Genomic DNA, 118,298 nt, shown 5'->3' on the forward strand with positions numbered 1-118,298 from the left:
GCGTGGACGGGTTTCACGTTCTCTGCACGTAATAAGCTCGGTTATTAAGCATCCTTTTTTGGGGATGCCCGGTGGCCGAGGGGAAGACGTGTAGTGGCGTGTAGCTAGGCGATTAGGTGCCGTACGCGAGCGCCGGTTCGAGTCACGCACGCAGTACGTATTTACTATAATTAGACATAGTCTTTACCTTGCCGTTTATTCGGTGTTATTTGCTTACTTTACTTCCTATGTCGACAGCAACTATGAGTTTAAAAATTATTTCTCAGTACTTATTCACTGTTAAAATGCTGTACCGTTACTTTCACCATCCTACTACAGCCAGATCTGAAGGCCTTTGCCGCATTCTGGCCATGCTGTGTGGCGCGTATCGCGTGGACGGGTTTCACGTTCTCTGCACGTAATAAGCTCGGTTATTAAGCATCCTTTTTTGGGGATGCCCGGTGGCCGAGGGGAAGACGTGTAGTGGCGTGTAGCTAGGCGATTAGGTGCCGTACGCGAGCGCCGGTTCGAGTCACGCACGCAGTACGTATTTACTATAATTAGACATAGTCTTTACCTTGCCGTTTATTCGGTGTTATTTGCTTACTTTACTTCCTATGTCGACAGCAACTATGAGTTTAAAAATTATTTCTCAGTACTTATTCACTGTTAAAATGCTGTACCGTTACTTTCACCATCCTACTACAGCCAGATCTGAAGGCCTTTGCCGCATTCTGGCCATGCTGTGTGGCGCGTATCGCGTGGACGGGTTTCACGTTCTCTGCACGTAATAAGCTCGGTTATTAAGCATCCTTTTTTGGGGATGCCCGGTGGCCGAGGGGAAGACGTGTAGTGGCGTGTAGCTAGGCGATTAGGTGCCGTACGCGAGCGCCGGTTCGAGTCACGCACGCAGTACGTATTTACTATAATTAGACATAGTCTTTACCTTGCCGTTTATTCGGTGTTATTTGCTTACTTTACTTCCTATGTCGACAGCAACTATGAGTTTAAAAATTATTTCTCAGTACTTATTCACTGTTAAAATGCTGTACCGTTACTTTCACCATCCTACTACAGCCAGATCTGAAGGCCTTTGCCGCATTCTGGCCATGCTGTGTGGCGCGTATCGCGTGGACGGGTTTCACGTTCTCTGCACGTAATAAGCTCGGTTATTAAGCATCCTTTTTTGGGGATGCCCGGTGGCCGAGGGGAAGACGTGTAGTGGCGTGTAGCTAGGCGATTAGGTGCCGTACGCGAGCGCCGGTTCGAGTCACGCACGCAGTACGTATTTACTATAATTAGACATAGTCTTTACCTTGCCGTTTATTCGGTGTTATTTGCTTACTTTACTTCCTATGTCGACAGCAACTATGAGTTTAAAAATTATTTCTCAGTACTTATTCACTGTTAAAATGCTGTACCGTTACTTTCACCATCCTACTACAGCCAGATCTGAAGGCCTTTGCCGCATTCTGGCCATGCTGTGTGGCGCGTATCGCGTGGACGGGTTTCACGTTCTCTGCACGTAATAAGCTCGGTTATTAAGCATCCTTTTTTGGGGATGCCCGGTGGCCGAGGGGAAGACGTGTAGTGGCGTGTAGCTAGGCGATTAGGTGCCGTACGCGAGCGCCGGTTCGAGTCACGCACGCAGTACGTATTTACTATAATTAGACATAGTCTTTACCTTGCCGTTTATTCGGTGTTATTTGCTATCTTCAGTATCAGATGAACTGTCCCAATCAAATAAGAAGGACCTTACAGTTTCTGATATAACTTGCTGCACTTCAGGAGAAAATGGGGATACATATGCTTGTGTTGTTTGCACTTGACTAGTTTTTTCCCGGTTTGAATCAGTAGTAGATGGAGATGGAGTGTCGTTCACATCAAAACATGACACATCTGAACAACCAATCCTGTTCTCATTATCACCATCACCATTATTTACCTTACGGTCACACAGGAAAGCTGTGAAGACAAAAATACAAAATTTATATGATTAGTTTGCTCAGAAATCAGAAATGTGTCTGAAATGTAGTTGCTATGTCTACAAAAAGTTTATTTTAGGCTACACCGATTTAATTTTATGGATGACATCCGCGCGCGCATTAGTTTTCGCCTGTTCTCAAAAAAAAAAAAATCTCCGATGACGAGTCTCCACAGATCGGTTTTCTGTTCGGAACTTGCCGACTCATATTGTTGCAAAGCGTCAACTTGTCATAAAACTCGTTTTGGACTACCTCAAAACCAAACTCCACACAGTTAGATGCGCGTTACGTACAGCGCAAAGACCTATGGAAAGAGATTGCCTCCAACATGGCGACCACACCACCAAAATACGTGAGCATAAAAGTTCAGAGGTGAAACGGAGGGATTGTTGTAGACTGGTACGCAATTGACGTTGGCCAGGGAGACGTTTACACAGCTATACGAGAGGTCAGTAGCGGCAAGCGAGTTTCGCCCAGACAACTTTGAGAACATATTGTCCAGAGTGGCTGTCCCGCGTTTCTTCTGCAATGATGAGAGAAATGGGAGAGGAGTGGAGGTGTATGGTGGCCTAAAAGTCGGTCAGGCGACAAATCAGTTCGGTTGCTTTGTCCGCATTGAAGTCGACAAAACTGCAATGAAAGCAGCAGAAGCTCCTTGGCCGAAGTCCCCTTACTATTTTTGTTTCATTTTCTGATTCAGATAATTTGCTTGCACACACATTCAGTAATATTTTGATCATATGACCCATTTTCATCAAGATACATGTACATAATTTTCTGCATCCAAATTTTTGTTGACTCTCTGTTGGTGTTTTTTTTTCAATATCGAGCCTCTTATAATTTGTTACATGGTTGAAGTAGTTCTAGAGCATTTGTGTCTACACTTAGTCTATCTGAAGTGTCACTTTAAAAGCTGTAGTTTGAATGTCAAAGAAGTTAATTTCCAGGTTGCTGTTGACAAACTTATTGTTCATTTTTAATTATTTTTTTTTTCAATACAACACAGTAAGTTTTTCTTTATTATTGAGTTGATGTGTATGCCTTTGGCAAAGCTAACATCTGCCTTATCCTCTTGCCTTTTCAAAATCAAAAGTGATGATACCTGTGACAGTAATACAGTACGAAATGTGTACATCAGCATGTGCCTCCTACAAATTAAGACTTGTTTTTTTTTTTGATACACTGTTGTTAAATTCGTAATAATAGCTCCGTAGTCCTGTTGTTTTAGCAGCATTTTTTTTTTTTTTTGGCCGAATTTTTTTTTTCCGCCCTCTCGCATTAGTTTTGGAGTCTTCAGAGGATGTCATCCATAAAATTAAATCAGTGTGGCCTTATGCAAATGAGCTTATAATTGTTGTCCACCAGTGTTGTATTCTTTTTTATTTCACTAAGTTAACTTGGGTGTCATTTTTTTTACATTTGTAGCTAAGCGTGACTAAGCTCCTACAAAAACTAAGACTATAGTAGACTGTTGCTGGAAACACCAAATTTGTTTTATTTGGCCTTGCAATTGATTTACATTTCCCATTCCGACTGTCATGTTGTGATATATCACTGTAAACCTACGTTAGGTTGACGTTTTGAATCATTCAGTAAAAACGGAAGAGTTAACATCGTCAAAATGAAAAACTAATATAATTTTACTTGTTATCAACAACAACAGCGCATTTTCTAATGCCTTATAATAATAACAGAACAGAACATGTTCTTCAGTACACGCAACACGCAGCGTATCAGACCTCAGTGGTGGTTTTCCTGACAGATACGCACTTTAGCTAATTTTTGTTGACGTATCACCAGGATTACTCGGCTACACTGATAAACACAATATTTAGGTCTATTTACATACCTGAGCTTGAGGCAGAACACACCATTTTCCAGTTTCTGTAATAATTTTGAGCACTAATAAGAAGAGTATGTGTAAAACGTGTCTTGTATCGACGACTGAGAACTTGTATAATAACATTCTACAGTAGAACACATTTTCGTCGTCTGGCATGGCAACTGCGTACGATTCGCTGGTTCCCGGAGTCCTTTGCGAATGGCAGGTAGGACGCCGAACTCCGCACAGTTCGATGCGCGTTACTTATCATCACTGCACAAAGCAGATTTGCATAGAACTCATTTGCATATTCGAATACTGTAAAATGACTAATTTTCACTGGGTTTAAATTTCACTGATTTACCAATTCAGGCATATTCAGTGGGTTTTAAATTCACGGTTTCATCATTTAGATAATGTGTTCTATGCAAAATTTTACATATTCACTGTGTTTTAATTTAGCGCATTTTTCCAGTCAGCGAAATAAGCTAAATTAAAACCCAGTGAATAATTACCCCCTTTACAGTATGTTCGAACTACAAGACCCTGTCGGTTAACAAAGTTATGCGTAAGTCACTAATACTTTAATCACTTTAATAAGACGTTTCACGCCCGACTCCGAATAAAATGTTCTGTTAATTAAATTAAAATATACATGATTTGCGCTAGAAAAGTGCAATAATTTCCTACATGCCAAAGCATTAGTTTCTACAATAGAGAGTTTAAGATTTGTGTACGTAACGGGAACGTAACGTGTTGTTCTAATTTCGTTTGCGTTACGTTCTCGGGTGTCAGAAAACGATTAAGTACAAGCGCCCACAACGGGACCGTAACTGAAACAAAACCACGTCAGTCCGTCTGTCACTGGGCAACCATAATATTATAACTATCCAATAAAATTTGTTAAGTCATTTCACGTCCGGAATCTGAATTAGTAGTTAGTTCCCAGACATTTGACAGAGCTCTCGCTATTTCCATCCACTCTGCTGAGGTCCCAGGCCTGTTTGCCGAATCCTCTTTCAGCAAATCAATGTCATGCGTTTTCAGTGGGTATAAATATCAGCTAAAATGCATCCACTATTTCTTATTTCATCATAAATATACAAAGTCACTCTAATATAAAACGTGTTATCAATGTCAGTGAAAATTAATCAAAATTGACAGCGAGAAAAGCTCTCGGAAATCAACTACGAGTCAGTCACCTTCATTACGTTCAAAACGAATGCCGTACGACCAGGACCGATGACGTCATTGGTTCGCGCGGAGGTCATGCACAAAGCAGTGACGTATCCGTTCTCGTTCCGTTCTCGTATGCGCATCTTAATGTCTCTAATAAATGGCTAACTTTATAAACTTACTAGAACCTTTGTGTTCTATTGCTGTTAGACGCGCAAAATCGAACCCGTTCAAGCCAGAAATAGTATTGAAATATTCACCTGAATACAAGATGAACGCAAATGTTAGGAAACTCTTTTCAGTGAAATTAGTCTTTAATGTTTCTTTCCCAACTATATACGATAACAGAACGTTTTTTCTTCCAAGTTTTAGTGTATCACGTGCACCATTTCACTACAGTAACATTACCTTGCACAAGATAGTCCGCGATAAAATGGTTCGTATTTACGTTTTTACTAAAGTCTGACATTAATAAATAGTTCGGATGTCACATACGTTTTTTTTCCACTTTTTGTAGTACGTTTTCAGATGTAACAGGTACAAGAAAATGGCCGTGCGTAGTGAGGTGATTGACCACAAAATTGAAGGCTGCCTGTGGCAGAGGCACTATTGCGTAAAGCGCAAAGGCCGCTGGGAAGGAGATTGGTAGGACGCAGGTAACTAGTAATCGCCATATTGTGGCTTGGTACGCCATGACACCATTCTCTACCATCGGCTCCACCAGAGAATGGCGCGTGACCCTTGTCACGCAGGATGGCCATGACACTTGAGGCGGGAACCAGCCAACCGCGTACGACATCTTCAACCTCGTTCGGCACATTTATAGGTCTAATATATGTTCATTTGATCAATATAATTGTAAAATCCAAATAGCTGTGGTCATTACTTTTATAAACTATATGTTGCGATAATAAGTATTGAAAGATTGTCAAAATACAAATTACACTGTGATATTCGTTAACATATTAAGCATTGGATAACGAGGCTAATGTGCAGTTTGGGGGCGCTATTTCACGATGCATTCTTAATCCCATAATTCTTAGCGCTCAAGCTATGTTGGATCGAGTGGCACGCACTTTGGTGGAGTAATTAGTAATATTCTTATTTTAATTCATTTTTTTAACAAATCATCATTTATGAGTGATATCTTTCCATGATACAAACCATTTGTTTATTTCAATTACAAATTTTATTTGCCACCCTATATTGGACCAGGTCTGGTTACGCTGCGTGATGTGCACCGACGTAGACGGGTTTTATGTACGCGATATACAATGTACCCGTTTATTAGAATAAAATGCAACACAGAAGTATAAATATTGTAATGTTCTTCATTTTTACATCTTCGATTAATGAAGAAAATGGAATAAAAATATGTGGTCACCGTACTTGTTTCGGTGAAAATCGATGTACAATATGGTGTGAAAATAGCAAGTTTTGTCTGTTTTAGGGCATTTGCTATGATTGCTTCCTATCTCAAAATTTGGCTCGATGACATATGGTGAAACATGTTATAGTGTCTTACTAGGTACTTTTTATGTCTCGATTTATTTTAAAAATGACAATATTTTTAGTAGGTTTTTATGTGTTTTTATTGTGGTCAATAGAAACCGATGCTAAAATGACATTTCATGCAGCTTATTTCATCGTTTTTCCCCAAAACAACAGATTGACAAGTGAACCAGTAAAGTTCACATACTGTTGACTAAAACAAATAATTGTAAAAGATTTTGACACAAAATATTGCTACTGCCATATGCGCTAAAATGTGCGCACATGTAAAAAAAAAAACAACTCACGAGTAGTAAGTAGTAAGTTTAACCACAGCGAGCCCAGGAACTATGAGCAACTGTACGCACTCTCTATGAGCGGGAGGGGGGTATCGGCTGGTATCTAGTGTAAGAAATAGACAAGAGATAAAGGCTCCAATCAGCTCATATTTTTTTAAACTGGAAAAACAGACGAACAGAATGAAAAATAAAATCTATAAAAATTACCAGGTTAAAGAATATTAGTTTCCCTTTCAAATTTCGCCAAAGCCTTACCAATATCTGCAGAATAAATCAAGAAAACTACACAAATTGACTCCATTTACGAAAAATTAACGGTTTGCCAGAACGCACGACACAGTTGGAGGCGTGGCCTGTTCAGCATTTGTCAACAACCAAACATAAGAGGTCACGACTCTGTTAGCCTTGCTCAACTGGTTCGTAAGCAGTCTTGTGATTGGTTATTCGCCTCCAACTAACGCTGACTGGTGGACTATTCCTTTATATTGTGTAATGCTCGGTGACTGAAAGAAAAGACTGGCGTGCAGCTATGGGATTTGGTGCTGTACACGGCCGTCGGTTCCAGTTACGGACACAGGACATGTTTATCCTGATTTGACATGATAGTATTTACCACGTCGTATATTTGTTGTTATTTACTTGTTTTACTTTCACCAGCCACTATAAGTAAACAGGAGCAGCCAACAAACGATTTTACACATTTCCATTACTAGTATTAGATAATGCTCACGTATTTGTTCCGATAAATGTTTAATGTCACTAACGAAAATTAGAGTACTCACAAGACTGTTAGGTTGTGCTCTCCCTCTACTCACTTCGGAAAGTGCCCATAAATATGGAATCTGTCCTCCCTTTTGATTTTCATTTTTCCTTTCCCCACTGCATGGGTGAAAAGACCGGATGACCTACTCGTTGAAGGATTTCATGCTATGCGTTGGGTCAAATGCAAACATAGACAAACACAATACAAACGCCCAAGTGTACTTTGAGAGTTGTTTAGAGTTGTTCCCTATAAACTACCTACGACATGAATAAAAATACTCAAATGTGTGCCTATATATCAGCCATGCTGTTCTAACCACTGGAGGAAAGGGTTAAGAAGGTATAAGTTGTTGCATCGTACTTGTAGTTTTCACAAACAACAGTCAATAGGAACTAGGGGACCGCAAAATAATCTATAATTATGGTTTGATAACGATTGCGACAATGACAATCATCAGCAACTAGATTACGCCCTCTTCATTTTGGCAATCAATAATTTAATTATTAATCCACACGCACACAAATGCGTTGTCATGCTGGCGCTGACAAAATAAAGACCACATTATATTGGCTTGATGTTTATCGAAGCATACACTAAAATAGTTTCAGATTCTCAGTTTTCAACTTTTGGATTTTATTTCATGAGACATCTAGAACTTTTGGAAAGATAAACAACTGATACAAAAACTCTTGCTGCATGGCTCTGAAAAAAAACCGCTTCCGTCCCCGTCATATTAATTAATAACCCCGTGCATGTTTGTTGTACGTTCCAGATCGCGGTCACACTGTTCGGGTAATCTCGGTGCGGTCTATGTTATAGACAAAACGATTCTCCGTGTATTGGGTACATCCTGTTTCAAACTTTGATGGTCCGTGAAACATAAATCGTGGCTTGGTTATAAAATGTTGAGCTAAACGTGATGAAAACCCTGTGAACCCCCGGGTGAACCCCACGGAGACCCGAGGTATTGAGTTATGAAGCGGCGTTTTCACGGATCACACAGTGAGGTAAAGGTTTTGCGTCGTTCTCATAGATCATCGATACCACTGCAATTGTGATATTAAGTGAAGTTAATATCGTTCGAAACAAATGTTGTCAATTGTGTCAACAATTAAATTATGTCTACGTGTATATACACTCAGTAATTATGGAGTTTGTTATGAGACATGTACACTCTATGCCAGTTTCAAAATTTTCGGAAACATACCTGTACTTTTTCAACATAATCGATCAATTCGATAATCCCGTTCATTTTGGTCCGAAAATATGGCTTGCGTTTTGGGTTCCGACAGTGCGTCCGACTGTTTATTTGTCTAACATGTCTGAATGGATTTTGTTTAAAGTTGGTACAAAGACAAGACACAATGTTATACATGTGTACCTACATTTTGTATTATATGACCTTTGTCCAAACCAAGCATGTCTGGACCAATTTTATTCAAACAAGGTCCTCAAGGATGTATCGATTTTATTTTCATTTAAACATTGCTCGGCATAACTAAATACAGGTCTTCAATATATATACAACGCTTGTCTTTCACTTTGATTGAACAAAATATGGTGTCATTTGAATACTTTTCAACATTTAATTATAATATATTTACATTTGTCTATATTTGTCACTGAACAGTGGATAGGGACTATTACAGATTTTGTATATTAATATAACAATTTCGCTTGTCATACTTTTCAGAGTGAAATTGTATACTGTTCCAGAATATACCTATTTTGGTGATGTAATATGGACCACTTTATTTTTTATTTACACGACTTGGCACGTGATGTCTCAACTGATGGTAAGATATTGTCACAGAATTCAACACTAGGGTTACCCAGGTTACGGCTTCACAATTATCGGCTCACGTCTCCAATAAAAATTATATCACTCAAATGAATGGCGTTATTTCTGGCCTGAATTACACACAGCGGGAGTTCTTTGAATATTAGTGATATCAGAGGATTAGTGACGAATTTTTATGCTAAAACTACTTACAACTAAACTGTGTCACAACTTCCAAATTAGTCATATAGTTTACAAAAACAAGTGTTAAATACTCAAATAAAAACTCTTAACAGGTTTAATTCAGTATACAAGTACACAGTAGGTATTAATAGACAATGAGTGTTCTGTGATAGGTATTTTTGATGGTTAAAAACCTTTCACTTAGGTAACCGGGATTCGGTCGTTTCCACGCTAGGCTGACAAAAAACACACACGAGCTCCATTCATGTTCCCAAATGATTCTCTGCCAAGTCCCTGGTTTTCACCCGAGACAGCATTAAATCACTCTTTATTTCTTGTCACTCCTTAACCAATTACAATCAGTATAAGGGACTCCAAGGCCTTGCCTTCAAACAAACAACCAATCACATGAAAGTTTTACACATCATAATCAATTAATTACTCGTCAAGCTTTCTAGAAAAACACTACTATATATTGTCAACACTAACTAATATTTATGGGGTAATAGTCTTGCACTAACATTCCACAAAGATACCACCTTAGTTAGAATCGCAAACAAAATTGGTTTAGGATTACAGCGACTGTATTGTATCTTAAAAACTGCAGAGTCATAAGATGTTTTTGGTTGATTTCGACCAGCTCGCCATCTGGTCTTGTCATTAACCTTTATCAGTATATGTCATGGCAACCACTGTCAAACTGACTGAAATATAAATCATGACAGTTCAGACGATAAAATATTCAATTCTCTGCTGATACAAGCATCAAGACCTATGGTCTTTCTGTCGCCTGTGTAGAATAGTGATTTGTATTACGTTGTAGTTCACGGCAACTTACAGCATAGATCCAATGGTGATTTTTACCGTTTGTACAATGTTTATGGCTATTTTACAACTTGCTTAAATAATAATAGTTAAATCGCAACTTCGCGTCATCGTGTATCGTTGTTTTTTTCATTTTAAAAAGTCCCATCTAATTACTTATGCGGCAACTTTCACAATGTTAGTATATAGGCTCGTATATTTCCATGGTTTATCAACATTTTGCACACCGCGCAATACGTAACCGATAGTGAATTAATTTGTTCGTGTTTGTTTGTTTGTGCCGGCTATTTGCATGACCACTCACCAGAGAGTCCTCTTGTGGTAACACTAATGCAAAGTTTACATTTTACTGTGATTTCTATATATCTTGAAAATAAATATCATTTAACGTCTGATGTCATGTCAAATGAATAATCTGTTAAATTTTTAATGTTGGTGAATTTAACCTTCCTTTTTAAAAAATACCTAGAATCCTACTCATCATCAGACATCATTAAATATATATATATATATTGACGAAAGTCTTGGCAGTTCTCAGTCTATATATTTCTGTATAGATATTTAACATAATCGTCTTGGTACATACGAGGCCTATGATATTCTACAATTTACTTTTACACATATCTCTAGAACCATTAATCTTATTTCAATAAAACTTGGTGCTTATATAATCTGAGATAATCCACAGATGTAACATTAAATGTATACCTAGACATTTCGGTCAGTATTATCAAAAAGGAGAGCTATACTAGCAGGTACGATTTTAAGTATTCGATTAATTTTAATTATTTCCATATTTCATTGGGATACATACCCTCAGCGTACATGAGTTTTTACTAAATTTTATTTGATTCATAATAATGTATTTTTGTGTACATGTCCTTGTCGACAGAGTTCAAAATAATGCTTGATTTAACGGAAGGACTTGATCCAAAGATTAAAAAAGGTGAAAGAGAGAAGATTAAAAGAACATTTGATCTATTCGTGAAGTTAAAAGAAATTAATCACCTATCCAGTACTAAAGACGATGTATTAGTTGCATTATTGAATGCGGCTGGTCGCAATGACTTGGCTTTGCAAGTTAGAACCAGGTTCAGATTTGGATTTGATCGAGCCATAACGGACAGGGAACTCAAAAAAGAAACAGAGGGTGAAATTAATGAACCTACAGGCAACAACTCAAGTAAGTGGGACATTTATTGTCATATTTCCTTTTCTTGCTTTGGTTATATTTCAACAGTTTTCTGAAATTCATTGAACTGTATATTCAATATATTGCTTGTGTTAGTTTCATGGCTGACTATATGTTCATTTTATTGAACCAATTTGCATAATTAATTGTTTTAGCGTGTTTTGCATCTTTGCAAGTCTACTCAAATGTATTAAAACGTTGTAAAATTTTGGGCAAATTAATTAGCTAATTATTTTTTGTTTCATCAGTTTGCTAAAATGTTTCTTTAGATAAATGATTATACAGTTGATATAATGATTATAGTCTGCAGATTAAATAGCTTATTTGAATATTATTTATACGTTTTTGTTGTCAACTTTTCCTTCTGTCTCATATTAACCCAAGAAAAAATGTATCAGTAAACGTCCAGTAAAATTTATTTGTTGAGATTGTCCTCATTTTAGTTTTCAATTGATCAGCTTAAGGTAGCAGCAGAGGTAAAATTGAACTGTGATTCAGACTTTCTGTTTAACTTTACTAAGAATACTACTATAACAATATCATCTGAAAGCTTCGATGTAGGCGAATACGGTAGCATGCCATGCCACTATTCGTTTAGGGGTTCGTTGCCTGGTGATCAGTATCGCTATTGTGATATCGAGACTCGCGAATCTAGTCTACAGCGTTATCAACGATCTGTACAATTCACAGGTCATTTGCATGTAAAAATGTTTTCATTAGTGGGAATAGTGAAACAAAAATTGGTCGTCAGGTAACCCATTGTAAAAAATATTGGTATGGCATATACACTACCGTATTCGCCTGTATCTAAGCATTTAGCAATCTGATTAAAATAAGATCCTAGTTTGGGCTTTTTTTTTAATTTGAGTTTAATTATTTATTTTTACTATACATTTTGGTATGTGGCGATAGTTAAAAAAAAACCAATCACAAGTACGTAAAAAAAAGATAATATAAAAAAATAGTAAAAGTAAAATAAATATATAAAATAAAATAAAATACAATACAATACACGCTGTACAATACATAACATTTTAATCAGATTGAGCATTCAGATAATATGTCTGAACTTTATACAACTTATGTTTCCACAGATCCCACCTCATCACATTCACTGATGGACATTATCAAAGGAGCTTCGGTAAGTGATAATATTTGGAAATGACTACATCATTGATTTAAATAATATTTACATTAGTTCAAAGATCAATATCATTCATCGAAACCAAACACACACATTACAATCGAGTTTTACTTTGGTTTTCATTTCAGGGACTTTTGGCAAATGTCCTAGATACACCAAAAATTACGGTGGAACCATATTTTGACAACAGTGACAGACCCTTCGATGAAACATGGGATTGGATGTCTGAAGTTAATGACCATACAAGTATCGCTGCGTTATCTATTCCAGGCACTCATTGTTCACTTGCCCTTCATGAAGGTGATTTTGGAACACATTACTACAAATGTCAAAGTAAAAGCCTAACATCCCAGCTCAAGGCCGGCATCAGGTTCATAGATGTTCGGTGTAGAAATAGTACGAATCTTCCTATTCACCATGGTCAGGTGTACCAGAAATGTATTCTCACAGATGTAATCAATGATTGTCTCAGATATCTCGAATACCACCCTACTGAAACTATTATCATGAAAATAGAAAGAGAGGAAGTAACTCAATTCGACACAAAAGTGGGAATGGATGAAAAGGTGAAAGCCGTTATCGACATGACTAGATGGAGAGAAAAGTTCTGGGTTGAAAGCCACATACCAGAAATGTATGAAGCACGTGGAAAAATTATCATTTTTCACCACTACGAAAATGCAAGTATTGGTATCGATTATGAGTCACTTATAATCGAAAACAGCCGCAATATCAATATCAATCATAAAATATCAAGTGTTAAATATAATCTTGATAAAGCTGCTGACAGTTCTGTCAATAGCTTATTCGTGACCGAGCTCAGTGGATCTGGAAGTGGTAACAAACCTTTTTCAGCTGCATTGAAAGTCAATAAAGAGGTACACTTCAAAATTAGGTACAACAAGAAAAGATGGGGTATTGTTGCCATGGATTTTCCTGGCATTAAACTAATTCGGGATATAATAAGTTCCAACATGAACGATTAATCTTCAAAAGAGGATAAGAACGTGATGCAATGCAAATAATTTGAACAATGTTGTTTGCAATCTTTTAATTGAAATTGAATGATCTTCAAATACGTCATGCCCTCTATATTAGTACAAGGAGTTACTGGTTGTACCATGAATAATTCAGGTGACCAATTACATCAATATGTGTAATTGATAAGTGAGTGAATGAACAAGGATGATCTTTGATGAACTCACCAATTTAGCATTGAAACCAATCAGTCGGCGCCATGCAGACGCACATATTAAATATATTAAATAACAAACAAGTTCAATGGCGTGAACGCTGGACGCTTCCATATATATGTTGCCAGTGCCCAAATACCTGTACATAAACAAGACACATTATTCCTATTAGAGTATTAGTATTACTACGATGAGCAGCATAACCTCATCACAAAAACTTTCTGAAACAATTCAAGCCACAAGGCCCTTTGTGGTTATGTGATCGAAGGTTTCTCTATTTGCTCATAAACCTGACTCTCACACATTCAACGAGACCCAGATCGACAATGCTCACCAGAAACAACACAATCAAGTTTGTCACATGCTGATTACATTCACAATGACGAAAAGGCTTTATCTGCAGGAATCGCTGGCTGATGAAACAAACAGTGATGTCATATCGGATGGTTAATTATTACATCAAATGATATACAAAGTAGTGATATAGTGTTACTTAGCGCATTGACAAGACAATGAGCACGCCGTATATAAAACATTTGATACTGCGAGTGCCAAATCAACAATTTGTGTGCAAAATTGCGCAAAGTAGTACGTCCCAAATCTGTCACACCAGGCAACCGTGATGACACGACCAATGATGCATGTGAGTGGCAATCGTCAGTAAAAAAAATACATTGATGGGATGACTATTTATAAGGACTAATGGGACACGATTCATACAACACAAATTATGACACGAATATCTCATTGTACAATAACAAAGAAACAAATTCTACTAATTAATCAATATATGCGTTTAAAAATGTCACATTCATCTCAATTATTTTCATTTCATGTTGAGCATTTTACAGGGTAAACACCAGAATGTCAATGTGTCAATACCACGTATATTAGAAGCTATTAGAATTATTATCGGAAAGTGAACTTTTAATCTTATAAATTGATGAGTCTCGAAGTGAAAAGAACCCCACAAGTTTTAATAACAATCGATTCGTGTAATTATTTACACGTATATCAACGAAAAATGAGGTTTTTTGAATGAATTATTGCTGTTACATATACAGTACAGAAATTATTCTATGTTATTCTTTGTTGTGTGTAAACACAAAGATTTCAGTCTACACTATATAAATAATATCTATACTAGAATCAAATATTATTAAAATATGATCATGTTGTACTGGTGCTTAGTATTGAATTTGCAAAGTTTAATAAAACCAATCAAAATCAAATCACTGAAAGGAAAAATGAGGTTTCTTGAATGATTTTTTTGTATATAGGTTTTTATTGCATAGAGATTATGTATGCATATTTGATGCTGTTTAAAACACTAACTATGGAAATTAGCATTTCAAAAGAAAAAAAATTAGGAGTAGGTCACGATGACGTAGTGATTGCACCATGACCTAGTCTTGTGACCACCGACCATTGGTGATACAAATGTATCACTATCATTTATTAAAAATGTCTAATTTTAAAAAATGGAACCTAGTGGATGCATTAGGATATGGATATTTTCAAGATAGCTTTGATAAGGTTCAAATAAAGCAAATAATCATTAGATGAAGGAAAGCTATATAAAAAGGAGATGTCTATCCTCCTTCTTGTAGCATTAACTTCAGTGTCACGTGACTAGTTTGCATAATAATTTCAGAAATTGATTAAAAAATATTCATATAGGCCGTTGTTGTTTGAAGGCGATATCCGATTTATTAACACTTGGGGCCATATCGTATAAATGAAAGGAAAACATAAATACACCATAGATTAACGGAACTATGCAAGGTCGATATAAAATCAAAATATACCATGAACATTAACACTATAGTATAATATACCATAATTATAATGAAAAATACAAAGTGTATTCAATAAGGTATGCAACTTGTAATATGTGATTTAAACACATTCGCACGTGTCTCATGGTAAATTTGGTTTGTTTTTTGTATGTTAATTTCAGGGCTATACATGCTATGATTAAACCGTCATTTTGTTCTACCATCAGCTATGTCATATTGATAACCACAGTGTACCTACTAACTCATTGCTGAAGCATTTTGCAATGTGCCCTTTGCTCCGTGTTTAAACGGTCAATAAGCTTATACACGCTAGTTTTGCGTTTCCGGTCGCGGTAATCAGTGCGGTGAGTATCTATTTCATCAATACAAAAACTATTCTTCGTGTACTTTCTATTAGATAATATTATCGTAATATGGCTTTGCTAGTTAACAAGGTGGTTGTGTTCACTCACACTTGACACACACTAAAAAAAAAAAAATCGCGCTACCTGGGTATAGACAAAATGGCGGACCTCATGGGAATCTGATCAACTTTGTGAATTTTCAATTGAGTGCAGTTAATATGGACATCGTTCGGGCCAAGTGTTAAAACTGTCACCTGGTACCCTATGCGTTAATGAAGAAGAAGTAGCCATGATGCATACGACCACTGTGACAGTTTCAAAGTTTTCTGACCATGACTAGCTTTCACGACAGACAGCGTGTTCTTTTAAGTTACACTATTAGACTTTGAACCACAGATGAACACAGATCTTGATCAACATACCGGTAATCATTCAAACTGATAACAGCTTTAGTATACAGGAGTGTTAGTTTGTACTTAAACATGTTCGTCCATTCGTTTTCATTTTAGAAAGATGATTTTGGATTGAATAATTTCTCTGGTTTAATAGGGGAAACGGGTAACTTGATATATGGCTAGCTGTCCGGTTCTTTTTGGTGAACATATAACAACGTATTTTTTTAATAATATGAAAATATATAGTGCGGTGTTGAATTCATTAAGTTGGTAGAATGAATTTTTCATTTAAATCGTGCGTCCGTTATTTAACGGACATGCCTGGATAGTGCCTGGATTCAAAGTTGGCATTTTGACCTTGTAATTTTTCTCACGGAAACAAACTTTCAACATGTAATTTCTCAAACATGTCTTTAGGCGAACTTGGTTTTAACATTGCACATGGTGAGTTTTGTTTTGTGATTTGATTCAGAATGGCGGAGTGGCGGCCATGCTGTTGATTGTCATGCGGTCTTAAAGCGCGGTGGTCGTCGCGCAGCGCGTGTTTGAATTTCATGTAAATAAACAATGTATTTTACACGCGTTGTATGCGTCGCTATGAGTCCCATATCGAACAGGACGCGGCACGACGACTGCAGTCCTTCAACCATTTTGCAGTCGAGCTTCAAAGTTGCCTTTTCTCAGTGAGTTACTGCTTCTCATGCCATTCTTATTGTTAAAGCCTATAGATTGCCTGTATTTACCAAGAATGATTTTTACTGTGTATTCATCCAGTTTATGTCTGTCACAGTGTAAGGCCTGCTTATTGATGTTGAGAGGGCATCCACAGAACTCACACTGCACAGGGGCATTTCACTGCTAAAATGGAGTAGACAAGACAATAGTACTAGAAATGAAATACACATATTCATCTATTTTTATGAGAAAAAAATCCGGTATACACTGATATATGTGGGGATCGATTGTAACCTTTTTGGTATATTGTCACTGTTAGTAAACACTGAACAAAGGTTATTAAACGGTTTTGTATATTAATATTTCAATCTTGCTTGTCTTACTTTTCAGGGTGAAATTTCATAATGTTCACAAATATCCTAATTCAATGATGTAATATGGACTGCTTTATTCTTTATTTAAACGGATTGGCAAGTGATGTCTCATCTGGAGGTAAGATATAACACTCATATACCAAAATGAGGGTTACAATATGTCTTATGTTAAGTGCATATGTGCAGTTTAATACGTTAACGATCTGTATTTAAATGAATTTGTGTAAGTTTGATATGCTTGTTGAACCTCCATTTTAGTCAAATGTAAAAATGACACTCCCTAATATCAGACAAAATAAATAATGTATAACTCTTATAAAAACTACTAATCGTGTTTGAGTAACCACTACCCTGTGGTGTTTTTGTTTCTCTGAATGGGAGTCTTTGCAGTTACTCAGTCTGTCTGTGTGTCTGTTCAAGAACGACTCATCATATTCCAATGAAACTTGGCACATATATAATCAGGAACAAAATTGCAAGCAAAGGTGGTTAGTTTAGCTGGTGACAATTTTAATACTTTTTTTCACATTTCCATTTTTAATTATTTCCAATCAACTCAGCTTCCTTTTGATATATTTCCGTACAAAAATAAATCAATTATATGTACATGTTCTTGTTAACAGAGTTCACTACTATGCTTGGATTAACTGAAGGACTCGATCCGCAAATTAAAAAAGGTGAAAGAGAAAAAATTAAAAAAACATTTGATCTATTTATTAAGTTAAAAGAAATGAATCACCTATCCAGAACTAAATCCGATGTACTGATTAAATTACTCGATGTTTCTGGCCGCAAAGACTTGGCTTTGGAAGTTAAAGTCAGATATAAATTAGGATTTGACAGGGAAGTATCTGACAAAGAACTGAAAAAAGCCACACAGGAGGAGAATTCTGTTTTGTAGACAACAATTAAAGTAAGTCCAATATTTTTTTTTAATTCGTTGAATATTCTAATTGGGTGTTTGAGTTCACGTGTTTTGATAAAATTACACTGACTGGCGGTCATTTGTGTTCAAAATCACAATATTTGAGCAAATCATCAACCATTTCTCGGGCATGCTTGAGCCTCTCGGTAATTGCCTGCCAGGTGCGGGAGTTAAGTGTATGTAAATATATTGTGTCTTCTGTAACAAGCTTCGTGAGACCACAATTGTATGCGGTGTTACTCTGGAAAATGTTGCCTCTTCAAGCTTCACTTTTTGAACCGCAAAATCAAAACAATCCATCAGAAATGAATGATTGCAATGTACCAACTATTAATTACGACGACCCTCTGCCAAATTCACAGGTCATACAAAGGGCAACACAGGCATACTGATTGCCGTCATGTGGTTTTACCGTTACCATTGAAATTATACATCCGGAGGCAGTTATGCTATTACCGAAACGATCCTATAGTATTGGACTTAAAACAATTATTGATAAGGCTCAAAGGTTGTTTAAGATGTTTAGGACGGTTCATGTAATGCTCAATGTCTCGTTAATATTGTTGGTCATGAAACAGTTGACATAACATGCTCACCTTTGAACACAACGTTAAATCCGATGTTGCTTGGTAACAGAATTATGTTGCTGGCATCGGGTACGATCATTTTGTTATTTTAAGCCAAATAATACAAATAATAGTGACGATTTCATATATTAACTTTCATCAACATTTACCACGTGCAATTTCTCGAATTAACCGAGGTAACGACATATAGTAAAGGTATTACATATGTAATGTGTAACACAGACTCGTATGGTCGAAGGACTGTATATTTAGAAATGTCTACCATGAGATATAGTTTTGAATGACATACATCAGTGTTACCGTTCAACGGGTTTCAATCACTTAGTTTAACTAGTAATACAGAAAATAAAACTGTGAACCTGCAATAAGCCAATTAATTATGGTTTGTTTGTGTTTACAGGTATTCTCTACTTCGATGAGAAAGCGCACGACATACTCAGAAGGCCAAGACAAAACATTTTGAGAAAAATATAAAATTCTTTTTAATTTTCAATTAGTTAATCACCTGAAGGGCATAAAAACAATGTTGGTAATCACAGAACTCTGCCATAATATTACAGTATTCGTTTTCATGAATGCTACAATAATGTGATTATTCTGTAGTCAGATTGGTAATTATTATCCTGCATAATTAAAGCGGCAATATCGATCTTTTTTCTCTGATTTTCATTTTGTAATAGCCATCGCCGAAATGTGGACACTGAAAGTATCACATATACGCTATATACCGTCCGTATGAGCAAGACGTTTGACAGTTAAAATATAGGATAATCTAATATAGATAGTGGAATGAAAATTCTGTCTGTATTTCTTTCTTTAGAGATAATTATTTTTGAAAAAGTCGAGATATTGGCTCGTGTCATGAGACAAGTGCAAATATGTACGAGTGCGATAAATTAAATCTACATAGAAGGTCCATGGCAAACCAAAACCAACTAAGGTGGAATTCTCCAGTGTTCTAACTCTTTCGCATCTGCACATTTAAAATCATTCCATTCTCAAATAAATTATTGAGTGGCATATGTCAGGTTTTAGCACAGTATCGTAGAATACTTCATAGCAATCCATTCGTCATTTTGGTCCTTGCATTTGAAGTTGCACCATTTCGAGATATTCATCATTGACGTTAGTGCGTGAGATACAATTGAAGAATAACATTATGAGATTTAATATCCACTATCGGTTGATAGTATTATTTAAAATAACGAATGGCTGTACTACAGTGTATTGGGGACGGTGATATTGATGAACATCATACTACTAGTAATTCGTATCGTACCTCTCAGGTTAACACCGTGAAGACCATCATATGACATTTCAAATAACCAAGCAACAAAAACAAGATGTGTGTTTTTAATACGTCAATAACGTGGCACTGTATGGTGGAACTAGACAATACACGTTCAAGACCTCTTTATGCAGCGTTTCAGTTTTATAGCGTTTAAATAACACACTACCGTGGCAAGATAACTTTCCAAATTGAACAATTGCAACATACATTGCGTAACAGGTTATGCTTGTTAATTAAAACAAAGATGAAGGGTACACGCTAACAGTGATCAGATGACATAAGGAACTTTGATATAAATCAAAACGCTCGATATGTAGAAATGCGTACGCAAATGCAAATTGATTTTGTCATCGTAGTTCAATAGTACGTGTTCAACGCACTGCCATGACAACGGTGCATAAAACTGTCACACCCGAATTAAGCCAAACTTTGATTGCATGACATAAATATTGCGAGTATATTTGAATGACGATTAAAATAAAACCTCCAGTCTAAGGTCTGTTCAACTTTGTATGTTTTGATGTCGCGATGACGAAAAGCGAAACAACTTATCCCTAAATCGCACAACGTAATACATAATAATAATATACGTAATTCGTGGTCGTTATAAAATATACATCTTTACAACTCCAACGGAGTGTTGGAATTTAATTTGACCATTACAGAACGTGTATTGTGACATCATCGTTAATTAAATATTAATAAAATAGTTCAAAATTATCCAATCAGAAAGCGGATAAGATGGCGCACTTGCCATGTCATGTGAAGGCATGCGTGTGCTTTATAAATTATAAATACGTACCGGTAGCCAGACAAGGTCGCGTGAATTGCACCCTCCGCGGTGCTCCAAACCCAACGTATCCTCGGGGCGGACATCCGGGCATTTTCACCGCCTGTGAAAACAAAGGCCCAAAACTCGCAGAAAACGGTACTTTGGAGTGATTGTTGAGACTCCTCTGAACAATGCAACAAGATTAGCCCTACGTGTGTAACATATATAAATTTGATTGTTCGGGATTACTTTAAAGTTGATTTTGTGTTGTTTTCTCGAATTTTCACCGGCTCGACCAGTGTTCCACAGCAGCGCGCACAGAGCCCATCGAAATGCATGGTACAGTGGTGCGCGTCTTAGCAACGTGGAACGTCTGTGACGTAGCTCCGCCCCCGCGGATAGTGGGGATTGGTGACGTTCGGTCGGTAAGGGCGCCACTCACGCCTGCCTACATGTCAGGCCAGATGTCAGGCCCAGCTGTTTGCCTTTCACTGTATATTGTTTAGACTGGCCACAGTAGGGGCGATTTTTTCAAACATAGATGTCATTTTTAATTTGAAAGAATATGTTCCCATATTTGGGAATTTCGCGGTGAGTGGGGTATTTCGTGGAAATATTTCCTTAATTTACTTGAGACAGGACAAATATAATCTCCCCCGACTGTAAGCCAGTCTATAAATAGTTTAGTCGTTCCAAAACGTATTTAGTTTTTAATGCATTTTCAAGTGAAACAACTGTTTCATACAAAATAACAATGGGAAGTGAAGTGATTGACTACACAATTAAAGATTGCCAGTGATAGAGTGGCCTAGTTGTCTAGTGTGTTCTTGTCCGTGGAAAAAATCATGAACTATAAGAAGTTGACCTAGCTAGTGTCACAAGTACGAGTACATTAACTAAATTAAAATTCGAAATGGGGTTTAGTAAGCGAGTTTCAAAAAAATTAGATATAATCAACAAAATGTGTTTCTCTGACAATATTATACCTCTATAGCCCGTGATTATGGAATCGTGTTAATGGCTGAAAATCAGGAATTAAGTAACTTTGAATTAAAAAGGAAGAAGAAAACAGAAACTGTGAATTTTATTTATTATTTGGGGATGGCTGGTACTGACCGCAAATATTTGGTCCAATGATTCAATAATAATGACGATTTGAAGTCCTCCAATTAATAGTCGATATTAATTATGATATCATGCATTCACTCCTAGGCATATTTCAATTATGTAAATGATGTAAATACATCTAAGATTTTCTGCAATGTGCTATTATATCTTTTCTATATTATGTGCATATATGACGCGTTTTTCCAGAGTCAATTCACACATTCACAGGTGCCTTCCATTTAAGGTAGCGAGAAGGGTTTTGTGACGTTTTCGAATAAATCATTCTCTGTCTGTTGTCTTGTTCAGAAGAGTAATTTAGCTTATATATTTCAAAAGACTAAGTATAGAGGTACAAGTTCGCACAAACTGGACAGTCATTGTTTACATAATTATCACGTGACATCAAAAATGGCGAATCTTGTAAAAATGACTAAGTCTTCGATTGCGAGAGCACACTGCGGAATTTCCTGGTGAAATTTAGTCATGCATTGTCCGTAATCAAGTCCATTGAAATGCGTCTCCGATAATCAAAAGACCTATTATTCCGATTTCTATGCAGGTTTGTTTTTTTGTCCTCAAATTATTTCATACTTGGCACATTTAACAGACTATTATTCTGTGACAAAGCATTTTCTTTAAAAACCCAGACATATTTCGCACCATCATTATCTTTTGAACGATAACTTCGAGTATGAATGTCCTAGTCCGAACGCACTTGATTTGGCGGCGGTCCCAATGAGTCGTACTCAATCGAAACTTCAGTTCGAGAAAAACGCGAAAAACAGTCTTGGTTAATAAAACACTGTAGATTTGCTGCATTATTATAAATATACACTAAAAATGGCCAAACATATTAACCACTGATATCATAGAGCTCATAAAGAGTGTCAGATAATGAATAATTTCAAGCTCGAGCGTGAAAATTAAAGAAAACTGCTGGCATTTGAGTCCCCACTCCAGGAACGTTTGGGTTTCCATTGTTATGCAAACAAACAACGAAGGATAATCCTCTGACAAACATTACTGTCCCACTGTACACGCTGACAGTTTACAAACAAGCTAATCCTTCAAGTGTCTCTGATAAGTGATCTAATAAAACGGTTTTCATGGTGAAACAAAATGGCCGATGTTTGAAAAAAAACAAGCAGCCTCTCGACTGAGATAGCTCCGCTGTTAGCAATGCACATTTCAATTAAAGAACAGAAGATATCATTAGAAAATGAACAATATGCATAGTACCAATGCAATGGGACTTGCTGTTTTCAACAAGAATTAAAAAATATAATTTTTCACCATAAATGATTGTGGTTTTTAACAAGAAGAAAATATCACTTTTTACCAATAATGACAAAAATATTCACCAAAATTAGAGAATTAAAGATATCATTACAAAATGAATAAATCTGAGAGAGGTCCACATGTAGTACCTATATATGTAATATCAAAGCAATTGGACTTGCGGTGTTTAACAAGAAGTCGAAAATATCACTTTTTACCAACAATGACAAAAATATTCACCAAAATTAGAGAATTGACGATATCATTACAAAATGAACAAATTTGAGAGTGGTCCACATGTAGTACCTATATATGTAATATCAAGGCAATTGGACTTGTGGTTTTTAACAAGAAGTCGAAAATATCACTTTTTACCAAAAATGACAAAAATATTCACCAAAATTAGAGAATTAAAGATATCATTACAAAATGAACAAATCGGAGAGAGGTCCACATGTAGTACCTATATATGTAATATCAAAGCAATTGGACTTGCGGTTTTTAACAAGAAGTTGAAAATATCACTTTTTACTAAAAATGACAAAAATATTCATTAAAATTAGAGAATTAAAGATATCATTACAAAATAAACAAATCTGAGAAAGATTCACATGTAGTACCTATATATGTAATATCAAAGCAATTGGACTTGCGTTTTTTAACAAGAAGTCGAAAATATCACTTTGTACCAAAAATGACAAAAATATTCACCAAAATTAGAGAATTGAAGATATGATCATGAAATGAACAAATCTGAGAGAGGTCTACCCAAGGTACATATACACCAAGTATCAAAGCATTCAGACTTGTAGTTTTCAAGAAGAAGTCGAAAAAGTAAAACATTGACACGGACGACGGACGACGGGCGACGGACGACGACGGACAATCACTCATATGATATAAACTCATAGTTGCTGTCGACATAGGACGAGTCACGCACGCAGTACGTATTTACTATAATTAGACATAGTCTTTACCTTGCCGTTTATTCGGTGTTATTTGCTTACTTTACTTCCTATGTCGACAGCAACTATGAGTTTAAAAATTATTTCTCAGTACTTATTCACTGTTAAAATGCTGTACCATTACTTTCACCATCCTACTACAGCCAGATCTGAAGGCCTTTGCCGCATTCTGGCCATGCTGTGTGGCGCGTATCACGTGGACGGGTTTCACGTTCTCTGCACGTAATAAGCTCGGTTATTAAGCATCCTTTTTGGGGATGCCCGGTGGCCGAGGGGAAGACGTGTAGTGGCGTGAAGCTAGGCGATTAGGTGCCGTACGCGAGCGCCGGTTCGAGTCACGCACGCAGTACGTATTTACTATAATTAGACATAGTCTTTACCTTGCCGTTTATTCGGTGTTATTTGCTTACTCATATGATATGCTCCGCTCGACAAAGTCGACAGCGGAGCTAAAAATTGCTGTGTCAGAGTGCGACACTGAGTGGCAGATTTTTCTTCATCTGTCAACGCTTTCTTTCTTTTCTTCGCCATTGCGTTATAAAACATGGTATAAGCATGGAGGTAGAAAAGAGATCTTTTCTACCTCCATGGTATAAGTAAAATAGAATATTGACTTGGAAAATAAAACGATTTAAAAGAAAGTTGCACAAATTTACAGTACTCATTTCGCACTACCTCCCGCCCGCTCCCGCTTTCCAATCACCTTTTTTCTCGTTTTTTTTGACCGCTTGTTGAATTTTACCGGACAATTTCCGCTTTATTTTCTACCGCGCAAACCCCGAAATATCACCGCTCGCTCGCACGCATTTAAAATTCGGACTAACAGAAAAATTTCCGAGGTTCACATTGTCTTATAATTGTCTTTATGGTCGTCACCTGCGCACGCACGGGAATTGAGTCCCAAGCGACGATAACAACACACACTATAAACGCAAGGCTCGTGGGTAGACCCTTGTTTGTAAACAATGACACACCACAGTCCCTCTATATAGATAGAGGGACTGTGGACACACTATGGCCATATGACGCATGCTTGCTGCAGTTTAGCAGCTCTTATTGGCCGCTTAAGCTATTTTGATATTACGTTGCCCGCAACGTATACCACGACCAAGAGAGCTGCATAAACTGCAGCAAGACGCATGCATGTCTTTCAACAAAGACACTGTGTTTGAACAATACAATTCAATGTGGCACACTTCCTGTCTCAGTCAAGTACATGTACTTCAGGCAAGTATCAACTCCGCCCCTACTGCATGCAACAACATTTTTATTTTAGCTAACAATTGTCATGGTTTCTTAATTTTAACGAATAAAATAAATACATGTATGATGTTATTATTCGTACTACTCATGGAGCTAAAAAAAAGTCATGGTAACAATAGCATCAAAGGGAGTTCACTCTCCTTCTTTTTTAGCTCCATGCACTACTGTATGGGAAAAAGACTATCGTTTAATAGCAGTAGAAACATGTTTATGTAATTAGCAATAAATCCGATATGGTCAACGACCTGCTAAAAAGCTGTGATTTCCCGACTCAAGATCTAATCTACTTTTGAAACAACAGCAATGTACGCTGCAAGCTTTTCAGTCCCCGTTTCATAATTACACAAACAATGTCCCAAAAAAACGGAAATTATTTCGATTGGGGGATATCTGTTATCAACGTTGCCGCTAACAAGAAACTACACGAATAAACCTCACAACGCCAAAATGCCAAAATGCCAAAATGCTAGTACAGTAGAACGTCGATTATCCGAAACGTTCGGTTGTCCGAACCTACTGTGTGTCCCCCAAAGTTTGTATGCAGGTCTGGCCGTGTTCCGTATAATACAAAAGTCAACTGTGAACAATAAATACTACAGTCGTCTTGTGTGATTTCCTGGTGCAACACTTTCAATAAAGCTATTATCAACAAGTAATCCGACGTCTTTCACGTGTACGTTCGTTGTTTACAGTGTCTGCGCAAACAATGAAACGAATTACAGATCGAATAATTTCCTAAATTCAGACAAGCCTATTATGCAACACCAGTGTTCCACTGTAAATAAAAAATGTCCTAAAAACACAAACTTCATCAAATGTCTTCTCCACTGTTTACAGTTAGACCTTAACTTTACCAAGTTGTAAGTCACTGCAGTTCGGATATGTTTCCCGGGAAAATTGTACGGAGTTCCACTGCCGTCAAAGAAACGCGGCCATGAGCCGATCCCATGTTTTTTCCGATTTTTAATTTTAATGTCCAGTATCAGAAGTCACATCCTTTTCGGAATAAAAAAGGAAAGAAAATAACTTCTGGATGTCTTGCCACAGAAGCGACGCCAGTTTAATAATAACTTTATTACACTTCTAAAAACCTTCAGAGGGTTTTTGTATGGTAAGGAACATAAATACATACAATACATAAGAGATAAAAATAAAATGTTAGTAAAATAAAAGAAAAAATAAATTAATTACTTTCTGTGGTTTTAAAAATTGTGCTCTTTAAGTATTTTGCTACAGCTATATTATTCTCCATAATCTTTTTAAATATGGAATTCACATCCATTGTGTAAATATTTATTGCACACTCATCGAACAGTTTTTTTCTTTGTTCTATATAGCCAGTACAAAATAGCAGGAAATGTTTTTCATCTCCTAATGCTTTAGTGTTACATTTATTACAGTGTCTATTTTCTAATTCTATTTTGGGCTTTGTTCTTCTACCTAATTCTATTTCTAAGTTGTGGTCATTCAGACGGAATTTTGAAAGCATTTTCCTGAGGCTGAAATTTGAAATGTTTTGCAAATAATTTTCCATATTATAGCTTACTTTGAATAGTTTGTATGTTCTCAGTTTTGTTCCCCTATTTTCATTGGTTTCACTGAAATTTAGTTCTTCTCTCCATCTTTGAATATAAATCTCAGATAGTCTGAGTTTTACTTTTTTTAGTATTTGATTCCAATTTTCCATATTGTGATCATTTTTTATTTTAATTAGATCATGTCCCAGTGTAGCATTAATAGTCCTTACCCAGTTTGAATTAATTTTTATCATTTCATCCAGGGCTAATTTTAAAATGTGATTATCTGGCAGACTATATAGTCTATGGCAGTATTTAATTTGAGCCAAATTAATTTTTAATTTTACTGGTAACCTACCAAGTTCTGCTTTCAAACCACTAATTGGCGTCATTTTACTCACTCCTAGGATAAACCTGTAAAAATGACTGCAAACTTGCTCTAAACTGTTACTGTCAGTTGTGATTTCATTGACCCAGATTTCTGCACCATACATGAGTATAGGTGAAATTAATTGGTCGAAAATTTTCAAACTAAGTGCTGGTGAGATTATTTTGTGGTTTAAGACTGTTTGTCTGATGCTGAAAAGGGCCTTCATTGATTTATTTTTTAACATAGATAAGTTTGTTTTAAATTTCCCATTTGGAGTAAATATTGCCCCTAAATAGCAAAACTCGCTAACAGCTGTTATGTCTTGGTTGTTGATTTTAAAATTCATGTTTTTAATCAGTCTGTTGCTGCAATTAAATACCATGACTTTAGTTTTCTTTACGTTTACTTCTAAATTCCAATTTATACAATAGTCATTTAATTTGTTCAGACAGCTTTGTAGGCCGTCTTCTGTTTCTGAAATAAGTGCAAGGTCATCTGCATATTGGATGCAATTTATAGGTTTCTCGCCCATTAGAACTGGTTTATCAATTTGATCCCCAAATAATTCTGGCAGATCGTTCAGAAAAATGTTAAATAAAGTTGGTGATAAATTGCAGCCTTGCTTAACTCCACAGGTAGACTGAAATCCATCAGTTATACCCTCTGACAATTTAATTTTATATTTAATATCCTTATACATAGATTTTATTATTTCATAAAAGTTCCCCGTGATACCACTGTTTTGTAACTTGAGAAAGAGTGCATCCCTCCAGATGCTGTCGAAAGCCTTTCTAAAGTCAACAAAACATGTGTGTAACCGTTTTCCAGATTTGCTGCTTTTATTTTTATTATAAATTGTTTTTTCAACTGCTGTTTTTATCAGGAAAATTGCGTCTGTCGTTCTCATGTCTTTCCTAAAGCCAAACTGCATGTCGGTAAATAATTTATTTTCTTCCAAGTATGTGGTCAATCTTTGATTCATTATGCCAGTAAATAGTTTTGAGAGACAACTTGTTAATGCAATAGCTCTATAATTACCAAGATTTAATTTGTCGCCTGATTTGAGTAGTGGAACAAGAATCGTAGATTTCCAGGTTGCAGGAAATTTTCCACTATCTAGAATACAGTTGAAAAGTTTCTGTAAACATCTTATCAATAGTGCAGTGAAAAAGAGTGACGAAACGACAAAACCTTGGTGTGCCTCTTTGATGCTTTATCAGCAGACAACGGCAACCAACGACCACAGTCGGTGGGCCGTTTGATGGTTCACAGCGTCGAAGTGTTTACGTCCGGTGATCACAGTAGCCAACCTGGATTTTTACAACAATTTATTATGTCAATCGTTCTAGGTGTTAAAAACTTTGCTGAATCCAATAAAATCGGGACATCTTGTGTAGCAGTTTACCATTCAAAAATCCACGCGCAATCTGGTAACATCGAGCCGCTAGCCGATCGATACACAGCTAATACGATAATACGAAGCGACCTTTCACCTGTTTACTTTATCAGCGTCTTTTATCTAGCGTTGGCATGGCTACCCCAGTGAAACGCAAACGCTGTGTGCTTGATTTGGACGCGAAGGTGTCAATTATAAATCGACTAGAACGTGGCGAAACCGCAATCTATCTACCGAGTAATGTGTTGGTAAATCGACGATATCCGATATCAAGGCAAAACGAAGGCTGCTGGATTTTTCCAGTAAAATGGATTCAAGTGCAGGACTGAAACGAAAGATAATGAAAATAGCCAATGACGATCGTTTAGAGAAATCCGTCTTTACTTGGTTCCGGGACTTGGTTTTCCCAAGAAAGAAGCAAAGGAACTTTATCATCGCTACATTTTACTACCCCAGACCATGGAACTATAGTTTATAGTTCCATGCCCAGACCATTTGTCCCGGTGTTATCGCTATCGCCACACGAGACTCCAGCTTGTCTCCTATACAATTTGACTGCGCACATCCAGAAAGTAGATGTAGCTGTGATTGGTGGAATACTAATGAGTTGAGTGTCAATCAAACGCCCACGCTATCTTTAGTAAACAAAGTCACGTGACACGCGCCATTTTAGTTTTGATTAGTTCATCGGATCGGAGTGGTCGGGCAGGCGATTTCAAGGCAGCACGCTTAACCCTTTCGTTCACAGGTTGGGAGATATTAGAATGACTGACAATTTCACGCCACTGTTTTACATTATTGGCGGATTTTTCTGCGCTATCAATCTTTCTCTTACAAACTAGACATAGATGAGACGACAGAGTCGCTCCTTTCACAACGTCGCACTGGATCAAATTGGAAAGACGATTTCCATAAGTTATCCCTCCTGCTTTTCCTGGCTTGAATAAATTCACATACGACTTTAACTGTCCACAAACTCGAAGACTACACGAACACAGTCTACAATAGTCGTCCGCAACAATATGTATGTATTTCTTCGGTGTACTGATGCACGAATGCACCGTGACACGGTGTTTCTCGGGTGTCGCAATCGCTGAGAATGCCGCCGGCGCAATTTTTCACCCAACTCGCGATTCTGTTTTGCAACATTTTATCAATATTCCCTTTGACAAAATCGCCGACAAAAGCACCGCTTTGCTGATCTTTTGTTCTATAATTCTTAATGCAAACACCGACCCTAGTAGTAATTAGTAACGTCGCCTAGTACATATGAACGGTCGTCATTGCAAATCGAACATCCTTTTGAAATTTGGACGTCGGGCAGGCGATTTCAAGGCACCGCACTTAAATATTAGCAACATATTTTTCTGAGCGGTTGTTTATTCTCTTTCAAACGAGACATAAATGTGACGACATAGTCGATCCCTTGTCCACCGCTAAGAATGCCGCAATGTTTCGTTCGTTTTGCAACATGCCACAAATCGTCGAAAAAAACAACACTTCGACGGAAGCTTGCGTAATAAGGGGGTTAAAACAAGAAAACAAATGCCATGTTTAATACATATCGACCGCTTTTACTTGCGAAAGATAACGGAACATGAACTCGTTTCGTGCGACTTCGGAACCCGAAGGAACACACCAACAACGTTGAATTTACCCGCTATCTTCCAAATATGGTATATTAATTTATTCAGTTGTTTATTTAGAGTGACGTCCGCGGTCGAATGCGATTGGCTATCGATGTCAGTGCAAAGGTCATATGAATATTAAAATTAAGTGGGCGGAAGGAAAATTGTATAGGAGACAAGCTGGAGTCTCGTGTGGCGATAGCGATAACACCGGGACGAATGGTCTGGGGTAACATTTTACGGACATTTTGAAACATTTTTTTAATATTCCAGCGTGCAACATTTTTATTACAATGTATTACTGATTAAATAAAAATGTTTTTAATGACGTACTCTACATGTACTATTGTTTGATTTCATTACAGTTATGTGCGTTAGAATTTGTGTACGTGAGCCTGTAAATTTGAGCACGCCCACACAAGATCGCATATCCGAACTGTTTGCATAACCGAACAAAAAGCATGCCCCCCCCCTAACAGTACGGATATTCGACGTTCTACTGTATCTTAAATATGAGGTCGAATTTGCGCAAGCTCTTGAAGTACATGTATCTAAAGTGTTTTGTGAAAACAATCAGGGGCGCCCCCACGTGGCCTCGTTCCGAATGAGCATTACTTGAAATGTTTGCTGATTGTTTTGATATGTTACTGTCATGTTAGTTGTTTATTGAAGGAAATAGTACTGTAATTCAAAACATAACCAATACTTATAATGACAACCAAGAACCATATTGTAATCGTAAATTACCAACCCAGGAAAGAGCGCATCACGTGATCAAATTAAAAGAGGTGTTGTACTTGTAGTACCAGCTTCAAATTATAAATCAGAACTTTTTGTACAAATTGGACTACGAAGCATTTAATAAAGTGATAATATATATTTACAATTTATGCATTATTGTTTTGTTTATTTAAACATTTCTAGATATATCGCATTATTTGACGAACCCTGATACTGAAAATACTAAGCATTGTTAGGGTGTTGAGAGTCGAGTTTGTGTGCATGCTGTAGACTGACTTAGTAACTTTGTCGATCATGTCTGTTATTGACTATTCGAAGTGGGATCATCTAGAAGTAAGTGATTCGGAAGATGAAGCAAACTGGGTGAATGTCAGTAGCGATGAAGAAGATCCAGAAAACTGTGATTGTGGCGATGACGTCTGTCATTGTCGTTGCCTAGCTTGTTCACCGCTGCCCGGTCCGTTTTTTGGATCAAGCCGTGGTGGAATGTATTATCCTGATTCGAAACCTACAGCAGAAGTTACGTCCGATCATACTGGGAATGGAATGCATGTACAGCCGTCTCCTTCGATTCCACGCCCACCAAAGGTGCAACGAAAGTCCGGAACTGCCAGAGCAACACAGACTCAGAAAAACCGCGATACCCAAACAAGACAGAGTATTGGTGTTGATAACCCTACGCAACCGCGAACAGGTCTACATCGCCAAGGTCGCCCGTTTTTCTCAACTGACCAATCTCGTCCAACACACCCAAAGAGAGTGTCGTATGAATTACAGGTATGGGGTACGAATGGAGGATTGGGTGATTACGTCAACCTCCGTGTGCCTCGTCGTGGAACGTCTTTCACACCGTCTCTGTCTAGTATCCGAACCGTACCACGGTTTGCAGAGATCCACCACCTTGATAACATATCTACTTTGCACCCAGTCTTTTTCGGTGATCCAGACCTGTTTAAACCATCTGGACCTGACCCAGACACCGGCTACTTTGAAATTTGGGGACTGCACGGATTGCGATGGTTGTCAACACTTGACGTTCTCAATAGAACAATGGCTGCCGAAACTCTATACGTCAATGGATCTTGTGCCGGAAGACTTCCAGAAATACAGTTTGTTGACAGGCTCATTAAAAGAAAATCTGCAGCATTGGCCCAGAAAAGCAGGCAAATGATTAACAGAGACTTTGTGTTGAAGGTAGCACTAACCGGGATTAAGCCTGTTATATGGAGAAGATTCAAAGTATCTGGCAAGTTTTATTATAATTATTAAATTAATTAATTTATTTTTATTTTGGCAAATGACAGGAAACAAATGTGTGCTTTGACCTGTTGACAATGAGCTATTCAGGTTTCTAAAACTTTAGTGCCCAACTTTTCGTTGAAAGTCCAAGTTGAATATAACATAGACGTACTAGAGATGGACGCTGCACGGTGATTCACACCTGTCCTTATTTTGTATTCATCTTAAATTTATGAATAGGCAGACGTACTTTCATCTTGGCTGAGTTGCCGCCCGATCTTAGTTTTGATTTTTGACGACAAGATCTGAATCTTATATTTTATATTATATTGAGTAAAAAAAATACAGACCTTGCCCGTGAGCTGGTGCAATGTTAAGTTGTAAATCGAAGCAGGGCCCGTAGCTAGCTGCGGTTCCGTAGCTTTTTGGTGCGACCTACAATCGAATTTCGCCCTAACAATTTCATTTGGACGTCTTCTTTTTAATTTTGTTGTTGTACGTCGAACATAGAGCTACGGGATCTATCACCATTTAAAAACAGAAATCGCTTTTGCTTTCGATTACGATGGTGTGACGTACCTTTATTGTGAATTGATCGCTGGATGAATAACATTTGTGTTTGCATTTGCAATTTTTGTTTATAAATAAGCAATAATTTGTGATATTTTCAAACAATTACCGCGGAAACCAAGCAAATTACGAGAAAACGGCAGCCATTGACATCCCACACTCCCTGGCGCAGAATAAATGTTACCTCGTTTGGCGGTCATGTGATACAGTAGTGGAATAATAAAACTCACTCTTCCCATAACCAGTTATTCTCATTGTTCCAAGAAAGCAATCACATACAGTATTTATAATTGTATGATTTTTGTTTAATAATAGAAACTAGTTGCATAAACGCAATTTATCTACTGATTTCAGTCACGTGGTACAAAATTATAGGTCTCGCGTAATTTGCTATGAACTCTGAAATACAAAATGGCGTCTTTCGTCTTGTTATTTTTTCTGCGACTCGGTGTACGGTAAATATAGTCAATTTTTCATGACCACCTTCATCATTTCACAGCGCAAATAGGTTCTGGTCATTGTTTGGCAGTAAATAAACATAGTGAGTACTTTCGGAGGTCTTAAAATGTGATTTTCGTGACGACCAAATTTGGCATGTGGATTTTAACCGGTATTCAGTCGCACAAGGCTCCATAGCCCTATGAGCCGGTCAGAGTCAGTCACGTAAATAATGCGGTCGGCAACATAGGGCTATGATTCCACAGCTAGCCCGTAGCCAGCACTTTTGAATAGGGGGCCCCTATGGGGGTTCGAAAACAACAATAATATATTTGATGTGAAACGTGTGAACTTTATACTATTCAAAAAGTGTCTGATACAGACATTTTTATATTCTCGGTTTTAAATTCAATTGGTTTACTTTGTGTTACGTTGGTAAGTTATTTCAACATACAATCTTTGAACTATTTTACCATTTTCGATAAGGGGTCCTGAGCCATTCCCCACCCACAGACAAACACATCCACACCCTAGATCCACTACAGCAAAATGGTGTACACAAAAAAGACAAGACTGTACTTATCTTAGCATTATTGTCTAAGTATTTTAAGGTAGAAGGATACTCACGAGTTTTTTCGCTCTTCGCAGATGTTAGCGCACATAAAGTGACAGTTTCATGTCAAAATCTGTCTACAATTATTCATTTTAGTATTAGTCAATTTTGTATTATGTAATTTTATTTCTGTACAGGGCCTCAGCCCATCGTAGAAAATGTAATGGATAGACAAGTGCATAGCACGTTTTAAAAACAATACAACGTCCATGTAAACATATGGTTCTAAGTTCAGCTGGATTCATATTCATCTCGTCACTTTTAAAAGATACAGAGCTAGTTAATATATGGTGTGGCAGTTTGTGTAGCGACGAAGTAAGCCCAGACTGACAGTATTTGCATAATTACATAGGGTTATTGACAAAATATCAGCCCTTAGATCATTATAAAATGGACATATAAAAACAAAGTGAATATCATTTTCTACCGTGCTAAATTCAAACGTATCACTGCAAAAACTAAAAATGTATTGACCTAACTGTATTGTTGTGTGTCTGTCTAATTCAACATTACGTTTATGGCCAAAACAACGAAAACTCGTCAGTATATATTTTAGTCTATAATTACTTGCCAATAAATCTCCCAGGTTATAATACTACTTTGATTTTTCCGAAAGTACACAGCCTGGATGATTGTAAAATTGAGGCATGCCATTCTTACTGACAACAATCTTTTATTCTTTGAGTAAATATCTCTAAGAAATTTGCAGTATCTCAGTGTAGGAAATTCCTGCCTGTCCGCACGCCCGAGACGGGTAACTTTCGTATCGGACTGGTTGAATTTCAAACTTCCCTGTCCGGTGGTCGGGTAACATGTTACCACATTCTTCCGCCGAAATTAAAATAAAAACAAGCTACCATTCTTTATTTGTGCTCTAAACATTTTAAACAGAAACGTGATCAGCCAAAACTATGAAAATATTGCATTGCCGTCGCACATCGCGACTGGCCGACACGCATTCTCAACCCACAACACGGAATCCATTGACTTATTAACATAATAATAGGTACGTGACCTCGGGTCAGAACCTATCTCCCATGGTGCAGTGAGACTTCTGGTGACCCCTGACCAGTTCTATCGTTGCGTAGTTTGTTACAAAGTTTTCATTTCGTGTACAACATGTAACAAAGAAACAGAAGTTGAACATCTATAGAATTGTGACAAATAAGGAGTATGACCAGTCAAAACGTATCCGCAAAATCGTTCCAAGCTGGAAGACGGAGTTCAAAGAATGGCTGGTCACCGATGACACTGGTAATCATACGGTGTATTGCCGTATCTGCCGGGTTATTTACGGCCGTTATCAAACCGCAAAATACCAGACAAACTCCGTAAGTACGGAAAGGGATCGTTTGGAACCGGGTGTACCAACTTAAGACATGATGCCCTCACATGCCATGAAATGTCATTTGGTCATAAACAAGCCAAATCGATATTCGACGCAAAGAATGCTCCACCATCAAAACAACTTCCTGCTGATAGAAAACAATTGAAAAAATGTGCGGAACTGGTAACATTTTAGCATGGCTTGTAACATGGCCCTGTAACATGGCCCTGATGTCTGGTATGTGATCTGGACAAATTTCCTACACTGAGTATCTCCAACTTGTTTTTCAAACCAGGCAATGCCGAAACCATATTTGAACAGGAGATTTTTATGTGGGTTTCCCAAGTAAGTCTGCCGGTCTTGTCTAATTGTTTATAAAGCATGATATAACATGTTTTGGGGTTCCAGCCATTTTTTACTTCAAGTAATTTTAACCAACATGAGATACAACGCTTAAAATAACTACAGCAAAATGGCAGCCTTCCACATTCGTCCAACATCGCTACATTGTTTGTACAACTATTAACGCTAAGTAGATATCTGCAAAATATTGTCTGCACCCTCTCGATTTCCGAATTTTCGTACCCCCATATAGCAGGGTTCTCCACGAGGGGTTTTTACAGGGCGCCGCGCCCTGTTATCTGAAATTGGCGCCCTGTTTAAATTGTCAGCGCCCTGTTATATTTCCTGTGCGCCCTGCATGGTCCCAGACAAAGAATTGTTTACAAAACAGGCCAACACTCATTGTCTTTCGAAGATGATTCATCGTGCTCAGGGTAACTGGTTCATTGTTTTAAGGTGCAACTGTGAAAATTCCGGTTTGTTATCGTAGCAGGTCACCGTGAGGTGATAACACCTCCATGCACCACCAAACAAAAAGTTACAAGTTTTTTCAACACGATTAAAAATGAACATGTGGCCCAGAAAAGTGCATTACCGTACCCATATTTTTACTACCAGGGTGACGTCAAATATATAAAATCGTTATCGGTAAAACCATTCGTTAAACATAAGGTCTATGGTTAAAACCAAGTTCACGCCGTGACTAGGTATCGGCAACATCGTCACCGCCGAGTGGAACAAAGGCAGCAACCGGGCAGCTATGCACTTGCATGATCGGTAAACGACCAGCGCAGCCGACGTACCATCACAGACATTGCTGATCACCAAGAAGTCCACACGAATGCTTGCTTGAACATGTAAATGTTTACATTTAAATGTCACTATTTAAAGTTGAATTTTCTTTAAATCACGATTTAAAAACCCCAGTAAAACGGCCATGCTTCATAAGTGGAGGAAATAAATTTACTTGTGTTCTTTTGGAACAAATATTCTGATTGGTTGTTTTTCGCGTCAATGCGTGGCTTTGGCCAATCAAAAGCATCGTTACATAGTATCAGGGTGCACACAGTAAAATGAACTGTTTTCGGGTCATAGCTGTTTTCAACGAAGCAGACATCAACAAACTTTCTCTTTGAATGAAAATTATTCTTTTAAGTATGTATTTTCTATTATTTTTGATAGTAACTGTTTACTTAATAATAGCTCTTCAAAATTCCTATTCATTTTGTAATAATAAATATATATTATGCATATGTAATAATATGTAGATTAATAGATTTTTTGGTTTCCATTTTTCAACATCCTTGCCAATGATGCACGTTACAAATGTGCCACGCCCACTTCACATTGGCGCGCCCTGTTTAATTTTCAAACCGTGGAGAACCCTGTATAGATACCATAAGAAATAGCTGGCACAATGATTGCATCAAACAAAATAAATGCACTAACCAATGGCATACCACCAAGTTTCTTATAGTATGTAAATGTTTTGGTTCACTGTAAATTTGTTTTTAGTGGGCGTTAAAATAATATGCATATAGTGCAGTGTTCTCCCCAGGCTCAGAGGCAAGCATGGCGGTCTAATTTGCATGCTAATTTGCATACTAATTTGCATATTTTTCAGGATTCACTCTCACAAAAACAAACATACAAGACAGTATTAAAATGTATGAGAGACTTTATTTAAATTACATAATACTTTAAATAATATACCATAATTTGACAAGATCGTCATTTAATGTGAACCAGTGTTCTCCCCAGACTCTAAGCCAAGCATCGCGGCTAATTTACATAACAATACATCTTATTTGCATAATTTTGTTTGCATAATAATTAGTTTCCCCAACAAACATTATAACTGAAATAAAGAAGAGATACATATCTCATATATTTTTTATCATTTACATTCATTGTGTTTTATGTATGCATCGAGTCAAATAAAGTTTGAAATAGAACAGGAAAGAAATGGAAATACTTATAGCCAGTCAGTAAATATATTGTTTATCCGTGGAGGTAACTGGTTCATCATTATTTTGTGTACAAGTAAAGTCAGCAATTTTTCATTGATCTATCTATCATTTGTGTAACGCTACGATCACCGTAACATTGTCAGCTGACGGCATTGCGTTGAACGGGTATTCACCGCTGCTGTTGCGATCATCGGTCCCTGACTTTTTTGTTTAAAAATACACAAACTTTGAATGTTTGCTTAATTAAAACGATTCATTGATGATTAACTTAGAAATTACATCAAAATCGCCAACGAAATGTTGTTTTTAAACATCGCGGAAAAACACGCACTCTGCGCCGCCATCTTTGTTACCTCAATCAAAATCTCCGTTGTAACCCAGCATGCATCGGTTGGGATGTCACTACATGCGTTTTGTCGCCTTAGGGTGGCGTTCCTCGGTAATGACGCACTATGAATGAGGTATTTCTAGAGGTCAGGGTTCGTTTTTTCCTCGTTCGTTCGTTTTTTCCTCTGCAGTTGAATAATTTTTACTTTGATTTATTTACAGTTTTTTTTCCCGATGCGACTTAATTTCACTTGTTTTTTTAATTCTTGGTAACTAGTGTCACTGGCGATGAAAACGCAGTAAAAACGTAAAAACGCAATTAATCGCAGTGCAGCAACTCGGGATAGACCATCCCGACGCAATGGGCAAATTATTACTACCCTAGTATTTTGGGGTTTGCCAGCTCCGCACCCTTGATAGACTTGGTAACTTCTTGTAGACTTCCGTTTTTATCACTGTTTTTGTAAGGCTAACTATGTACAAAGGCGAGATTACCTTTCGATCAATACATGTTATTGTTTTAAAGATGTGCTAGACGAGGCTGACACTTGTAAACAATACAACGTGAATAAGCATCGCGGGCAGGATTTCATGGATCGCGGGCGAAACAAAAGCGACGCGGCTGTTTGTCTAAGCGACGCGGGCCCGCAGTGCTTGAAAGGCCTGGGGAGAACACTGGTGAACTGTTCCATAAAACTTGTTGTGCTCCAAACATTGGCTGCCTTACTGTAGTTAAAGTCGATCGTCATAGACTTGCACGGGACTTTGTTCCATAAAGAAGATCCACTCTTTGCAATCATGTTGTGCTTTGAGCATTAACTGCACAACATTCCTAGTGGGAAAAAATGATAAATAATAAAAAAAAAAACAATGAGGATTGAGGTTCAAATAAATGTAAACATAACGATTGAATTGTGCCACGATCGGGAACCCAGTGCCGTATGGATAGGATTTCGTCTGCAAAACATGTTGTTTACATGTTGGTTTTGTCAGGTCAACGACAAGGAGACTCGGAAATTTCAAGGAAAAAAAACATGAGGTCACTATTCAATTAAAATTAAAACGTAATAATAGAATTATGTATACAAATCGGGATTCCATCGATCATAGCGCGTGATGATAGCAGCTGTCGTTCGCAAGACGTTGACAGGCCGCCATCTTGGAAATACCTGCACAGGTCAACATGTGACCGGAAGATTACAAAATTCGATTTTTTTTTTGCTTGGACAAATTATAACATACGCGTACCCATTAATCTATGAAGATATCCATAAATAATCTAAAAAAAGTTGACAGTAACGAGTGATGTTTTTTTTTTTCATGTCGTGTCTATACCAGCCTCGTGTCTAAGATGTTGATTGAAATCGGTGTAGGCCTACCATGTTCGGTGTTCTTACGATCGGCAAAACAACACATACTGGCATTTTATTTCTAAAATTACGAAATCTTACCTGAACAATTGACCTTAACCAGGGAAATGTCTTTTTCCACGACTCATCAAAACCAGCCTCACGCCGTTTCTGTGTTTCTACACGCTTCCGTTTCTGTGCTGTGCTAGCGGTGATTGTACGTTTTAGCCGAGCGGCATCACCTATTTTTCCTTTACATGTTTGATCGTATAGATCTCGGTGTTTTCAACTTGAGTGACAATTTGTTCCCCATTGACAGCGTCTGTACTTCACACGTGTTTAACAATGGGACTGTTTAATTTGTCCCGGCAAGTTCAAACCGCCGTGGCGTAGACGGTGATAATTTATGCAGTGCTACGTGTGAGCGGGTCAAATGAACGTAAACAATGTATCCTATTAGCATGGCGGTGAAGTTGTAAGCATGGCGGTCCGAGCCCAAGCCTGGCGGCCGGGTCGCCAAGCATGGTGGTGCCGCCATGCTTTGTTCTATGTGGGGAGAACACTGAGTGGCAGTGGTCTCAATAGACTTCAATGACTACATATCCTTTTTATGAACCCACTAAAAATATAGTAAATCTTCTAAAGACATCAAAAAAACGTGTAAAAAATATAATTCATCGCATAGTTTCAGTGCTGAAACAACACACTGTGGGGTAAATTGTTGGCTGCAAGAAGATCTTCGACCTATACAACTCGTGATGATAAATCTTTGACATTTTTAGCTCCGCTGTCGACTTTGTCGAGCGGAGCTTATCATATGAGTGATTGTCCGTCGTCCGTGTCAATGTTTTACTTTTTCGACTTCTTCTTGAAAACTACAAGCCTGAATGCTTTGATACTTGGTGTATATGTACCTTGGGTAGACCTCTCTTAGGTTTGTTCATTTCATGTTGATATCTTCAATTCTATTTTTGACTTCTTGTTAAAAACCGCAAGTCCGATTGCTTTGATATTACATATATAGGTACTACATGTGGACCTCTCTCAGATTTGTTCATTTTGTGATGATGTCTTCAATTCTCTAATTTTGGTGAATATTTTTGTAATTTTTGAGCGAACACTAGCACAAGAGCTATTCAGGGCCACTACATCCTTCAGAGAGTGACTACCATTACAATCTTGTTTTAATATTTAACATTAGCTGCTTGAACGCGATCTTCATTACACCATCGCGGAATCACCGAATAAAAGCTTGCCCATTTATAACAATCTTTTTTGATTGAATGCTGTTGAGCTAGGACGGCGTAACTTCACGACTGATATTTAAAGCTCGTTGCCACCAAACTGCTCATTGCTATGCAATTTCAGCTGAGTCTGATAGTTACCTCACTGAGTCAAGTGATTTAAACGATGGTAATTATTTTAATTAATACTGTTTCTTTTATTATGTTCTAATCTACGATCATAAATCTATTCACTTCCAAAATTTAGGGGGTTCGACCGAACCCCCCCCCCCAAACTACGGCATGCGAAGGTTTAACACAGATCCGTATATTCTACGGACATGTTTGTACCGATCTTCTGCATTTGTAAAAAAAAAAATTAATATTGCCAGTAAACCCAGTGTGCGGATGACAATTTTTTTATCCGATGTTCAATTTGAGTAAAATTTACAGATGGCACAAAGCTTAAAATGTTCGGAAAAGTTCGGCCACCGTAATTCGCTGTTAACCATGGACTTCTTTAACATTGTGTATATGTACATGTAGCTTGGGTAGACCTCTCTTAGATTTGTTCATTTCATGGTGATATTTATAATTTTGGTGAATATTTTTGTCATTTTTAGTAAAAAGTGATATTTTCGACTTCTTGTTAAAAACTGCAAGTGCAATTGCTTTGATATTACATATATAGGTACTACATGTGGACCTCTCTCAGATTTGTTCATTTTGTAATGATATCTTTAATTCTCTAATTTTGGTGAATATTTTTGTCATTTTTGGTAAAAAGTGATATTTTTGACTTCTTGTTAAAAACCGCAAGTCCAATTGCTTTGATACTACATATATAGGTACTACATGTGGACCTCTCTCAGATTTGTTCATTTCGTGATGATATCTTCAATTCTCTAATTTTGGTGAATATTTTTGTTTTTTTTGGTAAAAAGTGATATTTGACTCCCATGTGCGAAGCACAAAATGGGAGTCTTTGCAGTTAGTGTGTCTGTCTGTATGTATGTGTGTGTATGTGTGTCCGACTGTTCCACTGCTATCTCAAAAACCATACATCGGTTTTTGATAAAACTTGGTGCATAGATGCTCTGGGCCAATGCGCAGATTTGATTAGGTTTTGGTAAAAATCCATGCTCGTTAATTACCTAATTTGCATGATAATTAGCTAATTTTTAGCTGTTCTATGACTGTTCCACTGATATCTAAAGAACCACTCATTGGATTTTGATGAAACTTGGTACATAGATGCTCTGAACATATGGGCAGATTTTATTAGTTTTGGGTAAAAATCCGTGCATATTAATTACCTAATTTGCATGATAATTAGCTATTTTTTAGTGGTTCCATGACTGTTCCACTGATATCTAAACAACCACTCATTGGATTTTGATGAAACTTGGTACATAGATGCTCTGAACTAAGGCTAGGTTTTGATTAGTTTTTGGTAATAATCCGTGGATACTAATTACCTAATTTGCATAATGATTAGTCAATTTTCGGTTTTTCCACTGATATCTCAAGTACTAATCATCACATTTTAATGAAACTTGGTACATAGATGTCATATGACACTGCACAGACCTGATAGTTTTTATGGTAATATCAGTACATATAATTACCTAATTTGCATAATTAATTAATTTTCAGCTTTTGATATAAGTAGTGAGCATTACATTTCAATAAAACTTGGTACTTACATACTCAAGGACTATGCAGAGATTGATTGTTTCGGATAAATATTTGTGCATATTAATCACCTAATTTGCATAATTAGTTAATTTTCAGCTTTTCACGGGTATCTCATGTACTAATCGCATTTCAATGAAACTTGGTACATAGATCCTTTAGGACTATGCAGAGAGAGACCTGATTAGTTTCAGGGTAAATAATTGTGCATATTAATTACCTAATTTGCATAATTAATTTTCAGCTTTTCTACTGATATCTAAAGTACTAATCATCACATTTCAATGAATCTAGAATTATGCAGAGACCCAATTAGTTTTTGGTAAATATTTGTGCATATTAATCACCTAATTTGCATAATTAACCAATTTCCAACTTTCACACTGATATCTCAGGTACTAATCATCACATATCAATGAATGTTTATACATGGATGCTGTAGGACAATAGACAGACCTGGATAATTGTAGGTTAAAATCTGTACATATTAATTACCCAATTTGCATAATTAACCAATTTTAAGCTTTCACACTGATATCTAAAGTACTAATTTCCATTTTAATGAAACTTAGTACAAAGATGCTCTAGGACAATGTACAAACCTAATTAGTTTAGGGTAAAACTCTGTTCATATTATTTCCCTAATTAGCATAATAATTCATAATTTTTTGGTTCTAATCACATTTCAATTAAACTTGGTACATAGAGTTTTTGTTACATTGCGCAGACCTCATTAGTTTTACAATCAAATCTGTTCATGTTCATTTTCTGATTTGCATAATTAGTTTTCAGCTAAGTAATTTCAAATTATATTTAATGTGTCTCCAATACTCTCAGAACATGGGAGTTCTTTCTAAGCTTTCTTTGATTTTGACTTCTTGTTAAAAACCACAAGTCTGATTGCTTTTATGTTATACATATAAGTACCTTAGGTAGACCTCTCTCAGATTTGTTCATTTTGTGATGATATCTTCAATTCTCTAATTTTGATGAATATTTTTGTCATTTTTGGTAAAAATTGATATTTTTGACTTGTTAAAAACCGCAAGTCCTATAGCCTTGATACTGCAAATATAGGTACCTCAGGTAGACCTCTCTCAGATTTGTTCATTTCGGGATGATATCTTCAATTATCTAATTTTGATGAATATTTTTGTCATTTTTGGTAAAAAAAGTTTTTTGTTGAAAACAGCAAGTCTGATTGCTTTGATACAATGTACTATACATATTGTTCATTTCTAATGATCTTTTCTGTTCTTTAATTGGAATGTGCATTGGTAACAGGCTGCTTGTTTAGATCCAAGACATGACTAATTTTGATAGCAGGTTGATTCACATGTAATTATCTCGCAAGTTGTTTTGTTAAAAGGTTGTTTTGATCTTGAATGTTGATTACCCTCCCCAATTTAGTAGTTCGAATTGACATCATTTTGCCATGCATTTATTATATAGTTAACATTAGTCAATTCACACCCACAAGTGCCTTTCATTTAACAAAGATATTGTATTTCAGGGGGGAAAGTTGCCTGACACGATTGGTGGAAATAATTGTCTCATTTGCATAAATTAATATCATGAGCAATACAAAAATTCTTTTCAGTAAAATTGTGCAAAAATGTTTTCTGATAGCATACATGATAGTTCTAAATTGACTGATTCTATCCTTACGAACTGAAAAAAGATGTTTTTTGAGACACGTTTTTGATCAGACTCCAGCAAACTGTTAACCACAGGTTTTTTCTTTATCATAGCAAGTTACGAAATTTATGGAGAATGTAGAGGCACGTTTATATTTCACTCTAGTACTGTTGCTCAAAATGTTTTCAGTGACTTTTTTCAGTGACAAGTTACCTAATTAGCGCATTTTGAGAAACCACAGTGTGTGTATGCGCAGTTTGAAATGGAACAATTTTGAATGCAATAAAATCATGGGCTCCAGCAAGAAAATGTGGCGTCAAACTGGCTGTCGGTTGAATTGTATTGCACTAAACATTATTTTAGGGCCTGTATTTTTCTACGAGATGTTTCTAAGTTTTGTTGAGGATTATTCTGTAAAGAAATTGCTAAAATTATTTAATATGTTCATAAAATGGACGTTGTTGCATTGACGATCCATTCAGATCGGATGGCGCCCTCCTGTTTGTACAACCCTAATATTTTGGCACATAATGATCGTAAATTGGGCGCCAGCTAATCGACTACCGGTTACCGGTTAGTAGCAATAGATGCTACTGTACGATAGGCTTTTATGCAAAATAATTTGGTTTTGTTTCTAACTAATTTTAAGAAATCGGTCTATATTATCTTGAAACATGTCTCTTTTGCCTACTGTAGGAGTAGAAAATATTCGCGTGGTTTTTAATTTGGTGAATTTCGCAGTCTATAAACACGAAATAAAACGACACGAAAATGTTCTGTTTCAAATGAGCTGTTTTCACAGTAAACAATTTAAATTATTCTTAAAATGCTCAGTTTGACTTTTGAAAATGACCAATTTCTTGATTTGAAATATAAATCATGCTGTTTTCCCACCAAAATCAAAGCTTAAAGATCGCAAACATCAGCAAATCTCTTCCGTGTTGCGTTCATACATTAACATATATTATTTAAATAAGCTATGGTAATCTGATCACATTGGCATCATCCACCATTTTGATTGGTTAATTAACAATTTGACCTATCAGGTCAAAGAACACGTTTCAGGTCAACTTGTACACAGCAAGCATGGTGGATATCGTATCACATCAAGCGTTTACATGCGAGAGGAATCGTTCGCTTACGATGAAATTAAGTTGAATTTTACTTGCATTTTATTTTCAGTACGTTATTATAATTACTATTGAGTAATAATCATAACCGTGGAATGCAGCATGACCAGATTTCGCTACCGTGATCATTTACTACTAAGCAATGCAATTGTGTTTGTTTTATTTTTCTGTTGATCATATGGTAAACTGTGAATGTTTTCTAAAGAATGATACTTTTTGTACAACTTTCTAGACTGTCAGAAAACAGGTCATTTACTTAGTACATTGTATTTAAAATAAAGGCTACAGTGACTAAGCGTCAGACTGTAATGTAAAATATTGCCAATAATGTTTCACCAGAACTGAGCAAGAACAATGGTTTGAAAGGTACTAGAACTTGAAGCACTTAAAATAAGCGCCATTTGAAACAATTGCCCAAATTTTACCACAAATAAGCAACACTATGAAATGAAAGTGTAACAAAGTGGCATAAAAGTGTTATTTTCAATATTGGAATCGGCATTTCTTCAAACGGATGTCATGGTGATCAGTAAGACTGAATTTGTGATCTTTTACCGATTCAAAAAAACCAGTTACAATGGAAAAGCATGTTCAATATTTTTTTTTCGATTTCATTTACGATTTATTGTTGACATTGGAATAATCTATTCTTCAAACGTTTTATAGTTGACATCGCCTGTGGCATGATCAGTGCATTAAGTGAATAGACTACATCTTGCAACAAGTACTGTACATGCCAACCCATGCCAACTTAGCCACCTTCTGACTTCTATTGGTTATTGTTTATGGCTCAAAGGAACAGTGAGGATGAGTCTCATTGAACAATAACTGCGGAAATCAAAGACATTAGTAAATGTGCGGAAATCAAGCATGGCAGTAATGATTTTGAGCGTGTCAGACAATTATAATGGTATCTTGGGGCAGCATGATGGCACCACCATGCAGTTTGTGTCCCAGGGAGAACACTGAAATTGTAACTATGTTCAATTACCTTAAAAACCCTCAAATAAGAGCCACTTTGTAACACTTTCATTTCTGGGTGGTGCTTATTTGAGGTAACATGTTGACAACCCTGTAGCCAGTGGCTCTTAAACCAGGGTCATCAAACTTTTTCATTGTGAAATAGGGAAGGGGATAGGCAAACACACACACAACCAAAACAGACAAGTAATTATTAATGATGTATCATTGCAGTTAATTTATTCTGTAAAAATACTGTTATGGGAATAACAAATGTCAAATAAATACGACAATTCGACGTTTCATTGACAATGTGTAGCAATGCCTGAAGTCACGTTTCACTGACAATGCGTAGCGATGCCTGAAGTCGGATTTGGTAGCACTCTCAGTGTCTGACCCAACACTCGAATCACTTGTACAATTGTTTACCAAGTTTGGTACGGCAAACTTTTTTCTTGAAAACTGGGAATAACTTGCGTGGCGCTGGCTGGCGTGGTGGTTGATTTGGTGACAATATAAAATAGTTTCGGATAGAATTGATCTGACCAGCAGCGACAGGAGAGGACATACTTGCAAAGGAAGCATGGAACGAATGATAAAAATGATGCCCAATCACTTGTATTTATGGCAAAAACAATAAATAAAAACACGTTTTTCTATAGATTTGTACAGCTTGGGTACTTGGGCATTGTTTTAATTGCGCTAGACGTCTGACAGTACAGCTTTGGTTTATATTTCCTGTTTCATAATCAAGCCAGCTTATAATGATATTCACGTACTTCACAGTCCACGCAAACAGGGTCAAACTATAGCCCCACCCCTATATAACCAAATACGAAACGATACCGAGAAAGTAACAATTACATGTATTAAAAATAATTTCCTGTGACCAATCGGAGAGACGAAATCATTCACGAAAGCCCAGGCCTGTTACAAGGCATTTTCTGATTGGTACAAGTTCAGATTATTTTCAATTCTCACAAATAGCTAATTTAAATATTTGGGTCAGGCGGGTCATGTAGACTTCACTTTGCTGTAAGACAAGTTGATCGCACAAGTTTGTGGAACTAATCCATTCGACTTCAATTTTGATTATTTTCGGCAAGAGAGTCTTCTCTAAACTAATGCCAGTTATTTTGTTACTTCCCTGAACATTTTGTCTTGAATCATCCAAAAACGAACGTCTCAAATAAAATGCAAAAAATAACCCAAAATCACGATCAGCGAGAGTGGGCTGCGTAATCATTACATTCTCACAGTCGGAGCTACGTCACGATCCCTCAAACGTTGCCATGACCGGATTAACACCTCTGTTTTCCCCCACGCTAACCAAATTCCCCCCACGCTAAGGAAAAAATCTTTTGTTTTCTTCTGACTTCCTGTTCCGGTCCGTCTGTGAGAATGTATTTTCGATACCTCCGATCTTCCGATAAAGGCGTTCTAAAATCGTGACGTTCTTTACTTGATTATAAAGACAACATTGACAATGAATATCTCAACGTGTCCTTCGGTGTTTCAGCAAAAAACATACTAGTAGTTACTATGAATAGTTTGTGAATTGGTCGATTGTGTGTCAGAAATATAAAATGGACAAGTTGACAGTCACATTCACGCTCTCAGTGCATTTCTTTCGACTATCATTCTTCCGTTCTCAATTACACAGGACATCAGGCAAGTTATGGGGATAATCTTTATTTGTCTCACACCGTCTGTGGGGCAATAAACAATGCAGGTGGAAGTGAGGCACGATAAGCTCGGTGTCTGCCTGATTGTAAACAACCGGGTGGCTGGCACTTATTTCAGGGTTCTTATTGACAAAACCACTCAACTCTTGGTGGCTCTTAATGGAGGGTCAAATGTAACAAATTTTCACTGAGTGGCTCTTAATTGAGGGTGGCGCTTATTTGCGGGTTTTTACGGTAACAGTTAACCAAACTTTTTTTAATTTTGTTTAATGTTTTCCTTAATTCGAAGTTCAGTTATCAGTTAATTAAAATTTAAGTTCCTAAATTTAAATGTTAAAGAAAACAACAAATCTATGTTGCCTGTAACTCAAGTTCAGTTAATATTTAATTAGTTTGAGTTACTAAATGAGGATGTTCAACTCTATGTTGGTAACTCGAACAATTCAGCGTCTCATTGGGAAAACCCTGATCAGGATAAAAGCAGGAAGTGTTCAAATAAAATACTGGTACAGACTAAACACACTACCAAAAAACCATACACCCACTCTCCGTTTTTGGGGTCACATTCAGCAAAGCGCACACCCCTTCAAAATGCAACTAATTTAAAATTTGGTCTTTTATCATTGCTTAACAAATACTGTTAATCATTTTTATGATACAGCGTGGATATTGACCGCAGACAATATGTTGTGAATGCATAGACCACACTAATCGTGCATAAACTAGGCTTTGACAATGACCTGCTTATACATGTAAAAGTAAAATGCGGTGAATATATCGTGCCATATTCAGTTTACCTATCATAAATTGCTGGTTATCAGTTTTTTGAAAAAACCATGTCGTTTATTCTCCAAATTTTAAAAGGTCGTACTTTGACAGTGTCAATTCACTTCTGCATTGTGTTACCAAAAAAATCTTCGGGAATTTTCGAGCAATTGCATTGGTACAATAGAGCATTCTGATTGGTTAATAACAGAATTGACCCATTAGATCAAAGGACGCTACTGCAGGTCAAATCATGCAAATACATCATGGCGTAAAGTGCTTTTCATCAAGAGTTTGCATACGATCCAATACATTTGTCAGTAGAGATAATGATGAAGATTTTGACTTTGACTGTGATCCAACAGACTCTAATATTTTAAATTCGGGTGGTACGTAATTTGTATTATCATAAAATGTGCATATTTTTTGTGATCATTTCTGTTTCTTCATTGTAAAAGTCAATGATGATGCAACTAATTTCGTAATTTTATTTTCCCTCAAAGATGTCACATGATGAATTAAAATTGTCATTTTCACTCTTTTCCAGGGGGGCTGCTCGGGTAAGTGCCCACGCCTAAAAAATCTTGATTTTTTGAGTTGAGGACCCCGGGCACCAACACTGCCTAGTACGGTAAATAAATCCTCAAGAATTGTGAACCATAAATTAATAAATGAGTATAAATAGTCCTGGAAGGAACAATTAAATATTTTTCGAAATAATCAAAACAAAAACAAATAAAAATCATACCAATGGTTAGTGAAAAAATACCTACCAAGAAGGTAAATTGAAATAAAAGTCTACAACATGAGAAGAATTGTGATTAGGTTTAGGATCAGTGACCACAATTTGGAAATCAAATTAGGTTGAAGAAAAAAAGCACTCATAAATGAAAAGAATAGACTGTCATAAATGCAATGTTGAAAGTAGTTGGGAATAAAGATTACTTTATCCTAGATTGTGAATTGTGCAAAGAAAATATACAAGTAAAGTCTTGAAGAGAAAAACCAAAATATGTATTCAAACAACTTGTGAACTAATCTGACTGCTATGTTTTACAGGTGGCCACTGAACTGTGAATGAAGTAGGCCAGTATGTCACTAGTTTGCCTAACCCATGCAATTTTATGATAATAATCAATTGGATGTTGCCAATACGGCTAGCATTTTCATTTTTTTTTTTGAGCTTATATGTGATCTGCTAATATTATTTTTTACATGTATATCTTTTCTCTGTATTTCTATTTTCATTTAAAAATACTGATAGTATGTAATCAGTAGCAATGATGAAATTTAGACCATTAAAACCATACCGACTATCTTGCAGTTTACTCTTTCATGGATAAACTCGATTATTGCTGGCATGAAGAAGAATGTGAAAAATATACTGTAATATTCTGATATTTTAGAATTTATGTTTTATTTATTTTCATTTCACAGGTGGAATATCTCTGCATACTTTGCATAAGATACTGCTACATATAGTAGGTTGGAACACACAACAGTATGATTACCATTCTTACTGCTTTGTGGATCAATCAGATGGCGCGGTGTTTGGACCAAACAAATCCACCGCTGTTGATAGCATGTTAGTCTTCTGTAATGGTTACAAGTTCTTTGATGACAAGAAATTACAGCTTGGATTGTTGTTACAGAAGGAAGGAGACAGGTTGTTATACATATATGATCTGGGGGATCAATGGGAGCATCTTATCACCGTGGAAACAATACTCAGGTTTGTTTTGTTTTCCTTTACCTGTCTCAACGTATTGGCCAATAGAATTGTTTTCTCTTAATTGTTAACAAGCTAAATATATAACCAAAATTGTACTTTCACTTTCATATTACCGGTTGAGGACAGTTTTTTTCCAAAACCTTTTAAGGTAGTGGGGCGGTGATTTTCGTGGATATCCTGACAGCTTTTCCACAACTCTGAAGGAATTCCTTCTTGAATAATTGATTCCTAAGTTTTATTTCTACTTTTTTAAAAAAAAAAACAGCCATGGCACTTGTCAGCTGGCTGAAAGGAAGTGTGATGCTTGGTTTGTGTTGCATTCAGTAGTTGAGAACAAATAAACATAACTACGCACTAGGCTATGGAAGTTACTAACGGAAGGAGCCACAACCCCTCTCTAGTGGCCACTTAAGCCTCTTAACTGGCTTATTTCCTTTTGTTTCAACCCATGTCAATCCTGATAAGGACATTGTCTAGCTCATCTTTGATATCGATGATAGTTTGCGATTGTTAACACAAGTAACGAGTTAGCAGAATATAATATAACCTCGCAAATTTTTTAATGCGACCATAAATAAATGCACATTATGAAACCACGGTCATCACACGTGCGCACTGGGTTTATTTAGGTGTGAAAGGTAAAAATACGCATTTCACAGCCAGAAATTCAACAGATGAACATGTTTTAATTATTAGCAATTGTAACAAAAACAAGATTTTGAGGGTCTATCACAAAAATTACTAGGACTCCTAAAAAATATTATCACAGAGAAAGTGTCTAGGCATGCCCTTATTTTGATACTATCCTTTCCTGTGGTTTTGAACAGTTTTAGACGTCAAATCCACGCATTGACAATGGTGCCATTGAATAATGCAATAGTTATTGTCACAGTCAATCATTGATTACGTCTCAAAACCTTACAAATACAAAAAGATTCACAACAGTTCTTCAATCAATGTTATATCTGCCAATTTTTCATTAAAGTTCGCCAAGATCATTCAAACTTGATGTTATTTTCAGTCTTGTATGTGCGCAGTTCGTCTATCGCTTCCGAACATGCTCTGAATATTACCGAATGCTCAAGATTAGCATAACCCATTGTACGGAGGTACTAAGAGCTAACGAGAACCAATATTTGTGAACAAACATTGGCAAACGATCATGGGGTAAATAAAGCTAAAACAATAGCGTTGTGGCTTCTTCCGTTAGTCTGTCCATTGAGTAAAGATTGGCCAACAGAGACTGCTCTGAAGTTTTATCAGTAAATTTTAACCAACATACTTTTTTAAAATAAAACAGACTCTGACTAAAATTGGCTTCAATTCGTATTTTAAAGAAATTTTTACATTTTGGCATATTGCTTGCATATTTTACGACACATATTTTATTTTGTACAGTGAGGAAGTGTCAACTGGTGCTTGTTTGGTTATTAATGGTGCTTTGCATTGCCCACCAGAGGATTCCTTAGGTTGTTGGGAGGCTTCTGGTAATCCGTCTTATCAAGGTCTCATGGACTTATTGCCAAGACAAAAGAAGTGGCGAGGTAAGGGTAATCAGTGTGCAGTATAGTATATTGTATTGCTTCTGTAAAATTTGTTTAGATCAAATAGATAAGAAATGATGTTGTACATTACCAGTGAATTCAAGTGTTGCTGTCCTACAATGCTTGAACAGTCACCAATGATGTTGTACATTACCAGTGAATTCAAGTGTTGCTGTCCTACAATGCTTGAACAGTCACCAATGATGTTGTACATTACCAGTGAATTCAAGTGTTGCTGTCCTACAATGCTTGAACAGTCACCAATTGTTTTAAAAGCAAGGGACAGGATATTGCAAAGACATGTCGCTTGTTAAAACCAGACAAGTAGTGGTAACAATGAAAATGCTCTTGGCACTTAGTAGTATAGAAATCGCAGCCAATTAATGTTTTCAAATGGGGGTTCGAACGACCGTGTCGCAGGGGTAAATGATCACCTCAGTTGTCATGGGCCGTGATGCTGTTTTGGCCTGGGAAGGACACTGAATACATGTGATGTGGCAATCACATATGGTCTGACGAATCATTCTGTTAGACAATTGCAGGGGAAAGAAGATGAAAATTAATGATTGCATATGTGTTATGTTTTTAGGACCTTTTGATTCTTCAGTCAGTCTCCGTGCAAAGATCTTGCTAAAGGAAGGTGGAATGGCAAACAACGTCACCGATGGCATGTTGGACCCATTCAAATTTGAAATTGAGGATGTTAAAGACAAACTGAAGAAATGCATTACACAGAGTATAAGGGATATGAGTGGATCTAAAAGAACTAAGAATCATGGTGTTGCTATGTGTTGTAATTGTGGCAATCCACATAATCTGCATTTATGTTCAGGTATGCTATTCAATATGTATTTATTGCTAACATATATTCATCTTTGATGCATGTTATTTTGTTTTTCTGATTAGATTCAAAATGGTGACCATTTTGATTTTTGACTCCCATGTGCGAAGCACAAAATGGGAGTCTTTGCAGTTAGTGTGTCTGTATGTGTGCGTGTGTGTGTGTGTGTGTGTGTGTGTGTGTGTGTGTACTTGGATTGCTATATGTTGCGAGGACAAAAATACAGATATATAGCTACTTCCGAGGACATACACACCTTCCGAGGACCTTTTTCATAGTCCTCGGAAAACATAATTTATATTAATAGTTAATTCGATTATTAATACGTTTTGCGTAGCTTAGGTTTAGTATCGGGGGAAGGTATGGTTCACGTTATATTAATATAATTATACCATACCTTACCCCGATACTAAACCTAAGCTTCGCAAACATTTCTATGTTCAGTCACGGGATATTCAACTCTTGTTTAATTAAACTTAATTAAAGTGCAATTCTCCATTGTATTGCATTGTAATTGAGTTTAATTAAACTCCAATTAAAACGCAACCCTATATAGGAACGCGTTTTAATCGAGTTCATATCGCAACTATATTAAAAGTTAATTCAACTATATTAAAAGTTAATCCAATGGAGTCCTCGGAACATATAGCAATACAAGTATGTGTGTGTGTGTGTGTGTGTGTGTGTGTGTGTGTGTGTGTGTATGTATGTATGTCCGACTGTTCCACTGCTATCTCAAGAACCATACATTGGTTTTTGATGAAACTTGGTGCATAGATGCTCTGGGCCAATGCGCAGATTTGATTAGGTTTTGGTAAAAATCCATGCTCGTTAATTACCTAATTTGCATGATAATTAGCTAATTTTTAGCTGTTCTATGACTGTTCCACTGATATCTAAAGAACCACTCATTGGATTTTGATGAAACTTGGTACATAGATGCTCTGAACATGTGCGCAGATTTGATTAGTTTTTAGTGAAAATCCGTGCATATTAATTACCTAATTTGCATGACAATTAGCTGATTTTTAGCTGTTCCATGATTGTTCCACTGATATCTAAACAACCACTCATTGGATTTTGATGAAACTTTGTACATACATGCTCTGAACTAATGCTAGGTTTTGATTAGTTTTTGGTAATAATCCTTGGATACTAATTACATAATTGGCATAATGATTAGTCAATTTTTGGTTTTTCCACTGATATCGCAAGTACTAATCATCACATTTCAATGAAACTTGGTACATAGATGTCATATGACACTGCACAGACCTGATAGTTTTTATGGTAATATCAGTACATATTAATTACCTAATTTGCATAATTAATTAATTTTCAGCATTTGATATAAGTAGTTAGCATTACATTTCAATGAAACTTGGTACTTACATACTCAAGGACTATGCATAGATTGATTGTTTCCGATAAATATTTGTGCATATTAATCACCTAATTTGCATAATGATTAGTCAATTTTCGGTTTTTCCACTGATATCTCAAGTACTAATCATCACATTTCAATGAAACTTGGTACATAGATGTCATATGACACTGCACAGACCTGATAGTTTTTATGGTTATATCAGTACATATTAATTACCTAATTTGCATAATTAATTAATTTTCAGCATTTGATATAAGTAGTGAGCATTACATTTCAATGAAACTTGGTACTTACATACTCGAGGACTATGCAGAGATTGATTGTTTCTGATAAATATTTGTGCATATTAATCACCTAATTTGCATAATTAGTTAATTTTCAGCTTTTCCACGGGTATCTCAAGTACTAATCATCGCATTTCAATGAAACTTGGTACATAGATCCTTTAGGACTATGCAAAGACCTGATTAGTTTTAGGGCAAATAATTGTGCATATTAATAAATAATTTGCATAATTAATGTTCAGCTTTTCTACTGATATCTAAAGTACTAATCATCACATTTCAATGAATCTAGAATTATGCAGACCCAATGAGTTTCTGGTAAATGTTTGTGCATATTAATCACTTAATTTGCATAATTAACCAACTTTCACACTGATATCTCGGGTACTAAACATCACATATCAATGAATGTACATGGATGCTGTAGGACAATAGACATACCTGGATAATTGTGGGTTAAAACCTGTACATATTAATTACCTAATTTGCATAATTAACCAATTTTAAGCTTTCACACTGATATCTAAAGTACTAATTATTCCATTTCAATGAAACTTAGTACAAAGATGCTCTAGGACAATGTACAAACCTAATTAGTTTGGGGTAAAAATCTGTTCATATTAATTCCCTAATAAGCATAATAATTCATAATTTTTTGGTTCTAATCACATTTCAATTAAACTTGGAAACATAGATTTTCTGTTACATTGCGCAGACCTCATTAGTTTTACACTCAAATCTGTTCATATTAATTTTCTGATTTGCATAATTAGTTTTCAGCTAAGTAATTTTGAATTATATTTAATGTGTCTCCAATACTCTCAGCACATGGGAGTTCTTTCTAAGCTTTCTTTGATTAATGATTGTGGTTGCTGAGCCGTATCTCTGACATGCCCTTCACCGATCATATTTAAACTCTATATACATCTTGTCGCACATATCTACTTTCATTTGTTTGACCATCAGCTTCAAGATGGCTGAATGGCATCCAGTTAATGTTAAAAATTCATCAAAATCAAGCATTTCTGCCTTCTCAGAAACAGATCTTGAGTTTGTATTCATGAATTTTGTTTAAACTTAGTACCATACCTTACTACACAACTTTTTGTTTCCAAGATCAAATAAAACTGGTGGCCATTTTGTTTTAATGCGTTTAATTCCAGCGATGTATATCTGACATGCTTTTGACTAACCATGTTTAAATTGTATTTGTTTGACCATCATATGTTAAAATGGCAAAATGATCGTCATTTTAATTAAGATATTGATTGCATTGATCGGTTTAAATTCAATTTGCTGCAAAGACAAGACATGTCCGTCATCTTTTTGCTCATTCTGATTAAGATAATCAACCATTTGACTTTGTTGTGTATGTTGTCTTTACCCAAATAATGAAGAATATGCTTATTGTACATTTCACAGCATGTCGAATGGTGTTCTACTGTAGCAGAGAATGTCAACGTGAAAGCTGGGAAAAGTGTCACAGTAATGAATGTCCCATGCATGCCGAGCAGTACCACATAATAAAGACTGTATCAAGAGAAAAATAGACACGCATCACATTATGGTTACTATGGTTACTCCAAATAACTGAAAATGATTTATCTGATTTGATGAGGAAAATTCTGCTGACTTGCAAAATTTCACTCACCATGTATCCAACGTCAGTTTTAGGTGCTATTGCGTAGACATATATCTTTGGATCAAGTCACAAACAAATTCCCTGTCAAATCCAAGCTGTTTTGAAAACACAATGTACCAAAGTCTACACAAGTAATCTTGAAAATCAAATATTAAAATTTAAATTTGAATCCCAAAGAAAGTTACATGATAAATACCGCAGTTGCTTGCCCCTATTTTGTCTAGTGTTTTTACTTAACTGAACATTATTGGTTTTACTCTTTCATTGCTCAAGTTGCACTATTTGAAAAAATAGACACGCATCACATTATGGTTACTATGGTTACTCCAAATAACTGAAAATGATTTATCTGATTTGATGAGGAAAATTCTGCTGACTTGCAAAATTTCACTCACCATGTATCCAACGTCAGTTTTAGGTGCTATTGCGTAGACATATATCTTTGGATCAAGTCACAAACAAATTCCCTGTCAAATCCAAGCTGTTTTGAAAACACAATGTACCAAAGTCTACACAAGTAATCTTGAAAATCAAATATTAAAATTTAAATTTGAATCCCAAAGAAAGTTACATGATAAATACCGCAGTTGCTTGCCCCTATTTTGTCTAGTGTTTTTACTTAACTGAACATTATTGGTTTTACTCTTTCATTGCTCAAGTTGCACTATTTGATTTTTTAATATTCATTTTATTTTTTATTTTTAGAAATTTAATTATTTGTAGTCAATTAGAGATTGTTTAATTCAAAATAGATGTTTTTTTAGTGTCTATGAACAGACATAGCTTCATCTGTCATAAGTGATTTTTTTTTAATCCAAGTATTCATTCAAATATTGTTTATTTATCACATGTGTCTTCATTGATGTGTGCAGAAAATAAATAGAATGAATTGGAGTTCGTTTACATGTTGGGTAAAATCATGTAAGCTTTTGTAAAACCAAATTTAATACAATTCGTTACAATCTGCATACAGACAATAAACAAATATTTGTTGCCACATGACCACGAGTGGCAGCATCCCTCTTCGGATAACTTAGTATTTCACATAGTGTGATACCAGTGTGCCATCTATGTCGATATGACATGTTATTGTCACACAGAAATTTGTTGTAAACACAAGTAGTTGCACTCATTGCACCCATGCATTCTGATTAAAATCTGATGTATCATAAGGCGTGTATTTATTTTGTATATTTATTTTACTTTTACTATTTTGTTTTTTATTATTTCGTATTTATTTTTTGTTACGTGCTTATGATTTGTTTTTTTCAAAAACATCTTTCTGCAGTTATGGAATTTGTAATAATAAGTGTAAAAACAAAGGAAATGTGGTATTACAACTGTTTAGTTTGTGCCTTCAAAAGCCTTCTGTAGTACAGCCACATGCAACCTTTATATTTATTGTATTTACTGCCTAACATCCTCCCCAAGCAGTCATGAAGGCGACTAAACTTTATTTTAGAGATTCCATTCTCTGTTAACTAGAGATAATGATGTAATCTGAACAAATCTTTTACGCAAATCAGACCAAATAAAGTATAAAGTTGTAACAATCACAGAAAAATTGCTTCAACATTAGGCTGTAACTATAGGGAAAGATGAAAAGAAGTGAAGTGAGTCGTGTTAGCAGAAAAATTGTAAGTTAGAGTAAAAGATGTTTAATTTGCTGCAAATGCTGATATGATGTTAAAGTTTACTGAGTTTAGGATTGTTGCCATGAAGAGTAATCTGAGATGTGGTAAAGAGGGTTTTGATGTTGTACTCTTTGTCAGGTTGACAACTTGTAATCAATGCTGTGAACTGAAGGAATAAAAGTTACAATAAAGAAGAAAAAGTTTCTGGTCACTGAGGCACCTTGCAAAATATTTGTGGGCAGTTCTCTTCCCCCATTTTTTCGTATAACGTCTTCTGTTGTAGAATTGATTAAACCTGCAAAACAATAGTGTGCCATCAAATATTTTATCCTCCCAAAAATTGCCTCAACACAAAAATTTTACCACAAGGTGAAACTTTAGAAAAGCAGTCTGAAAATAAGGTTGTGATGGCAAAAACTATATCTGGGGTAGTCGTACAATTTACAAATTAAAATTCACAAGTAAAAAAGCCCAAACAATAATAATAATAACTTTATTTAATTAAGAGCAAACAATTCCAACATATGAAGATCAAAGGCGCTGATACAATAAACATTCAGTCAAATATTAAAAGCACATTTAATTAAGTGCAAAACAATTCTGAAATATGAAAGAAGACTTGTCATTATGATTATCTAGATTATGAAGCCCAATACGTCTATAAAGTGGAGTAAAATTGTTCTATGAAGGCATATTTTCGTTCTTGTGCAACGTAGACAAAATAAAAAAAAAAAAAAAAAAAGCATCACAGGCAATGGTGGCAACAAGGCGAATATGCGACTCTAAACTAAACATTTCCGCACGATTATAAAAAGAATACGACCACGCGATCTATCCATCTGATCGCTTAGAGACCAAGTTTAAAGTTACAATACAAAATACAGCCGAAACAATATATTTACGCAAGGTGGCCGGTTTATGCAAAGACATTAGAAAGAGATATTGTCTATTGTCTTTGGTTTATGTTTGTGAATGTATTTATTGAACATTGCACAATAGACCACGTCACTATAAAAAGAACTGTGCATATATACACAGACGTCCACTGCGTACAATGAATGATTGACAGTTGCTGTTGAATAATTCGTCAAATTAGAATACTAAGCCCATACCACGGGACGTAAATGGCAAAAGTGAAAAACGAGTAGATTTGGTGGGCCGATAAAGTGGGCAAATAAAAGGTATTAGAAGAAAGTTAATCATTGCTCATTATCATAATAGAATGCATTCAAACAGCGAGTGTACCCACAATCCTTTCTTTCTCATCTATCTTTCTTTTACAATTGCAATTATCGTGAAAACTATGGGTAATTTTTGAATTCACACGTAAATCCGACATTATAAAAGCGTCACAGAAATGCAGCGTCATGTCCCAAACAACGCATACAACACATGTTAAATACATTGTTTACACGAAATTCGAAGGTGCTGCCTGGCGAGTGTGGCGCTTTACGTAAAGCATTTAAAATGGTATAACACGGGTTGAAAGTATGAACATGTGTTTGAAATTACTATCGACACAACAAACCCATCCTCTTCATTTTATTAATATTTACAAATTTCAAGAGAAATTGAATTAAACCAGCCAATCAACGAGCACAGGGCGCAATGACGCAATTGTTTAATACTATTCCATCGGTCTATATGATTCTTTCGAATGTGAAATTTATAAATATTTATAAAGATGCAAGGAATGGGTTTGTTTTGTCGATATACGGAATTAAATATGGACAACTTAAAAACATTAAGTGTATTAAGTATTTGCTGGTTTTTAATTTCGTTATTTTCTTTGATAAGCGAAATTCTTAAATTGTGCCCATGTGAACATGTCGAAATAACAATACAACTCATTGTTTCCCTGGCAAGTTCTTGAACTTAAAGTCCAATGAATTTGCTCAAAACATCAAAATAGTGAGATTAAATGCCAAGGAAAATAAATGGTTTTACTGTACGTGTTTTGTTTTTACGACTAATTTGGAGAAAAGATTTGCTGCATTTAGATGAAGCGTTGTAACACATGGGAATAGATGGGTGACAGTTAATTGGCTGTTCCGAAGCGTATATTAGTAGCTTCAGATGCTAGAAGAATTAACATCACAAAGGAGTCGCACATCGATCACAATTCTAATAGATAACAGTTAAAAGCGCTGCAATATACTCAAATTACGGCAGCAAATATATCTGACAAAATTACACTGACAATTTTTGCCTGAAATCCATTCTGTCGTGACCCATTATAAAAATCTATCAAATATATTCATGTATTACGTGTGACACTGTACTGTCATGTCAGACGTGTATGTACTGAACACAAACTTATTAATATCATTGTTGTACGCAAGTACCAAGATCGTTGATGACAGAAACATTTCTAAAGTAATGGTAAAACACATTATATTTTAGTTGCACCTGTTTGAATTAGGACGTAATTTGGTCACATCAAGCGTGCTTTTGAGATCAGTTTATAATGTACTAATGGATGCTGAATTGTCCAAGTTACGAAAATATCGATTCTATCAATCATGATGTGGTGCGATCTATGTTGTACGTAACTCGGAGTTCAATTAACTGTTAATTAACATCGAGTTATAATTTGAGCGTTTTGGTTTTGCAAAAGTATGCACGGTCTATTATGTAACTCAAATAATTCAACATCTCCGTAGAGAGTCAAATTTAGTTCATTCTCACGCGAGTATGTATGTTTTCTCTCGTAACTTTCACGTAAAATTAATTTATTCCAATCTCACGAATACTAATCATTTATTTCATTAACTGTGGTCCTGTTTAAGTCTTTCTTGAAACATCAGACATATATATTGTTATATTTATCTAAATGCTGAGTTAATTTACACAAAACTTCCACAATTAAGTAGTTATACATATTTAGTAGATTAAACTAAATATTTACATAGTTAGTTAAATCATCACACTATAAAACGCTTTCATAGTTCAATAATTATAAAAAAAAAGGTAAATTAAAGTTTAAATCGTTACTTCAAATAGTTACAGTGCAGTATATAAGTACATGTAATATCGAAACACTGTACAATACGCGTTTACTGTTAAACTGTCATCACTGCAATTGAACTGGGGAAACCTATATAAGCAGGAGTTCAGCTGAGTTCACATTGTACAGGACAGGCTAAATAATGAAACTAGTATATTAGAATTCGAGAGCTCTAAAAAGACGTAACTGTACGTGAACACTTTAAAACACCTGTACCTACCTGTATAAACAGTAGTCAGTGACGTTTATGTACACGTTACCGACATGTGAGTACAAGCTCGGAAAATGATATGAAATAGGCCGTGCGGAAACAAGAATAAACAATCTAGAAATAAACATTCTTCATCGCCAATTTAAATCTAATATAATAGCATGCATTAATCTTCGAAACGACAAAAACAGAACATCAATATCGAAAATTATAATCATTGGTGTATATACATGTAATCTCCTCAGTCTTTCATTTCTGATTTTTTGGATTTCTTTTGGTGCATTATTTACCAAATCCCATTATTCATAAATACAGAGAAGCATGTTGAAACATCACCATCATCCACATCATCATCACACTGATACAAACACGAATACATTTATTTGTTCTCCGGGGGACCATCACAAGAGGAGTTTTTTTTTCAGTTCAAAACGTATTTTTTGTGTGTGCATTTTCTCTGAAAAATGATTAATTTGTGCGGCTATTGTGACAGTCATGATTTCTATTTTTCTAACTGTGTACTGTGATAGTTTGTCTTTGTAAACAGATTTTTTTTTAATGTTTAACATTTTGCAAAAACGGTACTATGATGTAATATTGATGCCCATGATTGCGACTGCGTAGGCATAGCAGCAAGCAACAATAGAGTAGCCTTTTATTGACCCTCGACAGAGAACGCTTTGTAGCACACAAATCGTCATAACATATAACCAGATAACAGGGCTGCAGCTTGCTTTAAACTGAGAGAAATCGACATATATGTAACGTGAACATAACAAGTGGCACTAAATAGGAGGTGGGTAACAATTGAATCGTTAGATTTGCTACAGCATTTGTTTTAATTTATAGATTTCAAAATCGGTGCAAACAGACGCCTACGAGGAAAATAAACCCTGGAAGGCCCCAATTGCTGTGTATAAACATACAGCTTTCTATGACACTGCGTATAGAAGGACTGTCCATACATGTAGTTTTTACTCCTGGCTTTCCACCAAGATTAGTGTTTAATTTTGTCGCACTTGACATCAAAGGCTCGACTTAGTCTAGCGAGTCAACTTCAGAACTAAAGCTAAAAAAGAATGTTTTTTTTTTCATATTTCGCAGTGAGCGAATCTTTACTCATTGCTTATGCACTTCATTTGCGACTTTACTCTCTTGTTCGATCGAATATACGCACATCTTTCATCGACGTGTGGCGAATATTTATTTTCTCGCAGGTACATGTTTTTTTTCTTTGCCAGTTAGGATACGATGGTGTGAATGAATCATCGCAATTGACTTCGATTGTTAGATTCATCATCGTTATTCCGACGAATAGATATATACATATCCTTTTTGGTTCAGACATATAATCAACAACGCCCTCAAACCTCATCAAACCATAGAATATGACCAAACCAGACCAAACATACAACAGAAACATTTTTTGGGAAACAAAAATAAAATTATAAGGATGACGTTGAAGTCAGAAAGGACGTTTTAGTCAAACTAATATTGAAATTATTGTAGTGTTTCTGTTAATGCATAAAACAAAAAGTTATCTTACATGTAGTCCATTTTAATACCAACATTTTATGTAAGAAGAAATAAAAAAAAAACTTGTTTGTAAGCATTTAATTTGCATAATTGATGATATCATTCAACAAGTGTACACATACTTTTCCAAATAAATTTTTTCAATGATTCTATTATTTTTATTGCCATTTGAACACAATATGATTATGTTAATTTAAACCTTTCTGACCTCCACTGATTAAAAGAATTCCAATTAACATAAGTCAGCAATGCCTTAACTGATTGACAGAAAAATAAAAAAAAAGTGAGACACAGCTTTCCTTTAAATCTATTTTTTTTCTATAGACAGTACTCATATTCTTTTAAGTGAAAGAACATGGTTTTATTTGAAATCAAATCTCCCCATGCAAAACTTTGTGTCGCCGTCTCTGACATTTAATGTGGTAATTACTTTATACGCTTACAAAAAATAAGATTATTGTACAAATTACAGTCAAATAGAATAGCTGATTGAATTTTACACCTTGCCCATGTCTACAACTTTACGTTTTTTATTAGTCCCCGTTCGGACGAAGTTCGAAAACGGGGACTTATGTTTTGACATCTGTGTGTCCGTGCGTGCGTCTGTGCGTGCATCCGGACCTGTATCTTAGAAATGCCTGGACCAATCACAATCAAACTTCACACATACATCATACATGATATCATACATATGATCATACATATGCACGTCAATTTGTTTCACGATCTGATTCAAGATGTCCGAATGGCGGCCATTTTTGTACTAAAAATCATCAAAATCAAGCATTTCCCGGCTGTGTACAGATAGATTTTGTTCAAACCTTGTATACACGTTGGACATTATAGGACCTTCATGAACATCATTTTGTTTTACAATCTGATTCAAGATGGCCGAATGGCGGCCATTTTTGTGCTAAAAAAATCATAAAAATCAAGCATTTCTCGGCTGTTTACAGATGGATTTTGTTCAAACTTGATATATACATTAGACATTATGCGACCTTGATGCAAATAATTTTGTTTTTTAGATAACATTCAAAATGGCCGACTGGCGGCCATTTTGTTTTAATGAATGGGCTTCTAGACCCATATTTCCAACTTGTTTTGACTGATTATGTTCAAATTTTAAATATTCATTATAAATCATGTCATAGACAGATATATTGGTTTGACGATCCTATTCAAAATGGCCGAATGGTTGTCATTTTTGTGATAAAAAATCATCAAATATCAAGCATTTCTGGCATTTATGGATGGATTTCGTTCAAACTTGGTACATACATTAGACATTACGGGTTCCTGATGCACGTCATTTTATTTTTCAGATCAGACTCAAAATGGATGTCCGGTGGCCATTTTATTTTCATGAATGGGTTTCCAGACCCATATGTCTGACTTGTTTTGACTGACTATGTTCAAATTTTTAATATTCATTATACATCATGTCACAGATATACAGATATATTGGTTTGACGATCCTTTTCAAAGTGGCCTAATGGTGGCTATTTTTGTGCTGAAAAACTTGTTTTATTTTTTAGATCGTATTCTGAATGGCTGACTCGTGGCCATTTTGTTTTAATGAATGGGCTTTTAGAGCCATATCTCTGACATGCTTTGACTGAATATGTTAAAATTTCATATATTCATTATACATATATTCATAATGGCCGATTTTGTTTTAATTAATGCTGTTCCAGAGCAATATCTCTCAATACTCGTTTGACGATCAGATACAAATGTCAATCATTTAAATGTTAAACAATCATCATATTCCTGACATGTTTATATTCCAGCTATATTACTATAAACAAAACTTTGTCTTAAATTTGATAACTAACGGGGACTGTGCCATGCATGGCTTGTTTATTTAAATTATTATGAAAATAAAAACAATTTATTACAGCTTACGAAATAGAAAATTCAATTATATATGTAGTGTTAAAAGAAAATATACAACACGCAGATTCTAAAATTTGTTCTGTCAAATGTGATTACAATTAATCTACCGCTGTTTATTTGATTATCACCTGTACGCCAACTGACTGTGCACGTATTATATCTTCCACAGCCACACGTCAAGCAGCTTTAATTACACATTTGACTCAACATGTCTGGAAGAGGGATTCATAAAAGAGCCAAGCGTATCACTCGATCTTCTCGCGCAGGTTTGCAGTTTCCGGTAAGTCGTTTCCATAGATACCTCCGCCAGGGAAATTATGCCAAGCATATTGGTAACGGTGCAGCTATTTACATGGCTGCAGTGCTGGAGTATCTGACAGCTGAAGTTCTGGAGTTGGCTGGTAACGCTACCCGTGACAACAAGAAAGCAAGGATCATTCCTCGTTTTCTCATGTTAGCTGTACGAAAGGATGAAGAACTGAATAAATTGCTGTACGGAGTCACCATATCAAAAGGGGGTGTGGTCCCCAATATTATACCAATCTTGCTGCGAAAGAAGACAAGCAGAAAAGTAAAAAGTAGTGTGTGAGGTGGTCATCACATCGAAATGAAGAGCACTCAGTAGTCTAAACAAAGGAGAAACTTGTCACATCCCACTGAACTATTATGGTACCCTACCTGACTCTCCATACACTCGGTGAATCAATACTGACTGAGATAATCACAATCAGTCGGATATATCATCACAATTATTTTTTTGCTATGGATGCCCGTCTATGGTATGAATTCTAGACTTTAAAGATTACAATATCCTGACATTTTTAACATTATTTTCAAAAGTTCAAATTTATCTTTGTACTGTTGTTAGAGCATTATTATTCTACACGTTATCAGCAAAAACCCATATGCTACATTTAAATCAGAAGAAGTTTTCATTGGCTAAATGAGTGGTTTGGTAATGACTATTACCCATAATTCTCTGTCTCAGTTACAGCTAATTTACATGGAACATAGATCTCATATCATTTTTTCAAAATGCTTTTAATTAGGAACACCATCCAAGATAAAAAAAAAAAAAAACCTTATTCTCTAAATGTAGAAGAATCATTGGTGTAATTTTTCCTCATTTTCTGGAATTGTCCAACACATGTTTTTTTATCATAAACAGATTTCATAATTGGTTTATTATCTAATCAATGTGTGCATGTCACATATTAAAACAAACAATATTTTAGAATATAAACAACTTTATTAAACTTTGAAGCTTAGTTTTACAAAGTGATTTTTCAAAAAAAGATTTTATTATTAACAAGGAATCACTTAAAAATCAAATTAATTTTGTCGATAGAAACTATTTAGAGCCAACCACCCCCATCCTAAGGAACCAAGTTTGTTATCAGACATCAATCTTTCAACATTTTCTCTTAATCAGTTGTACCCGGTAGGTAGATATTTATTTCAAATAGTATCAATACATTTTTTGTGTGCAATTCTCTACCAGTGGTACGTATTCCCTAAGAAATAGTGATTGCTAGTGTGGTTTAATGTTTATACTGTATTACCCCGGTATTTTATATTTAAAAAAAAAACAATCATTCAGAGCTTTCTTAATAGTAGTTGAGCATAACTTGTATAGACATAATAATTTTAGTTTAGCCATATTATATTAGATTATATTATCTTGTACAACATATATAAGAAATATATTGGGTGTCTTATTTTTAATACATGTACCTACTTGTTTTGCTTCACCAATGTAATAACCCATTGCCAAAGAGGGCGCTGTTCAAATTTCATTGTGTAATGAAAGTCTGTTAGGCAAACAAATCGAATGTGTATTTTTAGCTCCGCTGTCGACTTTGTCGAGCGGAGCTTATCATATGAGTGATTGTCCGTCGTCGTCGTCGTCCGTGTCAATGTTTTACTTTTTCGACTTCTTCTTGAAAACTACAAGCCTAAATGCTTTGATACTTGGTATATATGTACCTTGGGTAGACCTCTCTTAGGTTTGTTCATTTCATGTTGATATCTTTAATTCTCTAATTTTGGTGAATATTTTTGTCATTTTTGGTAAAAACTGATATTTTCGACTTCTTGTTAAAAACCGCAAGTGCAATTGCTTTGATATTACATCTATAGGTACTACATGTGGACCTCTCTCAGATTTGTTAATTTTGTAATGATATCTTTAATTCTTTAATTTTGGTGAATATTTTTGTCATTTTTGGTAAAAACTGATATTTTCGACTTCTTGATAAAAACCGCAAGTCCAATTGCTTTGATACTACATATATAGGTACTACATGTGGACCTCTCTCAGATTTGTTCATTTTGTGATGATATCTTCAATTCTCTAATTTTGGTGAATATTTTTGTCATTTTTGGTAAAAACTTATATTTTCGACTTCTTGTTAAAAACCGCAAGTGCAATTGCTTTGATATTACATATATAGGTACTACATGTGTACCTCTCTCAGATTTGTTCATTTTGTAATGATATCTTTAATTCTCTAATTTTGGTGAATATTTTTGTCATTTTTGGTAAAAACTTATATTTTCGACTTCTTGTTAAAAACCGCAAGTGCAATTGCTTTGATATTACATATATAAGTACTACATGTGAACCTCTCTCAGATTTGTTCATTTTGTAATGATATCTTTAATTCTCTAATTTTGGTGAATATTTTTGTCATTTTTGGTAAAAACTGATATTTTCGACTTCTTGTTAAAAACCGCAAGTGCAAATGCTTTGATATTACATATATAGGTACTACATGTGGACCTCTCTCAGATTTGTTCATTTTGTAATGATATCTTTAATTCTCTAATTTTGGTGAATATTTTTGTCATTTTTTGGTGAAAAGTGATATTTTCGACTTCTTGTTAAAAACCGCAAGTCCAATTGCTTTGATACTACATATATAGGTACTACATGTGGACCTCTCTCAGATTTGTTTATTTTGTGATGATATCTTCAATTCTCTAATTTTGGTGAATATTTTTGTCATTTTTGGTAAAAAGTGATATTTTTGACTTCTTGTTAAAAACCGCAAGTCCGATTGCTTTGATATTACATATATAGGTACTACATGTGGACCTCTCTCAGATTTGTTCATTTTGTGATGATATCTTCAATTCTCTAATTAATTTATTTTGGTGAATATTTTTGTAATTTTTGGTAAAAAGTGATATTTTCGACTTCTTGTTAAAAACTGTAAGTCCGATTGCTTTGATACTATTCATATTGTTCATTTTCTAATGATGATGAAATGTGCATTGCTAACAGCGGAGCTATCTCAGCCGATAGGCTGCTTGTTTACTTGTTCATTGGAATTTCATTTTATTCCTTTTTCCTGATAGTGTATTATATGTATAGATTTTAGTGTTTTGGTCATGTGATACAAGCCGTTTTTAAAAGAGTATGCACACAATACTTTCAACTTTTCATTTATTTTTGCTATATTTCCTTTATAGTTTTTCAATATTTTATTCACTGTTATTTCGTTGTCATTCCAATCTATCTGTACAATTCATATTATGAAAGGATGAAGGCGTCATGGTTGTCATAGTAACTTGATACATACTATCACTACTGCACATATACGTAAAACTATTATGTGAAAAGTTATATTAGAGTTATTAAAAACTTATATAAATTTGTGAATATATATATTTTTTTTTATCTTAAAAAATCACATTATGCTGTTTCTGAATTCTTTGAAACATAAACAATAAATTATTAGAAAGTATTGTAGTCTGGACAAAATATACAGACAGTTTGGTTAGCACAGACAAAGATGAAAAGTAATGGAGCGGGTTACAATTGTCTGGAAGTCACCTGACAAAAAATATATACAAGGAGATACTTTACTAGAGATCCACTCTACTAGGAATGTCTTTATAATCGCTTTTATGTGTGTGTCTATTTGTACTCTTCACATATTAACTCTTGCATGATTTTTTTGGCTGGGCAGAGTTGGTTCCAACTTAGCAGGCAGGTCACACCTCTATTCTAGTAAGGTGGCAACAACTCTGGACATTCTACTCAGCTTGAGTGTTTGTTTTTTTGATATCTTTTTTCATTGCCAAGAAATTTGTACTCAAAGTTGGGGTAGCTCATTTAAAAATATAAAAATTTATAATAGTTGATATAAAAATACCCTTTAGCCTCGTTATAACGAACTCTTTGGGGGACATACAATTATTTCGTTATAGTGAAATGTTCACTATAATGTAGACTGGCGCAGTCAGGGCGATTAATTTGTTTTTGTAGTTTAAATAAAATAAAAAATTTTGCAAAATGGAGGTGTTAGCGCAAAATCCCCTGTAACTGCGAAATCACCCCGACTGGTTTATTCTGCATGGCCCTCTATCGACACTACAGGAACCCGTCGATTTTTCAACGGGTAATTATGTTAATGAGTGTTCTAATTGACAATCATCTAAGCCAATCACAACGTCTCTTCAACTGACCTCTGACCGAGAAGGCGTCGGCTGATTGTAGCAGTCGTTTTTTTTTTAATTCTACGACAGTACGAGTTACTTTTTTACACATTGTGATGAATTAGAAACGACGACTACAACAAACTCGAATTTCAACGTGCCGCCATGTTGGGTCTGCAGTGTGACCTTTACCAGGTTGACCTCATTATGCACGTATTTCTGCGCTCACCTCATTATAATATGTGCTCATGAATATTTAATAGCAATGAATTTCCTGCAGAATAAACCAGTCGGGGTGATTTCGCGATTTTATTTTATTTTATTTAAACTAAAAAACTACAAAAACAAATTAATCGCTTCGACTGCGCCAGTCTAATTATAATGAAGCACATAATACATTGGGTTTGTTGTGAGCGGGAGACACGCTATGTGTTCTTTTTATCAGGAAATTCATTATAACGGTGTACATTATATTGAGGTTACAGTGTATATAGTTATCAAAGGTATATGGTAAATGTATAAAGAAGTCAAATCTAGTTAGTTTTAACAGTGACAATTGTGTTCCAAGGTCCACAGTAGATGTCCTTTATATTCAGTACATGTTGTTTGAAGTAAGGAACCAATGTAATAACATCTGTAGTTCTGTTGTTGTTCTGTCCAAGCTGACCATACTGATTCCATCCCCATGTGTAAAGTTCACCAGTATCTAATAAATAAAAATAAGAATACTGTAATATTGTATTTCTGGCATGTGATTTACGTTGGCAAGTCATCTTCCAAATCACAGTTTCGTTATAACAGAGTTACTGCCTTCCAACAACTGAATAAACTAACCTTGGCTGTGGATTTGTATGCAAAAAGTTGCCATCAAGAGGCTATATTTATTCTCACTTTAGTGATCTCGGTTTGAGTCAAGTGTTGAGATTGACTTGGCACAGGCTGAAATGTGTGTGTGTGAATAGTCGGGATCCAACTCTGCATGTACAAGCACAAGGGAGCCCAGGAACTAGAATCAACTGTACAGAGTCCTTATGGTGTGTGTGTGTGTGTGGGGGGGGGCAACTTTTGCTTTCGGGCAATCGTTAATTATTCATAAATGGAGTCAATTTGTGTAGTTTTCTTGATTTATTTTGCAGATATCGGTAAAATATAGGTATAACTTTGGCAAAATTTGAATGAGCAAGCAATATGCTTCAACCTGGTATTTTTTATAGATTTTATTTTCCATTTTTTTTACCAGTTTTAAAAATATGGGCTTGCTAGAGCCTTCATCCCTTGTCTATTTCTTACACAAGATACCCCCTCCCACCCTCATAAGGACTACATACAGTTGATTACAGTTGCTGGGCTCCCTGTGGTACATGATTGGTGTGTGTGAATGATCAGCAATGCTGAAATAACACCCTTGGTGGAGTCAATTTGTGTAGTTTTCTTGATTTATTTTGCAGATATCGGTAAAATATAGGTATAACTTTGGCAAAATTTGAATGAGCAAGCAATATGCTTCAACCTGGTATTTTTTATAGATTTTATTTTCCATTTTTTTTACCAGTTTTAAAAATATGGGCTTGCTGGAGCCTTCATCCCTTGTCTATTTCTTACACAAGATACCCCCTCCCACCCTCATAGGGACTACATACAGTTGATTACAGTTGCTGGGCTCCCTGTGGTACATGATTGGTGTGTGTGAATGATCAGCAATGCTGAAATAACACCCTTGGTGGTGAAAATAGATGAGATGGATGCAAGAACAGTTAATTCTACAAGTATGGCTCAAGGCAAGTCTGTTAACTTTTTATTTTACTTGAATGCAAAATAATTTTAATGGTGTCATAATCTGTGAAGATCTGCCCACAGGGGGTAATTACACTTATAGAAAAGTCAGGCAAAGATAAACGGTATATAGGTAATTGGAGGCCAATAACATTACTTAATGTTGATTATAAGATTGCTGCTAGATGCAATGCTAAACGCCTAGAACATACATACAAAGCTGCCTAAATCAGTCTCTGAAAAGCTTGCAGCAATCTTTCAAACATACTGTTTAGATTCAATGTATGATGATAATAAAGGAACAAAACATCAGAATAAACTCCGCACATACAGACATCTAAAAACAAAATTCACTTTTGAAAAATATTTAGAAACTGTGCAAAATCCCTTTCACAGGTCATCCATGTCCAAACTAAGAATTAGTGCTCATGTTTTAGGATTAGAAACTGGAAGACATAAAAACATTGACATTTCAAAAAGAAAATGTCAGTTTTGTCAATTAAACGAAATAGAAAATGAAGAGCACTTGCGGTCTCTATAAAAAAGAAAGAAATGAGCTTCTCAAAAATTTGATGCTACCTCCAAAACTTCCTGACAAAGAAAAAATAGTTGCAATACTAAACAATGGTAGTAAAAAATTAGCTCCTTAAATTGCTAAGTACATAGATGATTGTTTTAAAATCAGGGAGAACAACCTGAAAAAAGTACTACCAGCTGCCTCAAAATGAATAAAAAACATTTACTTTCATTTATTATATTTTATTAATACCTTTGTTTTATACTCTTTTAATCTTATTTAATTTTTTTTTCATTGCTATACCTTTATTGTATTCTTCAATCAAAGTCCCATAGAGGATACGATAACAATAAAGATGATTATTATTATTACATAATTTAATCAATGAAGGTCAAACAGCATTTATTAAGAATAGATCAATTGGTGACTGTGTTCGTTTCATTGAGGGAATTATGGAATACACAAAAGATTATGGAAAAAATGGGGTGCTCTTAGCTATTGATTTCCAAAAAGCCTTTGATAGTCTTGAATGGGATTTCATGTTCAGTTGTCTACGTAAATTCAACTTTGGCACTTCTTTGTTAGGTTGGATACAGGCCTTTTATTCAAATCCGTCTAGTTGTGTTATGAATAGAGGGCAGTCAACAGGGTATTTTTCCCTCTCTAGGGGAGTCAGACAGGGGGATCCCCTATCACCAATTTTGTTCATTCTATCTTTAGAAATACTTTTGATAAAGCTGTAATATGACAATGGAATCAGGGGGATTAATATTGGTGGTTTTGAAATAAAACATTCTGCGTATGCTGATGACCTCACCTGTTTTATGTCAGACCTTCGTGCTGCTGAGAACCTCTTAACTCTTCTTCAACAATTCTCACTTTTGTCAGGTTTAAAAATTAATTTTAATAAGACTGAAGCAATGTGGCTAGGAAATTGGAGGCAACGGAAAGATACCCCGCTTGGGGTAAAATGGCCTATGTCACCTATCAAGATTGTGGGTGTATACTTTTCTTACAACTCTATAGCTGCATATCAGAAAAACTTAATTGCTCCTACTAAAAGTCTTGAAAAAGTTTTAAACTTCTGGAATATGCGAAACCTCACACTAATTGGTAAAATACAAATTATTAAATCTGTTGTTATACCCAAATTTCTCTATATGTTAAATCTGATTAATATTAATCAATCTGATGTCAAAAAGATTAACTCAAAAATATTCTCCTTTATTTGCGGGGGTCGAGATAGAGTAGCGCGTAATACTATGATAGGTGACATAGGCCATGGTGGGTTAGGGATGTTGGATATTTGTGCTATGCAGAGGCTTTTAAAATTAACTGAGTTAAAAGGTATTTGTCATCATATTGTCATCCATTGAAACGATTCCTAGATGTTTATTTAAAACCACTTGGGGGAAAATTAATTTTTAGATGCAACCTCTCAATAAACGCACTACATATTAAATTACCACCGTTTTATTGGGAAATGCTAAATGTATGGAGTAATGTTATACAGTATGAGTTTATTTCCCTTGCGTATGAGATTATATGGAATAATAAAAACATTCTTATTCAAACTAAAAGTATATTTTATTCAGATTTAAAGGATCTAGGAATTGTTTATATAGCTGACATCTTTAATGAGAAGGGTACGGTTAAAAATTGTAATGACTTAAATTCATTGGGTTTAAACCGCATTCAGTTTCTACGATGGCAGGGTCTCATTGCGGCTATCCCTAAAGACTGGAAAATAAGTAGACCAGTTGCTGTGCGGCCAGATCCTCCAATCTGTGTATATGGTCGAAAGCAAATGATTGATCTCTCTAACTGTACCCCAAAATTCAGCCGTAAACTCATCTCTTCTGATTTTTTAATTATTCCATCTAGTCAGTCCTTCTTTCGAGACTTGTTGGGGGTAGAAACTGGATGGGATTTTTTCTATTCAATGCCATTTCTTGTTACAATTTGCAGTACTCTTTGTGAATTCCAATGGAAATTAAACCATAACATCCTGTACACAAATGCTATGCTATATCACTTTCAATCACCTTTAGTTATTTCTGACATGTGTACATTTTGCCATAACTTTAGTGAAACTCTTTTGTGACTGTCATGTGGTGCAAGATAAGGTTTTATGATCACTGGGGTCAACTTTTGCAGTGCCCCCAGCCACTTTCAGCAAAACAGATTCTCCATGGTGATGAAAGTTTTTTGCACCTTTTGAACCATTTAATTATTATCTTTAAAAAATGCATCTATACAATCAAAATGAAGAAAGAATTACCATCCTTTGTTGTCATTAAAGCTGAAATTAGTTATATAAGAAAGATAGAAAATATGATTTCCAGAAGAAGAAACACCACGTTTCTGTTTCTAGAAAAAAGGGCCAATTTTGCACCGTAAGACAACGTCACTTTATGTTTTGTTGGTGAACCAGTTAGTGTGTACAGCCTTTTTCTTTTCTTGTCTGTGTATTTGTTATTTTGAAAAGAAATAAAATTAACTTAAATATCAAAAAAAAAATTCCAATTATATCAGTCACAATATGTACAGAAAACACAATGCGGTGTTGCATTCCATATTTGTATGATCTGTAGAAAATCTCTCACCAACCCCTGTAAGCATCAAGCGTGAATCATCAGAATTCTGCAATTTAAATTTAGAAAATCCCCTAAAAAGTGGCCTTGCATGATTACAACAATCAAAATCATGTTTAATTTGATGACTTAGACATCACAACCTTATTTCTATCAATATTTGTGATATAATATTTCAGGATTTGCAGCTAAACCCAATATTTCCCATGGTGAGCACAATAATCCATAGGAATGGAACTTCTATTAGTTTTATCTGATTTTTATGAGATTCTCTGAAAATCATGAAATAGTGAACATTTTAGGTTGATGTGCACAGGGAGTTAGTAATACAGTATGAACATTGCAATACAGTGAGTGACTTTCTTATTGGCACTATTAAATGATCTAATGTTGTAAAAAGGTTATCTACATTTTGTGACAATCTCACTTTCCTTGGCCCACTTGAATTTGGACTAATTAATTGGATTAATTTTTGTCTACGTACTTTGGCTATTAGTTGTTGTCTTATTTCATATTGCAAAATTGTTGTGACTATACAAAGCCCAAATAAAGCTTTAGAAAGGGAATATAAAATATACAGCAGGCATACCTGTAAGAGCAGCAGTGTGTCGTGACCCACAGCTGACCTTTGACACATTGACCTCAATTGGAAATTCCATCAAACATGGCAGTGTTTGGCAGAGAATTACAGTGTCCAGGTCTGCCATAGTGTCTGTAAAGTCCTCTTTCTTTGATGTACACTTTTCTTTTTTAAGATCTTTTTCTTGATTGTATTCATCTTTGCAGAAAATACTATGTTCTTTTCTTTTCTTACCAGCAGTTTCTACGGTTACTGTCATTTCTTCCTCTTTCACATTGGGAGCATTTTCTGAACACTGTGTCTTTTCATATTCATCTTTTTTTATTTCATTGTCTGTAGAATGCTTCTTGGTATCTGAATCAGGGCATGTTTCTTTTTCTTTATTAGGGGGGTCTTTATTGGGCAGCCCTAGCATACCAAATTTACGTTCTGTATCATTTCCTGGTGGGTCTTTCATGGGTAGACCAAGTTGTCCTGATTCGTTCCATCCCCACATATATAAATCTCCGATACCTAGAAAAGGAATCACATTAAAAAGACCACACTACATGTACCATGTCATATACTCAAACTGTTGATGTCTCAAGAAAAAAAGTTTTGTTCTTGTCAGTGCACACATCAGTTCAAATGGTCGCTATCACACCATTTTTTTAAATCTTTCTTTTTTTACCTAAACACCAATTAATTATGATTACATTTACCAATTAATTATGATTACATTTACCAATTAATTATGATTACATTTACCAATTAATTATGATTACATTTACCAATTAATTATGATTACATTTACCAATTAATTATGATTACATTTACCAATTAATTATGATTACATTTACCAATTAATTATGATTACATTTACCAATTAATTATGATTACATTTACCAATTCCATATTAAAGAGCCAGGGCCCTAAATATGTTTTGTTAAATGTAAAATAACTACTGGTACTCTTTCCATGTAAACACATATGATTTATTAGAAGAGATAAAAGAACCAAGCATGCAGCATTATAAATGACCTAACTGTCAAAAACCCTGACCTCACAGTTGTTTCATTTCTGCTATTGAGAAGTCTCAAATAAAAGATTTTTAGATATTTAAACACTGAAAGTTATACCCTAAATGTTTAGTAAAGCCAAATATTTACCCCTAATTACATTTTTTTTTCTTTCAAGCCTCCCCCCAATCAAAGAAATGTATACTTTAAAATCATTTTTTTTCAGTGATATTTAATTTCATGAATTTGACAAGGAAACAATGAGTTTTATTGTTATTTTAAATGTTCACATAGATTTAATTTTAATGGTGGATTTTACTTATCAGCGAAAATAGCAAAATTAAAAACCCAGTGAATAATTAATGCATTTACAGTATATGTATATTCCATAAGAATTAGATACTTTACAATAAATCCAGTACATGTCTTTCATCTTTATTTTGGATTTTACAATGAAAGTTTTACAGTAATCATATTTTATTTCATTTGCACTCCTTGCCCCACCCCCTACTAGATCTTAAATCACCACATATATATTTCTAAAAGAGAAAATATTGTTTGCTATGCAAAAATTACATCAACTGTCACACACACACAGACAGACAAACAGCCCATTTTATACTTACAGCTCACTGCAGCAGAGTGCCATCCACCTGCTGCAACTGTTGCCATGGCAACCCCCTGAAGTGCTTCAATAACTCTAGGAGTTAATTCAGGTTCTGCTGTTCCATGCCCCAGCTGACCACGGCTGAGAAATAATAAAATAAATGTATTGAGAGTATTCTCAGTAACACTCCAATAATATCCAATAGTAGCAATTAACCAAATTCCGTATCTCAGCAGACTTCTCGCCAATTGAAGCAGGCCGTTACATAGGAATAAACAAGTCATTGAAAATGACACAGTCCCCGTTAAGTTCTCTTTGTGCTCGTCATATTAAAGCGGAGGGGTTATCGCGAGCGTGTCCTTTAAACTTGAGTTCCAAGTGGCGTATACAACAGATTGTTTATTTACATCAAAACACATGTTTCGTGTCGTAGTAATATGGCCAAAATAAAAAAAGCCGTTATTCTGCCATCTTTGATCTGATTATGAAACACACTGATATGTATGATGTATGTGCCAAATACGATTGAAAATGTGGAAATATAGTAGTAAGGCCAAAAAGTCAGATGGCTGTCAATCGGCCATCCTTGACCAGATTTTGAAACAAATTGTCATGGACATGCATCCTAACATGTATAAAGTACATGTATGTGCCAAATTTGAATGAAAACTGACAGAGCACGTCCAAGATACCACATAAAAAAACAAAAACAAGATGCCTGCCAGTCGACCATCTTTGATCCAATTGCGAAATAAATCGTCATGGACATGTATCCTAACATGTATAATCCATGTACCAAGTTTGAATGACAACTGACAAAGCATGTCCAAAGCATTTCAAAAAACAAGATGGCTGCCAGTCAGCCATTTTGAATCGAATCGCTATTTAAAACCACTGCATGTGCATATGTCCCACATAAGGTACTAGGCACATGCAAAGAATGAACGGAATCGGTCCACAGGATTCTGAAATATGACGCTGGACAGACTGACGCACAGACAGACAGACACAGGAACTCATGGACGGTCGGGGACATGTATCCTAACATGTATGATCTATGTACTAAATTTGAATGAAAACTGACAAAGCATGTCCAAAATACTACATTTTCAAAAAACAAGATGGCTGCCAGTCAGCCATCTTTGATCCAATTGTGAAATAAATCATCATGGACATGTATCCTAACATGTATAATCTATGTACCAAGTTTGAATGAAAACTGACAAAGCATGTCCAAAATACAACATTTTCAAAAAACAAGATGGCTGCCAGTCGGCAGAATCGAATCGAATCGAATCGCTAAACCACTGCATGTGCATATAAACCACTGCATGTGCATGTGCATATGTGCACATAAAGTACTAGGCACATGCAAAGAATGAACGGAATCGGTCCAAGGGATTCTGAGATATGACTCCGGACGGACGCATAGACGCACAGATGCACGGACGCACAGACGCACAGACGCACGGACGGACAAAGACCGAATTATAAGTCCCCGTTTTCGGACTTCGTCCGAACGGGGACTAATATAATTGACAGGGTAATAACAAGTGTGACTCTAAGGACATAGGTGATGAAACACATTACATTTTTCACTGTAAACCTAACAGTTTTCAGAACACAGGGAAAAATTCCTCTATGCACTATTTATATATTCACCTGATTAGCATTTAGCTGATTTTGTATTTCAGATTTTAAAATTATTTTAGTTGTGTTACTTTATGTTTCTTATATTGAACTTTACTGAGACATTGTTTTTGTGTATGTTACAAATAAAATATCCTATCCTTGTAGATGTTTATAAATATAGATTCAAATTAGAATAATAGGTTGAGATATAATATTGGAATGCCTATTTGTACTGCACACTATGTGTGATTGCTCATTGGACATTGCTAAAGTCATTTGAATATTATATTAATAAGCACCAGTGATGTCAATATCAATGGTTTGGTTGAACTGTTTTTTACTGTAATTTTTTTAAATGTTATTTAAAAATTCATAAATTAACCATAAATCACAACCAAAGGTACCTAATCTAAATTGAGAGAACAAGTAATTCAAAACAAGTAGTTCAAAACAAGTAGTTCAAAACAAGTAATTCAAAACAAGTAATTCAAAACAAGTAGTTCAAAACAAGTAATTCAAAACAAGTAATTCAAAACAAATAATTCAAAACAAGTACATGTAATTCAAAACAAGTAATTCAAAACAACTATTCAAAACCACTATTCAAAACAAGTAATTCAAAACTAGTACCGGTAGTTCAAAACAAGTAATTCAAAACAAATAATTCAAAACATATAGTTCAAAACAACTATTCAAAACAAGTAATTCAACACAAATAAGTAAAAACATATAATTCAAAACAACTAATTCAAAACAAGTAATTCACAACTCTTTGAATGATAACATTGATCCCTGTTTGCTCATGAATAAATTTGTGCCTAGTATATAGGGTGTAAAAATGTAACAACAATCATCACAACTTTCAGAGGAACTTGTACATATTTAAAAAAGATTACAGAACAACTACAGTTTAAATCAATGTTATTGTGCAAAGCAATGAATTACATTTAAATAAAACTGCAGAGAAACATCATGTTTAAGAAGTCTTGAATAGCTCCCTCTCATGGTAACTTTATGTAAAAGTTGAACATTATTCTGTAAATTGTTATTGGTTGTGTTTACTTATAATTGTCTTTTACTTGTACAGGGACTTTATTTACTTCTCATTTGATGAACTTTATAAGGTTTACTTCCCAGAAGAACCAGGCATAATGGCTGACTAAATTGTAAAAGTATGTTCCGCTGTTTACTGGCAGCCACAGAAAATTGGCATGTTTACATCTGTTTATCTTGTTTTCTTCTATGTTGGTATATAAAACTAATGGATCAGAATGGTCTACTTCAATATGAACACATTTTATAATATTTTTTTAAATTTTCATGCAAGTTTGTTTGTTGTTGTTATTGATATAATGTCATGCATAAGGTTGTTATTGGTATAACGTCCTGTAATAAGGTTGCTATCAGTATATAGTCCTCTACAAGGTTGTTAACAGCTCTGCCTGGTTTCATAAAAATATGGGGAAAAATTAGAGTGACGTCCGCGGTCGAATGCGATTGGCTATCGATGTCAGTGCAAAGGTCATATGAATATTAAAATTAAGTGGGCGGAAGGAAAATTGTATAGGAGACAAGCTGGAGTCTCGTGTGGCGATAGCGATAACACCGGGACGAATGGTCTGGGGTAGGGAAAAATAATCAAATGAAAGCACATTGTACTATTACTACAGTAATATTTTATTGCATCTTTAGTAAAGGAATATTTCTACCAGTTATTAGCAATTAATATACAGGTAACAACAATTAAAAAGTAGTAGATGTACAAGTAACATCAAAAGAAAAATTATACAATTTCATTTTGTGTTGTGATGCATCAGTTTACAAAACTTCCAATGGGTTCGATCATTTCCTCATCTCTATTTTTAAGTAGATATACCGGTATAAGTTTCTGGAATAAATTGGTGATTTTATCTTGGAATTCAATATCTGTCAGAATTGTTTGTCAGCCTGAATGATATTTAGGGCAAAGTAGCAAAAAGTGTAATATGACCCATTAAGGGTTTTACCAGGTTCCTATTTTGCCAGCTACATGTAATCCATACTGCAGACAGATTACTGTAATGTATAGATCAGTGATTTAGTTTACAAATAGTATTACAATAATGACCTATAGTGCAATATTGGATGAGATTCAATTTTATGTGTAGATCACATACTACCGGGGTAAATTGAATCCATCATGTGAGCATTGACAGTACTCCATGACCTTGACCTGACATTTCTGGGATATGGAAATTATTCAGTACTGTAAATACATTAATTATTCACTGGGTTTTAATTTTTTTTTTTTATGATAAGAAAATTCCACTAAATTAAATCTACCGGTATGTAAAATTTCAATAGAATTCATTATTTCCCTGACAAATATATTGTTAATTTAAAACCCGGTGAATATGCTCAAATTAAATACCAGCAAAAATAAATGCTTTTACAGTATTTTAAATGGTTGTAACTCAAATAAATAGATGGTATTATGTTGCATATGGATAGTGGAAATACTGATTATATTTTCAGAAAGGCATCAAAATAACATGCAGTATACCACCAATATGTGATACTACTTATTATAGCTTGTTTAATGTATAAAACCTAAATGTGCATGCATGGTGTGGAAGGCTGTTGCCCTGGAACATACACACTCATTCTATGTTGAGACTCACTGAGTTGATCATAAATATCCAACTGTTTAATGTTGATATGTGTAGTGCTTTACCATTGAAAACAATAGAATTGATTGGTCTGTATAAAGACGTATCAACATTCGTTTCAAAATGTATTCGCACTAACGGTAGTTCCAATGTTTGAATGTCCTTATATACGAAGATCGAGGTGGTACTATGTATGATAGTTAAGCAATAGGTACATTTGCTATTTAGAATTAGTTGCCACAAACTGAATATTGAAACTGGTCGTCATCAAAAACCTAAAATACCACTACAAAGCAGAACTGTGCCAAAATTTAAGATGAAGAACATTTCACAACAGAATGAACCTTATATGCAAACAACAGAGACATTCTATATGCAACAGATGGATTCTAAGATATGACAAACTATTAAAATTCATATAAATAATGAGTAATAAAAACACTTAATTAACAAGACATGAAATGTCACAGTCCCCGTTATTTGATTATAAAGTACAGGTAGTACAAGGAACAGCTGCAAACAGGTGAATAAATATGTACTCTTTGTGGGTACAACTCATCATAAAGTGATTTCCCATAATCTAGTTTTGTACTGAAAACTAAAAACTTCCACAGACACATGTTCAGAATCTCAGAGTACACAAGTGCAACAAAACTATTTGTCATACATGTATACTTGCTCAAGAAACTGCATTCATAAATCTGAGTGAACCTTGATGTACATGACTTCTTTGTTAATCAGGTCTTAGTATATTACCAGGACCTGGGTTTGTTTCAACATCACCACTGGGCATCAGAATCATTCTCATGTTGTCAAATACAATTTGTTATTAACACAGTAAGGTTTAGTATTTAAAATGTATTCATTGTACATACATCTGTTAATTTAAACAATTGTAAAAGCTATGTTTTCAGAGCAAGTACATGTAATAATTAAGAAAGCCAGTAGTGATAAAGGTTGGTCTGCTCATAACCTTCAATGGAGAAGTAACAATAATTGTTCGAAGTCTTTTTTAGTGCAGTGATATTATTGCATTTCAATAATTATTAATGGGTATAAAATACTGCAAACCATTTAATTTTCACTTCTAGATATATTCAGGATTTTATGAAATTTGTGTACAACATTTCAATAAAGTTCCTGACACTCCATGTTGTAGGAACCCAGAAAAAATTGCCTTGCGAAATTGAAGCAGTTCACAGCACCACTGTAAAAAAAAAAAAAAAGTTTAAAATGAGTATTGTCAAAGATATACACATGTGGATTCATAAGACATATGTATCAATCTGAGTGGTTCTAGAAATTAGTATCACAAGATTTGACTCTCCGTGATTCAATATCAGCCCTATGTATAACACTGTGTTGATCAGGCGAACTAATTGACAGGTATTGCTATGCAATCACAGTAGTTTTGTAGTCTTCTTGCATTTCGACCATGGAAAAATATTTGTTTTTGAGAGTGGCCGAGGATTGATAAACCTTCAGCGAGCACTCTAGATATTTCAGATCATTGGTACCATGTTTTTGGATACATTCAATGACCTGATACCACATTTTTTATTGCTCAATCCCTTGACCCTTTATGGCACAAGATCGCAAGCTTCTATCATGAAATTGGGTTATTTATTTGATGCAACAAAACATGCATTCACAGCAGACGGAAATTCGTATGAGATGTTACTGATTTTTGTATTCAGTTTTCCATTTCAACCACCATCATCACTTAGTAAGCTGAGATCGTGCATTGGGATACTGACTGTGCATAAATGTTCATTGTAGTGCCACCAGAAGACCGATTGTTTGAGAATATTTTGCACAATTACGTCATTTCAAATATTATATTAATTCACAGACAACAAAATAAAGATTTTCAATAACATATAAGTTTTCCAACAATTGATGATTGTATGGCAACTACATGCCTTCGCCGGTTTTACTTTGGAAGAAGTTGGAAATAGATAACAGAATGGGGCTATATGGCTACATCTTTATTTTTTTTAATTTTAATCAAGCATGATTTTTTAATTTTTTTTTTTTACAAATGTCTATTTCAGAAACAAAAACAATAAATGTGTAGGGAGGCATTTTAACAATTGCACAATACTGGATGAAAACGTCATTACCGATATAAATCATTCTGTTCAAACAATTAAAAATAAGATCACATTTAATTTAGTCAGTTTTCATAATGAAATACATAATAACATGTACTTATAAATTTGAATAAGGTTCAACGGCCTTTTCATTTAGTGCCAGTATATACACCATAAAACCTCTGGTTTAGGTGTCACACTCAGAGAAGAATGAAAGGCCTTTGGTTCATAGGCACCGCGAAATGTTGAAATTGAATCCCCCCAAAAAATTCACATAATGTACTATGCATTATTTTTTTATAATTTCGTTGATAACGAAAAGTAAAGTTTGTTCTAAAAGAAGTTTCGAATAAATACAAACACGAATACATTGCTTAGTGGTTAGTACCAGTAGCAAATGATCACGGTAGCACAATCTGGTCCAACTGTGTTTCGCAAGTGAATAACTTACTTATTTTCGAAGTATTGCAATTGTTGATTATTAATCAGTAATGATTATAATAACGCACAAAAAATTAATTCGTTGAATTTTTATGAATTGGAAGTAATATTCAACTTAGTTTCATCGTAAACGAATGATTTCGGTCAATGCAATACGATATTCGCCATGTTTTCAATACACGTGGCTCATCTAAATATGTTAATGACGGTTCAGTGACCTCGTGGTGAACGCAACGCGGTACTGTAGAGATTCACCGATGCTGTAGCAAAATCTTTATGCTTTGATTTTGACTGGGAAAACGGCATGATTTTTTTTTTTAAATCCAAAAATTAGTTGTTTTCAAAAAATAAACTGAGCATTCAAAGAATAATTTAACACTGCTAACAGAAATGACCGACCGTCCATACATGTGTTGTCACTGTACATCTGCTATGTTGAATCGCAGGAGATCGGCAAAATCTTCATTAACAGTTTAATGCTGACAACATAAAAAATACGAATATAATCATAGGCAACCTACTATTATATAATGAATAAATTGATCGACACAGGGACACCCCCCCCCCTCGAGTTGTGGATATTTCGGAAATTGCGACACAAGCAAAAGATCGGATAACGATTTACTTGAAAACTATGTCCCCATGTACAATAATTTGACAGGGTATACAATTTACCAACTAATTTCGTAGATTGGAGATAATTGTTTGCTTTTTTAGCTTTTCACAAGAATATAAGGCTGCCAATCATCATAATATTCACGTCCGTACGTCACGGAATGTACACAAATCTTACCCCAATATACATTCAATTTTGCTGAAACTGGAGAACTTACCTTTGCAAACACGTCTCTTATGCCGCCTTCTTGAAGTTCTTGAAATCAGATAAAGTTACTAGTTCTTCTAGTAACTAGTGAATGAGACCACTGAGCCAAACAGAATACATGTATAAACAGTACTATAATAAATTGCACGCAATGGAGAAATCATGTGCTGTAAAACAGCAGCGTTACTCACAGATCTAATCTACTGTAAAATGTTTTATTTCAGCTGGAATTATCATTCGCTGAAAAGACTTTTTCTGGGTGTTTTGTATTGAATTTATTTTCATTGATTTCTGACAAGTTGACTATAAAATATAAGAAAAGGGTATATATTCGCTGGATTTTATTTTAACTGAAACATTCTTTCAGCGAAAATAGCAAAAAAATGTTGCAAGCAAAAATAAAGTATTTTACAGTAATTAATTTATTCTGAGCATGCGCAGACATTCTGTCAATGTTGCCGGGAGAGGTAATTTTTGATGAAAATCATGAAAAAGACCCACTTGGGATTTTCAGATCTGGAAAAAAAATTACGTGCATACTCAGCAGAGACTTGTTCATCAACCTGCCAAGTTTCACTGATATCTGCTGTAGAATTTTTGAGAAAATGTTTGAGACGGAGAAATGGACATTTGATATAACCTGAACGGGGGGACTAATCATTCATTGAAAAGTGTTATTACATAAGGAATGTATTATAAATTACATATAGATAGTCCCCAATATGCCATATTCTTATATACAGTAGGGGGGGGGGGGGGGTTAGTATTGTAAATTGTCTCATCTTCAATATTCATGAATAGTTTTATGATTGCTCAATTATGTAAAAACTTTATTAATAACTTGTTAACTAATAAAGAATTCTATTGTATTCTGTATGACTATCATAGACCCAAAACAAAAATCCAGAATATTATTTGATTCATTGCTACATTACATGATTTCAAGATTGTATGGCATTCATGAAAGCATAATTTTACTGCTACAAATCTTTACAATTTCCACTGACTCATGAAAGTCGTGAAAATTTGTCTTTAATGAAATAAAAGTTTACAGCGTACTCACCTGCCAAGGCCGTAGCTGAAAACCTCACCACTATGAGAGAGTAACAGAACATGCTCCTTACCACAGCTAACCTGCTTCACAATAATATTAGTAATAAAAGGTTTGAATATCATGTAACTATCATCTTTTATCTCAAGCTCACCAGCTTCATTTCGACCTAGTGACAAAACAGGAAAGAAAGAAATCATCAGTAAATTTATCAAAGTCATCAAAGTATTTATTTATTGCATTGTTTTTATAGAGAATAGAAATGAGTCACAAAAATTACCACACCCATTACTTTCAATTAACCCTTCCTGAAATTCCTTTAAATAACATCTACAGGGCGATAGTCGTTGCGCATGAGCGAATATATGGGTCTCATATAAGCAAAGATGGCGACTTTAACTGTTGCGCAGATCAACGAGTACAAACTGAGTCGTTACCAAACTTTACTTAGGTATTTTTTAGGTGATTGGAAGGTATCGAAGGACGCGGCGGTAATTAGTGAAAGGCGTGCTTAGGTCAAACCTCATACTTGTGATTTCTATTAAAAGAGCGCATTGGATTGTGGGAGAATCAATGTTTATCAACACAAATGTCACACATGTGCAGTATGATGACCACCACCATTTAACCCTACTCCATAATGTATGTAAAAATTGGTCTTACCGATTTATGTTAACACCCATGAAAATGTTATTGTATTTTATGTATTTTATTCAGTGTGTAATAATTAAATGATTTTGTAAAAAAAACAAACTTAATATTAGTTAACTAAACATCAAGTTATGGGTAACATTGAATTTGTTGTTGATTAACTTTTATATTTAGTAATCTAGACACAACAAAACAATTCCTATCATCTTATAAATATGGAGAACTTTCAATGGCATTTTGAATGCAATGAGCCTATCAATGAGCACAGTGCACACTGACATCATTTCAAAATGTCCCAATCAAAGTGAAGTGATTCTAATAATATGCTAGCTCACCCCATCGTGAACATACATGTGTGACAATGCTGCCATGGATGACTGTCATATCTTTTGAAGTCATACTCTAAAAGAGAGGGAGCTGAAAGGATGAAGAAGATTTAATCGTTTTTGTTTCATTAAGTTTGATTTGATTTAAAGATTGATAAAGATGAACATGGGCAAGTTGAAGGTGGATACCCATGGTTTCTCACTTGACAACATGTTCTATTGTTATTATATATTTACAAATAGTTTCCTGACGCATTGTTTCATTATCTGAGTTTCAATAAAATTGTTAGGTGAATTATGCTGCAATCATATACAGTATTAGAATAAACAGTTTAATTTTTGCTGTGAGAAATTCATGAAAACTTGTCTCCATTTATAGTATCAGTACCATATGTAATCTATGTTACATTATACCTGTGACTGCACCCATGTGAGTATCACCATATGTAATCTATGTTACATTATACCTGTGACTGCAACCATGTGAGTATCACCATGTTCAATCTATGTGACATTATACCTGTGACTGCAACCATGTGAGTATCACCATATGTAATCTATGTGACATTATACCTGTGACTGCACCCATGTGAGTATCACCATATGTAATCTATGTTACATTATACCTGTGACTGCAACCATGTGAGTATCACCATGTTCAATCTGTGACATTATACCTGTGACTGCAACCATGTGAGTATCACCATATGTAATCTATGTTACATTATACCTGTGACTGCACCCATGTGAGTATCACCATATGTAATCTATGTTACATTATACCTGTGACTGCAACCATGTGAGTATCACCATGTTCAATCTATGTGACATTATACCTGTGACTGCAACCATGTGAGTATCACCATATGTAATCTATGTGACATTATACCTGTGACTGCAACCATGTGAGTATCACCATATGTAATCTATGTGACATTATACCTGTGACTGCAACCATGTGAGTATCACCATGTTCAATCTATGTGACATTATACCTGTGACTGCAAACATGTATCACCATATGTAATCTATGTGACATTATACCTATGACTGCAACCATGTGAGTATCACCATATTTAATCTATGTGACATTATACCTGTGACTGAAAACATGTGAGTATCACCATATTCAATCTATGTGACATTATACCTGTGACTGCATGCAACCATGTGGGTATCACCATATGTAATCTATGTGATGTTATACCTGTGACTGCAACCATGTGAGTATCACCATGTTCAATCTATGTTACATTATACCTGTGACTGCAACCATGTATCACCATATGTAATCTATGTTACATTATACCTGTGACTGCAACCATGTGAGTATCACCATATGTAATCTATGTGATGTTATACCTGTGACTACAACCATGTGAGTATCACCATGTTCAATCTATGTGACATTATACCTGTGACTGCAACCATGTATCACCATATGTAATCTGTTACAGTATACCTGTGACTGCAACCATGTATCACCATATGTAATCTGTTACATTATACCTGTGACTGCATGCAACCATGTGAGTATCACCATATGTAATCTATGTGACATTATACCTGTGACTGCAACCATGTGAGTATCACCATGTTCAATCTATGTGACATTATACCTGTGACTGCAACCATGTATCACCATATGTAATCTGTTACAGTATACCTGTGACTGCAACCATGTATCACCATATGTAATCTGTTACATTATACCTGTGACTGCATGCAACCATGTGGGTATCACCATATGTAATCTATGTGACATTATACCTGTGACTGCAACCATGTATCACCATATGTAATCTGTTACAGTATACCTGTGACTGCAACCATGTATCACCATATGTAATCTGTTACAGTATACCTGTGACTGCAACCATGTATCACCATATGTAATCTGTTACAGTATACCTGTGACTGCAACCATGTATCACCATATGTAATCTGTTACATTATACCTGTGACTGCATGCAACCATGTGAGTATCACCATATGTAATCTATGTGACATTATACCTGTGACTGCATGTAACTTTTGCCTACTTACTTTTTTAGTTATTCATTATTAACTTTATTACATTTTAAACACCAAATTAGAAATGTAAAATTTTCTACACGGTTGTAATAAAGCTGTTATCTATCTATCTATGTAACCATGTGAGTATCACCATATGTAATCTATGTGACATTATACTTGTAACTGCAACCATGTGAGTATCACCATATGTAATCTATGTGACATTATACGCGCGACTGCAACCATGTGAGTATCACCATGTTCAATCTATGTGACATTATACGCGCGACTGCAACCATGTGAGTATCACCATATGTAATCTATGTTACATTATACCTATGACTGCAACCATGTGAGTATCACCATATGTAATCTATGTGACATTATACCTGTGACTGCAACCATGTGAGTATCACCATATGTAATCTATGTTACATTATACCTATGACTGCAACCATGTGAGTATCACCATATGTAATCTATGTTACATTATACCTGTGACTGCAACCATGTGAGTATCACCATGTTCAATCTATGTGACATTATACGCGCGACTGCAACCATGTGAGTATCACCATATGTAATCTATGTTACATTATACCTGTGACTGCAACCATGTGAGTATCACCATATGTAATCTATGTTACATTATACCTGTGACTGCACCCATGTGAGTATCACCATATGTAATCTATGTGACATTATACCTGTGACTGCAACCATGCGAGTATCACCATATGTAATCTATGTTACATTATACCTGTGACTGCAACCATGTGCGTATCACCATATGTAATCTATGTTACACTATACCTGTGACTGCAACCATGTATCACCATATGTAATCTATGTTACATTATACCTGTGACTGCAATCATGTATCGTCATATGTAATCTATGTGATGTTATGCCTGTGACTGCAACCATGTGAGTATCACCATATGTAATCTATGTATGGCTGTGACTGTAACCATGTATCACCATATGTAATCTATGTATGGCTGTGACTGCAACCATGTGAGTATCACCATATGTAGTCAATGTGATGTTATACCTGTGACTGCAACCATGTGAGTATCACCATATTCAATCTATGTGACATTATACCTATGACTGCAACCATGTGAGTATCACCATATGTAATCTATGTATGCCTGTGACTGCAACCATGTGAGTATCACCATATGCAGTGTTCTCCCCAGGAATTTAAACCACTGTGGCGGCCTAATTTGCATATAATTTGCATATCATTTACATAATAATAGAAATTGACCAAAGCACATTTACACCCACACAATAAACAATATTTTGAAAAACAAAGTGGCAGATATTTATTTGCTTCACACAGTGTTATAAACACTTTTATTTTGGGCACTTTTGTAATATTAATGAGCTCCGTCACAGTGCAAATATTTTTTTTTTGGAGTAAAAAAATTTAGTTTTACAACTTAGAAGAGTTTGAATTTAAAAATGAAACATTCTCGAAATGCAAATGCTGCAGACTAAAAAGAAACAAATAAATTGTAAAAGGTTAAATGAAACTCATCTGAAACGTTCCAGCCAGGATTATGTTCAAGACTTTCATGATCTTATTTACTACAAAATTCTCCTTCAAAAAATCGACCACGTAATTATTTGGCAGATTGCTGGTTATTAATCCGACCATCAGCTTCTACAACGTTCACATTTACAGTAAATGAACGAACAAATAACACTTCCAAACAATCATCAAAGTTACGACGTGACATAACTTACTTCGCGATGTTATACACCGGTTATACCAATAATTCCTCTTACTCAGTCATGATGCCATGCAAACATTAAATACTTCTTTTTTTATATGAAAAAAACGTAAAATTTGAACTAGTTTTATCGGGAGAAATTACTTTTGATCACTCGATCACTTCGTGAAAAACACAGACCCGCCATGATAGCTGTGACGCGTTAGTTGACCACATGTGTCCTTTGACCCGGTGGGTCAAAAACGCCATTAACCAATCAGAATGCCGCATGGTAATGCCGGTAGAACCCGAACTTTTCCGAATGATCGTGATCATAAAAATTACATTGTGGAAGTAAAGCGATGTCGTAGCACGATGTGTTGGTATGGATTTCAGATGAAAACTGCATGATGGTTTTCGAAAGAGGTGATTAGCAATTTTTGAAAGGTAAAAGAAGTCTTGAAAGAAGAATTTTTACATGATTCACGATGATAACAATTCAAATGTATTTTACCCAATCACGCAATAAACACGTTGTTTTTTTCTTGAGTAGCGTAAACTGATCGTGAACTCCGCTTTGCCCATGTTACATCGGGGTGGAATTGATTTTGAATGAATTTTAGCTATCAATCTAAAGACTGCATCTATCGTCAGAAAATATTTACTTACAAACAAAGAGGTGCTAATTTTACAAAATTGATTTGTATTGTTTAAAGCCGCTACCACATCGCACGACTATGTCTATTGTTTACAAATTATTATCCACGACTGGCAGGATGCTTGTCGGTCGGTACGTAAATATAATAACAATATGACAATAGTCGGACGCGTTTCCGTGGAGGTCGCTAACTTTGAGTGCCGGTCGGGCCGACCAGCATGACGAGATCCCCAATGAAAAAAGCACTGTGGCGGTCTTGCTGATCACCGTGGCGGTGTTAGACCGGCATGGCGGCAAATCGAAGCACTGTGGCGGGACCGCCACGCTGTTTACATCTTGGGGAGAACACTGATATGTATTCTATGTGACATTATACCTGTGACTGCAATCAACTGAGTATCACCATATGTAATCTATGTTACATTATACCTGTGACTGCAACCATGTGAGTATCACCATACGTAATCTGTTGTAATCCAGTCTCCTCAAAGACATCACCTTCACTATTTTTCAAACGTCTTATTTGCATAATTTTATCCTCCACTAAAGTTGATGTATATTTGATTACTTTGCATGATTTCCCATCATTCATCAGTATAAACAAATCCTCTTCTGTGAGTAGAATATCAAGGACAGGAACAGCGCTACTGTAGGATTTTTTCTGATTCCTTTTCCCATGAATAAACCCTTGTAAATGAACTTCTTGTCCTTAAAAAACAAAAGATGATTGAAATTATTACTAATGTACATATATGAACAAGAATTAAGTTTTCTGAAGTGATTTACAATCTGACCCTGGAATAGAGGTATGCAGTGATTATATGTATTGTTACATCATTTAATTTTGAATTCAGTTGACTTAATATGTCCATTTATTCTGAACCAGTTCATGCACTGTGAAGTTGCGGCCGCAACACAAGACGTTGTTTATATTGCCGGAAATCGAATACATGTAATAAGTCCATTATTTAAACTCCCATGTAAAGAAATATGAAATTTCTGAAACACAATTTGTTCAGGATTATATAATTTTGTTTATCATCGCATTTACTATAGTTTAGTGAGTTTTGAAACTAGTTTTTACCAGTGGGACCTGACCTTTAACATGTATACTGAGGACACCATATGTGATTGTATAACGGTAAAGCTTGTACTGGATAAACTGGAATTGGAGTGATTGTATTTTGAAAGGTTTTATTGAATTTTTTTGTGAATTAATTTTGTGTTTTGTTTTTTTTAAATGTTTTTGCGACAGTTGACATTGAATGCCACTGTTGTCTCTCCTGACTTTTTTTTTTTGTAAGCGCAAGTTGCAAGTACTAGTGCTGACACATAGTGCATTCTACAACAGAAATCATTTTCTGTTTGGGACTACATGACAGGGCTGTGTGGCCATCTCCTTATCAAATGGCAATTTTAATGCTATCCTGGCGTCAATCAGGCTTATTTATTTTGTGTTGTAATTCTGATTTATTACAGTTTTATGTGAATTACATGAAAAAAACGATTATTTGCAGGCAAGAGTTGCTTTTGTACCCCCCCATCCCTCACCCTAACTCTAACACTCACTCCCAGTTACCCAATTCATTTGCAATCTATCCGTATAAACAATATATTGCTTTTATATACAATTTGCCATAGTATGTCTTGGTCCATTTCACTGGTGTTCCAACTCGAAAAAATGTGTTTTGCCTTTTTCAATGAGAGTATTCACGCTCATATGATAGATCTACTTACATGTCCAAGCATCCTAGAAATGTGTTTGTTTAATGAGTTGTTCGCATATTATCGTACATATAGATAAATCTAAGTTGCATTACCCCAGGTATATTTAATATCTTATAAATCCTTGATACATAGTTAATGAGACAAAAGATGAACAACTTTAATAAGAAAATAATATAATCAAATTTCTGTATAAATTACCTTTGCATATACTTATCGAACTCCAGTTAGATGTTACCATGGAAACATCATTTTCGACAGCGTCATCCCCCAAAGTGCTTTCATTCATAATTTTCACAGCAGTATCGATAGCTGTGACATGTAAGGATGACTGCTGTATAAGTTGTCCAAATCCATTGTAACCAAAGCCAAAATATTGCATGTTTCGACTTCACGCGTGTGCTCTACGTTTTCACATTCCAGCTGTGCTAATTTCGTTAGAGGGCGCTATAACTCAAGCGGATATTATTTGAGCATGCGTGAACGATCAGATCACTCATTCGCAAAACAAATTCCTATTGGCCGACAAAAAACAGTTTCCTACTGTGTGTTCCGTTTGACCAATCACGTCAGCTTTTATAACGTGCGACACGAAAACAATAAAGCAGTCAAAATGGTGCTCGAAAGTACTATGGTTTGGTAAGTTTTCACTCAAATTTACTTGATTTTCCCTTATATTTTAGAATAGTGGTAAGGCAGGATGTGAAATAAATGGACTGCTTACGTATTATCAGATTCACACAATGTTTAACACAAAGGTTTGTGTTTTCTGCCTGTTCGAAAAGCTTGGGAATCGACGTGACTGTGCTATTTCGATGGATGATGATGTGTTGCCGTGAGACTGCCGGTTATGTCGATTTCCCTGTTGTGCCTATTCGTTGAGTCATGAGTTAAATATATAATATCAGTCTGTATGTCAGTCTGACATCGTTTTGTCGACATATATTATTAAAATTTATATGTTAACCTCATTGTTTGTATTGCCGAATTTAAAGTTTGATGACAATGAATGAAATAATTTTCTTTATTTTTTGTACAAATAACTCTGTAATATTGTATAATATTTATAGAAATATTAAAAGGCAGAGCTTAAAATAACATTATTACATCACTTTTAAACAACTTTAATTGTAGAAAACAAATAATATTTTTTTTTCAATAATTAACACACCTATGTGAGTACTAGTATACAATTCCAATAAAAATCACAGGTAAGACCAGACTTTTATTATCCCTTGTTTCGTGAACCTTATTCAGCGTAATTTCTCGCGCCCGCCAACTTGTAAGCCCAAAAAATTGCTAAAAAATATTATTTTTATCTTCATTTTTTTACTGCCCGTGGGAGTATCATGATCAAAGTACCAAAGTCTCGCGCAGATGAGAAACAAGGTTATATACATGGAATAAAAGTTTATTTCATTTCTTCTCTCCAATCAATGATCTCACTTACAATTCTTTGAGAATCACACAAATCTAAATCTAACGCCCTCCTCAAAAAAATTGCCTCATAAAAACTTGAGAAACAAGGAATAAAAAAAGTCTGGCCTAACATAGGAATGATAGTAGTACATATTCTGTAAGCAGACGTACCCCAGTTGTGCTATCATGCACTGCCCAAAAAAGGACAGCATATAAAATGTATGAAGTGATGTCACAAACAATATGAAGAATATATGTCTGCATAGATATAAAGCTTAGTATTTCATGGTCAGAACAACCTACCCTCATATATGTGGCCGTGGGAACAACTCTGTGCATCATCAGTGACACTGTAGTGGAAGTAACATAGATACAGATACAGATACATTGTTATCTGTGTAGTTTGTATAATGTATGTACCAGAAATAGAGAAGGTCTGTAACATACTGTAAAATACCGGTACTTTATTTTCGCTCAAGAAATGATTCATTCAAAATAAATATACCCTTTTTCCTATATTTTACATTCAACTTGTCAAAAATCAGTGAAAATAAATTCCATACACAACACCCAAACAGTCTTTCCAGTAAAAATTAATTCCAGCTAAAATAAATTATTTTACAGTAGGTTATGAAGTACAGCAGATTATGCTCTTTTAGTCTGTGTGACCAAATTCACTTGCTTAAGTTGGCTCTGTTCACAGTATGGAATTGCTGCTTCGTCTTTGCTTGCACAGTCAGCTAATCCTCTATATCCATATTTAGCCAGTAGAAAGGGGTCTGGCAACTGGCTGGAAGCTTCCTGGTCTAGCGTTATGGTTCATAACTACAAAAGAAGATCAGTGCTGTACTATAAAAAATACTTAATATTGGCAATCTGTTATGTAGATGTTATGTATTTTTTTTTTATAATTTGTTGGACCAGAAGTGGTACACTATAAAATAGTGTTCATGTATTATGATTGCACATAAAGTGTCTCCAGATTGTGTGTTTTACTGTCACCACCATATTGTTCAGAACACCAAAACAGCAATATTGCCAGCTAAGTTGCTGACTGCTTTGTTATACTTGTCTCAAGATCGTAACATGATTAGAACTGGTTAGTTCAAACCATTTTGATGAGGATATAATAAGCACCTGATACACCAGCAACTGTGTCCTGACATTTCATACTGTGTCACACATTTTGTTTGGATAGCTTTAACATTTAGTATATAGAAATTAATATGATTGAAAAAATTAAACTGAAAGGTAATTCCATAGTGATCTTACGTTTATGTCAGAGTCCTCCACTATTATATTTCCTGTTGAGATTGGCATGACCTAACTTGTTCTTATCGCATAATGATCTGCAGGCGCACTTTACAAACCATTCAGCATCTTAACTGGCAATGTTGCTCTTTTGGTGTTCGGATCATAATAGCGGTAAAAAATTACATTCAGAGAATAAACTGTAGCAGGTCACATGCTTGTAAGTATACAAGAGTAAACAATAACTTGTATGTCCTCTTGAAAACATTGTAATCCTGCAAATTGAAATCATGCCATACATTCTTTTCTTAATTCCAATCTCTAAACAGCATTCTGTAAGTTCCACTAGCAATTAAAGCATTTACAAAATACTTTTTTTGTAGAATATTATTTATGTTCAAAATGAACTTGCCCCCACTACGACTTACACAAAGCAAACTTGAACTAATTGGGATCAAACTTGCCAACAGTTTCAATTGTTAAATGTTTATAGTGGCATATATTTGTTTGGCATTAGTTTAATTTTCTAAGTGATGGTAGAACTATTTATTGCTACGTTCATGTTATGGGATCTTGGCACGTGCTGGAATTTGTAATCTTTTGTGTTTGCAGAGGGATTACAGCAGTTACGTTCACGTTAGTTGGGACCCACTTGCAACCCACTCGACTTGACTCGCCGTAATCATGCCCTGATTCTTTGATCTTTTATTTGACGCAAACATGAAAAAAAGTATGCACATGATGATAATAATAATTGCTCTATTGTAATTATATCCATTTGCTGTTATGGAACATATTTATTATGAGTCATCATGCACATGAACAGCAAAGAAGATTAAAAAAAAACAATATTTTCTACAATGTATCATCATCGCTATACAAATGACTAAACATATTTAACATATTTTGTGTGAATTGTTTTTGTTTTCTAGTGTTGACACAAGTGAATACATGCGCAATGGTGATTTTATTCCTACACGTTTTCAAGCACAGCAAGATGCTGTGAATTTAGTATGTCATTCGAAAACTAGAAGCAACCCAGAAAACACAGTAGGACTTCTTACCTTGGCTAAGTGAGTGTATTTTTATTATGAATATGCACATTATTATTGTTAGGATTGAAATTAAATGATTAAACTTGGATAGGTTGGAAAATGAAATGTACATTTGTCAACTCATCACAATGTACTTGTTCATAAAAAGTGAGACATTATTTCATTCCTGGTTCATCATATTCTATGCATGGTGAAGTTGTACTTTACAACATTTGCAACTTGGAATTCTTTAATTGATAAATAAATGTATTCTGTCCACCCGTCAATTTGTTACATTTTCTCATATGTTCTTGAACTTGGTATCAGCTAATGCATACATAAATATATGCTCCTAATTTTTAATTTTTGATGTGTGATCAGATTCAAAATGGCTGATTAGTGACCATATTTGACCAAAAAATGGCTAAAAACTTGTGTGTTGGAACTCAGAATTTTGGGGAGAAGGAACTGTGCTTGTTTTTGCCATATGCTCTTATCTAACTTTTTTTAATTTAGTTTTGCTTATATCCTTCCAGTGTCAAAGTATTAGCTACATTAACAACAGATGTTGGCAAACTTTTAGGTAGTTTGCATCAAATTCAACCAAAGGGAGACATCAGCTTTTCAACAGCTGTAAAAGTGGCTCATGTAAGTCTTTATTTTCACATTTCTGCTTCATACATCTATGGATATAGTACCAATAACTTCATACCCAAAACAAATCACAAATTGGAGGAAACATGTTGTACCGTACTTATCCGGGTAAGAGCCCATGCCTGGGCAAACGCCCACCCCCCACTTTTGACACAATAAAGGAGTTGAGGTCATATCCGGGCACACGCTCAGGGGGTCTTTTTCTACAAAAAAAAAACTATTTTCTATTCGTTGACTGTGGTTGTATTAACAGTTGACTTTCTTGAAGACTGTCGTGATACTTATAAAAAATGTTAATTGTGTAAAAAACAAGGGGTGAACGCAAAATAGCTGTGACAGCTTTCTGCCTTCAGGGCAGCGCATTCTGAATCATAACAGTCAGCAAGTCTATAAAAATATATATTAAAGCAGAAACGGTAGTTCTCTTTTTAAAATATGTCGTGGCCCTAAAAATGGCCGGTCGTTTGGTTTGTGCTTCCTTAGTAACTTAGAAACGATTCAGGCAAATCGTAAAAGGAGAGCCGCAATGAAACCAATGTTGCAATATTGTAGCAACCCGTAACTGGGAGAGTGGTTGAAATCGCGTTATTATGGCTTTATAAAATATTTTTTAGCAGCTTGCAAATCCATAACTGGGGTCAGCAATTTTGCAATGTCACGTCGACGACTGCCAACTTTTTTACCATCTTTCATCACCGTCATGAAAACATTCTTCTGTTGTTGGATGAAAAAAAACTTCCTATTTCAAGTCTACCGCGATATCCATATAGTGAGACATTCCAACCGCCGGAACTTGCTGAATGATAACTTTCACCGTGATTAATAAGCGTTGAGTCTGATAAAAAAGCAATGTCACGATTTGACCTTTATGATGAAATACTAGTAGTGATGTCATTATTAGCCAATCAGTAAAGCAGATGCATATAGGTCAAAGACGATTGCTAGACTGTAAACAAAAGCATCGTGTGCCATCGCAGCAGAGCGACCCCACTTTTCTTGTCTCTTTATTATGATTAGACATGAATGAAAAGTGCCAAGCTGACAGACTGTGAAATCCATGGATTAAAAGTGCTAAGTCCAAATTGTGTGGGACAATATCGACGAACTTCAGGAATAAGTTGCAGGGATTTTGTTCGACGGCTACAGTGACGCCGACTTGGACTTTGAGGGTTTTGAGTTTGACGAAGATGGCAATGAACGTACAAATAAAGATCTGAGAAGTTTTTTTCAAACAGCTATGAATTTTTATAATTTTTACTGTGTAAATTTGTAAATTATTATCGATCTTGTATGACGGTTGATGCGTAATTTGCCGAGACCGGAAATCATTTTATGCAGTTTAACCCCTGACAATTTAATTCATTTTGAGTTCAAGCGTGTTTGTCGGCGGGAAAATCCTAATTCAAATGATTCCTCACTGTCGATTTTTATTATTTCTGGTTTTTTGTCACATTATAAGCAATACATTATTTTTGTTCTACTTCTAGTGTTTCATATTGTTCATTTATTTCCGTTGCATGTTTTCATTTGCCGTTCAGTCGATCGAACTGCGTGTTGCCGATTTTCGCGAATTTTCGTTTTTGACTCCCATGTGCGAAGCACAAAATGGGAGTCTTTGCAGTTAGTGTGTCTGTATGTGTGTGTGTATGTGTGTATGTGTGTATGTGTGTATGTGTGTGTGTGTGTGTATGTGTGTCCGACTGTTCCACTGCTATCTCAAGAACCATACATCGGTTTTTGATGAAACTTGGTGCATAGATGCTCTGGGCCAATGCGCAGATTTGATTAGGTTTTGGTAAAAATCCATGCTCGTTAATTACCTAATTTGCATGATAATTAGCTAATTTTTAGCTGTTCTATGACTGTTCCACTGATATCTAAAGAACCACTCATTGGATTTTGATGAAACTTGGTACATAGATGCTCTGAACATATGCGCAGATTTGATTAATTTTTGGTAAAAATCTGTGCATATTAATTACCTAATTTGCATGATAATTATCTATTTTTTAGTGGTTCCATGACTGTTCCACTGATATCTAAACAACCACTCATTGGATTTTGATGAAACTTGGTACATAGATGCTCTGAACTAATGCTAGGTTTTGATTAGTTTTTGGTAATAATCCGTGGATACTAATTACCTAATTTGCATAATGATTAGTCAATTTTCGGTTTTTCCACTGATATCTCAAGTACTAATCATCACATTTCAATGAAACTTGGTACATAGATGTCATACGACACTGCACAGACCTGATAGTTTTTATGGTAATATCAGTACATATTAATTACCTAATTTGCATAATTAATTAATTTTCAGCATTTGATATAAGTAGTTAGCATTACATTTCAATGAAACTTGGTACTTACATACTCAAGGACTATGCAGAGATTGATTGTTTTCGATAAATATTTGTGCATATTAATCACCTAATTTGCATAATTAGTTAATTTTCAGCTTTTCCACGGGTATCTCAAGTACTAATCATCGCATTTCAATGAAACTTGGTACATAGATCCTTTAGGACTATGCAGAGACCTGATTAGTTTTAGGGTAAATAATTGTGCATATTAATTACCTAATTTGCATAATTAATTTTCAGCTTTTCTACTGATATCTAAAGTACTAATCATCACATTTCAATGAATCTAGAATTATGCAGACCCAATTAGTTTCCGGTAAATATTTGTGCATATTAATCACCTAATTTGCATAATTAACCAACTTTCACACTGATATCTCAGGTACTATACATCACATATCAATGAATGTACATGGATGCTGTAGGACAATAGACAGACCTGAATAATTGTGGGTTAAAATCTGTACATATTAATTACCTAATTTGCATAATTAACCAATTTTAAGCTTTCACACTGATATCTAAAGTATCGTAAAAACTCCAAAATTTCGACCGGTTTTAAATAATTGGTGTTAGAAATGTGACGTGTTTTTAGAGTCAAAATTAAGGTGCATTTTCGGACGGTCGAATTTTTCAGAATAGAAATCAGCAAAAAAAAATGGGGATGATAGACAGTGTGCTTCATTAGTTTTTAAAAAATGCAATGTCCGTCAATTGACGTAAACTTCCTCATGTTTCACGGTAAAAGCAAAGGTCGTGGCCGAGTTGTAACTCAAAATCTAAACAAAGTCATCAATCAGTGAGTATTATGACAAGCAAAACAAAACATCAAGACGCGGAGAAGAGGTCAAAACTAATAGGTCAAAAGACAAAGCTGTCTCGCACTACCTAGGAAAACTTGCGAATGTTCGAAGTACAGGTACCCATTGGACAAAAGATACATGGAAGTTTAGCAAACGATCTCCCCGACCCAGTGCAATGTATCCGGTTAGAATCAAAGCTCACGTGTCCCTTATTTGAGGGACCAAATTCTGCCGTAAATTCGCCCTTGGATTAAAAAATAAAATGGGATTTAAGAAAATAAAATGAGACTTTTAAGGTGTATTTTGGCGTCATTTTTCGGACATTTCAATCAATACTGCCGGCTAAAATAGAGTCTAAGTTTTACCGTAGTCATTGACGTCTGTCTATTCATGAGTACACGTGTATGATTTTTATCGTGACTAGTGTGAGCGGGTAAGCTTCCTTTCGAGAATGAGCTGTTATCACTGTGAACAATGTTAAATTATTCTTCAGATGACCAGTTTATTTTTTAAAAACAACTAATTTTTTTATTTAAAAAAAATCATGCCGTTTTCGCATCAAAATCCAAGCCAAAATATCGTACTACAACATCAATTTCTTCCGCATTGCGTTCAATAACATTAACATATTTAAATAAGCTATGGTAATTTGAACACGTTGGCATCATCCAGCTTTTTGATTGGTTAATTAGCTATTTGACCTATTTGACCTAAGAGAACATGGCGGATATCCTACAGCATCAAACGTTTATGCGAGACCGGAATCATTCGCTTACGATGAAACTAAGTTGACTTTTATTTGTATTTCATAACCATTCAACAAATTTATTTTGTGTACATTATTATAATCACTACTGAGTACAGTAATAATCAACAATTCAGAAACGCAGCATGCCGAGATTTTTGTGTTCGTTTTTATTTGAAACTTCGTTTATTTAGAATATATTTTCGTTACCAATAAAATAAAAATCTCTCAGTCAATCAGAAACCCGGATTCATGCCTTTGAGGAAGGTCCCGTTTGAACGCTCACATCGTTTTTTCTTTCGTTTGGGGGAAAACTAAAACTGGTCGCAATTTTCGAATAAGAATGAGTCGGCAATTTTTAGTGGAGTCGAAAATTTGGAGGTAAATAAAACACCGAAACCCGGCAAATAAATAGGCGATCGAATTTTTAGAGGGGTCGAAATTTTGGAGTTTTCACGGTACTAATTATTCCATTTCAATGAAACTTAGTACAAAGATGCTCTAGGACAATGTACAAACCTAATTAGTTTGGGGTAAAAATCTGTTCATATTAATTCCCTAATAAGCATAATAATTCATAATTTTTTGGTTCTAATCACATTTCAATTAAACTTGGAGACATAGATTTTCTGTTACATTGCGCAGACCTCATTAGTTTTACACTCAAATCTGGTCATATTAATTTTCTGATTTGCATAATTAGTTTTCAGCTAAGTAATTTCGAATTATATTTAATGTGTCTCCAATACTCTCAGCACATGGGAGTTCTTTCTAAGCTTTCTTTGATTTTTGCCGGGGTTCTCCTGGCAAACGCCCACCCCTTCTTTTTGGCAATTTTCCATGTTCAAGACCCTGGGCTTATACCCGGATAAATACGGTAAATGTAAAAAGGAATGTCAGTATGTTAGCGTTTCACATTTGATTTTCTTGATTCATTTCCCTACATAGATTGTCCTTGTTCCAAAATATTCAGATGGCCGTAATTAAAAATATTAATAAAGCCCAGGGCTTGATAATGTATTTCTACAGCCCGCAACAAGTACAATTGTCAATCGTCCAACTGAAGATTAACTGGCTTGTCTATATAATTTTTTTTAGGGGTGAGCGCTTACCCGAGCAAACCCCCTCACCATGTGACAGATTGAGGGGGATATTACGTCTTTGAGGGAAAATAAAATTACGAAATTAGTTGCGTGGTCACAACAAATTTGTACCTTTTATTACAATATTATTTACGTACCACCCGAATTTATGAGATTAAAAATATTAGTCTGTTGGAACAGTCAAAGTCAAAATTTTCATCATTATCACCACTGACGAATGTGTTCGATCGTATGCAAACTCTTGATGAAAAGCACTTTTCGCCATGATGTATTTGCATGATTTAAACTGCAAAAATGTCCTTTGACCTAATAGGTCAAGTCTGTTATTAACCAATCAGAGTGCTGTATTGTACCAATGCAATTCTTCTGTACAACACATTGCTATAAAAATATTTACCAACAATTCTATCAGTATCTTAATATATCAAATGTTGATATGACTCAGTGAATTGATGGTAACAACATAATGTATGTATTCAGTGTTCTCCCCAGGATTATTTTTAACAGTTTTGATAATTTACATAACAATTGAATTAGCATAATAAATTTAAGTTTTAATTACCATATCCAGTGTTCTCCCCAGCATTCAATTTGTGTGCGGGGCCGCCACGCTGCTTTTCCTGCCCACCACGGTGATTAGTAAGACCGCCACAGTGCTTTTTTCATTGTTCATCCTGTGAACTGTATTACGAAATATAGAAAGAAATACGTAGCTATCAGGGATCTTGCCACGCTTCCGACCAGGACTATTGTCCGACGTACCGACCGACACCCATCCTGCCAGTCGTGGATTATAATTTGTAAACAATAGACGTAGTCGCACGATGTGGTAGTGGCTTATAAACAATACAAGTTAATTTTGTAAAATTAGCACCTCTTTGTTCGTAAGTAAATACTTTAACGTGATTGGGTAAAATACATTTGAACATTTGAACTTTTATCATCGCGAATCATGTAAAAACTCTTCTTTCAAGACTTCTTTTACCTTTTAAAAATTGCTTATCACCTATTTCGAAAACCATCATGCAGTTTTCATCTGAAATCCATACCAACACATCGTGCTACGACATCGCTTTACTTCCGCAAGGTAATTTTTATGATCACTACCATTCGGAAAACTTCGGGTTCTGCCGGCATTACCATGCGGTATTCTGATTGGTTAATGGCGTTTTTAACCCATCGGGTCAAAGGACACATGCCGGTCAACTAATACGTCACAATTATCATGGCGGTCTTTGTTTTTCACCGAACATTTTTTCATGGCATGACTGAGTATGAGGAATTATTGGTATAACCGGTGTATAACATCGCGAAGTAAGTTAAGTCACATCGTAACTTTGATGATCGTTTGGAAATTTTATTTGTTCGTTCATTACTGTAAATGTAAACGTTGTAGAAGCTGATGGTACGAATAATGAACAATTTTTTTGAAGGAGAATGTTTTTGTAGTAAATAAGATCATGGAAGTCGAGAACATATTCTTGGCTGAAACGTTTCAAATGCGTTTCATTTAGCCTTTTACAATTTATTTGTTTGTTTGTTTTTAATAGTCTGCAGCATTTCCATTTCGATTTGACAATTTTTCATTTTTAAATTCAAACTCTTCTAAATTGTGAAACGTAATATTTTGACTCCAATAGAAAAAATATTTGCACTGTGACTGAGCTCATTAATATCCCAAAAGAATAGTGTTTATAACACTGTATGAAACAAATAAATATGTGCCACATTGTTTTTGAAAATGTATGTTGTTTGTTATGTGGATGTAAATGTGCTTTGGTCAATCTCTATTATTATGTAAATGATATGCAAATCACATGCAAATTAGTCCGCCACAGTGGTTTAAATTTCTGGGGAGAACACTGATATCTATTGTTATGCTAACCAGAGACCAGGGTATGAATTTACATCACATTTATGTAATATAGACAATCGTAATGAAGTTTCAGGTTAATTTTTATTATTTATTCATGGTTATCATCATCATAAATATAAATTAACAAAATAAAATTATAAATTTATGTTTAAAAACAAATTCATTAAATCAATAGCTTTTTCGATAGTCTGTTTATTTAATCAAGGACATTACGTGTCCATACGTCCAAATTATTGTGTGCTTGAATACTGTTATTCACTGTGAATTATTCACTGGGTTTTTATTTCTCTATTTTCGCTGACAAATAAAATCTGCTAAATTAAATCTACGTGAACATATAAAATAACAATAAAACAAATTGTTTCCTTGCGAATTTATGAAATTAAAACACAGTGAATATGCTCAAAACATCAAAATAGTGAAATTAATTAAATTTCGTAAAACTACATACCCTGGGGTACCTAAAAAAAATAAATAAAAGCATTGCGGTTTAACTTTTAAGTCTGGACTTTGAGCCCTTGATAGTACGTGTTCCAGCCCTTACACACGCCAGCGATGGAAATTTGTTTAGTTGCTATCAAATTATCGTTTGATAAAAATACCTCATTTGTGAGACGTGCTTTTGATACAAACCGAAGATCATGATCAACCAGACACAAAACTACCGCCATTTGTCTTCCTTGTCCTCATTCGGTAAAAAACAAAAAACTTGCATATTTATTAGTTATTTAATGAGTGCATATTTTGTTTAAAAATATCAAACAAGAATAAACATTGAGTAAAATAGATTTCAAATGCTTCTTTTTATTTGAGAAAGATGGAAACCACGCAAAAACGAACAGGGAACATTACAACAAGTTCTTCAGTACCGCAAAAACAAAAATGTCTGACGCTAATTACTTATTCATCCTTGCAAAACAATGGCCCACATAAGACAAATCGTTTATTGAAACAGATCAGAAATGGCCCAGCTGGAGGAAAACCGTATCAGGGAAAGAAAGAACAGTATCAGTCCCGATACTCTTAGAAGGCCTGGGGAGAACACTGGTATTCCATATTCATTCTGAATAAATGTACCAGTACTCATGATTTTTTGAGTACAAGTGTACGAGACTAAGGATAGATATTATAGTTCCGTAGTTGTCATGTGTACACATGTTTTTCACCTCGCACGGGATTTGTATAACGAGATTCAACCACTCTTGTGTATTCTGTCATTTTATATATGACTTTACGTTTGGATTCCAGTTAGCTTTGAAACATCGACAAGGAAGAAATCACAGAATGAGAATAGTTATATTTGTTGGAAGCCCAATTGAAGAAGAAGATAAAGACCTGGTAAAACTTTCAAAGAAACTAAAGAAAGAGAAAGTCAATGTGGATGTTGTTAATTTTGGTGAAGATGTAAGTCACATGCATGTTGCACATTTTAAACAAAATTGTATGCAACATTTGAAGATTTCTTTCTCGCTCTTTCAAATTTTTTTTGCACAATTTATTCTGTAAGGGTTCTCTGGTCCCTCTATTTATGGTCTAAACCTTCAGAATTTAAGCAGTGGTTAACAATTGTATGCATTGAACATCATGAGAGGTGATTCAAAACCGGTATAACTCAAATGCTGTTCTATTTTTTTAGCATTACATTTTTATTTCACCATTTTCAAGTTACTTTATAATTCTGTATCATGTGTAATTTGTACCTTTATTTGTTTTTGTTCTCTCTATTGTTTGTATATCAGGTATTTAGTGTATGGAAAGGTGTCTAAAATAATATTTAAGCAAATAGCCAGTATAATAATTATTGAAATTTAAGAAATTGTTTATGACTTTTCATTCCAATAATGGATTATGGGAGGAATAATTCTTTCACACACAGTATTTGGAAAAGTAGAGAGCTAATGATCTATTAAGGACAAGAGTAGAAAGCTTATTAGGAAACCCTTTCTAATGGACTGATATTCATATCTTGGTATTGTCATTCGTAGGCAGCAAATACAAGTAAACTTGAAACATTTGTGAATACAATTAATGGTAAAGAAGGCACCGGTTCCCATTTAGTGACAGTACCTCCTGGTCCTATACTATCTGATGCATTGGTGAGCTCAGCTGTGATTGTTGGTGAAGATGGTGCCAGTGGTGTTGTGGCTGGACCTGCTGGGGTTTCTAATGAATTTGAATTTGGATTTGATCCAGCTTCAGATCCAGAATTAGCTATGGTAAGCTGCTGTTAAAGTATGTCAAGATATTTACTTTTACTGTACAACTATTTTGATTTATTCTACAAATAAAAACATTACATTTACATAGAAATAATACAATACCAGTCAGCCAATTTTGTCTGTTATACCCATATAAGTGTTTATTAATGTTGAGTGTTCTGCATATTCATCTGTTTTCAACTCTGATATTTAGGATTTAAAACTGTAGCCACTATGACCATGTTGTAGTTTCTTGTTGACAAGGTAGCTACTGTACCTGATATCTTGTAGATGAATGCACACTGCATATTATGTGTTTAGATATACCGGTAGTCAGAAATAGAAGGCATATTTAAATTTGTATTATATGCTAAATTATTTTATTTAACATTTGTGGTAAAATGAGAAATGTGTAGTAAAATAATCAGTAGTTATGATATTTAAGACTTTTATGTATATTTGAACAACCTGAAATTCCATCATGCAGCTCAGTTTTGAATCCTACTTTGAAAGACACTCAATGTAACTAACCTAGGAAGTATGAAATGTTCCATGTACAGGACCACAAATACAAAGCTGGTGTATACATCTCAAACAAATTCTATTGAATTGAAAATTCTGCATCAAAGGCAGCAAGCACAAAATACATCCGATAATACTACTTTACGGTGCATTCTAAGAATTGAGCATAAAATCTTATATGACTTTGATTTTCTACAGGCATTGCGTATATCAATGGAGGAACAAAGACAAAGACAAGATGAAGATACTCGTAAAGTTCCTGAGTCTGCTGAGCCCTCTACTGAAGAACAGAAACCAGTTAAGGCACCAGGTATGTATTTATAGTATTGTATTCCTTTATGCCTTCCCTCTCACATTAAGAATATGAACATCCATGGTATTTTGCTGTACAGTGAAACATATATTGACTGTTGAAAATTGTATGGGCCATAGAGAACACTTGTTTATGATTGTGGTGATTGAAAAACTTCATCTAGATTTGGTAAATGATGATTTTTGTGACCGTTTTGGAGAGTAAATCTTCTGAGACTATTTGCCCTCCTAATGTTGGTCAAATGATCACTTGGACTCGCAAACACCTATATTCCACAGTGAGTAATAAATATCACCATGGCAGCACAGTCAATACAAGAGGCCACAGTTAGGTTATTCTATATTTGAACAGTTTTACAGGATGTTATGCAAATTTAAAAATGTAACAAAACTATATACAAGACACAACATCAGTGTTGTGGTCAAAGGTCATCATTTATTGTTGACACATCACTAAAAAAAATGTACCGAACTAGAAAAAGTACAGATAGTAGGGTGGGTATATACCAAAAGTTGACAACAGTAGTAAGCCTTGTTCCATACAACCAACCATCCTTGATTTAGGCAGATTTAAATTATAATGATTAAATGCATTATTGCATGCTTTATATCAAAAATAAATATATCCAACTATATAGAACAGAACATGGCTACAATGCCAACATAAACTCAACACTGGTAAATGGATACTTACTATAACTCTGTTAGAAAAGTATGAATATGAAATTGTCTTACCAAGTTGTCTAATAATACTAGCATATCTGTAATTTCAATTCTACCATTAATGCATGACATGGAGGAAGAGAAATGTATCTAAACTTTCTTGTGCCATTGGTAATATGTGATTGTCTCTCTTATCTTATTGTAGGTGATAGTGAGGAAGCATTATTAGAACAAGCTATTGCCATGTCGATGCAGCAACCACCATCAGAGGTTGCAGAAAGTGTTCCAGAAACCCCAGCACCAGACTTTTCATCGATGTCAGAGGAAGAACAAATTGCATATGCCATGCAGATGTCTTTACAACACCAAATGAGTGGTAAGAATTACCTAGTTGTAGCATTAAATCCAAAATTATTGACTTATTTGGACTACACATTTACAATTATCTTCATGTCAAGTACGCCTTGCTAGGTTCATATTCTCAGGACGGACATCCAGGCATTTTCACTGTCTGGCAACCATCATGGTGAAAACAAAGGCTGAAAACTGTACTTTGTGAAAGTTGTTGAGACTCCCCTGAACAGGGTAACAAGATAACCCCTACATATGCAATATGTATATATATTTGGTAGCTCAGGATTATTGCAAAGTTGAGTTTGTGATGTTTCCTTGACTTTAGCTGTTTTCATCGGCTCATTGACCAGCGTTAGCCCAGCCTCCTAGAATAATTACTAACCTCTTATTTTATTATTTATACCGTAGATATGTCTGATTTAGCCAATCCATTGAGTGCTGATTCACCTATGGATACATCAGAAGCAACTGAGGTAAATAAATTACTTTTATTCCCATGTTAAACAAGATCTCCTTATGTTAGCATACATAAACAGACATAGTGCTAATAACTACCAATTGGACATTTCATTAGTTCAAATATAGTTGTGAAAATTGTTCTACTGATTATCTCCGAACCTCGCATCAGATTTCAATGTAACTTGCTACATTGGTAAACCAAGAGCATTCAAAAGAATCTATCTATCTATAGTACTGTTGGATAATAGTGTAAACTTAATACTTGTATTATATAGTGAGTTATATTTGTTCACATACAAGTACTCAATAAAATATACAGTATAATACTGTTAGATAATGCTAATATTGTAAACTCGATACTCATCAAATATGATACAGTGAGTCGTATTGAATCACACGAAAGTACTGAGTAAAATTTCAATTCTCATCAAATGTGATACAGTGAGTCATACTGAGTCACACAGGAGCACTGAGTTGAATACTGATTCTCATCAAATGTGATACAGGTAATTTACTTATAGGCAAATATGTACTTTTATTACCTTGCCCGTACCATCAAAGATGGAAGGGAAAGGTATATTAAGGGAAAGATTTTGTCCGGCGTTGTCGTCGTCGTCGTTGTTGTCGTCGTTAATAATTGTTATTGTGTGCATGATAACTTTACTAATTCTATTCCAAACTTCATCAAACTTGGTCACCTTGTTCATCAGTATAAAGTCTTCCCTGAGTTTGAACAACAGATGTCCTATATGAAAATATCATGTAAAAATTGAGAAAAACTGATAAAATATTTCGACTGTTTCTACTTGACTGATCACTGGTGATACACATCAAAGATCACTGATCTCAGTGGAAATATGCATTGTTGTATGTGTTCAATGAAGCAAATGATTTATCTTGTAATAATATCCTTGGTAATGTATCTCAGAATCCCTTACTGGGTTTCAAAACCAACTCATGGAGAGATTGCACAGTCTGATACACATTTGCAAACCTACCAATAAATCTTTACAGAAAACAAGATGTCAGAAAATCAATATAAGCACTGCTATGAACTGGGTGCCAAACTTTGATCAAGATCTGAAGCTAATAGAAAATCTGTTTAGTTCAAAGTTATCAAATCAAAAACAATACATAAAAAATACATAAAAAGCAAAACATTTCATCCACATTTTAAAAAGAAAATTGTTCTAAAATATATGTATTATGTATTTGACAAACAGTTCATTCGACAAATGAAAACTCACAGGAATATGTTTCAGCTATTAGAACAGAATGATAGAGTTTTTATAATACTAGTTTAAAAACTCACTTCAAACAAAGATTGCAGTGTTTGAAGATGTAGGTTCTCAGGAGGCAACAGTACTGTTGACTTCTCCCTCCACTGGACACCAACTAACTATTTAAAGCAGAGCTTGCAACATGATAGCTATTCATAAAGGGTGTTTTTTTTTTTTACTTTTCATATAATACAGTAGTCACACAATGAGGCAGTTCATATTTGTCTCAGTGAATCATTAATTTTTGACAGACACCTGTACAAAATACTTGGACAAAAGCCAGCTAAGATTTTCTGTTATCTTGCATGTTTTATGAATCTATTCACGTCTAAATGCAGCACTTTTTTTTTGCAATGATGCATTTGTTTTTATACTAAAATATCTGAATTACTTTGAATAAAGCTGGAAATTATGTCCCTTAAAATAATTAAACAAATAAGGCACCAATGTTTTTGTAAGATATTTACATCTTTAAAGGACATTCGGTAGACTGATTCCCCACTGTTAGTTCAACCCCAAAACTTTATTGTATTCAAAATTAATTATGACAATGTATATTTATATTGAAACAAACTATGTTAAACGGAATTATATTATATAACAAAGGGCAAGGTCACCAGAGTTCAACTATGTTTTATTAACTAGTTGACCACATTCTAGTTCTAGTGTTTTGAATTACAACAAATGCAGATTCTGTGTGTCCTGGACTGGAATTAGACTAGCTCAAAGCTATTTTCTTGTTCAGATTACAATCTATTGTATAATCTCCAATGTAGGCAACATTTTTCGAACATTTCAATCTTTCCTGACTCCGAAATTAAAGTCTAATTTTAAGTTTTCCCGTAGTCATTGACGTCTATTCAAGAGTATGATGTGGCATTCTTCTGTTTTGTGTTTAAGTGTTTGTCGTTGATATCTCAAGAACCACATAATGTAGTTGCTCTGAAAAATCAACAGACCTGCTTTGTTTGGGTTGAAATCCAAGCACTTACAAAATTATATAATAGTTTTTGTTAATATTGCACTGTTTCACATACTGAATATACAGTAACATAGAATTGTGTAGCCTTGTGAGACAGCAGCTTGATCGCTCACCAAAACAATGCTGGGATAAGATTCCATGTAGTCCACAACAACATAAGAAATTCTTGATACTTTACTAAACGTAACTGAAGTATCCAGTTTTCTTAAAAAAACACCACCATGCCAATATAAATAGCTTGATATTTGTTTTCAGTGTACAGTAATTTATGCTGGCGTGTGTAATGTAAATTACATAGAAACTATACTGGATATTATCGTACTGGACCGCGTTAGCGCCCAGGGGCCTCAACTCCGAAAATCATGATTTTTTAGGGGTGGGCGCTTACCCGAGCACCCCCCTCAAAAAGAGTGCAAATGAAAATTTTGATTCATCATGTGACAGATTGCGTCAATGAGGGAAAATCAAATTACGAAATTAGTTGCGTCGTCATTGATTTTCCCAATGAAAAAACAGAAATGATCCCACAAAATATGCACATTTTATCACAATATTAATTACGTACCACCATAATTCACGAAATTAAAAACATTAGAGTATGTTGGAACACAGGGGCCTCAACTCCAAAAATCGTGATTTTTTAGGGGTGGGCGCTTACCCGAGCACCCCCCTCAAAAAGAGTGAAAATGAAAATTTTGATTCATCATGTGACAGATTATGTCAATGAGGGAAAATCAAATTACGAAATTAGTTGCGTCGTTATTGATTTTCACAATGAAGAAACAGAAATGATAACAAAAAAATATGCACATTTTATCACAATATTAATTACGTACCACCAGAATTTACGATATTAAAAACATTAGAGTCTGTTGGAACACAGTCTTAGTTATTATCTCCACTGGCGAAGGTGTTGGATCGTATGCAAACTCTCGATGAAAATCACTTTCCACCATGATTCCTTTGACATAATGGGTCAAGTTGGTTATTAACCAATCAGAATGCTGTATTGTACCAACGCAATTCTTCGTAAATTCCCGAAGACTTTCCAGTAAAGCAATGCGGAAGTGAATTATCGATGTCAAAGTACGATCTGTTGGAATTGATTTCAGCGAACGACATTGTTTTTCCAAATAACTAATAACTAGCCATTTTTGAGAGGTAAACTGAATATGGCATGAAATATTTACTGCATTTTACTTGTATTAACAGGTCATTGTCAAAGCGTAGTTTACGCACGGTTATTGTGGTCTACGCACCACAACATATTCACAGGGGTCGATATCCACGCTGTATCATAGAAAAAAAATTACCAAGATTCGTTATGCAAGACCAAGTTTTAAATTAGTTGCATTTTGAAGGGCTGGGGCGCTTTGCCGAATGTGACCCCAAAAATAAAAATTGCGCAAAAGTAGGGGGTTGGATGCTTGCCTGGGCATGGGCGCTAACATGGTCGAGTACGGTATATTCATTTACTGATTTGGTAAAATAAAATGTTCCAAACTTAATTCAGAAAAGTATACTGAAACAATTTTTTTTCTAAAACTTCATTTGTGTTGTCATAGTAATCCTTGAATAACAGAGGGTTGCAATCATGCTGCCATTGGGTGTTACATTTAGTGGATTGCATCTACGTGATCTGAATTAATTAGTTTTTTGTCACGTTTTGTGTCATTTTAAAGACAGACATCTATTGATCAGTGCAAATGGATGTGAAAGTAAATACGACAGGCAAATTGTGTAGTTTAATACTGATTGCATTTGTTCCTCATTCTTTTGTGTAAGATGATGCAATTGTCCATTTTCTGAAAATGCAATTTATTCCACATCTGCCACTCAGACAATACATTGACACAAGTGCATTAGAGGGTCGTCGTGTTCCTAATAAGTCTACTGACATGTATGATGGTTTGTTTCTTAGCAACCAGATCCCGATGATGACTACAGTGAAGTGATGTCAGATCCAGCGTTTTTACAAAGTGTTTTAGAAAATCTTCCCGGTGTGGATCCTTCTAGTGAAGCTATTAGAAACGCCATGGGTACTTTAACGCAACAACAGAAATCTGATGATAAGGAAAAGAAAAAAGAAGACAAAGATAAGAAATAACCATCAACTGGCATATTAATTTACTAAAGTATCAATTTAGTGCAGTTGGAATCAAAAATAAATATTAGAACACTTATTTGATACAATATAGTGCATTCATAATAGTGATGTAAAAATGCTTTAATGAAGATAGTTGAATAAATAGAGATGTGGCTTTGTAATGAAATGTGTCTTTATGTCAATAAATTTCTCGACAAATCAATGTCTGTGGCCGGTGTCTAATGTGTGACTCAAATGTGACCTGCTTTCAAATGTATGGTTTCTGATATGTACCTGCTTTCATATGTATGGTTTCTGATGTGTACCTGTTTTCAAATGTATGGTTTCCGATGTGTACCTGTTTTTAAATGTATGGTTTCTGATGTGTACCTGTTTTCAAATGTATGGTTTCTGATGTGTACCTGTTTTCAAATGTATGGTTTCTGATATGTACCTGTTTTCAAATGTATGGTTTCTGATGTGTACCTGTTTTCAAATGTATGGTTTCTGATATGTACCTGTTTTCAAATGTATGGTTTCTGATGTGTACCTGTTTTCAAATGTATGGTTTCTGATGTGTACCTGTTTTCAAATGTATGGTTTCTGATGTGTATCTGTTTTCAAATGTATGGTTTCTGATGTGTATCTGGTTTCAAATGTGTGGTTTCTGATGTGTACCCATTTTCAAATGTATGGTTTCTGATTTCTGATGTGTACCTGTTTTCAAATGTATGGTTTCTGATGTGTACCTGTTTTCAAATGTATGGTTTCTGATGTGTATCTGGTTTCAAATGTGTGGTTTCTGATGTGTACCTGTTTTCAAATGTATGGTTTCTGATATGTACCTGTTTTCAAATGTATGGTTTCTGATGTGTACCTGTTTTTAGTCCCCGTTCGGACGTAGTCCGAAAACGGGGACTTATGGTTTGCCCTGTGTGCGTCCGTGCGTCCGTGCGTCCGTGATCACCTGTATCTCGAACATGCATGGACCGATTAAGTTCAAACTTCACTCATACATCACACATTATATGGGACATATGCACATGCATTTTTTTCATGATCCGATTAACGATAACCGAATAGCGGCCATTTTAAGGCCGAAAATGCATCAAAATCGCACATTTTCACCATTCCGGACCCGGATCTCAGTTATGCATGGACGGATTTTGTTCAAATTTGGTACATACATTAAACATAATAGGACCTTGATGCACGTCATTTTTTTTTTTGGATCGGGTTCGAAATGGCCGACTGGCGGCCATTTTGTTTTAAAGAATTCAGTTCTGGATCCGTATCTGAGACATGCTTGGATTGATCGAGTTCAAACTTCACACACACAAGGTACATCGTGTCACAAATATGTATGTGCATTTGTTTCATGATCTCATTAACGATAGCCAAATGGCGGCCGCTTTAAGGCCGAAAATGCATTGAAATCGCACATTTTCACCATTCCGGACCCGGATCTCAGTTATGCATGGACGGATTTCATTCAAATTTGGTACATACATTAAACATAATAGGACCTTGATGCACGTCATTTTTTTTTCCGGATCAAGTTCGAAATGGCCGACTGGCGGCCATTTTGTTTTAAAGAATTCAGTTCTGGATCCGTATCCGAGATATGTCTGGATTGATCAAGTTCAAACTTCACACATACAAGGTACATCATGTCACGAATATGTATGTGCATTTGTTTCATGATCCGCTTAACAATAGCTGAATGATGGCCATTTTAAGGCCGAAAATGCATCAAAATCACGTATTTTCACAATTCTGGAACCGGATCTCAGTCATGCATGGATGGATTTTGTTCATATTTAGTGCATATATTAAACATAATATAAGCTTGATGCACTCCAATTTTTCTTCGGATCAAGTTCAAAATGGCCGACCGGCGGCCATTTTGTTTTAAAGAATTTAGTTTTCGATCCATATCCCGGACATGCCTGGACAGATCAAGTTCAAACTTAACATACACATCATACATTATATCATACATAAGCCTGTGCATTTGGGCCAGTCCTTTTAAGGTCAAAAATTCACCAAAATTGCACATTTTCACCATATTGGAACTGAATCTTAGTCATGCATGGGCAAATTTAGTTTAAATTTTTTTTTGAATTGTGTTGAAAATGGCTGACTAGTGGCTATTTTGTTTTACTGAATGCAGTTCAACATCCACATTGTTGCATATAAGCTAATCAAGTTCAAACTTCATACACACATCATACATCATGGTATACATAATGGGACCTTGCAGCACATCATTTATTTTGCAGATCTTCATCAAGTTTTTCAGATGAAATTTTGACTTTTAACGAATGTTGTATCATGGAGCTTTTCTCTGAGTGCAATCAAAGCATGTTGTATTTTCAAGGTCTGATTCAATATGTGTGACTCATTTTAGTTTTGTTTACTATTGCATAACAAAGATATGTCATGTAAGGCAGGAATGACAGAACTCACTTCAGTATGTGTCATGCCTGTCATGAGTGTCATTCAAAATAAATAATGAATAATAAAGAATATTATGAGTGAAGTGGAGAAAGAATCACACAACTGATTCCAGTATGTATAATTGCCTGCATGTGATATCATGAGTAACAGAATAAATGTATAAATGTCATGTACAGAATAAAGGAAAAAATGACACATCTAACTCCAGTTTGTATCATGCCTGTTATGAGTGCCAGTCAATCAAGAAGATGTGAATATCATGAGCGAAGTAAAGGAAGAATCACACAATTTACTTCAGTATAATGCCTGTCATACGAGTGTCAGACAGAATAAATAATGAAAATATAACTGTCATGTACAGAGTGAATGAAGCAATTGTGAAAACTGAATCTAAATAAATGCCATCCATGTGATTTATGTGCATCAGTAAAGGTTGAAAGAATGTACTGAAGTATATATATAACATGCACATGTTGGTTGAATTTTGAAATACATTAGTTCCAGTGTTAGCCGTAATTTTTTAGGTTGACATTTAATTGTTTTTAATTTTTGATTGAATTATGTTGGTTTATAAGTAATAGATAAAGTACAACCTGTGATCTCGCGTATTTTTAGTCCCCGTTCGGACGTAGTCCGAAAACGGGGACTTATGGTTTGCCCTGTGTGCGTCCGTCCGTCCGTGCGTCCGTGATCACCTGTATCTCGAACATGCATGGACCGATTAAGTTCAAACTTCACTCATACATCACACATTATATGGGACATATGCACATGCATTTTTTTCATGATACGATTAACGATAGCCGAATAGCAGCCATTTTAAGGCCGAAAATGCATCAAAATCGCACATTTTCACCATTCCGGACCCGGATCTCAGTTATGCATGGACAGATTTTGTTTAAATTTGGTACATACATTAAACATAATAGGACCTTGATGCACGTCTTTTTTTTTTTTGGATCGGGTTCGAAATAGCCGACTGGCGGCCATTTTGTTTTAAAGAATTCAGTTCTGGATCCGTATCTGAGACATGCTTGGATTGATCGAGTTCAAACTTCACACACACAAGGTACATCATGTCACAAATATGTATGTGCATTTGTTTCATGATCTCATTAACGATAGCCAAATGGCGGCCGCTTTAAGGTCGAAAATGCATTGAAATCGCACATTTTCACCATTCCGGACCCGGATCTCAGTTATGCATGGACGGATTTCATTCAAATTTGGTACATACATTAAACATAATAGGACCTTGATGCACGTCATTTTTTTTTTCGGATCAAGTTCGAAATGGCCGACTGGCGGCCATTTTGTTTTAAAGAATTCAGTTCTGGATCCGTATCCGAGACATGTCTGGATTGATCAAGTTCAAACTTCACACACACAAGGTACATCATGTCACAAATATGTATGTGCATTTGTTTCATGATCTCATTAACGATAGCCAAATGGCGGCCACTTTAAGGCCGAAAATGCATTGAAATCGCACATTTTCACCATTCCGGACACGGATCTCAGTTATGCATGGATGGATTTCATTCAAATTTGGTACATACATTAAACATAATAGGACCTTGATGCACGTCATTTTTTTTTCCGGATCAAGTTCGAAATAGCCGACTGGCGGCCATTTTGTTTTAAAGAATTCAGTTCTGGATCCGTATCCGAGACATGCTTGGATTGATCGAGTTCAAACTTCACACACACAAGGTACATCATGTCACAAATATGTATGTGCATTTGTTTCATGATCTCATTAACGATAGCCAAATGGAGGCCGCTTTAAGGCCGAAAATGCATTGAAATCGCACATTTTCACCATTCCGGACCCGTATCTCAGTTATGCATGGATGGATTTTGTTCAAATTTGGTACATACATTAAACATAATAGGACCTTGATGCACGTCTTTTTTTTTCCGGATCAAGTTTGAAATGGCCGACTGGCGGCCATTTTGTTAAAGAATTCAGTTCTGGATCCGTATCCAAGACATGTCTGGATTGATCAAGTTCAAACTTCACACACACATGGTACATCATGTCACAAATAGATATGTGCCTTTGTTTCATGATCTGCTTAACAATAGCGAAATGATGGCCATTTTAAGGCCGAAAATGCATCAAAATCACGTATTTTCACAATTCCAGAACCGGATCTCAGTCATGCATGGATGGATTTTGTTCAGATTTAGCACAATGTGTTGTACATATGCAGGTGCATTTCGGTCATGATCTGCTTTGAATGTATATGTCACTCAAATATGAACGGAACGGGGACGTGTCATTGACAATGACTTGTCAAATGTATGGTTTCTGATGTGTACCTGTTTTCAAATGTATGGTTTCTTATATGTGTACCTGTTTTCAAATGTATGGTTTCTGATGTGTATCTGGTTTCAAATGTGTGGTTTCTGATGTGTACCTGTTTTCAAATGTATGGTTTCTGATGTGTTCCTGTTTTCAAATGTGTGGTTTCTGATGTGTACCTGTTTTCTAATGTATGGTTTCTGATGTGTACCTGTTTTCAAATGTGTGGTTTCTAATGTGTGAATGTACTTTGGAGTAAGAGAACCACATGGCCTCTTAAATAGTCTTCCATTCTCACCTGTTTCTGTTCTGTGTTCCAAATATTATGCCTACATAGATCGGGAGAACACTGAACGTGTTTGATGCGAGAGAATTGTACATGTTACATGGGACAATGCATCATGCCCACCGCCATTCAATATTGAATGATAGATCTGAATGCAGTGCATTAAAACTGCGACCTCTAAAGAGCACTCTAGAAAATGCACATTCTTCCTTATTTGGAAATTGTGCATCAATGTTTACATCACAATCGAACACTTCCCTTTGTTTACTTCAAATGCAGAATTGCTATCATGGAATTAGAATCTTGTCATTGACCTCAAAAATTCATGCAGTGCGAAACATCCTTTATTGTCATTTTGGGTTGTTATCTCTAAATTATTACTACAAGCAAGAAAAAGATGTCACACAAGGTTATCACAAGACTACCACTAAGTATGCACTCAGGTGGTACTGAAATGTGTTGACTTCTGCTACGCATTAATCTGAACAATCACTGTACTGCCTTCATGCATACCTTGCAATGTTCTCGTAATAAACTTGTATCGTAGTAGTATACACTGCTATAATATCTGATCTCCCATCCCTTTGTTTACAAAATTTACAAGTAATGTCTCTTGAAATTAAAAGTGCCATCAAAATTTATGTATTGAGATATGTAGGTCATATATGGGTAGTAAAACAGTTTACATACAGGTCATGGATATACCCAGTGTATGTTAACTTACTAGATGTTCTAATCATGGTTGCTGTATGAACTCCATTTCTGTTTATATCACTTATTTTTTTAAACGTGTTTTAAACTGATGCAAGGAATGTGGCAATAAAACCCAACATGAGCAATGGGAATGGTAGGTAGGTTGGTCACTTGTTTTATTCCTGTCTTTTAATAAATAACATGCAGCACTACAATGTAAATAGTCATTTTATTGGTCTCTATTCAAAGTGTGAAAACTGGTGCTACAAATTTTAGTATGTCCATCCATCCATCCATGCATGCATGCATGCATTGCTGGCTGTCACTCATGGATACACTTGCATTAAACTTTGACACAAAAATGGAGACAATTACGAACCTAAAAAAATGTGAATTTCCACAGGACACTAATGGTTCATCGTACGAGCTCTGACAAAATACAATGTATCATTTCCTATAAGCCTGGAGATTGTTATTTGTTTTTACTATTTACACCCAGCATGGTCATGCCAAACAAAGAATGATGTAAACACAAAATTGGATAGCTTGCAATCCACTGTGATAATGTTGCCCTATCATTGTCATGTGAGCTAATCATACTCGTTTATTATTAGAGTAAATGTGTTTTTGTTAATAACACATACTGTATTTGCTCTATGCAAATTACAAAGGTGTGTCTATGGTCGTAATTCAGATATGAATGATTTAGCATGTAATTATTTATTACGCACATTTGTTGGTGATGGCTTCAAATAGAGCAAATGTGGTGTGTGTTGGCTGCTGAAAGCCTCCATAGATCTGAATGATATATTACTGCGTAAGCAGGCGATGTCTTTATTTCAAACATCAGTATTTTATCTCCAGGTACAAAAGACTTGGTTGAGCCAATCAGTCACTGGG

At 35.2% G+C, this 118,298-nt stretch overlaps 4 protein-coding genes and 4 long non-coding RNA genes across 8 annotated transcripts; 5 read left to right on the plus strand and 3 right to left on the minus strand.

Annotated features, from left to right (window-relative positions):
* Positions 1 to 8,402: 8,402 nt before the first annotated feature.
* On the plus strand, positions 8,403 to 11,262 carry LOC146737839 (uncharacterized). The gene is made up of 3 exons (XR_014930757.1): positions 8,403 to 8,522; positions 9,209 to 9,311; positions 11,196 to 11,262. It is a non-coding gene; the product is annotated as an uncharacterized LOC146737839 (long non-coding RNA).
* Positions 11,263 to 15,905: 4,643 nt separating this feature from the next.
* On the plus strand, positions 15,906 to 18,120 carry LOC144351954 (uncharacterized). The gene is made up of 3 exons (XR_013420503.2): positions 15,906 to 15,975; positions 17,436 to 17,537; positions 18,043 to 18,120. It is a non-coding gene; the product is annotated as an uncharacterized LOC144351954 (long non-coding RNA).
* Positions 18,121 to 31,489: 13,369 nt separating this feature from the next.
* On the plus strand, positions 31,490 to 57,794 carry LOC102805767 (uncharacterized). Its single transcript, XM_085504808.1, has 5 exons — positions 31,490 to 32,505; positions 49,968 to 50,262; positions 51,661 to 51,806; positions 52,396 to 52,638; positions 55,741 to 57,794. Exons 1-5 carry the CDS (start codon positions 31,554 to 31,556, stop codon positions 55,866 to 55,868), a joined length of 1,764 nt encoding a protein of 587 aa, XP_085360934.1. The 5' UTR covers positions 31,490 to 31,553; the 3' UTR covers positions 55,869 to 57,794.
* LOC146737840 (uncharacterized) lies at positions 38,285 to 39,863 on the minus strand. Its single transcript, XR_014930694.1, has 2 exons — positions 39,537 to 39,863; positions 38,285 to 38,917 (listed from the first exon to the last, which is right to left on the minus strand). It is a non-coding gene; the product is annotated as an uncharacterized LOC146737840 (long non-coding RNA).
* Positions 57,795 to 61,476: 3,682 nt separating the features above from the next.
* On the plus strand, positions 61,477 to 65,976 carry LOC100371724 (histone H2A, embryonic-like). Its single transcript, XM_085504180.1, has 2 exons — positions 61,477 to 61,608; positions 64,417 to 65,976. The coding sequence occupies exon 2, from the start codon at positions 64,456 to 64,458 to the stop codon at positions 64,834 to 64,836; it is 381 nt and encodes a 126-aa protein (XP_085360306.1). The 5' UTR covers positions 61,477 to 61,608; positions 64,417 to 64,455; the 3' UTR covers positions 64,837 to 65,976.
* Positions 65,977 to 67,678: 1,702 nt separating this feature from the next.
* Positions 67,679 to 92,005, minus strand: LOC102805542 (RCC1 domain-containing protein 1-like). Its single transcript, XM_085504178.1, has 6 exons — positions 91,746 to 92,005; positions 90,249 to 90,527; positions 84,460 to 84,616; positions 75,779 to 75,900; positions 74,164 to 74,667; positions 67,679 to 69,396 (listed from the first exon to the last, which is right to left on the minus strand). The coding sequence occupies exons 1-6, from the start codon at positions 91,924 to 91,926 to the stop codon at positions 69,224 to 69,226; spliced, it is 1,416 nt and encodes a 471-aa protein (XP_085360304.1). The 5' UTR covers positions 91,927 to 92,005; the 3' UTR covers positions 67,679 to 69,223.
* A 39-nt stretch (positions 92,006 to 92,044) lies between these two features.
* On the plus strand, positions 92,045 to 111,874 carry LOC100367415 (26S proteasome non-ATPase regulatory subunit 4-like). Its single transcript, XM_085504179.1, has 9 exons — positions 92,045 to 92,183; positions 95,147 to 95,287; positions 95,785 to 95,896; positions 104,044 to 104,199; positions 104,781 to 105,011; positions 105,714 to 105,825; positions 106,696 to 106,866; positions 107,253 to 107,317; positions 111,487 to 111,874. Exons 1-9 carry the CDS (start codon positions 92,158 to 92,160, stop codon positions 111,670 to 111,672), a joined length of 1,200 nt encoding a protein of 399 aa, XP_085360305.1. The 5' UTR covers positions 92,045 to 92,157; the 3' UTR covers positions 111,673 to 111,874.
* LOC144353405 (uncharacterized) lies at positions 93,408 to 94,376 on the minus strand. Its single transcript, XR_013420798.1, has 2 exons — positions 94,236 to 94,376; positions 93,408 to 93,788 (listed from the first exon to the last, which is right to left on the minus strand). It is a non-coding gene; the product is annotated as an uncharacterized LOC144353405 (long non-coding RNA).
* Positions 111,875 to 118,298: the final 6,424 nt, after the last annotated feature.

This window comes from Saccoglossus kowalevskii, chromosome 10 (assembly GCF_978046115.1).
Source record: "Saccoglossus kowalevskii chromosome 10, keSacKowa6.1, whole genome shotgun sequence".
Classification (NCBI taxonomy): domain Eukaryota; kingdom Metazoa; phylum Hemichordata; class Enteropneusta; family Harrimaniidae; genus Saccoglossus; species Saccoglossus kowalevskii.

Excerpts from the sequence above, each read along its gene's own strand:
- LOC100367415 (XM_085504179.1), top strand. The coding sequence starts at position 92,158 with ATGGTGCTCGAAAGTACTATGGTTTG. Across the intron at positions 104,200-104,780 it reads TTGTTAATTTTGGTGAAGAT|GCAGCAAATACAAGTAAACT; the intron begins GTAAGTCACATG and ends TGTCATTCGTAG. Across the intron at positions 105,012-105,713 it reads CAGATCCAGAATTAGCTATG|GCATTGCGTATATCAATGGA; the intron begins GTAAGCTGCTGT and ends GATTTTCTACAG.
- LOC102805542 (XM_085504178.1), bottom strand. The coding sequence starts at position 91,926 with ATGCAATATTTTGGCTTTGGTTACAATGGATTTGGACAACTTATACAG. Across the intron at positions 75,901-84,459 it reads TTCAGCTACGGCCTTGGCAG|CCGTGGTCAGCTGGGGCATG; the intron begins GTGAGTACGCTG and ends ATTATTTCTCAG. Across the intron at positions 74,668-75,778 it reads GCACTCTGCTGCAGTGAGCT|GTATCGGAGATTTATATATG; the intron begins GTAAGTATAAAA and ends TTCCTTTTCTAG.
- LOC102805767 (XM_085504808.1), top strand. The coding sequence starts at position 31,554 with ATGTCTGTTATTGACTATTCGAAGTGGGATCATCTAGAAGTAAGTGAT. Across the intron at positions 32,506-49,967 it reads GAGAAGATTCAAAGTATCTG|GTGGAATATCTCTGCATACT; the intron begins GCAAGTTTTATT and ends TTCATTTCACAG. Across the intron at positions 52,639-55,740 it reads TAATCTGCATTTATGTTCAG|CATGTCGAATGGTGTTCTAC; the intron begins GTATGCTATTCA and ends TACATTTCACAG.
- LOC100371724 (XM_085504180.1), top strand. The coding sequence starts at position 64,456 with ATGTCTGGAAGAGGGATTCATAAAAGAGCCAAGCGTATCACTCGATCT.